The sequence below is a fragment of the Lucilia cuprina genome, chromosome 4 (genome assembly GCF_022045245.1).
Source record: "Lucilia cuprina isolate Lc7/37 chromosome 4, ASM2204524v1, whole genome shotgun sequence".
NCBI lineage: Eukaryota > Metazoa > Arthropoda > Insecta > Diptera > Calliphoridae > Lucilia > Lucilia cuprina.
Window position 1 is genome coordinate 24,436,071 of NC_060952.1, and position 144,179 is coordinate 24,580,249.

A 144,179-nucleotide genomic window follows, 5' to 3' on the forward strand; every position below is an offset into this window, starting at 1 on the left:
TCTGTTAGGATTTAGTTAACGATGCAATATGTAATCTATAAAGAAAACATTAATAATCGAATTGAAGGGATATAGACCAACCTAGCTTATCACTAAAAATTTTGGATTTTTTATGTACCTGTTCTAAGTTGCTGATATAAATTAAGCTGAAAATATAAGTTTTATACTTTGAACGAAACTGGAAGGATATAAATAGAAGATACCTGTTAAGCTGATGAATATTTAGGATCCTGGATCGTGACCTAAAACGCAAACGGCTCTATCTAATATTTTTAAAATTTTACTGAAGAAGCAATAAACTGATTATATTGAAAAGTTTGTTTCTATCAATGCGATTTATAGTAAATAAACATATTGTTTAATAGTAAAACCTATCAGTTGTTATGATAATTGATTTTAGGTGGCGAAATGAACTTAGTATTTATTCTAATCTAATATAATTCTTAAATGTAAAACAATGTACGCAGTTATAATATTCAAAACGGGTTCCTTAAGAGTGGCTTGCTCTAATAATACAATAAGGCGATTTTTGAGGAATACGGATCATGATTCACAAAAACTAAGCAAAATCTATTTGTTTTCAGAAATTCAGAAAAAATTAACAACGCACCCAAACATAATTTTGTAAAAAAACTTATTCGTCTAAGTAAGACCAATACTTTTTTCAGCTCACAACAACTCTCCCCATTATTCTTTAGCCGTTTCACGCACAAGACTAAACCGATGGACTTTTTATGGATATGATTTTACCATACACTCTATTTTGACGTGTATGCATCATTTTTTTATGAAAAATGGAAAACGGTGTTTCCGAAGGTTATCGCATCAAATTCTAAAAAAAATAACGTATTTTTCTTTAGAAGTAGCCATTTACTGTAGCTGTAAACTCAAAATAACGCTTCAAATCGAGAAAAATGTAATAACAAAATCTTGAGACACCGGTGTCCCGTATACGTGAAAGAGTTAATGCATTTTAAATAAATGAAATTTAGAACAAAAAAACTCTCTCTTACACAAACATTTCAATTTAAGTTTATTTTACTTTTTCTTCACACTTTATTCCGCTCCTATTTCATTTTAATAGCCTACTCTCCTTTTAGTTTTATTTTTATAATATATATTTCTACATAAATGTTAGAGTACTTGTAACGAAGTATGTATATACATACATACACATGTATGTATGTACTTGGTATACAAGTGTAAATATGTACCTAAAATGTGATTTATGCAACACTTAAATGTTTTTTATTTCACGCTAAAACAAACTTTTTCACACATTAGTTTTCCATATCTGGTAAGTCGTCTTTAAACATAAATACTCACGTATACTTTAAAAATATATATGTTTGTATAAGAGCATGTAATGTAATATTCGTACATTGTAGTCATATACAATCAGGTCCATTTTGAATGCATTTTTTTCTTTAAACTTTTACATTTCATTTTGCTTCCTTTACATTCTTTCATTCTATCATTTTGTTGTTACATTTTTTGGAATTCCTCCTTCTTTAAATCTCCCCTTTTTCTTAATGTATGTATGTAAGTAAAGTACAAACAAAAAACCAAGACATTTTCATTTTGCTACTTTGTTTTATTATTTCTGTTTTTTTGTTTTTTTAATTTTAATTTACGACAATACGAAAGAAAAAGTTTGACGTTTTTTTTCTTTTTGAGTGTGTGCTTTTATGCTGTTTTTCTATCTGTAACAATTTCTTTTAATAATTTATTATTTGGCACACAGCTTTTCTACGCTAAATTATGTCACATTTTCCCTAAGTTTGAGTTAAGTTTTATTTAATAGTGTCATTGTTTTAATTAACGACATGTTTATTGTTTCTGATGTTTTTTTTTTTATTTTTCTTTTAGTTTCAATTACTGTTTAAGTATTTTATGATTTGAATCTCTAGGGGGATTTATATTTCAATAAAAGGTGGGTGTTAGGTTAGTTTCCTTTCTTGTTTTTTACATCACTAGAGTGGGCATTATGTATTTGAGCTGATATTATAGATTTGCCACATCCGTCTTTAGTTTTGTATCATCAGGAAACGGCAGTATCGCTAACTAAACACAAGTATGAATGTACACCAGTAAGAATGTTCAATATGTGGATTATTTTTAAATAAAAAAGCATTTAATTTGTTTTTTACCTTTATTCCAGAATATTTTTTCATATTTTTTACAATAACAAAGATTTATAAATTTTGGTAGAGGCATTTACTTCTACTTCAAAGTTATGTTTGTAGATTTAAATCATTTTTAATCCTTTTATGGTATATTTGACCTTGAAGTCATTTCTGAAGGGGAGTTTATATACTTAAGGGCTAGCGTCAAATGAGGCCCGATCATTACAGACATTTGCAGTGTCATTTAAACTTATATAAAACTACGTTCTGCCCATTTTTGTTGACATGCTAGAACAATATTACGGTTGTATGGGGGCTATGCGAAATAATGGGCCGATTTCATCCATTTTTAATAACGTTCATCAAAAGAAATTGTTCAAAATTTCATAAAATTATCTTGAAAATCCTACGGACGGACAGACGAACATAGCTAAATATAAAGTGATTCTATGATTAAAGTATACACAACTATACAAAACTGGACGAGCAAATTAAGACGAATGTAGAGAAGACAGCAAAACTCTGGAGCTTTGCATGGCTTTCTCCATGGCTTTATCCCAAATTTGATCTTTGGAGTGATATATGACCCATGACATGTACAAAGAGAAAAAGCAAGAATAGGAGCTGTATTTGATTTCGCTTACAAATTGAGTACCCATACATGCAGATTTTACTATAAAAAACTCCAGAAAATTTATACATAGTTTTACAAAATCGATTTGCCGTGAAAAGTTTTTGCATCAAAGTTAACCGAGAAAAAAATAGCATATAAATTACAAACAGAATTACAATGTCTAAAAACAATTCAATGCTAAAGTTCATAAAAATATGGTAACCCTATCATTTTGATAGGCACATTATAATTTCAGGAAACATCAAACATTCAAATGCTTCCTTCCCAAACTATACTTAAGCTATAAAAACTTCATATGAAAGCGATTTTAATTATACATTAATCTTTAAAATTTTCCAATTATATTGCCATATTTTTATATGTCCTTAACAATAATAAATTGCTATTAAATATTTTAATATTTATATGTAACACACATTTTAATACATTATCGTAATTTATCTTGCTAATATTTTGTTTTATCATACTTTAACATCTTTATCATTTAATTGTTAATAATAAATTATTATATTTATATGTATTTAAAAAAATCGCACACATACACAACAATAATTATACTGAGATTCCGAAGGGATTATTTATTTAATAAATTAAATGATTATCAGTCAATTAATTAGTTCAACTTAATCATTAACTATTCACACTCAGAGCAACTAACGCATTCCCTTTTACGAAGTTCTTTTAATAACAAAAATGTATTTATAAATAATAAACTTCTTGCCATATAAAAAAAAAACACAAAAAGCAACAAAACAAAAACAGAAATTAACAGTAAAGGAAAGAATGAAGAAAGAAAAAATATCCAACTAATACACAGAAAATTGAACACCTTCGAGGCACGTTCTTTTGGGTTAATTTGATTTGATTAATTATTTGTGGTACATATTTATGGATGATTATAGATAATGACAGACGGCCAACCCCCCTCATTCACAGCAAAGGATTTAGCTAGTCGAGCAGCAATTTTGAAATATAGTAATGAAAAAGAATTGGATGGAGAAAAATATAGAAATGAAGGAGATGAAAATAGCGAAGCAAGTTAAACCCCTTAATCTTTAGAAAATTACCAGTGATTATAAGATTATTTATTAAAAGATAATTTAGTCAAGTTTTTTTAATGTGTCTTTTAATTTTGTTTTATTTCTCTCTTGTTTGTTTTTAAATATTTTTTGTGTAGATTTAGGGACGGTTTTATACCTTACACTAGCGAAATACATTTTACAAACAACTCTTTTAATACCTTTTTATACCCTTTACATTAGAAGGGTATGTATATTAGTTTCTTATTCCGTATATATGTTTCAAGTATTTATAGATAGCGGAGCCGATTAAACTATGTCCGTCTGCCTGTCTGTTAGTCCGTCTTTCTGTATGTTTGTTGAAATCAATTTTTTGAAGACCCCAGATATCTTCGGGATCCAAATCTTAAATAATTGTGTTGGACATACTTTCGAGAAGTTTCCTGTTGTAAATTAGCCCATTTATAAGAGAGATATATATTTTGTGAATTCTGTTTGTATATTTGAATGTAGGTTGGTATTTCGTTCCGCATGTTTAGATATCTGTTGGTTTCATTGCCTTGTGTATTGTTTTTAATTCCCTTACACCAATTTAATTTTAAAATGAGTATTCATCAACTCAGAAAATAATTCAATAATACTAAATTTTGGTCTTTTTTAACCCACTTTTTAACAATTTTTCACCAGGTTTTTGTTATTAAAAAAAATAATTTGAAAATATTATAGAGAATTTATTTCAGAATTTCAAACTTACAAATTTCAATATATCCGCTATAGTTAATTTCTTATATTCTCATTTATATTTTTTCCAAAAACTCTTGCAATGATATGAGATAAACCGGACATTCACTCGCAGAGATTCTTCTTGATTACATTTTTAAAATTTGTATTTTTCATAAAGAAACTTATTCATATCATATTCAGCACAAACATATAATACCCTCCCCACTACAGCGGTGTAGAGTATAAAAACCAAGTACTCGATCTTCGCTAATAAAGTGACCTTTTAAGAGTGTTGCCATTTAAAACCAGGAATATCAGTCTTCGAAATTCAAATGGTGGATTATTTTATCGGATAGCTTTTAGAATTTTTGTGTGTAACTAACAACTTTTTTGGACAATATTTGTTATTGGACTAACTACAGACACTCAGGAGATAAAGTCTTAAAAATCCTATCTGTGTTAGATTGCTTTAAGTATTAGAACTTGGTTGTTGAAATTTATCACCAAATTTTAATTTTTTACGCCCCTTAATAAAATACAGAAATTGAGAACAAAAGTGGAACGTCATTTTTTAAAAATATTAGTTTTTGGAGGGGCGCATTCGCACTTACGCAGGAAATAATTTAAATTATTGAATTTTGTTTTATTTTAAAATATAAAATCGGAGGAGCATGCAAAAATTTTATGAACTTTTTAAAAATTTTGCAAAACTTATTTTTTTATTGCCGTTTTATTTACATCGACTTATACAAACATTAAATGAAAAAAAACATGAAGATAATGATAAGCACAACGGATTGTGATCATAAATGTATATAAAATGTCTTGTAAGCCACTAAGACTTCACATAGTGCTCAAAATTATCACTATTTGCTAGTTTTCTAAATATTTAATGAAAAACTGGGGCGCATCAAAAATTAAAATAATTGTGGGTTTTGTGGGAAAAAAGGTACCTATCTTCAACAAGCATCACCCTATAAATATTTAATTCCATGCAATTATAATTTTTTAATTAACTTTTCCTATAAATCAATCTTGTAGAATGCAGATATTAACTGTTGTATGTTTCTTTAGTTTTTCTAATTCACGATTTTTAAAAAATTATAATTACTCATATACATATATAGTAGTTTGCTTTATTCCAAAAGTTAAAATTCAAAATCAAAAAAATTAATGTTTTCAATAAATTTTCATATATATTCGATATATTTTACAAAACAAGTATTTTTTTAATATTTGATAAAATTTCTAAACACATGCTTATAACTGACCACCACCTTTTTAAATTAAAAAATTTTGATTATAAAAAAATTTCATATCCGTATATAATCACCATAAATAATGATGTATGATACCCTAGGGATATCTACATATTTCATTTCATCTTTATAAAAACAAAAAAGTAAAAAAATATATAACATAAAAAAATAACTCACAAAAACTCTGTTTATACACATGTATGTCTTTAAGTGTATTGATACTAGTGTATATCAACAAACAAATTTTAATACATATATATACACAAATAATTCTTATCAGTATTTTATTTTCTTTAAGTAAGTAAGATGAAATATATTTTATATGAGATAGTATATACATACATATAATTTCTACAGGAGTAATCTTCTTCGTTTAATTCTAAACACAGAAATTTTTAAACAAATCGCTTATTTACTACAAGACTGGTATAATCTAAACAAATTTATTAATTTTGTTTATTTTTAATAATTTTTAAACGAATCAATTTATTTATCTAATATTCTCAAGTTTTATAAATCTTAAGTATGAAACATGTTGTACACATTCAAAAATCCCTAATTTAGTTTTATCCCATTTATCCTAGTAGTTAATAAGCGTATTAAAGATGAACACACACACATATACCTTTAGGTAGATGTCAAAAGTAACTTGTCCACATTTTCAAATGTTAAAAAAAAGTTTTTTGTTTCTATATTATATAAATTTTAATAAAATTGACATTCAATATGATTAAACGATAAAGTTTGTTTATAAAACATATGCATGTTCATATATTATAAGGAATATTTATACCCTACACCACTACAGAGGGAAGGTTATTGTGCGTTTGTGCTCTTGTTTAAAAACGCACAAACATATTGAACCTAAATTAACCAGATATATTTTTGGCTCTTCCGATTGAGGCTTTTCAGCAACAACGCTGCCAATTTTTTAATAGATCAATTCTCATTTCACCTAAACCTGGCTTAAACATTCATAATTAACATTCAACCAATAATATCGCTATGAAGTTCACTTTCGAACAAAAATATATCCCTCATCCAATCTTCCTCTTGTATAGAATAAGATTTCGTCGCTCAGTTGCTTACAAATTTAACATGATTCAGCAAACAGATATAATTCAACAAACAGACATAATTCGGCTAGATAGACATTCGGTTATAAAAAAATACTTCATATGATAAAATCAAGTATATTAAATTATAATTTTACCGTAAAACTTTTACGAATGCAAAAAATATATTGAAACTACCTCTACACCAACACGTATGATTAATATTATGGAATTTAAAAATTCCATAACACTCATACGCCTTCTTTTATATATTAAGCTACTTTAATCATTAAAGATTTTTTTTATAATAATCCAAATTTTAAAACAACAAAAAATAAAAGCAAATTAATAAATTATAACGTATATTTAAACAGCCTTCGCATTCCTATAGGAAAAAAAACAACTTCAACGAAGATTAATGAAGCGTTATGTTAACTGATAACAACGTTCATATTAACCAAGTATCATTAAATACCTACAATATGATGACGTAAAAAAATATAGAAGTTTTTATTTAAAAAAAAGTTTTTAATTTATGTGAAATTAATTAGTGACAAACAGATTTTATTTTATAATACTCACAAAAAGAATAATCAGTGTTACAACACACACACACATTGCAGCTTAACCCATTTATGTACATATGTTGCATAAGATAAAATTTAAAGTTAAATAATGCTTTGAAGCTTACTTAGGATTAACTGTTATATAATAGTTAATATAGTAATAGTGTAAGTAATATGACAAATATTATATGCATGTAAGCCATAGGTTAGAATGATGTGTGTATATGTATGAAATCTTAAATAATATTATTAACAACATTCTAACGACATTGCATAAATTAGAGATAAATGCCAATATTAATGAACAATCGTACATTCGCACATTAGATTTTAAACTGGGTAATTTATCTGTGAATTTTAATATGTATCTTGTTTACATTTACGCAGCGGTCATTAATCCTATTCGATCCCATGTTTAACTTTTCCAGAAGAAAGAAAAAATAAATATCTCCATTTTGAACAATGTTACCGAAATATCCAGGAGAGATATTCTCTTTTGATATTCGAATAATATTTACAAAATTTTGAAGTCATACCTATATTTTTTGGGGATTTATTAACAAAAAATAAATTTCCGGAATAAAGTACCTTTGTTTGGGGCTATGAAAACTTTTGGATTGATTGTTTAGGTTTTGATTAAGATTTATCACTGGGAAAAACACGACATAAAATTCACAGAATTATCTTTGGTAGTTTCTGGGAAAACAATCGATAATTTTATAAAATCTAATCTTTTTTCCAAATTTTTCGAAACCTTATTGAAATTTTTACTTATAGCAGACAGATGGACGGACATAGCTAAGTTAGCTGAAAATTTCGCAAGGACCCGAAATATACATATTTACATTAACTTTGTTGGGTCTCAGATAAATAAGATTTGATATTACACATGGAATGACATATACAATTACAAAATTAATAAAATAATAAATTTGCGTAAAACGTATAATCATTAAAAAATAGTTTAACACTTTTTATATGTTGAGTACAAAGGGTTAAAACGTACAGTATGAATGTAAAGGGTTAAAGATATATAACATGTGCTAGTGATAAATTTACAGAAAATACTATTTTAAAGTATATACATATATTTCGTAAATCAAGTCATAAAAATATGGTGTTATTAACGTATTTAAAAAAATCGAAAATTAAATACTACTTATTTTCTTTTTTCAACAATTAAAAAATCAAAACTAAGTTTAGTTTAAGGGAAATTTAAAACTAAATATGTACTTTTAAACCAACACTAACAAACAAACATTTATAATACAGTAAGTTTGTTTGCAACTAATTTATACTATGTATGTATAATAACTAAAATAAAATTGCATCCTTGTAACATTTTCTAAACTTGAATTTCTTAAAGTGGTGTAAAGCATTACCATTACTTGCAATACATACATTTGCTTCTAAACTAAAGTATGTTACCAAAAAAAATGAAATTGTAATGTAATGCAAAACAAAATCATTTAAGTCCCTTTTAGGTCATTTTCATTTAACTTAACTTTCATTTTGTTTAGTTTAGACCTAAAACCCCATTTTAAAATATCAAGCATGCATGTAAATGCAAAGAAGTTTTGTGTGGTCAAAACGCCTTTATAATATTAAAGAGTCCTTATGCAAATTTGTTAAATTAGTTCCAGACACTGAATGTTAACTTACAACAAGCAATCACACTTTAACAAGTTTATATGTGTTGCAACTGTGGCAAATGTTTTTGTGAGAGAAAGAGTATGTTTAACATTTTGATAACATTTACGAGATTCATTTCCAAACACAAACTATACAAACATTGTGTATGTAAACAATGCACATTAGATTGACTTGCTCTGAATAAAACCAAAATTCTCTTCTTGTTAATGAAAAAATTTTGAGTACTTATAGCGAATGATACATATTTATACCCTACACCACTTTAGTGGGGAGGGCATAATGAGTTTGTGCTGATGTTTGTAACTTACAAAAATATCCTATACCCACCTTAAAGTATACCAATCGGCTTAGAATCATTTTCTGAGTTGTGTCCGTCCGTCCGTCTGCCTGGCTGTCCATGTAAACCTTGTGCGCAAGGTACAGGCCGCAATGAAATTTGGCACAAACGCTTCTTTTGGCCCTAGGACGAAGCCTATTGAAAATGGTTAAAATCGTTCCATTAAAGCGACTAGCCCCCATACAACCGTACCCTTTCTATGTATGTTCTATTATGTCAACAAAGTCGACAAAACTTAATTTTATAGAAATTTAAATTACACTACCGATTTTTGTAATGATCGGGCTTCATTTGACCTAGTCCCCATACAAACTCACCTTCAGAAAATGACTCATTTACAAACACTAATAAAACTTTTAAATTCTACATAGATAACTTTAAAGTATACTTCACTTCCCTACCAACATTTATAAGGGTTTTCCCCTACTCCCCTTTGAGCCCTCTTGTAAAAATATCTTTCTTTTTGCAAAAAAAAAAAATAAAAATATTCCGGTATAAAGTTAAAAAACAAATCAAATGCTTTATTTTTTTAATAATCCCCATATTCAACATACTAACTGGTGTAGGGTATCAAATGGTCAGCTACGCCTGACTATACATTCATACTTGTTTTTTAAAAAAATTCTTCTAAAAATATATTAAATATTTTTAAGGATACAAAATAAAAGCTATATTTTAAGAATTATAACTCATACAATATTTTCTGTGTGTCAGTCTATTGTACACATATAAGTTAAAATATATGTAAATCGTTTATTGGCTTGAATTTAAATCTAAGAAGTTTTGCCAAAGATCGACATTATTGCATACATGCATTTACTATCTTATTTATTCACATTTACCAGCACATTTATACTGGCAATATATAAGTAGTAGTATATTTTCATATTGACCACCAACCGCCTACTAATTTCGGCAATTTACAACATTTTACTACAGCAATAATGTTAATGATTTCTGGCGCCTGTCTGTTTTAAACTGTTATCACAGATGTCTTCATCTTCATGTAATATGCATTAACTTAACATTCTAAACTTTTGAAGAGTATATGTGAATATGTAAATGTTTTTAGATACTTTTGGGTATATTTATTTTTATTATATATACATATATTGTTGAAATTATAAAAGAGGCGTGGTAAAAATAAAATTATTTTCTGAAATATTTTAGTTGAATACATATTTAACAATTTAACAGTTTTTGGGGCTGTGAAGGAACATACTACATCTAAAACTATCCATACACAATTGTCTAAGGTATTTAATTGCTCTTATGTCTGTCTGGAAATAGTCTTCAGTTTCCTACCAGCTTCAGTAAATTTGTTAAAAAATTATCTACAATTTTCTTCTACAAAATGATTTTTAGTACACTGCAAAAATCCATGCCTAATATATACGAAAAATATCGTACATTGTACGAATCGTTCGTTGTTTCGCACCACGAAATTCTTTCGTAATATATACGAAATTGTACGAAATATTTTAGTATAATGCAAAATATTTATGGACCGATTTTGCTGATTTTAAATAGCGTTCTTGCCGGTCGTGTGTCTGATAGAATTATGGAAGATTCGGATCTCGCAGATATCTGGGGTCTTCTAAAAACTGATTTCAACAAACATACATACAGACAGACAGACAGACAGACGGACATGGCTCAATCATCTCCGCTACTTATAAGGATCCACAATATATTTACTTTATAGGGTCGGAAAATTATATTATAGAAATTACAAACGGAATGACAAACTTAAATGCATAAAATGCATAAAAATGTCTGACTTTCTTGACATCTCTGCAAATTTAAATCGAACATACTCAATACAAAAACCTTTAGAAAAATCATATAATAAATAACGAAAATAGGAGCAAAATTCAAAAACATCAAATGAACAAATTTTCCAAAGTTAAGAATTTTTGTTCAAAAACTCCATAATTGTAACAAATATGAAATTTCACCTACGCCTCTTTCATATGAGTAACTATTTTAAATAATGTCCAAATTAAACTATACACATACACAAGCATGAACTACCGGTTTTTAGACATGTTCACTATCTGCCATTAGCTATCATTAAATTGTGGCTTTTAGAGGTGTCACAGGCTTTTGTCAATCACTTTTAGATTATTTATTATTGTTGACTTCAATGTTGATTCTCAACTGACAGATACACTTAAAATGTACTGTATGTGTTTACCACATATGTATATTTACATTTATCTCAAAATGTATATGTAGAGTATAAATTAGGTGCTCATAACTAACTGCCTTAAGGTACACGTATCTTTATGCAACTTCCGCCACTTGAATATGCGTCAAACAGTTGCATTTAAGTTATAAGTGCGTTTGTGTGTATAACTTTGTAAGTGTTTTCATGTGCATTTTAAATGAGTCCATTAGAATATCAGCCAACGTTTGACAGCTATATCCTAAGAAATACTTATGACAACTACTACTATGTAATTTAATACTACTGACTTAATGGTAAATGTCAGCAACGATTTAAAAGTCTTTCGATGGTAAACAAAGTATTTAGAATTTTTGTTAAACTTTTTTTATAATTTATCATTTTGAACAATATTCAAATCTCTCGTTAATACGAACCTTATTTTGTTTTTAGACATTTGAACATATTATCTATAGCATATAAAATGCCACATGACACGTTTTAAGATACAACAAATCTTTACTGGCAATATTGTATTTAAAGTTAATCAACAGTAACAATAAGATATTATAGTGATGTTACTGTTATTAAAGTCCATTCGAAAGGAATGATAAACTGAATGAATACATAAAAAAATGATCTGAGCGGAAACACTACTAGCATTTTTAAGGATTATTAAGATGTAAGTCAATTGTATGCAAATTTTCCAAATGGTAAGAAACATCTTGTTGTTCTTCATAAGCAGCAACGACAGATTTTAGCATTAGTATGAACTAAACTTTAACCCATGGTCAAGTAAAGCAGTTGGTTTTCTTACAGTGATTTGTTGAACATAGTTTTACATCAGTTGATTTTAAAATGTGGAAATAAAATTTTAGAAAAAGCTTAATATGTTAGTTAGTCACAATGCATATAGTTAGCCAAATCTATGTGTTAAAATTGTATTAATTATAGGGTCTTTATTCTAGCCTATCTGACTTAATTAAGTTTCACAACTCAACTCAAAATATGTATTTATTTGACTGATGGGAAAATGAATTTTTATAAATAGGTAATTATTTAAGTTCCACAGAAATATATTCCAGCACAGATAGGCAAAATCAAACTACTGTGCAACACAGTGCAGTAGAACATTACGACAAGTGTATTTGTAATACAACAACAGCTTGAAAGCGTACTTGTTATTAAGCACGTGACACTTGTGTAAGTATAATCATGTTGAGTTGTCAGCTTAAAAGAACTAGAAAAGGAAATAGCAAAAAAAATATATACTACAAATACCAGCAATACGAATAAAATCTACAAATTTGATTTAGTGTATAAACCAAACTATTTGCAACGGCAAAAAAAAACTAAAAATATGTAAAATAGAAGTAAGTATGTATGTTCTAACTAAAGATGAAGCGAAAAAATCCAAAATACGTAATACAATTTCATACAAATGGCTTCAAAATAAAAATTGTATTACAATTTAATATATATATTTTTTTCGACTCTTTTGCTAGCAGTAAATATTCGTATGCCAGCAATATGTTAAAAAATATTTTGTACGAATGACATTTATTTCGTTTCTTTAAAAATATTTTAAATAATGTCACTTGTTCACTTCAGTTTCTAATTTTATTCAATGTGGACATGAACATGGACTTTATTGGCTGAAAGAGATAAATAAATTACTTGAATTTAATAATAATTCGTAAATTTTTATTATATTTTCATACAACTGGTATGTTTTTAAATTTTTTTATCGTTCAATATCCATTGATTTTTATACCCACCATCAAAAAAGGGTATATTGATTTTGTCATTCCGTTTGTAACACATTGAAATTTTGGTCATAGGCCCACAAAAGTATATATATTCTGGGTCCTCATTAAAATCTAAGACGATCTAGCCACGTCTGTCCGTCCGTCCGACTGTTTGTCTGTTGAAAGCACGGTAGAGTCTGAAGGGAAAGAGCTAGAGTTAAAATTTCACATAAATATTTCTTATAGGTAAGGTTTGTTTGGTATTGAAAATGGACAATATCGGTCCAAGTTTTCGGATAAGTGGCCCCTCAAAAAGCAGCTTTAATAGTCATAACTTGTTAATAAATGGAAATATAACGAAGAAATTCGACATATGTAAGTTTCTTATGATCTAAAATCACTATGAAAAATTTTATGAGGATCGGTCCATAATTGACCCTACCTGCTACAAAGGCTCCCTTCAGAAAATGACTGCAACGATCATTAATGGCTTAAAAATACGAGTGTAGCGATGAAATTCGACACAAATAAATGTTTTTAATGCACTTAGGTACATTATAGCCACCTAAAAGTTTCTTTAGATTTTCTTAAGCACTTGAGAGACTTTTTGTTCGGTTTTGCTATTTCCTTAATTTATGCAAATTATAGTTGAGCCTAAACATGGTCGACACAGAATGTGTACCTATATATTTTGTTCGTTATTCCGCTATTGTACGCACAACACCACTGTTTACTATTTTTATGCCGTGTTTCTAGTTTTCAATCGAATGAAATGTGGAAGTTAAATGTAATGTTTATATCTAAGTCCTTATATGATTATATCAAAGTCCTTACTAAAGTACTAACAATGAATGCTAACGATATGTAGTTGTCTTTTAAAAAAATAAGTTGTTGTGTAAACATAAGTCTTGAACAAGTTTTTACTCGACAATTTCCTATAAATAAATACAAATATTTTTAACATCACATTTTCTTTTTCAGTAAAATTATATTGAAAGTTTTTGCTCACCTTAGGCTCTTTAAACCAATACTTGTTTAATATCTTATTTAAGTGCAAATATGTATAATTTCAATTAATTCAAGCAAAATTTTTAATTTAAATTAACAAGTAAATTGTATTCAACTGTAATTCCTTCCTTGATACCTGCTGTATACTTGTATATAAGAATTCTCAGATTGTACATTTTTAATACTTTTGTTTATTTTTTTCACAATTTAATTCGAACTTAATTGAATATTTAAATCTTTCATAATATGCAGTGTAATCCAAATAACACTACTTAAGGCCAAAATAAATGGAAAAATACTTTTGAAAAAGATATGAACTTACAAATAAATACAATAAAATTAAAACAAAAAAAATACAACTTCAACAGAAACACAGTCCGACTACAACAGTGATAATATTATGACCACATGCCATTCAATTGTTAAAACACAAGAATCGCAACTGATATAATCACATGAATGAACACGTAATTCATACTTATACACATGCAAATATATACAGATGCAGATAAAAAATAAACAGATGAATATTCGATTTACATATACATACATACACATGTATATGATATAATGACACAGAAGAGTGAATAGACTGTTAACTAGTAACTGTTTACAAATAGACCCTTTTTTCTACATTGACGGAAGAAAATGGTCATATAATAAACGTCGAATTTTAATCTAAAAGGCTAATGACATTACCTTAAAAACTGCAGTGTTGTAAAGTATAAAAAGGACACATTTTTTATTTTTATTATTTTAAAAAGGAAAACAATCTTAAAAGATCTAAAACTCTGTAAGATTTACATTTCGTTTAAGCCTGCTGTTAGGCCCCATTCAGATAATTGCTGAAAATGAATTTAAAACGAGTTTTATAGCAACAAAAATCTCCATAAAATCTGTATTCTAAAAATCTGATGTCTATATTAATTTCGAACAATAAAACTCAGCATCTGTATATCATATAAATGAGATTTACTTCAATTTACTGTACAAAATTCGAGGGCGGCCCGATAGTGGACTAGGATGTAGATACTTTCTGCTTTTAACCTTTAACCTAACTTTCTTATAAATTTATCAAATTTCTTCCTATTAACCTAACCTTATCCTAAAGACTTTCTTATAGACTTATTTGGTTTTTTTTAATACGAGATCGATTTTTTTCAAATCTAAAAGCTAAAAATTATGTTTTTACAAAAATTTGATTAATAAAAATTAAATTTAATTAATTCTTTATCAATTCTGTTCTTGGTTTAATTTAAAATGCCGTTTAATTAAAATAACCATTTATTACTTACATTATTAATATGTATATAAATATTTAATGGAAACTTTCATAATAACAATGTTCAATAAATAGAAATAAATATGTACAAATGCATACCACAAAAAAGAAACAAATAACAATTTTTCATATTGACTTCAAAAATCATAAACTCCTACAAAATAAAATAAGTATGAATGTATAGCCGACCATATGATACTCTACACCAGTCAGTATGTATGTTAAAAATGGGAATTATTTAAAAAATAAAGCATTTGGTTTGTTTTTTTTTTAACATTATTTCGGAATATTTTTCCTTTTTTTGGCAAAAAAAGAGATTTTCTTAAGAGGGCTCAAAGGGGAGTAGGGCAAAATATGGCCCTATCCTTAAAAATGTTGGTAGGGGGAGTTAAGTCTTCTTCAATATTATTTATGTAAAATTTAAAATTTTATAGTGTTTGTAAGTGAATTTTGACCTTTAAGTCATTTTCTGAAGGGAAGTTTGTATGGGGGATAGGGTCAAATGAAGCCCGATCATTACAAAAATCGGTAGTGTCATTTATAGTTCTGTAAAACTAAGTTTTGTCGACTTTTGTTAACATAATAGATCATTTATATTAATTATAAGCCAAAAGGCCCTATTTGGGGGGTACGGTTGTATGGGGGCTAGACGAAATAATGGACCGATTTTAACCAATTAAAACATAGCTTAATTGACTCAGAAAATGATTCTAATCCGATTGGTATTTAAGGTGGGTATAGGACGAATATTTTTGTATGTTACAAACATCAGCACAAACCCAATATGCCCTCCCCACTAAAATGGTGTAGGGTATAATAATCATTTAAGAAATACATAATTTTATATTTGAACTGTCGGAACTGTTTGACAATATATTAACTAATCAATATCATAGAATAAAAACTTTCCAACATTTAAATAATGGTGATTTATTATAAAATTCAAGTTTGTTATTAAATTAAAAACTAATACTTTATTATAGTATTTTAATATCGACTGATACCGATTGTTATATTTTTACTTTAAAAAAAATATTTTCTTTATTTACTTTTAGATCTCAAAAACAAATGAAAGCGGGTGGCCACTTATGAAGTTGCAATTGTAACAAACAGGACAATAAAAACCAGCAGAAGTAAAAAAAACAAAGAAATTAATTAAATATTTTCCCCAAAAAATACGAATAAGTATCAATATACATATGTATATTAGACCGACTCACAGAAAATGGTGCTTGATTTAAAATCGTATTGGGGACACGATTTTTCATGTTAAATTCAATATTATACCCAGCTTCAAATATTTATGTTTTATAATGGTTCCCAAATATTTCTATTCCATCAATAGCCGTTCGTGACCTGGATCGCTTACAAAAAAGTCTCTTTTTATATATTATTTTTAAATTTTACCGTATTTCTTAAACAAAATCTACAATATATGGTATCAATTGAAAGGTTTTTTGAAGCCAAGTCTATTGGTGCGCAAAATTTGCAAAACTGTACATACATTTTTTTTATTAGGGAAAAACATTACAATTTTAAATATTTTCGAATATGGCAGTTATGAGCATAAGGCTATTTAAGATTAATAAATCATTGAACGTGGTTTTAAAACCCCTTTCAAACGATACCTCATATTGGATATTTTGTTTCAAAACTAATTATTGCAAAACACCTTTTTTTAATTTGGTCAACACTAGACTTAAAATATTTTGGGAATCATCATAAAACAAAGCAAGGGAATTTTTGAGAAGGGTAACAAAACACATTTTTGCTTTCCATACAGAGTGAGTCGGTCTAATGTATATTTATATAACAATATATTTCCTGTATAAAGCAAATAAAGAAGAAAAAGAGTAAATAATGCCACAACATGGAAGGCACACACAGTCAATTAATAGAACATAAATACACAGATACTTTCATTTATACTGTACTTAAACTCATGCATAACAACGAAATCGAAACGAATACATCCTTCCATATTCCAAATAACTGGTTTAATGGCTGACCAGATGACCTGTCGGCTATAAGTGAATGGGTGACTGGCTGGGCAAGACGGATAGATATATGGCTAGTTGGTTGTCTGCCTGTTTGTTTGCTTTGCATTAAATGCGTTTAAGTTTTATTAGTCGTGTTGATAGTGATGTTGTTGTTGTTTTTATTGTTAATGTTGATTATTATTTTTGGTTGGAAAATTAATACAATTCTACTTTTTTGGTACAATTCAACCTTCAAAGTACAATGGTACACCAATAACCTATTTTGTACAATTTTAAAATATATTCCCTTATTGAAATAATTCTTTAAAAATTATATTTTTAACAAAAAGTTGAAAGATTTATAAACTTTGGAAAAGGATATTGTAATGAATACTGCAAGAGATTATAAGCAGAAAACATTTATTATATGAATTAGTATTTGGACTAGTATATACACTATTCTATAGACAAGACATATATAATCAATAGACAAATTGTGTTCTCCCGTTATAAACTACCCTATCCTATAGTACGTAGAGAGTCAATAGATTGATTTGAGACAAATATTGATTTGTCTATGACTTATCTATAGTTAAAAAGTACTTTATACTAGACATTTAAAATATTTTTAAGGGCTTTTTGAATTAGTCATTGGACTAGTATAAAAATTCTATATCTTAGTTTATTGTCTAATTATAATCTGGTCTCCCTATAGAAGAGCCTGTTGCCAAGTCATTGGATATAGAATAATGAACTTGCTAATTGATGCATAAAAATATTGATTAGGCTACCGGATGAAGAAGTCGGATTGAAATGGTTTTCTTGTATATTGGATTCAAAAATATTAAACTTTTAAATGCTGTTTTGTACATTTTGTAAAATTTCATTTACCATCCCTGATATACACTATTGAAAATATATTGTTGTTATATTTTCGATTAATATCAATTAAATGTGTATAAACTTTCATACATATGAACAGTTTTCACTGTAGGGTAGAAGGGGGATCATTCGCATTTACCCCATGGATGGGGCGGTATCGCCGTTTTTGGTCAGTGCGGAAAAGTTAAAAAAATATGTACATGAGGATGACTTAAAAAAAATTGAAAGGAATAAAACTAAAGCCAACATATCTAAGTATCCGAATCAGGAAAAAAATTAAGAATATGTATTGTGGTTTTAATTTGAGTCCGCCTCAAAAAAAGTGGCGTATGGTCCCCCTTCTACCCTACATACTTCAATAAGGAAAATATTTAAGTTATAATATGTGGTTATGGTCTAGTGATGACCGATTTTCACAAAACTAAATTTGGTAATATTTTATTGCAGTTGCTTTATAATCAATTCGCGGGTCTCACTTGTATGGGGTTTAAATGTTATTTAAAACCGATATTGCTCATTTTCAATAACAAAACTAATGAACTCAATATTTCCATGCAAATGAATGTTTTAACTATTTTTCTTTTAGAATCGAATTTTACTTAAAATTACATTTTTATGTAAGGTTTCTTTAATACCCTCCCGATTTGGACTTTTTATGCCATAATTACGTCAAATATTCTATTACCTCTCTAAAAATTGTCACAAGTAAGTTTTATATAAGTATAAATAACACTGCAGATATTCGTAATAATCGGCCCTTATTTGACCCTAGCCCCCATACAAACCTTCCTTCAAAAAATGTATTAAACGTCTAAAATTGACTTGTAACCATTTGTATCGCAATGAAACTCAACAAAACTAACTCTTATTTAAAAATATATCATATTCCAAAATTTAACGAGGATCGGCCCATATTTGACCTATATTAAGCCTCATTCAGAAAATTTTTTTATCAGTAAATTGCATAAATATTTTGGAATTATGGCAAAATTCAACATAAAAGTTTCTTTATGAAAAATAACAATTTTAAAAATATACTCATGGTGTAGGTTATTATATGGTCGGCCATGTCCGACTTTACTTTTCTACTTGTTGACAACGCATCTTAATTTCAATTGCCATACATCAACGACATAGAACCGGGTTTACCCCATTAACAATGTTACTATGATATCCTAAATTAAGGTATAAAATGTAGAATAATGGAGAATCACTCCATCACAAATATTATTCGATCATTTTAGTAAGTGTCATTTCAGTATTGTGTGTAAATACGTACATTTAAATCTTTTTGTATTAAAGAGAAGTTGATATGTAATAAATAAAGCACTCACACAGAACAAGTCGGGAAACAATCAGAATTCTGCTCTGGGTGCAGACCGTCGTCCGTCATTTTCATTATGGCCTAGTCGTGCTAGCAGGTATTGGAGATGGCGTTGTTACAATCACAGGCCAAATAATTCTTTGCTGCTGGCCCAGCTACAACTTATGCAAAAACAATACACAAACAAATAACAAAAAGACAACCGACCGGAAACAATTTATTTTACATTTTTTTACGAAACACTTTATAAAACTATATCTGTGCTAATTGTATGCATCTTTTAATATATTTTAAACTAATTTTTATCTTAATTTAATAAATTTCTTTATTTTTTCACGTCATTTCACTCCACACATTAAAATAATACTAAATAGTTACCGCCTAAAGTGACAGTAAAAACGTAAAAAAACGTAAATAAACAAACAAGCACCGGTTTCGCAGTAGCAACTTTATATAGAGTTGGAATGTATTTGTATGCTAATTAAGTGACCAGTGTGAAATCGTTAGTATATCTGTGACATATCTCCGGCAAGTAGGCAACCTTTTCCTCTTTGCCTACTTCTAATTACAACAGGGTGTGAAAAATAAATTGTAAATTAATTTAGTATCAGTTACATTGGTTTTATGGCATACTTTTAGGTGTTATATATTTCCATCTATCTATCTATCTATCTATCTATCTATCTATCTACCTATCTATCTATCTATCTATCTATCTATCTATCTATCTATCTATCTATCTATCTATCTATCTATCTATCTATTATATATATCATTATGTTCAAATTCACCAATTTAAAACATAAATGAAAGAAACACATCAATATCTGCTAGATATTTATATATTGTCATCTTATTTGAATATTAAATACATATAACCTTTGTCACATTATAATATTTATTAATTTATAATAATTATGATAATACAAAACTTAATTTTAAGGACTATAGAATGAAAATAGAATACAATATACTAAAAAGAAATTAAATACTACTAAAAAATAGTTAAATTGAGTAAATAATTTAAAAGTTATTAAAAATTCAAATGAACCTACATCAATATCGAAAATAATCACAATAAGAAATTGTTGTTAGCTTAATATAGCTAGACTATAAAATTTAGAAACATTTATTTCAGATTCTCTAATTAACCAAATTAATAATGGTCTTCGTCATAACCGTAGTAATCATCTTCATCACCGCCATCATTAAGCATATCTTTAAGAGAAGAGTATTCTTTTTCGGGTTCTGCTTCCGGTTCAATGTCATCATCTGCATTGACATCTTCCTCATCTAAATCGTCTAGAAATTTAGAAAATTTTAAATTATACAAATATTTTGAATATATTTTACAGTTAACAAACCATTTTCTATTATAACATCATCCGGTTTTTGATCATGTTCTGCCACTGGTAAACCCATTTCAAGTTTTGGAATTTTAGCACTAGGTCCACCTATGGTATAAGCTGGTTTGCCACGACTTAAATGAAAAAATATACAAATCAATTATTTATTACAAAAAATAAATATTCAATTTATCATACCTATTTTTAGTTTTTATGGGCCCTGTTTCGACTATAACAGGCAAGTCTTTAGTCTCTAATTTAAGTTTAATTGCAGTTTCATCATTGTCAATTTTATCTGCAGCATTTTCACTTTTTATTTTAACATCAGCACTGGTGCTGGGTCCACCCTCATTTAGGGACCTCAAAATATCATAATTAATTTTTGTGGAAATTTTCTTTTCCTGCAACATTTTTTCAATAGCTTCACCCGCTGTTGTCGAAGGACCTATCACCTTTTTCCTGGGTTTACGTTTCTTTTTCTCCGGCTTTCCCTCTTCACGCTCTTTGGCCAGTCTTTCTTCTTTCTCCTTCATTTCTTTGAGATATTCTGCATTCAATGCCTTCCACATGGCATTTTTACGATCCGCCTCCTCATGTGTAAGTATATAATTATTGATTTCTTCATCATCTAAGCCCTCTAGATCTAAGTCATCTTCTACTGTAGTATTTTTCGATTTTTCTAATTCTTGCAATTCACTTGCTGTGGGGCGGCACATCGATTCAATGTCCGGCTTGAGACCTTCAATAACTAGTTTTTGTGTATTTGGAACGGCTGGCGCCAAATCTGGATTTTCTGATAAACACTCCTGTATAGCTTCCATATTCGATTTTTCTATAAATGCTGCTGTTTCGGCATCTTCGAAATCATCTTTACCAGTTAGACGTTTAATCGTATTGCGTTGTATTCGTTTAATATCCTGTTCCAATTGTATGTCAATTTCCATTTGCAATTCTGTCAGTTCAATTTCGGCAATCTGAAAGTTTATTTAAAATTAAAACAAGTAGGAAAGTATAGTCGGGCATAGCCGACCATATAATACCCTACACCATGAATATATTTTTAAAATTTTTACTTTTTATAAAATTTTTATTTTTTATAAAGAAACTTTTATGTTGAATATTACCATAATTCCAAAAAATATTTAAGCAATTTATTGATAAAAAACTAAAATTTCTTAATGAGGCTTTGTATAGGTCAAATATGGGCCGATCATCGGTAAATTTGGGAAAAGGATATATTTCTAAATAACGGTTAGTTTTGTTGAGTTTCATTACGATACAAATGGTTACAAGTAAATTTTAGACGTTTAAGTCATTTTTTGAAGGGGGGTTTGTATGGGGGCTAGGGTCAAATATAGGCCGATCCTTACGAAAATCTGCAGTGTCATTTATACATTTAAACTTATTTGTGCCAATATTTAGAGAGGTAGCAGAATATTTGACGTAATTATGGCATAAAAAGTTCAAATCGGGAGGTACGGTTGTATGGGGGCTAGGTGAAATAATGGACCGATTTCAACCATTTTCATCAAATTATCTTGAAAATTGCGGCCTGTACCTTGCGCACAAGGTTTACATGGACAGCCAGCCAGCCAGCCGGACAGACGGACGGACGGACATGTCTTAATTGACTCAAAAAATGATTCTGAATCGATCGGTATACTTTAAGGTGGGTATTAAACCCCCCCCCCCCACTATAGTGGTGTAGGGTATAAAAATCAGGGTTTAATAATGCATATCTTGGAAGTGCTTACATCTTTTATACGATCTCTATCCTTTTTCCTGGCTGCTTTAAAGGCTGGTGGATCTTGTTCAGCTTCCAAATCAACAGACATAAATTCATCTAGAGTCAGTGCACTGGAAGGTGTATCTGCAAATTCTGTTAGCCTTTTACGCAAAGTCGATTCATGGATCTTGACAATACGCACAATGTCGACAATAGTGCGGCTAAACTCATGCATTCGGGCAGCAATAAGAAGGGCTAAAATTAAGAGGAACAACAGTTTAAATTTTAAAATGTTTAACATAATGTAATTAATAGTTTTAATTATATTTACTAGAATTAATAATATTAACTAGAATTAATTAATTTCAACATTAAACATAAACACACCACTTGTATATTTTAACTACAAAATTATAGCGAAAAAAAAATTTTGTTTTTTGAGAGCCTTAATAAACCAAACGAGAAAAAAATTATTAAAAACACTTACCTGCTCCACACAAACCAGTTGGCCTTCTTCCTGAATGTATCGAATCCTTTTTCATACGTTGTACAATACGCAATGCAGTCATGGATACTTCATGTGTTTTTGCACCAAATTGCAATTTATTTGCAAAACGCATTATATATAAACAAGGATCTATGAAAAATGAAAAAAGTAACAAAAGAATTTTTAATGAAAAAAATGTGTTTACGAAAACAAGAACGGATTTATTGATGGTAAATATACATATACATATCCTTTTACAAAGTGCAATATTTCTACAAAAAATATGTTTAAAAAATATACAAAACAACTATCATTCATTTATATCAACAAATAAATAGTAAAACGTGGTTCGATATAGAAAGAATCAAGAAATTTATTTCGAACAAAATATTTAGTACTAAAAAATCAATAAAAATGAAAACGGAATTCTTTAAATAATAAATAAATCAGAGTGGAAAAATATTAATACGTATGTATTTAATCACAAACAAATAATCATATTCAAAGGATTATTTTCATTATATGTAGAATTAATTATGTAAGTACCAAATAGGGAGAAAATAATAATATGAATTTAATATTACTATATAATACAAAGAATTTTTTAATAGAGAAAATTGGTTAAAAATTAAAATTAAATATTTAAAATTTTATAGTAAAAATAACTATTTGTACGTTTTCACCATCAAAAAAGATGGGAGTATATTGTTTTTGTCACTTCGTTTGTAACACATCGAAGTATTCGGGTATATATGAGCTAAAATCTCTCTACGAACTTTTCTGATGATCGGTCCATAATTAACCCTACTTCCCATATTAGGTTCCCTTCAGAAAATTACTTTAACGCTTATTACTGGTTCAGAAATGAGAATACAGCGATGAAATTCGACTTTAAAATTTCTCTACCAACTAAACAAGTTTTGTTTGAACCAAAATCTTTCTACCAAATGTTTCCGAGGATCGGTCAATAATTGACCCCACCCTCTTCAGAAAATAATTTACTTTTTTTGATAGTAATAAATTCAAAGTTTATTTGTAAGGAAGCAATTATTTTCGACAATGATTTGATTTATATAAGATGTATATTGCGGATTACCTATAGTAGAAGAATTGAAAGAACTTTTTTCTCTACATCGAAATTTAATCAAAAACTTTTTTATATTTAGATTTGATTGGAAATTTTGAATTAGTTAAGAATTTCTAAAAATTTCGGTTGCGTGTAATAATTTTCATGAGAGTTATGAGACAACAAAAAGTATATATCATATATATCAGGGTAAATAACCCTAATAGTGCAGTATGTATTTTTTTTATTTTTTACGATTTTTTATAATCTTTCTTTTTTTCAACTATGAAAACCTACAACAAACCAACAATTTATTAATTTTTTTTATAAATTAAAAATTGTCTAAAAACAGAAAATGTATCGAAAATTTTCCATAAATCAAGAGTTTATATATTGAGAAATAATTCGAAAATTTATTCCAAAAATCAAGAAATTATCGAAATAAATTAAAAATGGATCGAAAAGTTTTTATATTTTTATTTTATTTTTATTGAAAATTATAACTAAATCCAAAATATTCTATAAATCGAGAATTTATCTAAAATTCTTTATAAATCGAAATGTGTTCCATTTAATTCAATGAATAGAAAAACTATAAATAATATAATAAGTTTAAGATTAAAACAATCACATGTGATTTAAAAAGGAAATATATACATATACTAGCAAAAAAAAAAAAGCAAGTTCAATAAAATTTAACCTCAAGATCTTGACATTTCTCAAGCACAGCAAATCAATTTATAAAGACTGTGAAGAAATCATCTCAAAGTCTTAGAATAACACGCATCATATACGTTAATTTAAGAAATAAGGAAAAAATGAAATGAGACAAATAATATAAGAAAAACCAAACCAACAGTTAATTTTTATTCAGCATATCTGTAAGTCAGTCTGTAGGTAAGCTCTAACTAAGATCTTGAACCAACATCGTGTTTTGTTTTTTCTATCATTTTATTTATATTTGCCATATCTAAGCAGTATTTTAGTAAATTTGTTTTTACTTTAGCTTTTGTTTTTTTTTTATATTTTACAAACAAATAAATGACCTTGAAATGATGTATCGACCAACAGTACACAATACTCGAACACGTATAACTTAATAATGGATTAAAAAAAGTTAAATAAAAACTTTGGACAAGATTTTTGAACAACTAACAAAAAAAATTGTTCATAAAAGAAGTTAAATAAAAATATTTTTTAAGAAATTGTTAAGAGATCGACTGCATTCAACGAAAATATTCTGCTACAGAATAAAACATATCTTAAAATCTTTAAGAGTTTTAAATGAATGCGATCATTAAAAATTCTAGGGAAATTTCATTAAGCACCAACTAAAATTTATAAAATTTAAGAAAATTAAGTGTCATTAAAGTCATGTTTTATGACAAAAACAAATATTATATATCAATGGATAAGATTACATTTAATATACCAATTTATTTATCAGAGAGTTGTTTAAAGCTTTTTATTAAGAATTTAAAATTTCCCACAAAGAACACATAGATTTTCAAAACTCACTTCAAACTTGCATACTCTTAAAACCACTGGACAATCTAAGCAGAAGTACACTTATACAAATCCCAATATAAACATCTTCACGACAATGATTAAGTATTGTAATAATGAAAATGACGATGATGATGATGATGTTAAAGTTGATAGAATTAAGAATGAAAAAAAAAATAAACAACTAAAAAATTACGTGCTACAAGTAAATTGCAATTTTAACAAAATCATTGAACACAGCAAGCAACAAAAAAAAAACAACTAAAAAAAACTTGAAAATAATTGAATCATTTCAAATTTACAACAAAAAAATTAAAAAAACTTCTACATCAGCAATAGCAACAATAACTAAAAAAATTTAAACAAATCACGATAAAATAGTTTTGCAACATCTATTCGGAATGCCCGCATATCCCAGCAAAAGATTCTTATTCGTTTGTTTTAATTTTGGCGGCCTGTGAAATATTTTGCATTTTTTAAACTATTTAGAATTTTTTCTCCCTTTTTCATTTTTTCATACTGTAGTGTCTTCATAAACCTTAACATATCGGACATTCAAAATATAATCATGATATGTTCGGAATTTTGCTCAGATCTGCATTATTTATGACTAATGTAATACACCATTTTTAGAACTTACAACGTTGGCAGTAAAATGTGCAGAAAATGTCATAATACTGTCAACTTACAAATTTGTCCTGCAATATTTTCGGTAATGCTTTCTCTGACAACGTTGCAAAAGAAAACTTGTAAGTTCAAACGATTATTAGACATTTTCTGAACATTTTACTGACAAACTTGTAAGATCTGATAACCGTGTATCAAGGTCTTCTAGTATTATATAAGATTTCGATCCCAGGACCATTTGAAAATCGTTTTTTAATAGATCTTGCTATTCAGAACATATTCAAACATGTTGTTATATCAAACATTCTCAAAGTCTTTTCAAACCTAAACAAATATTTATTTGACTTATAATTTTGCATTTTTATGCCCTACACCACTATAGTAGAGAGGGTGGTTTGCGCTTGTGCTGATGTTTCTTACACCCAAAAATATTGGTCCTACACCCACCTTAAAGTATAACATCGGCTCAGAATCACTTTCTGAGTCGATTTAGCTATGACCGTCTGTGCGCACGCTGCTGGTCGGAATTTTTAACACAATCTAATGAAATTTGGCACATACTCATCTTTTAACCCAAGGACAAACGCAATTGGTTGAAATCGGTCTATTACTTCGCCTAGGCCCCATAAAACCGTACTTCCAGAAAAGGGCTTTTTGTCTCATAATTAAACACTGTTCACATCAAAATACTTGTCACTTTTCCATGAAATTTGTTTGCTGGGCTACATCTATCTATCGGTGTGCGTGAGTATCTTCACTTTTAATTTCATTTGCAGACAATTTCCTTAAAAAATCATTGTCATTTTTAGGATCTTCATCTTGTTCCTCCACTTTCACACGAATTTTTCTCTTATCTCCAACTCCTCCACGTTTTTCTCCCTTTAAAACCTATTTTCTTAGCAAAAAAAACCCTAAATATTTATATAAAACAAATTTTGTTGCATCAACCAACTGAATTATTGTTCAACAACTGCAACGTAAAACCTCGCCCGCTCTCCCAAAAAAGAAATACTTCAAAAAAATCTGTTAGTACTTCAACTCTATCAAATGGCAATTTGGTAAAGTACTTGACACACTCAGTAGAAAAATGAAAAAAAAAACCAGAAGCGGAAAAAAATTTTTTGTTTATTTTTGTATTCGTAAAAATTTGCTCAAGTGAGTGAATGAAGTGAGTCAGTAAGTGAGTAAATGTCTTCAGTGAACAATTTACGCTGCTACACATCTTAAGCGTAAATTGCTTTGAAAATATTCTTGCAGTATTTTTTTTTTTGAAATTTTTATTTTTTGACTGATATTCCTCCTTTTTTTAGATTTCTATTTCTACTTATCATTGTTGATGCTTGGATAAAACGGGTGTTTCTTTGAGTTGTGTTATTTGAAATTTTGATTTGCAGCAATTATGGTTTCTTATCGGGACATCTTGATAAATCGTACTTGCAAAAATGTTGTTTATATCAAGTGGGAACTATTGTACCATGAGACACATTTTTCTAGGAATACAATACAATAATACAGTCCACTACCATTAATTATTTGTCTATCCATAAGCTCAACTTTCTGTCTATCCATTTTGAAAAAATTGCAAAATTTAACATATTGTACTGAGATCAACATTTTTAATCGTTGGTATAGACCCCAAAAGATATCTTCAATCTCTCACAAAATGTCAGTATCATTTATATCTTGTCGAAATACTCTTTACGTTAGTTGCATGTTTCTGCTTGCAACGTTTTGTGTTACAACAAACTAAACATGTAGTAGTTGAAATAGCAGCTGTAAATACTTGAAATAATAAATCAATGATTTAACCAAATAATTTCTGTGATTTCTAGTTTTAAAGTATTTGAAATGAAATCACAAAAACTACTACTAAACAAATCTATTGTAGAGACTAAATCAAGGTTTATATAGAGTTCAAACGTAATATGTATGGCATACATGTGAAACATATATATGAAAACTTTAAATTTTTTTAAAAATTGTACAATCATTTGAAAGGACAACTTGTAGATATGAGAACCTTGTTTTTTGTGAATTAAAAAATTTATTTTATAAATTCCTTTCAATAGCTTTGCTGCATTAAATGAATTATTATAATTATTTCAGTCCGCTGTAACTGCAATGTACTTTCAACACTGAAATACCAACAAAAAATTAAAACTCTTTAGTATAGAAATATTCAATACAAAAGTCAATGAAGTCGGGAAGAATACATAAAAATAATCAAAACAAAAACAAACAATGTTCGCTTAAGTATTTCTTGAACTTGCTAGAGTTCAAAACTAGTGAGTGCATTCATTAAATTCTTCAATACTAAACCAGTATTAAAAATAAATTTCGATAAAAAGTATACACCTTAAACAAAAAAATGGTTTTCTGATTAATTGTTGTCAACTTTTTGCGTAATGATTTGAAAACACCGAACGAGGAGCAATGAACAGGAAAATGATCTCTCTTTTTATCTCTCAAGACAATGATCAGAGAGAAAAGATATACATGTCTTATGTTTATTTTTATATCTTAAAAATTCTTATAACATAAACACGTTTTTGACGTTAAATTAGCCGGTTAACTTGCCAAACAGTCATATGACGTTACTAGTAAACGGGGATGGAAAATTTGGTACTTTTATAATTTATTTAATGCTCTGACTGTAAATACTTAAAGTGGTCTATGTGCGAGTCCTAAAATATTCAAAAGACTAATTCGTAAGTTATATTAGTCAACAGATCACTTCAAAGACCAGTCAATACACTAGATTGTACTTTTTGACATCACGTCACATTAAGTACTTTTTATAACTTAGACTATTTCAAAGACTAGTCCTTAAACAGGACTAGCCCAAAGACCAGCCAAGTTCTTTAAATGTCTAACGAAATTGTGCTTAAAATATTTTAATAATCTGAGTCTTTAACAAGAGTCTTTAACTAACATAATAATTTTCCTCCTAAAAAAGTACTTTTTGCCAACAACTCGAACAATATAACATTTTCCATACCTGCTGGTAAATATTTTGTTAACGGCATCATTATTGCTGAGAGTAAGTTACAGTGTAGCGTACGTATGTACTCTTACAGTACGAAAATGTACTCTCTCGATTTTAGTGCATTTTTGTGAATGGCCCAAGATCGGGTTCAAGATTTTCTAGCAGGTTTTTTTTTTTTTTGAATTTTTGTTAAAAGTGGTAGTTTTGGTAGTACGAGTAAGCGGTTTATTTATTTAGTAGTTGTAGTGCGTTCGTACGTTCTGACTCAAGGTCATTCTTAGTGATCTCTCAGACAGTTGTTTGTTGTGTTTAAAAAAGATTTTTCAAATTTGTTTTATTCTTAGGAATATTTAGTATTTAAATTAAAGGTGTTTTAAATTTAATAAAAATGTATAATAAAAACTTGTATTTTATTTTAGTAGTTTATTTATTCGGCCACTTTTAAATTGTATTGACTTAGCAAGCGTGTTTTTATAGATCGAATATAACAAATGTTATCGATAGATATTCTGCGGGATAAAATAGTTTTGTATAAAATCTGTCAATCTATCGTTACTTCAATTTATAACCAGACTTACAAAAGAATAACAATTCACTTCAAAGTAGAACTAAGAAGAACCAAAAATAATTTTACTTTTTTAATATGGGTTATTTTTCTATTAAACGTGTCTAATAATAATAATAATAATAATAATATTATTATTATTATTATTATTATTATTATTATAAGTATATTAGTAGTAGTCTTTAATACCACTATTTCAATTTCAAAGAACTTAAAAAAAGAACATACAAATAACGTCTTAAGAATGACTTCAGAAGTAGTGAATTTAGCCTGTGTTAAAATCATCACGTCGTTTTCAGTACTTCCATAGAGTAAATTCTACTTCTTATTTCATCGCCAAGAAATTTAAATTTAATCAGTAATTTTGACTCACCCTAAATGTATATACATATATATGTATATATGTACATATATGATTTTATATATGTACATATATGCCAATACTTTATTGAATAGTGTGAAGCTAATTTTAAATTGTATTTTTTGTTTTTTATTGTTTTAATAATTTATATTCTAAACACTTAATTTATTTAAAACAAAATAAAACAAATTTGTCTACAAAAATATAAAGATTAGTATCTTCTCTATGAGTAAGACAGTAAAATTCCATCCAATCATTAAAATCCAAATTAATAGTTATTATTTAATATTGTTATAGAATAGTGGGATGGTCGTTTTATTTTTAATAAATTTAACTTTTATAATTATGGTTCTCGTCTTAAAATCAAGTTTTGAAATTAATTCTAACACATCCGCATATGATTGATATTTCTAACACAATAATCAAATGACACTGACAGAGCCAAATTTTATTAATGGTATGAAATTAACATATTTATTTACGTTTGTCAAAATTGAAATGTTTAATGTAATGTACATCGGTTAAAGCCCTTTTCCATATTGAAGGCTGTGTCAATAGATAATTCGATTTTGATTTTGGTTAATTTATTATTAAAATAATTAATATTCTAAGCAGTTATTATTTAGTATATGACACTTAATCTGATATTTTTTTTTTGGGGGGGGGAAACAAATAATAAAGCAAACATATTTGATTTAATAACTAACTTTGAACTTAAGTTTGATATTAATTATAACACATCCGCATATGCTTCATATTTTGTAAAGTTGTTTAAAATTAACATGCACATTACAGCTTGTTTAACTAAACTTGTTAGTATTTCTTTATCTATTCTTAGAAATCACGTTTTCAAATTTTATTTTGGAAAGCAGTACATTATTAAATTCTATAGTTTTTTATACTAAAAATAATAAAATAATACCTTTAATATTTTTACATATAATTTCACAATTATCAGAAAAAAAGTATACAACTCGCATAAACAATTTTAAATTTATTTCTGCAACTTATAAGACGAACGGACATATAGATGGACAGAGCATCTTTAAGAATTTAGAATATATTAGGGTTCTATAAATCGACTTTCGAATAATCGAACAATCGACTTTTTGTCGAAAAATGTCGAAGTCGACTATTTTGTTCCAAAAAAGTCGATAACTCGACTTTCGTCTGTGAATAAAGTCGAAAAGTCGACTTTGTTAATAAAAGTCGAAACAAGTCAAAAATAGTCGAAAAGTCGGAAAAAGTCGAAAAGACGAAAAAACTCGAAAACTCGAAAATTGTTGAAACAAGTCAAAAATAGTCGAAAATTTTAAAAAAGTGTAAAGAAGGTCAAAAACTCTAAAATAGTCAGAAAAAACTCGAAAAAAGTCAAAAAAAATAGTCGGATAAAAGTCGGAAAAAGTCGAAAATTGTAGAAACAAGTCAAAAATATTTGAAAATTTTAAAAAGTGGAAAAAAGCCAATAACTCTAAAATAGTCGGAAAAACTCGAAAACAGTCAAAAAATAGTCGGAAAAAAGTCGAAAGAAGTCGAAAATAGTCAAAAAGTCGGAAAAAGTCAAATATATGTAGGGGTCGGAAAGTTAAATAAAGTAGGGATCGGAAAGTTAAATATATTGCAAAATTTATAAAAAGAATGACAAATCACTATAAAAATAAATGATTTGTTAAATAGGGTTCGAAACCACACTCCACAACTGACTTACTGACAGTACCGAACTATTTACCAAGTAATATCTGAAATAAATAAAGCACATTACCAACATTTAACTTTTTTTACCAAAATTCAAATAAGATATAGTAGTTTCAATATTTCCACCGTTTAAATTGTGGTCTAAAAAAAGGAAGAAAATTCCAAATTTATTTCGCAAACTTTCTTAGTATAATTTATATACATATATTTTCAAGGTCCTCCTGTACAAATACAATATGACAAACAAATCTAACAGCAAAAAACGTAATAAAACTTTTCCATAGTTCTGTTTTACATATTCAGCAACACCTTCAAGATACAACTTAGTTTGCTGTTTGTTTTGCGAATATATTTTTTATTTATTTTAACCAACTTGCAATATCAAGAAAAAAAACAACATTGAATAGAGCACAAGAAAATTCTAACACTTAACATTAATTTGATAATCTTTTAAGCAGTAAATTTAATGTTTTTCAAATAGAGCATCAAAAAAAAATGTCAGAAAAAATAACCTTTTAGAATATACGTTTTTTTTTCATTTATTCAACTAAAAGCTGTCCAACTCAGATGATGCTTCTTACGCAGATGCATCCTTTTCTCCTGCATACAATTTATATGGCAAAAACACACACTATACGATGATGATGAAGTAAAAATAAACTAAAATTGTAAATGTTGCATTAGTTAGTTGTGAAATAAAATTAAATAAAAAATTATTTTCAAAGATTTTTTTCCAGAGGGTGTAGCTTGTTTGTTGCAAAGTAGTGTTTGAAAACAGTTTTTCCTATTTACAGCTCAGTATTTATTAAACTTAAATGAATAGCAAATAATTTGTTTCATAGAAAAAAATTTGTTTTAGTTATTAAGCAAGGAAAGAGTTTGTGTTTTTATATAATTTTGAAGTTTTTTCGTTAACTTGCAGAATTTTTATTTTAAATTTTACATTTTACCATTATTATTGTATTTTATGCTACAAAAATATAACAAAAATGAAATGAAAAATAAAAACATTTATGAAACAAATGCACTTGAAAAATGATGATAATGTTGATGTTAGATAAAATTTTTGGTACAGTGGGTTCGACGAAAGAAACAATTTGAAATAAACGATTATTTTTTAAGAGAATTAATACTTTCAAGGTCTCATCAAAAACAACTGTCTGAACTTTAATGAAAGGAAAGACCTGAATATTCTAATCAGAATATGCTGATCAATTAAGATTTCAAGATTATAAACTTTAAACTAACGGTACAATTTCTTCGTCCATTTAAAACCACTGTAAAATCTTCAAATTCTTTGCAAATAGAAGTAAATATGTAAGAATTTAACTAGAAAGTATACATATGTATATCTACTCGTTTTTATTCGTATGGATGATGACATTTGAAATGTTATTTTAAACACTTTTACTAATGGTTATTTAATGCTACAAAATTATCTCAATGTTTTTTTCTCATCTTTATAAAGTCTTAATTTTACCAGAATTGTATATGAAATATGTACATACATATGTAGAATGATAACAAACAACATTCTATACAGTAGCAATATTTTTTATATAGTACATATTTCGTATATATCATTCTATATAATTATTTTCTGAAATATGCATTCAGTCAGTCATCCAACCATTGATGTTGTTGTTGATAAACTAAGTATATGAATGCATAAATTTTAAATTTTAAAAGCTTTTTCATAAACTAAATCTAGAAAAAAATACTGTACTTGATAAAGAAAATATGTACGAGGGATGTTTGTGAGAAAAATGTGGCTTATAGTGCCTTAAATACAGTTTGAAAAACTATAGGGATAAAACATAATAAACCTTACAATTTACTTTTCCTTATGAATTAGGTGGATTATAAACTAGACTATAGCCTGGACTATAGACTTGACTATAGTCTGGATAGGAATGGAGATAAAACTGTTATCTTGACTAGAAATTAAACTATAGTCTGGAGTATGAACTATAGAATAGACTCTATAAGTTTATCGTCCAGATTATAGTCTAACCTATAGTTCAGACAAGACAATAATTCCTAGTCCAAACTATATTCTAGTCTCTCGTCCAAACTAATTTATAGTACAGTATAGTATTATAATCAAGTCCAGGCTCTAATTTAGTCCAGTCTCTTGTCTATTAAAAATATTCAAAAAATTGATTTGTTCGTCTATGAGCCTGGGTGACTTAAGACGTTACTATGTAGTCCTCCCTAATGACATAGTTTATTAGTTTAAAAAGAGGTTTTCGGATTTGATGTATATTTATAAAAGAAATACACTCAGCCCTTTAGCGGACTGAGATATCAATGGCATAATATCTTGTAAATAAGTTTGCAACATTGAATCACTATCGAAAAGCTAATCAACGAACGAAATTTTATTCAAATATTTTTAACCACCATCGAATAATTTTTCTCGTAAAAAACAAACATTTAGTTAATAGTTTACGTTTGTTTAGTTCTAAGGATAATACTAAGTCGTAATATGTACGTATACGAACACATAGTATTTATGGTACTTATGCAGTTTGCTCAAAAAGTAGGAGCAACAAACAGCAATTTAACTGAAGATAATGACGAGATTAGCAAGAAAAACAAATGGAAATTTTACATCTAAAGTATACGAATTTTAGAATCCCTTCTCTTTATTACTAAACCATTGTCAAATTTTTTCATATGAAGTATAACAGACGTACGGTTCAAAAAAGTATACATTTCCATGTATAAAATATTGTAAACAATGATCAGCTGGGCTAATGTTTTAATATTGTATTCAGTACACCCTGGTGATATTTAAATTAAAAAATTGTCCTAAAATGACTTTTGTGTTTATAATTTGTCACAATTTTGAATAGCAATTATTTTAAGTTTTTTTTTACAGACTTTTGCCATTTTAAACCTTACTGCAGCAAAAATTCTAACACTCAATAAAACTATGTACTTTATAACTAAAAATTTCAGTTACAAACAAATCGCATAATTCAAGACTACCAACTGCTTCTGTGTCATTCAACAACGAATGCCACTTGCTGCAGTTAAACTCTTGTACTAAAGTTCAACATGTATTATTAATTACAATTTATGTTCTGATGAAAAGGCACAAATAAAAGTTTTCTTGAATGTTTCAAGAATTTCTTATAAATGTTAATTATAAATGCTAAATTAGAAAGTTTACTTGGAAAAGAACTTTAAAAAAAAAAACTTTTTTTATGGAATGCTTTTTAATAGATTTGATTGGTAATGTTATTTATCTAAACTAGGTCAATTATAATTTGGTAATTAGAAGAAAATTAAACGAACTAATTAGAAATAAGTGATTATTTTAGTAATATTTTAAATTCCAAAGTTAAACTTATATAAAAGCTTTATGAAGAGTTTGAATATACTACTGTTCGTATAATTACACTGGCCGATACAATTTAAGAAAAAGTCAAAACCATGAGACCAAGTTAGACTTTTCGTAAGGACTTTTCTTTATTGGTTTATTTGAATTATCGTCAACTAATTATGGAATTCGAATTTTATATTATTAATTTTTTTATCTAAATTGATTTCTAAGTGCTTAAAAAAAATTCTAGCATTAAAACACAAATACATACTCTTTTTTAAAAATATATATCTTTCCATGAAAAATCAAAAACCATAACTTTTTGTACACTAGTGTTATTAAAAATTTAAAAAAACTTTGTTTTCGAATATCAAATAAAATTATTCCTTTAACGCTCTGTATTTCTAATACAAACAGATGACACCTTAAACTCTTGGCTAAACCGCAAGAACCCAAAAGCAATACAAATACAAATAAATTTAAAATAGGTGGGAAAAAAATAAAATTAAATATTTATGTAAATAAGTATATAAGAAAAACAAAAAAAATACATACAAATACTAATGCCAAAATATTACAATAAAAATAAAAACAAATAATGGCGTCTGCTCGATAACGCTCTCAAAATCAAATAAAAATATTGTTGCCAGCTTTAAAACCAAAAATAAACTTTTAACCAACAAAATCTAAACTAAGCTCAAATTAATGACAACACCAACAATAAGAGAAGCAGCAACAAAAATAAAAAATTCACATAAAAAACTGAGAGTAAAATAAGGTGCTGCTGCAGTTGAGCCTAAAGTTAAAATTAATATCAGCAACATTTTAATGTTGGCGATCATAACGAAATCGAACGTTGCGTTGTAAACTACTGTTGGAACTAAATAACAAATTACGCTAAAACTTAAATTAAAATAACAATTTTTAAAGCAAAACATTTTACAGGTTAACAAAACAAGTGTTTAAAATTTCAAATAAAAATTCCCCTCAAGAAATAATTTGACAAAAGCAGACGCGTCGGCGCGGTATTAAATATAGAAGCAAACATACAAATATAATATAGAAAATAGTAAACAAATAATCATATGTTAACAAAACAAATTGAATGAAAACAAAATAAATACAAAAAAAAATAAAATAAGTAAAAATTAAAGATAATTTTTTGTTTTAACAACAAACAAAATAACAAAGTTTAAGTGTTTTTATTTCAAGTGTGTTCAATTAAATTGCAAAAAAATATACATACATATATAAAATTACAAAAATAAATTTGTAAAATTGCCAGCCGGTTAAAAACAACAACAAAAATATATTGAATTCGTTAAAATGTGTGTAAAATATTTCAATTGTTGTTTATAAAATAATATTTAAACAAAACAAAATATTTATATTTAAAAGAATTGAAATAATTGTGTGTAAAAAATATTACAATTTCTCTTTATAGAAAATATTTAAATAAACAAAAATATTTACTTATAAAAGAATTTCTATTATTTCCTTGCAACATTTTAAGCATCAAAAGAATTAATTTATAAAAATTTTGAAACAAATAACAAGCGGTGAGTAGGCTAAAATAATAATTTAGAATTTAAATAAAATAGTTATTTAAACTGTCAGTTTAAGATCAGTTAGGCTTTTTTGTTAAAATATATTTTTAATATTCTATGTATGTATATAAGTTTTGAGAAAATGTCGAATAAAAGCTAGTATATATGTATTGTGGGGCATGACCGATCATATGATATTCTACACCAGTTAGTACCCAGCTATAAATGAATTTTGATCTTCGAGTCATTTTTTGAAATTTGTCAGTCTCTATAGTCTTTTATAAACCTAAATGTAGCCGATTCTTCTTGACATACTAAAACGTTTAACATAATTAGGAGCTAAAAAGCTAATGAACCGACCACCATTAACCATTCAATAACATTTATCCTTAGACCAAATTTCATCAAACTATCCTGGAGTGTGACCACAAGCATTACATGGACGGACAAACAAAAAGTTATTCTGAGCCGGTATACTTTAAAATAAACTAGATATAAATGAAAATAATAACTTTCTATAAAACAGAACATTTTATTAAAATAGTCAACGTTTTATAAAAATTAAAAAAATGAAACTGTGCGGAATTTCGAATACCGGCTTCGCAAAAATAAGACTTTTTTTGGTAAATGGACCTTTGAAATCCGTGGACTTTCTGTCGCATTGCTCTTGGACATTATGACACACCACCTCAAATTTATTTGTCTTGAATTTCATCACAATACATTTATTTTTTGCTTTTTGTTCTTATAAATTTTATTTACATCACTACACAGCTTTATTAAATCAGTTATAAACTTTAAACTTATTTTCTAAAAAGGATCTTATATGAGGGCAAGATCAATTGTGAATAGATTCTTACAAAATTAAGTTCAAAGATTGTTGATTTTATAATACATGTTTCAGTCCATAAAAAGATAAAAATAATTTTTGTTGTTATAAAATGTTATGGTGAATTTCGTCACTTCATAATTCCTATAATGTAGGGAGACTTTTGCTCTACCACAGTTAATTGGAGTAAAAATACTACCACTAAATTTTCAATTTATGCCATCAACAAATATTTAGTTCTTTTATTTTCTTTTGTTATTTTTATGGAAATAAAATTTAGTTTTGAAATCACTGAATAATTCATTATTCTCATTAATTTATTGACAATATATACATATATATCGAAATGAAAAAATACAATAAGTAAATATTTAAGTATGTACTTATTTCCAGTCGTTTAATTTTTATTTATTTTTTTAATAAATACTGATATTGTCAAACAATTAATTCGGGCAATTAATTATCAATATTATTATGTATTAATTTAATTAATTTATTTCATTTCAAAAAAATAATAATTTTATTGGCATATTCCTGATTTATTTGTTCAAATAATTAACATTCTAAACATTTTTAATTTGTTATGTAAGAACGTACGTGAAGTTCACATCTATCAAATATTTGACGAAAAAGACTTAACCACTAAAATATCGAAAAAGATAAAAGCGATTTAAACTAATAACTTCAAATATTGAAAGTAAACCAAAATATCGTTTTTTTTTTTTTGTGGTCACGTCATAAGTCTTTCAAATATTGTATTTGATCTAATACATTCTCATTTGTTTTTTTTTTAACAATAGGTATTTTTTGACATTGACAGAATGCAGAATGCATTATTTATTTAGACTTCAAGTCCAATTCCACGAAATATATTCCTTTTATTTTAAAAAATTAAAAGTAATAAGTTTTTAATTCTTATATTTTCCCAAAAATTATTGCAGCAACTAGTAAACACCTCAAAACACATCATTAATTATTTGTCAACAGTTAAAAAAATGTATTACAAACTTAAAAGTGTTACACTCTAACACCATTATACAATTTTAAAAATATATATAAAAATTTATAAAAAAAACCCTTCAATTAGTAACCAAATTACAAATTCATAATGTACTAACATGAATTGCAGAATAAAACTTAAGAGTACAATGCAATCATAAATAAAAAAAAACTGCATTTGAATTATTATTTGAAACATTTTTACTTTTTTCTACAAGTCATTAGAGTCTTTTTGTGTATTTCTTTGGAAATAATTATTAAAAAATGATTTGCAGGAAAATCATATTAAACGAATAACAAAATTTCTAAAAACACATTATTGCAAAAATTTAAGAAAAAAATAAATAAAATTAATAGGTGATGTTTTGTTGCATCAAAAAAATTTAAACAATAAAAAAATGATTTATTCAATTTTAACCCTAAAATTATCGCAAGAAAAATATTTAATTATTTGTTAAAGGTATAAGTACTGTTTAAAAATAATCTCAAAAAAAATGTCACGAAATTCACCATTTTTTAACGATACTCTGAATAACTTAATAGGGAAAAGATGAGCTGATGACTTTTCCAAATATTTTCCATTGATTTAGTACAGAAAATGAGCAATATCGATTCAAATTTGTCTATTATAGCAGAAATGACATTATCCCAGCAAAAAAAAGAACTTCCAAATAGCAAAAACGAAATAGAATTTAATACATGAATGTACTGATAAAGAACTGCAAAAGTAGCGATTTTAAAACAGGCTTGTAATGGGAGTGATGTCTTATTTATTTGATTCTATATTGTTGACTTCCGAAGTCACTCTCAAAAAGTATTTTGTATGTGCTCTTCTAATTTGACATAAATAATATTAACATACATTAAGGAACTCCCAAAAATAGAGTTTTTAAAATCATAATTATCATCGCTTCTTTGCAAGTTATTAAACATTATTTCAATGATATCCTAGATATCAGATTTAATCAAAATTCATTACAATTAGATACAATTAAGCACGATTTTTTCAATAATTATGACTTCTATAAATAAAATTATTTAATTATTATACCTATCGTTAAAAAATATGGAAATTTATTTTGTCATTCCGTTTGTAACTCATTCGTCTCTGTCTGTTGAAAGCTCGATAGCATTGGGAACTGAACTTCGAAAATAGACAAAATTGGCCGAATTTTTCATCTAGCTCCTAAGAAGCAGAGCTTTATTCGTACAGACTCGCTGTACGAATATAGCGACGAAACTCGAGTACGAATATAGCGACAACTCGATTCTGAAATTGATTTTCTGATTTTTTTTTACCCTACCCCATACACGACCCCTTCAAAAAATTCCTTTAATGATCATTACATTTTTTTAATAACTGTTATGAGGATCGATAAGGTACCTTAGCTATGCAATACAACATTTTTACAAAACTTTCGTTCAACACTCTACTGCTCCAAGAATATGGGTAAAATTCTCTATTTAACGAAAATTTTAAATAATTGTTTATATGTTTGTAAATTCTATTCATATTTAAATAAATTATGATTGCATTTTAGCACATTTAAATTTTTAACTAACTCTATGCATGTATCTCTGTATGTATGCAACTAAGAAACATAATTTTATTTTAATAATGTTGATGATGATGAAAACTTTGAAAATCTTAAGGGCACTTGTTGTTGTTACTTTGTTGTCATGTACTTTTTCTTACAACGTTTACCAGCATATTAAACAAGTATCTAGAAAAATATGTACACATATGAATGAACCCATTGTATAACTAAAAATATTGTTCAGAAAGATGCAGTTAGTAGTTTTTCCATACATTATTTCCATTAATATAATAGAGTGTTAAGATGTAAATCATAATTTAGTTTCATAGATTTGTTCACGGTTCATTTAGTAAGTAATAATTACTCAAAGATATAAAGTTTGAAAGGAACTAAACTCTGCATAGATGCAAAGATGTCTGCAAAGGAATGAATGAATAGGTTTGTACTATGATAACAAAACAAGTAGTATAAGTACACTAGCAAGTACTATTTATTATGATTATTTAGATCACTAGGTTAAGAAAGGCTAACAGCATATAATGATGAATAAGTGGAAGAAAAGTTAAATGTGTTAAGTTATTATGCCACCTGTTTTTTGGGTGTACCTATAACTGTATGTTGAAATAACCTTTTGTTTGCTGTAATCAGAGAGAAGTTACAGAAAATCTTTTGGGAATAATTTCGATTAAATGCTGATGGCAACAAAGTTGTCGGTAATATAATAATATAATAGGTTTTGATTTAATAACAAAAATTACAATTTCTTGTAATTGTAAGCGAATTTTTGCCAATTACAATTGCTTGTAATTCTAAATGAAGAATTTCCAAGCTTCTAAAAAAGATTTATTTTTTCTACGAAAACGTTCATAAAAACAATATGCTACAATATAAAATATAATAGAAAATTTAATTGATTTTAATTTAAAAAAAAATATTACAATTACTTGTACTTGTAATTACAATTATATACTTGTAACTAAAGAGTTTTCAAGCCTGTACAGTATATAGTTTTTTTCCACAAATATTAATTACACAAACTATATGCACAAGTAGACAAAAGTTATAATAATAATAATCTTCTGAATTTGGATGAATAATGTTGCTAACAAATTCAATACAAAATCAAAACATGTAAGAAGTTGTAGTCGGGCGAGGGCATCCATATAATACCCTACACCTGTGTAAGAATAAAATGTCATTTAGTTTTCATAGTAAAGCGTATAAGTTGAACTGTACTTGCCTCAGATATACTTAAGCCATTTATTGTTCAATAAAATTGTGGATATTTAATTTAAAATTTGAAGGGGCCTTTTATAGGGGCTAGGGTCAATTGAGGCCATAAAATTATAAAGTTCATGAGGATCATCAAGCCTAATATATAATTAAACATAATTATGAACTTAAAAGCCCAATTTGGCGGGTTCAGTTGTATGGGGGCTAAGAGAAATAATAGACCGATGTTAACCATTTTCTTCAAACCTGTAGTTTGATTACAAAGACATACGGACGGACATAGCTAAAGAAAATTATTCTAAAGCAAAAGCACAAACCCAATATACCCTCCCCACTAAAGTGGTGTAGGTTATAATAACCACCTTGATTTGGAAATACAGGGCCGGTTAGGGAATGTTACCAATATAAATTGAATTTTCTCCAAAAAGTACTACCCACTGTACTTCATAGCCTCAACATAAATTTTAGAATCATTTCTTAAATTAACAAGTTACACATTGTATTAGCATGAAGTTTTATTTAATTAAATTAATTACTTAACGCCATCAAGCATGCCAAAATCAAATTATAAATATTTTATTATAAGTATTTTTTTGTTTTTTGTTTACTAGTGTATCAAATTCGCATCTTATTAATTATTTTGTCTTCAACAATTTTCCCACCTTTTATTATTATAATAAATAATAAATTTTATATGTAGTATACACAAAGAAAATGTTAATATAACTATTGTTTTACTAATTGATATTGTAAGTGCTTTTTTGTGAGATTTGGAGACACCGGTAACTTTGTAGCTAGTGTAATATTTAAATGTAATAATAAAAAAAAAAATACAAAAACAAACAAAAAACAAAAATAAACAAAATATTATGCAATATTATTACCGTAGTTTTTTTATTATTATTTTTAGTTTAATTATTTATTTGTACGGTTATATTGTTAAGATGTGTGTTAGTGTTATAAAAGCGTGAGTTGAAAGAAGATGAGGAAAATGTTTTTATACTAGAAAACGTACTGTATAGTAGACAATAAAAATACAAATAAATTCACATACTAATCACATCGCTATCTCAATCAAATTCACCTCCTAATCGTGTATTTTAAACACACATGAAAATGATAAAAAATTATTACGTTGACGACTGTCATTAATTGTTTGATTTGAGGTAAATGATTAACGATTTTCTTCTTTTTTCGAGAAAGAAACATTCTGCAATTATTTCCGGTAATGTGATTATTTTCTGAAATGTTTTTTTTTAATTTAAACCCTTTACGTCATTCGCAACATTTCATACTCCCCAGTTGCTCGGTCGGACAGTCCCGTATTATCTATTTAACCTACCACTTAGAGTTATCCCTAGTCACCGACTGTTCAGGTGACTAGCTATTTTAAAATATGCTTGTCCTACGAGGAAGTCAATCGTCACCCCATAGACTACGAAGATAGAGACAAAAACTTAAGTTCACTCTTTCGTAAAGAGTATACCGTGACGAAACACGAATAAAAGTTAATCACAATCAAGTTGCTAGACGTTAGTGGAAATCTGTCAAACTGCCGGGTTAATACTATATAATATACATAGTGGAAAGATATGAAAATCTCTCCCTAACTGAATCACTTTATGATTTACAAAAGCTTCAAATATAGGACCACTTTTTAATTTCTACATACTTTCTATTAATGTTTTAACAGTTAAACGAGAGGATTTTGAGTTAATATTTGAATAGCGGAGACTAATGTAATTTAATAGTTTTTTTCCAGTAAAGCCTTCAAGGTCTTTCTATGAACATTCCAGATAACCTCTTAGATTTAAAACAACAATTTTAAGCTAGACAACGGTAAAGAAGGAAATTTCTTTTAACTGGGCAATGTATAAATCCTCTCAAATAAAGTACTAGAATACCACTAGTTCTGTGACAGTTCTCTCTCTACTCTAGTGGTATTATTTGTTAAATTTGATATTGTGTAACATTAAATAATTACACAAAATTATAAACTTGACATCATCATCTTTGTGTATAAAAAAACGCGATATTAATAGCGACTGAGAAAACTTCCTGCAACATTTAAAGAAACAGAAAACATTTTAAAGTGAAAGTGAACAAACCAAAAATAAAACTCTCAAACCATAAAAAGACATGCAGCCAACTAGATAGACATAGACAGACGGACAAAACAATTTGTACATTAAAATAAATTATGTATAAACCAAAAATGTGAATTAGTAAAGAGGGACAATAATCAAGGTGAAGTTTATAGTGGGTTTGTTTTAAGACAACTATTGTTGTGAATATTACGAAACTATATAATTTTCTTTTTGTTTAAATGCAATGTGAATTCAAAATATTAAAAATGTATGTAACACTTAAAGTAAAAAAATTATATTTAATAGATTATTTTATATTTCTTTAACATTCCCAGGTTTTCAACAAAAACTATTAATACACAATATCTGAAGAAAAACGGTTAACACGGTCAGCCTTATAATGAAGGCGATAGGTGTTCTGAAAAGATGATCGAAGCATTTGCTAATCACTTGGGCAGTCATATAGGCAGACATTTATTTTACTGGGCCACTACAACAGCTCCAACAGATCACAATTCTTTGGATACGGAAACGGATTACGGCCTCAAGCTGCGCATCTCAAATTTAATTAATAAATTCCATGGACCACTGGAACGTGGCGTACAGATACTCGATCATCTGTTAACATTGGAAGAAGAAGATTTCAATGATCACTGGGGCTCTGCATACATACACAATTATGAACCGGAAATATTGGGTAGGCGGGAAGAGCAATATAATGCAGGCGGGAGAGTAGATGGTAATCAAGAAGTTTTATATTATAATGGCAACAATAACAATAATGGCGGTGTAACACATCGGCAAAATATTGCAAGAGGAAATAGTAAGTGTTCTTTAATTTAATTAATTAACTGTTTATTTTGTTAATTTATAAATTATTTAAAAATAAGTAGTTTGTTCATGCGTACATTTTAAGAAATAAAGCTATTAACGAGAAATTAAAAAATTCTGGTAGTTTATAGGAAATCAATAGCTATTTTATTGTTTTCGTTTTGTTTGCTTTTTTAGTAAAGGTCAAACAACTCATTTATCAAGAGCGTACGTTTGATGTAGTTTTAAAAGGGGGAATAAGAAATTCATATACATCTAGCTAACAATTTAAAGATTAGCATATTACGATAATAATATTCTAATAACATGATTTTTTCAAGAGGCCCGACTTGAGTTAATCATACTGGAATTTAAAAAGTGGATCATTTCTAAAAAAGAACCCTTTTGTAAAATTTAATTTGTTACACAACTTTTAATTGATTTATTTCAAATAAACTAATTTTTCGTAGGATAGGTTATATGGAGTATAGCGCGATATTTATTATACCTTACAATATAATTTCCGGCAATATAAAACATGTTAGTTAATTTAAGAGAGAATGCATCCGAAAAAGAACACATAAGTCTACATTTCGTTTTGCAATCAAATAATTAAATTGATATTAAAAACAATATAATTAACTACTCACTATAGTACTGTAAGAAGTTAAAAATATTTAGTATTTCTTTTATTAATATGTATCTACTAAATATATATGATAAAAACCTGAAATTTACTTTTAATTCAATCCAATATTCCATTGAACTAAATTTAACAAATTAATTATATATTTAAATACAACATTAAAAAATCTATGGACTTTGTGTTGGTATTAAGAATAGAATTTCTTTTATAGATTATTATCTAATTTAATCACAAAATAAAACTGGTCAATAAATTCTTCAATAAAAAATCAACATGTGTAAAACATTGCACGTTTTGATGTTTTCCTTTTATGAATAGATAAATTAGTTAAAAATTATACAATTTAACTGAATAAACTCCCCGCTAATACCGATAGAGTCCCCCGTCTAATCACATCTCTGCTTTGACTCTACACACATGTATTTAATGAATACAGTGGATCGAACACGGGGAGACCGGCCATGAGTAGGCAAGACAACCATCGGCTTAACCAAAAAAAAAAATCAATGCACCTCTCATATTAACCGTAACTAGTTTGTTAACAAAAACAACAACAACATTAAAACATCGAATAATATCAACAACCATTAAACAAATGGTCAAAACCACGAAGATAATAAATAAAACCTTCAAATAAGCAGAAAACAACAAAAATAATCAAAATATTTGTAAAAAATAAAAAAATTATAAATTCAAGTTCAAACTACAAATAAAGATGAGGAACTAATAAAAATTGAACGAAGAAAAAAATAGAAGCAAAGAGAAGACAGTCTAAAGACACACGCAAAAAATTAATGTTGATAACCAGAAGAAAGAGAGTTAAAGACAGCAACAGAAGTAAAATTTATTCGATAAAACATCAAAATACTATAAAATCAACGAACATAATGTGCGAAACCATTTCCATTAGCAATTGAAAAAAGTACAGATTAAACACGCTTATAAAAGTAAAAAGTTGATCTACTTTAAGAATTCTTGGCGTCAAGGCATTCTACGCTTTTGAACTTGTAACATAGGGTCTATTATCACCACTTTAGTGGGTAGTCGGAATTTTGATGATAATTCCATTAAATTTGGTACATGATCTTCTTTTGACCCTATTGAATAGTTAATATCCGTCCATTATTTCACCTAGCCCCCATACAACTGAAACCGCCGAATAAGGCTTTTAATTTCATAGTTATGTTTAATATTCTCGTAGTTCAAAAAAAACTGCAAAACCAAGTTCTATACTAGCCTTGAAGACCCTCATGAATTTTATAATTATCTGAACTCAATTGACCCTAGCCCCTATAAAAAGCCCCCTTCAAATGATAAAGACCGATTGTGGCCTAGGTGCATTTCTTCGGATTTGATGTAGTACACATCCTCCTATCAACCTAACCTAAGTACTTTGAGATCCAAAAATGTACTCTCTAAAATATTTTTTGATACTGAAACAAAATCTCTTTTTCCATCCCTGGGATGGAATATACGAACAACATTATAGTTATTTAATAATATTATTTTTAAAAACCCATTGTAAATGGTGTTACTTTTTCGCCAAAAAAATTTTAAATAAAATAATTTAACATATAAAATACAAAAAAGTAAACTATACAGATCAACTGTTAAAGATATGTAACGTCAATGCAAATCTTCGAGAGTACAAAACTACAAAATTTTGGTAATTGAATACAAATTGATTTAAACTTGGCCACTAATTACAACGCAAAAAAAAACAATATAAACAATATAAATACTGAGAAAAAATCTTATTCTTATTTTTTTTTGTTAACGACATACAGACGTATTAATTAAAAGTTAGCTGAAGTACAAAATAAATAATGATTTAATTAGCATTTTTTTTAAATAAATGCAGAGGTTTTTCTTTTTTTTTCTAGAAAAAATTAGGTGAAGGTTAAAATAAAATTTGGAACTTAAAATTGGTTTAGTTTTTTTTTTTTTGAGTATTCGTTTTCAGTTCTATGAAGTTAATGTTATTGTTCTGATAAAACTTATAAGAATGTAAATTTTTAAGGCCACAAATATGTGACTATACATTTTGATGATACATCAGTTTTTATAAATGGCAATTTTAATATGTATTCTCATAAAATATGTATTATTTTAAACGCGAAATTTACAGCGAATAGTCGGAATTTGCTCAGATACTAGATATTACGCTTTATCCAATTAGGAATTAAGATTTTAAGGATGTATAATTTACTCCATGAAAGTACTGAAAAATAACTGAAGAAGTGATGATTTCAACAGGCTTGCCATAGAAGTCATTCTCAAGATGTCATTATTATTTTCTTTTCTTGAAGTTATTTGAAAGCGAAATTGTAGTTTCAAATAATATAACTAATTTGGCTTAAATAATTTTAACACATAAACACAATTTATACAAAAACCCAGCAAAATCTATACTTACACCGTGAGTAGGTAAGTAATATTGGAGAAAAGTGTAAGTAGTTAATAACTACTTTTTTTTCGTAGTTAATAACTACCCTACTTTTCCGGATTTAAAACTGCTTGTACAGCCCCATTAAAAAGTTATTTTATCATTCTGTCTGGTATGGTGTCTACACATATGTAAATATCAAAATTTCTTTCTATTCCAAAAATAATTTATGTTATTGATAACAACAACTCATTACCAAGTAATGTATGAAATAACTACATTTCCTACAATACTCATTAACCAAAATTTGAAAATATTTTACTGGAAACAAACAAATATTTGGCATTGCAAAAAATAGTATTATTTTTTCTATTTTCGGAAGTCATAAGACATCATTTCCATAAAAGGTAAAAGAAATCACTTAGTCCTAATCTTTATCTTTATTTCAAAATCGAAAGTGTAAAATTTTTTATATAAAATCGAATTTTTATAGTTTTTCATATAAAAGTTACTATTTAAAATTCATTAGTATGTGTACCTCTTATGGTAAAAATACTTCCTACATAAAAAAGAACATTTAAAAATAATTTTCGAAACAGATTAATAGCTCAATTTACGCATAAGACGTGAATGGTTTCTATAATTGATCTGCATATGTTTATACTATATTTATAAACCATAAATAAATTATGTTTCCTGATTACTCGCTAAAAATGTAATTAAACCAATTTTCAAGTTCAAATGGACAATATACAACAAACACTTGACTAAATGGTCATTGACACAGAATAAACAACTGAAAAATGATATTCTAAAAAGTATACATTACCTAAAATAAAATTCATTATTAATTTAAAAACGAAAATAACAAAACAATCAACTAAATCGGTATTAATCAGTAATTTACACAATTTAAAGAAAATTACGCAAAAAATATATATAAAAATAAAAAGCAATACAATAAAATACATATATTCGAGTAACATTTAACACGCAGTGATAGATAGATAGCAAATAATGTATGCAAAACGCGTATTCATTTCAAATTTGTATGCACGAAAGTTGAAATTTTATTTAAAAGTTTATAAAACTTTTATAAAATACTATGATGAATTGTTAATAAAAATTTAAGATGACTATGGCGAACAGGCGAAATAAAATTAAAAAATAGTACAAGTGAGAATGTTATATTCGGCTGTGCCGAATCTCATATACCCGCCATCAAACCGAATGCCGTTAAAGGAATGTTTGCCTATATTTGGAATTGGGCTTACGTGAATTATGGACCGAAATCTTTTGAACTGACAAAATATTAATTTTTTAAAAACAAAATTTTTCGGTTAAATTTTTAACATGAGTATGAGTAGAAAGATTTTGTTTTGTATAGAACTTGTTTATGTCAAATTTCTAGTGTTTTAATAAACAAAACTGTTTCCTGAGGGGAACCTTTTTTAGTCATTTTCAAAAGGAGACTTATGTTACAAACGCAATGAAAAAATCAATATATGGTTGGCATGATAAAGGGGTATAAAAACACAAAACTTAAGTACATTAACAATAATAAATATAAAAAAAATAGTTTTTGAGATTTGCATAATAACATGGTAGATTATTGCAACGCCGATGACAGACAATTACGAGACTTGTATGGAATAGATTTTTTTGCAAATCAGACATTCTCTATTGAGTAGTTTTGTTCCTACAGCACATATATTGATAAGTTTAAAATAAATATTTTTAAAATTGAAATTAAAAGGTTATTGATTGCATTCTATTTTTATTTTTAGGGAAGAAAATGTCTAAAATAGGTGTTGACCAATAATAATGCATAAGTTTAGGTTTATAGGAAAATATGTAATAATGTATAAATATTTATTTGTACTTCTTTTTTTTATTTATAACCCATCAAAAATAAAACGAATTACTTCCAAAAGAATAGCATTTATTAACACTTCAAAATTAACATTAAGTGATTTTTTTTAATGGAAATGACGTTTATTGACTTACAAAAAGCGAAATGAATCCATTTTTTAATTGGAGCTATATTTTTTGTACTGAAAATTTTTGAATTAAACCAATTTTATTTTGGAGTTTATTGATGTAAGTGTTTTATTTATGTTAATACTATTTGAGTCAAATAAGTTGTATTGTATAATACTATAATTTCATTTCCTAATAACTTCCAAAAAAGAACATTTCTTCCTGAGAATGTCTTAAGATGTAGTGAATTTGGAATTAAATGAAAAGCCTATTACAAGCCTGAGTTAAAATCATCACTTTTTAAGCTCTTTTTCATTACTTCCATGGAGTAAATTCTACTTATTTTTCGCTTCTTTGGAAGTTCTTTTTTTTTCTTTTGCTGGGAATATTTATAATTGTACTATTTATTTTTTTTTCACTCCTGAGAGTTTTATTTATTTTCAAGAGCAATATTACGTTAATAATTAGCATTATTTAATCGTTTTAAAAATTTTCAATAATTTAAATAAGAAAATAATAAATCAATATCCAAAAATGTTTAAATTTGTTTCGTTTAAAATATTTTTTGTACCAGATGTCCCCAAGTTGGGGATTTAAAGTTTTATATGGGGGCATATTTTCGTGAAATTTGGGGACTTTTTATAATTTTTGCGCTATTTTTGGTAATTTTAATATTTTTTTAGAAATATTAACTTATTTTTATTCTAGTTTAGTTTTTTATTTAAGGGTCATTTTAAAATATTTTATATATTTTTCGCACCTTACCCTTTCCGATTTGAAGAAATTTTGGTACATATTGCCTTTAAATAAATACACCCTTCATCTTCGTGAGAAGGGTATATATAAGATTGTCATTCCGTTTGTAATTCCACAATATAGTTTTCTGATCCCATAAAGTATATATGTTCTGAATCTTTATAGAAAGCGGAGTCAATGAAGCCATGTTCGTCTGCCTGTTGAAATGAGTTTTTTAAGCAAAACCCGTCATAAATAACGGAGATATAAACAAAAATCCGAAACAACTTCAGACAATTTAATCATTTTTTTCTTTTTGTCAAAGGCATGAAGTTTATTATCGTAAAATTTTATTAATCTTAGTCTCATATTAATGGCTATGTGACAATACCAAATGTCCTAAATTTGGAAAACAGCTACAGTTCCCAAATATTAAAGTATCAATAAGAACATTTTGTGGGCGTGCCATCTCCCATATAATATGAATATCAAAATGAATGAATATCTGGGAAACTATAAAAGTTAGAGTGCTAAAATTTTATAGGACTAACATTAATTAGCATTAATATAAATATTTTGGTCAAAAAAGGTACACTAGAAATGGTGGCGTGACACTGCCCATATAAAGAAAAAATATAACAGTTTGGTATTGATATTTAAGAAATATATGGGCGGACTAGAAGTGAGGGCATGGTACCTCCCAAATGATCAAATTCCAAAAATATTTTAAACGGCATATTATCTATGCAGAGGTTAAATGATTACAGGAGGTATAATTTAGGTATATAAAATTGATTAGCATTAAATAAATGGTTTTTGTTTTCGTTAGTAGGAAATTAAAAAAAAATTGTGAAGTCATAGTCAAAAGTGATAATTTAAAAAGAACTAGAACATTATTTATGCACTCTACTTTTATTTGTTTCATTTATCAGATAAAAAAAGTTGAAAATAATTTCAAACTTTACTAATAAATATCACAAACGATGAATTTGTTTTTCTTTTTTTTAATAAATGATTTATACTACATTCACTTATCCTTTTTATAACACATCATGTTAATTCAAAAACACTTCAAATTCCACTCGTTTTTCCTTAAAATATCTCAATTCGACGTTTTTAATTTCAGGAATAATTTGTTCGTACTTTTGTTTAATAAACAAACCAGTGGTAGAACAAAAAGTAAAAAGTCAAAATAAAAAAAATAAGATTTTAAAATTTTGTTGTTTGAAAAAGTTTAATATGTGTTGCTGTGTTGAACGCAGCAACATAAGCAATATGTTATAGTGCGCCATCTATAGTTCATGTGAAAATTTAAATGTTAACTTATCAAAGACACTTTTTGTTTTGTTTAATTTTACACTGAATACCAGATGAAGCATTTTTTGTGTAAAGTTATGGCGATTTTTATTTAAAAATGGGGAATTTTGGGGACTTCCAGTCTAAGATTGGGGACATGAGTCAACTTTTTTCCTACAACACTGTTTGTATTCTATTTTAGGTGGTAGCGTTGGACAATTTTTCGCACAAATATTTATCCAATCCTTGAACCATAATAATTCTGACGTTTGTTTTTAATAGTTATTCGCAGCACAGAGAGAGTAATGCCATATCATTAAAACGGGAAAATGTATAGAGCTGCCGAATAATTATTAAAATTTTAAATATATATTCAAATTGGAATTTTAAAGACTGAGAAAAAACAAAATTTTAAAGAAATAGGAAGATAAAAGGACATTGAATTGAAAATTGTCTAAGAGATTTAATAGAACATTTTCTATAAAGAATTCATCATATATTTTATTATAAATAGTTTTTAATATATATAAATAAAGATTTTGTTGGAAAAATTTGTAAGTAGAGAATTCATCTTACAAAACGTATGTAATAAAAAACTATAAAAGCTTTTTTAAACAGGCAAACAAATAAATGAAAATTGATGGAATATATATATTTTTCTTTCTTTTTGGTTTGGGGAAATAGAAAAAGATATTGATAAAGAATATATATAAAAATAATTAATTTGTTGATGTTATAAGAAATGCGTCAAAATTGTTTTGTTTTACAAATTTTGAATTGAAAATGTTGAATTTTTTTTTTTTCTTGTAAAGAAAAATTATATATATATATTATACTAAGACATCTGGCTGCTCTAAAATTAACGAAGACGATGTAAACAAACAACGGAAAAAACATCCAATTCAAAATGCAACGTACAATAGCAAAACGAAATAAAGAATTTAATAAACGAACAAATACAGACAAAAAAAAAACATAAAAACCAAACGCCAAGAAGAAGAAATGAAAAAAATTTGTCAATAGAACACAAAGCACAGAAAATTTTCATAATTTGTTAAAAGACCAGAAAAAAATTAATTTATTATTTAAAAATATGTCGAAAAAATGTTTTAAATAATAAAGAAATTAATAATTTAACAAGAACATACAAGAAACAAACGTAAGACATTAAAATAAGAGAAAAAAATACAAGTGAAAAAATGGCTCAATGGCCTATGATTATGGGAAAAAGAAATCAAGAGGCCATGTCACAAATGAATGCCTGGATAAATGGTAAGTTTTGGAGGCAGCACGCTTAAAATTTGGAGTAAGAAGCGATGAATTAGATTTTATTACAAAAACCTTAGTGAAAAAAGTTACAAAATTAAATGTGAAAAAGAGAAAATTATCACTTGAAAATTTGCAGATGACGACGTCAAACAAAAACACCCAACAAAGTATAATAAGTAAAGTGGCTGGCCTGACTGGTTGGCTGCAAAATCCAAAAATTAACAAAGCTACGTCATACACTGCATACATACTTAAATACAAATTCATATGTATGTACATGTTTGTAACATAGTTAGGAAAGGGGTAAACGAACCTTCCCAAAGATACCTACTGCATTTCTTTTTTAATGTTTTTGTTTCGGAAACACTTACGAAAAGTGGTGCTGTTTATTTCTACGTTTATGTTTTCTTTATTTATAATTTTATTGATTTCCCCCCTATACTTGCTTCTGTACTCCTAATAACAAACAAGGCAGCCAGGAAGACAGCTGCTGCTTGCTACTTTTTCACTTACTTAACTTTTAACAATTTGGTGTGTGCAAATTGTGTGTTTTTTTATATGTATGGCTTTAAGACGATATAAACTTTTTATATATGTTTTATTTTAGGGGTAAGATTATGTTTGAATGGTTGATTGTCTGGTGGAGCGATGGTTGACTAACAACTGCCTGCTAGACTGCCTCAATTGACAAAACAACGATGTACATACATAAAAAGATTCTTAAAACATACACGAGATAGGCATATAGACAGACAGACTGACGGGCATACAAAGCCAAAACAAATACACAACTTAGGAAGATATGAATGGGAAGATGCCACATTTAAAGTTTATTTTGGTCACATGCATTTCATATTTTTCTTTTTATTTTCTGAACAAAAACAATCAGACTACGATGACGACGGTAGTCAACATAAAGTCAAACATGTGAATAAAAGCAAAAGAAATAAAATAATACTTTTTTGTGTTGTATGTAGATTCATATAAAATAAAATAAGACATGGAAAGAGAAGACAAATGCATTGCCACAAATCTAGACATATTACTATTATTATTGTTGTTTTTGTTTTAGCTGTGTGTTTTCTATATGGAAGATGAACCAGATATTGCAAAGACTTTTTTATTAATATCGCTGAAATAATATACGATTTACATTTAATCGATTCAAGTTATTAAGCCTAAAGACGGCTTTTAAATGGAAATAAATTTAAATAGTTATTTAAAATATGGAAATATGCCGAAATACATATATTTTGTTAATTAGATTAATATACATACACTGAAAAAAATCCATGCATAATATATACGAAAAATCTCGTACATTGTACGAATCGTTCGTTGTTTCGCACCACGAAATTCTTTCGTAATATATACGAAATTGTACGAAATATTTTAGTATAATGGCAAATATTCTTGAAAAAATTAATTTACATAAATTGAAAAAAGGGAATTTTGAATATATATGGTAAAATTTACGAAATATTAATTTATTCAAACATTTTTGTTCATTTTAAAATAAATTTTCTAATTTTAGTTTAAAATTATTCTCCACACGAATTTTCAATTTTTTTTTTTTTTTTTTTTTTTTTTTAAAATATTTCAAGAATAATATTATACTTTTTCTTAAATTTTATAAAAATGTTGTAGTTTTATTTAATCATAATATAAATAATATCATTATGTTTAATTTCGCTAAAATTTAAGAAAAAAATATTACGAAAGGTTTTCGTACTTTCGTAAAAATAGAAAAGGGTTTTATTAAATAATATTTCGTACTATACACGAAATTTTTATAAATATTACGAAAATAGAAGTTACGAAATTTTTTTCGTAAAGTTGAGCATGGATTATTTTCGGTGTACAAATGTATTTTTTTCGAAAATAGGAATAATATTAGAAATTTGTTTGAAGCTGCTATTTGGATTCAAATATTAAAGTAAAAAATTTAGTTAAATTTGAAGACAATATTTCCATTTTTCTCTATTATGGAATCCTTTGCCATAAGCTTTTTATTTCCTAAACCTTGTCTATAGAATGAAAGCTTATTTAGAATAATACAAACGAATATTTAACAAAACACTCCAGTAAGTTCTGCACTGAAAATAAAGTTTTTTTTAGGGAGGTGGTGGTAAATAAGCACCAAATACACAACAACACCGATGTTTGTTATTTTTGTTAAACTTTGCAATGTGTTATTTTATTTTACATTTGTTATATTTTGGTCGATTGCATAGAGTGAGGGGGTTGCTGAATAGGGGGAAAGGGAAATATTAAATGGTATTTTACAGTTGTTGTGACATGGTTACAGTTCAAAATTTTGAATTATAAAAGATACAATTTTTATTTTTAAAACTGCATTATTTTTTGTGTGTTTTTTTCGTAACACACTCACGAAATGAAATAATTTCAGTTTTTTATTATTTTCTGTTCTTTTACTAATTCTTCATCATATTCGAACAGAAAAATAAAAAAATATATATAAAAAAGAGGGGAGACGATTCAACTTAAACATACAAAATACGACGTGCAGTTTTATTTCATATATGATTATCATTATTATTTTTGTTGTTGTAGCTGTGTTTGTGTTCTTTGCTGTATAAATTCAATATTATTGAGGTGTTGTTGGTTGAAGTGATGGCACGCGTTATAAACAGTTGCAGCCTCAGTATCGTCATTATTCATTAGAAAAGCAAACCAAAAATAAATTTTAAATTGAAAACAACCAAAATCAATCTGAACTTGTACGTGCATTAGTTTTTTTTTTTTCATTTAATATTAATAATTTAACATAAATTTCATGGTTTTATATCGTTTTATAGATATTTTTGATGCTATAGGTATGATATAAAAATATAGATATTATTATATGATTGCACTTTAAATATTTAGTGTATAAAGCTTAAATTTTGCAAAACCAAAACACTAAAAATATTCTTGTTAAAAAAATGTGCTCGAAATAAATGAAAAATCGTTACGAATTATCAACATTGCTGACAGTGAAAATTACAATTAAAGCAAAATTTGTATATACCTAGTTATGGTGATATTCCAGAAAAATAATTTGTTTTAATCTTAAATGAGTTTTTATTTAAAATATGTCAAATTAAGTATGTAAATTAAAAAAATAAATAAAATAATTTCGAGTTTAAAAACCGTGCGAATGAAGTGTTTTCTACTACAAAATTTATTAATAGTTGATGAATTTAACTTATTTGGAAAATAATTGTTAATGTACAAGCTATATGTTATGCTGCTATGTAGGAAGAAAAACATTTTTGAAATATTATTAAAAATTAATAAACATAATTCAAGATTTCTAGCACATCGGATATTTGTGGTTATGTTTGCACTAATTAAAAGGAATATATTTTCCTTAACGGATATTATGATAAATAAATGTTATTTAAAAATGAAAAATTAAGTTCAAAGGTGTAATTTGAGACATGACGTTTGTGACCAAAACACGTAAAAACAATGTTTTCTCATTATAATTTTAGAAAAAGGAATTTTGTGTGTTAATTAGTAAAGAATTTCTAATCAGACCTTGGTTTCTTATGTTGGTTCTAATATGCTCATAGCTGATGATAGTGCATTCCAGATGAAACTTTCCTAATTATCTTTAATATTTTCTTAAAAACAAAATTCAATATTTAAAATGTATGGTTGAAGTTATTGTCGAAATAATTTAAATGCTGGTTAAATAATCTCTATATTATTAGTATTTTTAAAAATATTTTTAAACTAAATTCAAAAACTTTTAAAATTGTATTAACATACATTTCGGCCTAGAACCATTGAGGCAGAAATTTCTTTTTTTTTTTTTTTTAATTCGCTGAACTTATGTTTTTGTCCGGAAATCGACTTGCAAACTATTCACACGTCAAAGTATATATAGAATAAGGAATAAATGCATATAAATATACATACATATATGTATGTATGAATATAATCTAAGGTCATAACCTTTAGCATTTAGAATAATTTTAATGAGACTGCTGTCCTATTACTCTTATTTTAAATTAATAATAATAACATTCATTCATCAAACACTATGTATACGTTTATAAACAATACAACAATAACTCACTACATAGGAATACTTTGTGCTCTTACTACCAGACGACATAGTAAATAAATGAATTATAATTGAAGGTCATGTTAACTAACATACATATGTATCTACGTACGTACATAAACAACGGTTCTTCAAGCCTTCCCTATATTGCATATTTATATTTATATTTATATGTATTTGAGTTTGCATATAAATAGTAAATGTGTATTTTTATAATATAAACTTTAATATCAACAATGTTTATATTATAAATAAATAATAAAAAAAGAAATATAATATGCTATTAAACTAATACCATTTCCCTTGCTTTTCTCTATTTTTTTTATTTGTAAATAGTGGAAACTTTGAATAATGGCAATGGTATGCTACTCTCCCCACCACACAATAATTCAGGCCATCAACAACAACAACAACAGCAGCAACAATCAACACGTGGTGGCGGTGGAGCTTCGGCAACAGCTACAACAGCAGCATCGGCCAGTGTGGCTACAGCTGGCGGAAATGAAAGAAGTGTTAGTAGCAGTAGTGCAGCTGCTCCGTCTGCTTCAGCAGGAGAAAATAATTTACAAATAACACAGCCAATTAGTGCGCCATCGTCACCGCTAGCCTCACCAGGAGCTATAAGTCCAACATCATTTTGTTTGCCATCTAGTTCAACGGCTGCTGTGGCAACATCAAATGGTAGCGGTTCATATGTGTGTCCGAACGGTTCTAATGCTGGCAACATGTCATATGCAAGTGTAGGAGCATCGAATGCAAATGATACAGCAGATCCTAATTGGCAGGCTACGAAGGCAACGGTATTAGAACGTAATGCGGCCATGTTTAATAATGAATTAATGTCCGATGTTACATTTGTAGTGGGTGATGATTTTGGTGAGTTTTGTGATATACACAAACTGTGTTCATATGTTTATTCATATGTATTTTTCTTTATTTTCTATAATAGATACTGTTCAAACCATACCAGCTCATAAATATATATTAGCTACTGGCAGCTCGGTATTCTATGCCATGTTTTATGGTGGTTTGGCTGAAAACAAACAGGAAATTAAAGTGCCAGATGTAGAACCTTCTGCCTTTTTAACACTATTAAGGTTTGTTTAATTTTCAACATTAAATATTCATTGTTCATTTTATTTACATTTTTAACCTCACAGATACTTATATTGTGATGAAATACAATTGGAACCTGATAATATATTAGCCACTTTATATGCAGCCAAAAAATATATTGTACCACATTTGGCAAGAGCCTGTGTGAATTATTTAGAAGTAAAATTGACTGCAAAAAACGCCTGTCTACTTCTCAGTCAATCACGTCTTTTCGAAGAGCCCGAACTGATGCAACGTTGCTGGGAAGTAATCGATGCTCAAGCCGAAATGGCCATTAAATCCGAAGATTTCGTTGATATCGATTTAAAAACATTCGAATCGATTCTATGGCGTGAAACACTAAATTGCAAAGAGATTCATCTCTTTGAGGCGGCTTTAAATTGGGCTCAAAATTGTTGTCAGAAAATGCCTATCGATAATACTCCCCAAAATATGCGTAAAGTTTTGGGACAAGCTTTGCATTTAATACGCATACCCACCATGTCATTGGATGAGTTCGCCAATGGTGTAGCTCAGACTGGTATCCTAACGTCACAAGAAACAATTGATATGTTTTTGCATTTCACTGCTAAATCGAAGCCAACATTAAATTTTCCAACCAAGCCAAGAGCTGGTTTAAAAACACAAGTCTGTCATCGTTTTCAGTCGTGTGCGTATCGCTCGAATCAGTGGCGTTATCGTGGACGCTGTGATAGCATACAATTTTCAGTTGACCGAAGGTAAGTTTAATATGTTTTATATTTTTTGAACAATAAATTATTTTACTTCCCAAAAATTAAAAAAAAATTTTGCCGCAATATATATAAATTTATAAATTTCTTTACAGAATTTTTATTGTTGGTTTTGGTTTATACGGTTCATCAACTGGTGCTGCCACCTATAATGTTAAGATCGAATTGAAACGATTGGGACGTACTTTAGCCGAAAATGATACAAAATTCTTTTCTGATGGTTCCAGCAATACATTTCATGTATTCTTTGAAAATCCCATACAAATTGAACCCGAATGCTATTATACAGCATCGGTTATACTTGATGGCATTGAACTGTCATTTTTCGGACAAGAGGGTATGTCAGAGGTTTGCATGGGTAATGTAACATTTCAGTTTCAATGTTCATCGGAAAGTACCAATGGCACAGGAGTACAAGGTGGTCAAATACCAGAACTAATATTTTATGGTCCAACAACAATGACATCAATGAATTCTCCCACACAATCGATGTGTGCCAGTCCAGTGGGTGAATTAGAAGGTACTAGTGGTTTAGGCTCGGGACAAGCGAAAAGTAATCGTAATTCTAGTGATTTAACAGTAAATTGTGATGATTTATTAGCAGCAAGTTCTAGTTCAGATGGAGTTGGAGCAGTTGGTGCTTCAAGTAATTAATTAATAAGTTAAATATATGCACACATTCACACACATACTACAAAAAAAAATGGAAACAAATTTGCAACATAATGGTTTTTTTCTCTCATTAGTATAATATATATTATATAAATTACATATACATATATATATATATATAGAAAATAATTAATCTGAAAACCAAACATTAATATAAAAACGAAAATATATTACATTTTTAACATTATTTTTGGAATATCATATAATAGAAGATGAAAAGATAAAGTTTATAATAAACCTAGCAATGAAGCTAAGAAAATGCGTAGAAAGAAAGACATACTTTTGTTAGAAATGATACAAAACGACCTATTTATATTGAGGGAACATTTAAGTCTGTTTAATTCCAAAACTATATATTGAATTTACTAATAGAAAAATAATACTAATGATACTTGAAAGCAATATTTGGAAACATACATATGCTTGAATTTTTCTCATTTAAACAGCAACATAAAAGGCAAACAAGTCATAAAGTAAAACATTATTGCAATAAATGAATTAAATACTTACTTACATACATACAAAGGCAATCAATTATTCTAGTTTATAACTTATTAAAAGACACATAATTCGAAATATTTTTAAATATTAACAACTAAAAGTAAAAACAACTGGGATCTTACAAAACAAAAATCTAAACGAAAAAGCAAAATTATATACCTTCAAAAATAGCAACAACTCATATACTTATAATATACAAACATACATATACATATATCTATATATATTAGAGAAAAAAAAACAAGACAAAGAAAAAACTTTTTCATTATGAACAAAATAAACCTAAAACAATATACATTAAAACGTTAAAGTAGTTTAAACATTTTTGACAAGTTAACAAAATTAATTAAAATACCTTTTGGACAATTTAGTAAAACAAAGCATATTTACTCAAAAACAAAATATTATATACACTTAGGACTGTGTTATATTGGAGATATTTATGGTAATAATTATAATAGTTGATTTTAATTGGAAATAGTTTTTCAAGACAAGAATTTCTTATATAATTTATCTAATAAATCTCTAATATAATGAAGCCTAAATGAACACTAAAATATTAATATTATTCCATTAAAGAATTTCAAATATATTATACTACCAGACTTATTAATTAACAGCATTATAATATTGCATTACAATGATTACGAAAAAAAAACGTAATCGAAACAAAATTCAAAGTTACAAAAATATAATTATACAATTATTTTGCATTTATTACACTTCCGTTCAAGTGAAATTTGTTTATTTTTTTCTTTCACTATTGACTAATAATGTTATAAGTAATATTATTAGCCCTTTTTAGTATTTTAGTAAAATCTCATTATATTTTTGTTTTGCTTTTATTTTTTATATTTTAGATTTTTGTAGATTTATTTGTAGTTTTAGTTTTTTATTTTAAAGTATGTGTGTTTTGTTTACCCTGATTTTTTTATATTGTTTCACAAAGGATATTTTTCTTAAGCTATAATTCTGAGAGACGATCGATCAATGCCTCTGGTACTGATTTTTTTTTAAGATTTTTTCCTATTTTTGTTTAAGTATAATTATATAGTTCGATAATGAATTGAATTTAATAATAATAACCTATTTTATTCAATAATAAATAATTGAAAAAAAATTTTAGAAATTTTTAAAATTTGTGTTTTATTTCAAAGTGTTGTTAAGTCGCATTGGTAAGAATTTTAGCGATTAATGATTCCAAGTTTTAAATTTAAAAAAAAAAAAAATGTCAATTGGCAAGTTTTCAGAACTGACATTGTTAATGAATTCCTTGAATATGGAATTTTTCGGAATTAGAGTTATACAGGATCAAAACCAAGTGCAGATTAATCTCAAATATTTTGTAAAATATAAGAAATAAAAAAATATATGCAGTATTATAACAAGTAGGAAAGTATAGACGGGCATGGCCGACCATATGATACCCTACACCATGAGTATATTTTTACAATTTTTACTTTTATAAAATTTTTATTTTTTTGTTAAGAAACTTTTATGTTGAATATTACCATAATTCCAAAATATTTAAGCCATTTATTGATAAAAAACTAAAATTTCTTACTTATTTATACTTATATAAAACTTATTTGTGCCAATTTTTAGAGAGATAGCAGAATATTTGACGTAATTATAGCATAAAAAGTTCAAATCGGGAGGTACGGTTGTATGGGGGCTAGGTGAAATAATGGACCGATTTCAACCATTTTCAATAGGCTTCGTCCTTGTGCCAAAAAACATGCTTGGTCCAAATTTCATCAAAAATTGAAAATTGCGGCCTGTACCTTGCGCACAAGGTTTACATGGACAGCCAGCCAGCCGGACATACGGACGGACATGTCTTAATCGACTCAAAAAATGATTCTGAATCGATCGGTATACTTTAAGGTGGGTATTGGACCAATATTTTTGTATGTTACAAACATCAGCACAAACGTATAATACCCTCCCCACTATAGTGGTGTAGGGTATAAATATACACGATTTAGATAATTATTTAACAGCCTTAAAATATATTCGTACAAATTTTCGAAATTAATAATTCACACAATTAAGGATTATTTTAGCAACTAAAAAAACATTTGAACACAACTTTAAATTTTCAGTTTTTAGAAATGGAATAAAAGTTATAACCGATCAAGAATCTATATTCTCATATGGAACGTTATTTTCAAGGTTTATGCAGCATTTGGGATTTGCAATTAAACCGCAGCTTTGATTGAAAATAATACACATAAGGTCGGATTTTCGTTATTGTTTTTTATATGAAACGTTAGATATTATATAGAAATCTTTAGGTATTATATAAAAATGTTAAGGAAATCGTAATGTTTAAAGATTTTTTAAGTTATCTGAGGTCTTCTGAAAATCGATTTTAACAGACAGATGCACTCGCCTTAATTGACTCTGATATCTATAAGGATCCGCAATATATACTTTATAGGGTCGGTCACGGCCTAATCGACTTTGCTATCTACATATAAGGATACAGATATACATATGTATATACTTTATACGATCGAAAATTGTATTGTGAATATTACAAATGGAATGACAAACTTATATGTCACTAAAGGCAAGGATAATAAAATATATTTTTACACCGAATTTTAATTATTTTTCTTACAACTTAGCACTTACCCACTGATGGTATGTTTATACATAAAGCATTTGATAATTTCAAATAAGTTCTTCCAAGTTCATATGAACAAATTTGCTGTACATCACTAATATCAATCAGTAAATCTAAAGAAATGGTAAAGATTACATTAAGAATACATTAAGAATACATAAAAAATACTTTTTATAATTAACTTACGTGATGTCCCCTCCGTGCGGCAAGTAATATAAACGCAGGCTGCATAAATATGTGTACTTTTACGACCACGGGTCAAATGACGCATTAGGGCCATTTTAAAGAAATTCAATGCAGTATCGATATAATGTTGAGTCAACTGCAATTGCTGGCACAAATGTGTTATTTCTTTTTTGGCCTTTTTTAGAGTAACTTCACGCGATTCAGTACCAGAACCAACTTGAAATTTGCCATAGCCATAATTGGTGGCACCACCTGATGATTCAGCGGAGACAAATTGACCGATAGCAGCTGCGCCATGGCCTACTTCTTCAAATTGTATTTCAGATACAATTAACGAATCCTCAAGTACCGAACCGCAGTTGGTGCAAACTATAGTATTTGTATAAGAATTTTTATTGAAAAGGATAAAAATAAACATTTATTTATTTTGCATAAATTACCTCGATCACCACGTGCATTATCTTCTTCTATGTCCGTAGAACCACAATTTCGGCATTTTATACCGGACGACATTTTAACGTAGATTTCTATCTATTAGATATTTTAAATTTATTTCGATAAATATTTATTTCAACTAAAAGATTCCAAATTCAATATCTAAGAAATTTCGTTTACTACACACGGTTAGAAAATTCACACACTGCACCACAAAAGAGAATGTAAAAACATATGATTGTCATTTAAAATGTAAACAATAATCCGGCGATTTTCAGCTGTTTTTTATTCCGAAGAAGTAGAGTTGTATTTTTAATATGCCAAATATTAAATTACCACTACTCACCACACGTTGGAGTGTTGTGAAAATGTATAGCCGTTAATTTTCAAATTGTGCGTTCTTTTCAAAATGTGTAACTGCCGGTCCACACAACGATACTTTTGATTTTGCTTGAGTACGGTACCTGCCGGTCCACACTATAACATTTTTTGGAAAACTTTTAATTTTGCATGAGAGAAAAAGAGTAAGAATATCATCCAGAATTTCCGAGTACGGAGTTTCCATACTCAGAAACTTGTTTTGTTATTCATCTCATTCGTACAACAAATCAATGCAATTAATACGTTTCTGATACAAAAGTTTCCATATGCGGACATTAAGGAAACTTCAAAAGAGAATTAAGAAAAAAGTTTCTCAACAAAAGTGTGGACCAGGTCTAAGTAAAAAATTTCATGTCAATGACGGATACTAAAGATTGAATTCTATTCACAAGTAATTTTTAATTCAACTGGATATTTGCTTATAATATAAACATATTTATGTACTAACAAGTAGGAAAGTATAGTCGGGCATGGCCGACCATATAATACCCTACACCATGAGTATATTTTTAAAATGTTTATTTATTTTAAAGAAACTTTTACGTTGAATATTGCCATAATTCCAAAATATTTAAACAATTTATTGAAAAAAAATAAAATTTCAAAATGAGGCTTTATATAGGTCAAATATGGGCCGATCCTCGGTAAATATGGGAAAGGATATATTTTTAAATAAAAGTTACTTTTGTTGAGTTTCATTGCGATACAAATGGTTACAAGTCAATTTTAGACGTTAAAGACATTTTTTGAAGGGGGGTTTGTATGGGGGCTAGGGTCAAATAAGGGCCGATCCTTACGAAAATCTGCAGTGTCAGTTATACTTATATATAACTTATTTGTGCCAATTTTCAGAGAGATAATAGAATATTTGACGTAATTATGGCAAAAAAGTTCAAATCGGGAGGTATGGGGCTAGGTGAAATAATGGACCGATTTCAACCATTTTCAATAGGCTTCGTCCCTGTGCCAAAAAAACATGCTTGGTCCAAATTTCATCAAATTATCTTGAAAATTGCGGCCTGTACCTTGCGCACAAGGTTTACATTGACAGCCAGCCAGTCAGCTGGACGGACATGTCTTAATCGACTCAAAAAATGATTCTGAATCGATTGGTATACTTTAAGGTGGGTATTGGACCAATATTTTTGTATGTTACAAACATCAGCACAAACGTATAATACCCTCCCCACTATAGTGGTGTAGGGTATAAAAAGCTAAAGTACATATTTTTTGTACTTTCCAGGAAAGCTTTTTAAAGTTTTAAAATCCAATACAAAAGTATATTAAAATACGTTTAAAAACTTTGATATTTTCAGAAGTTCTGATCTGATATTTATGAAAGATTGACACAAGAAATGTGAAAACATATTTTTTTAAATATCTTGAGATAGTATGTACTTTTTAATGTTTGCCACAGAGAAATAAAACATTAATTCGACTTTTTTTGTTATAAAAATCACTTTTATTTAAAAATTTTATGTTATATTTATTATGATTTCTTTAAAATTAATGTTTTAAATATTATAGAAATTGATTCCTTTCAAGATGTGCAAGACAGATTTGCAAAATGTTATGTAAAAAAGGATTACCATAAAAATATTATAAATTGACACATATTTTAATAAATTTTAAATTTAAACAAAACTCAATTTTACGAGTTTGTGTTAAAAAAGTCAAAAAATTAAAGAATTGAAATTCTTTAAAAATAAAACTTTTTCATTTTCTCTTACAAAAGTGTATACTATTTGTAATTACATGTCTTTTTGTAAGACAATACCTTAAGACATGTAAAAAGAAATAGTCCATAACAGAAAATGTTGTAGACAATGAGCTCTGGTTGTTAGCAATTTCTTTTAACATCAAGAAATTGAAACATTTATCAATTAATTACTTATAAACTAAATTATAAAAAATGCTTTAAATACATTTTTATACAATGTACTTTGATTTTTTCATAACGTTTACGTTCAAAGTTTAGATTAGAGCTCTCTTAATTACAGACGACATAAAATAACACATTTTAATTGAAAAAGGAAAGGACAGGGCAGGTAATGGGGGGGATATGTTAGATTATAATGATTATACATTAAAAATTAACTCTAAATGTTATACAAAATAAATGGTTTACATAACAATGCATCTTTTGTTTTTAGCCATCGGATCTCCGACAACAGGCTGCAATGGAGTCTCTGTGATTTTGATGTCCGACTGTTCGCATGATTGTTCCATACCGCAGGTTTTCAAAGAAACATCTGTAAATCCTTTGCCTTCAGAATCACCTTGAGCAGATGTCGGTGTTTCAATGTCTGTTTTTAGTTTTGACTCTTTGACTTCCTCACCCAAAGTTGCATTATTATCATCATTGGCTGTTGTATTTGTTTCAGTAGTTTCCTTATCGGACTTGCCAATATCTTCATGAACAGATACACCAGATACATTTTGAACTTCGATCTCATCCTCCGCTGCGTTAAGTTTTTCTTGTAACTTAACGGGAGTACTGCTTTGTAAAGAGGCCTTGGAGAAACGATTGCGCAACAAGGAAAGAGGCGAAGAGACAGCACTGAAAAAGCCATGCATGTCTAGACGTGCTCTCTTGGGTGGCGAAATCTCCATATCAGTTTGCAATTCGCCAATGGCTGATTGAGAATGTTGTGGTGGTGTACGATCACGTTTGCGTCCACGTCCAAAGAAAGAGAATGACAAATTATTGGGCACTTCAGAACCGACTGTTACATTCATACTGGTATTTGTAACATCCAATTCGGTATTTATACGTCTGTAGGATTCACGAAATTGTGAATTGCATTGAAATTTAGAAGGAGTATAATCCGAAATAGGGCGTATACTCTTACGTCCCGAAATTTGTGAAAATGCTCGAGGGCGTTCAGGCGAAATACCAGATTGCATAGCAAGTTGCACATCGGATTTTGGAGCCACTGGGTTACGCTTAGGTAAAAGTGATTTGCCGGGGGTTGATGTGGCAGAAGGAGCAATATTAATATGGGCCACATCTTGCGTTTCTAATGATTTGACGGGGGAACTTTCAATAGCCAAAGGTTCCATTTCAATGTCATCATTATCATCTACAGTTGTGGTTACTTCCCGTTTAGTATTGGGAGTAGTTTTAACTGCAGTTTTAGACGGCGTAGACTTCTGTGGAGTCTTTTCGGTGGCTTTTGTGGGGGTTTTATTGACAGGAGTCGAAGTTTTGTTGGCCTTACTATTACTTTTAGGTGTGACCGGTGGAGATTTTTGCTGTGATGTTTGCTCCTCTACAACCTCCATATTTTCAACATTTTCCTTGGGTGTTTGATCGGCATTTTTAACTTGGTTTTCATCTTTAGATTTTTTATCATCATTTTTAATTTGTTGTGCTTCAATTTTCTCATTGCTTTCAGCAACCTTTTGATCCTCTTTGTTTTCCTTCACATCTTTAGATAATTTTTCTTCCTTTTTATTGTCAGATTTTTCTTGTTCCTGTTTTTTATCATCATCTACTTTATTCTCCTTTATTTTAGTGTCTACCTTTTCGCCTTTCTCGACTTTGTCCTGCTGTTTTTCCAATTTATCTGATTTGTTCGGCTTGTCCGTTTTTTCTTTTTTCTCTTTTTCATTTATTTTATTTTCATTTCCATTTTGCTTATCCTTATTCTGTTGTTGTTGTTGTTGTTGTTGTTGTTGTTTGCTTTCATTAACCTGCTGTTGTTTATTACTGTTTACACCATTCTGATTTTTTTCATTAGATTTTTTATTATTTTCATTTTGTTGCTGTTGTTGTTGTTTTTTATCAGCCTGTTGTTTTTTATTTGGATTTTCTTTAGTATCTACAGTATTTACTGATTGCTGTTGTTGCTCAGTCTTAGCTTGTTGCAATTTATTATCTTGTTTATTGGAAGTGTGACCATTGGCATTGTGACCACCAGCATTACTGCCAGCTTTATTTTGATGGGGTTTAGTGACGGTTCCACTCAATGACAATGGTGTACGACGTCCCGGCTGTGTTGAAGTCTTGGCTGACATTTTTTAAAGGAAGGACCTTTTAAAGTAGTTTTTTTTGGAAGATCTAAACTATAAAGATATAAAATACAAAAATCATCAGTTTTTTTTAATTTTTATAATTTATATTTGTTTAAAGATATTCGGTTAGCAATTGCTAACCGACGTAAAAAAAGTATATTTACATAAATATAATATGTTTTTTTGCATGTTGTATGAATGTCATACAGATTATGAAATCGGATAACTAAAAGTATACAAAATATCCCAGTTAGACTACAATGAATTCAGTCCAACATAAACAAACTTTCCATTTTAATATCCTCTGTTTATAGTTCTTTTTTAATAAGAAATAATACAGACAACAAAATAAATAATAAATGTTAAACACTTATCATGATCAATATGTATGCATGAATGATTGTAAAAAACTGAAGTTGTTCATGTTAACCATGTAAAAATAAGCTAAATTTATTGTACGTACATATGTATATGATGCAAATGACATTTATCTAACGCAAAAGAATAATAGTATTTCTTACATAATATAACCACAAAAAATCAAATACACTTGTGTATTTGTAATATGAGACCTTCTCAAAAGGCAAATCAATAAAACAAATATGTACATACTTAAATAATTTTGCAAACTAATTATTAATCTTTTAAACTTTTCCAAAAAAAATTACCGTCAATTTTCTAATACTGTTAATTTCTTTTAACTGTTGGACAGTTTACTTTTTTAATGTTATTAAACTTTTCGTGTTAAACACTTCTGATTTTATAAATCAAAAAATAGAGTTAAACTCGTTGTTACTTTTAGCAGGACTAAAGAATTACTGTTGCATTATCGTTTGATGCTAAGTATTTATATAGGATAAGTTTGAAAATCCTTGATGCAGGTAGAACATTTACCTGCACTAATGCTTTCCGAGTAAATGGTGTTAGATGTTAATCTTAGCATTTTAGTTAAATCTTCTAATAATATGATACCTACTAAATTTCTAATACCTAGTATATTTGTATTAATCTTTTGTTTTATATTTAAAGTCAATTTCATTTATTGCTTTTAGACAAAAAAGGTTTATGGCTTTCTATATGTAAAGACGCAGTAATTTAGGCAAAACTTGTAAAAATTCTGCTTTTAGGGTGCAATATGCAGTATTTACATAATTTAATTATTATAATAAAGAAATAATTTAATTTTTTTTCGCCTTTCCTCACGTAGCCAATAAAAGTTTAGCAATTGTCTAACATTTAAATCACATTAAGCTCCTCTTTTTAAGACTTTGTCGAAATATTAACAGTAGTAGGTAAATATTATTTGCCTAAAAATTACACAAAAGGAAACAACAACAGAAAGTCCTAATATACTTGTGCAAAATTAATATATAATAAAAGCTGTGAAAAAGGTACTTTGAATATTTTTTTATTTTTCATTAAAAAAATATTTTACTAAATGTAAAATCAAAATTTGTTGGTATAGTTCGCGGAATTAAATGTATTGGAAACCCTTCAAAAAAAGGTATAAAAATAAGCAAATTAAATGTATATATAATTATATCTATTACTATTTTTAGGCGTATTGTTCTTAAAACACAATAAATGCCACCAAAAACTAGTCATTTTTAACGAAATGTGCATAAAGTTTATATTGCAAACAACAAAATGAGAAACAAAATAGAACGCAATGAAAATGTTGTTGGATGCACTTGCTTACACTGATATTGTTTGTATTTCTATATCTATTTTTATGCAATTTGTCTATTTTGTTTTATTCAAGTATGTATGTAGTTGTTTTTGTTTTAAATGCAAACATTTGATTTCATGATATTGCAAAATATGTGTAGGTATCTGGTCACTTAATTCACGCAGACTTTGATTATTTAATGTGGATCAAAAACTGTTATGAGATTCCCGAAGAAGGTTGAAAAAATATTTTGCTTTTTCAGTGTACAACACTGTATGTACAAAGCATGTATATGAAAAACTAGTTTCAAAATTTTAGGTGTATTTGCAACAAATTGTTGCAGAGTTAAAAGCTTTCACCTCAACTGAAAAATTTATACTTTCTCTTTTTTTAAGTTGCTACAATCATTTATTTTAAAAACGAACAAAACTCCCTGTATTTTTACAAAATGCATTTAGATTTGTTTATATTTAATTATACAAAAAAAAAAAAAAAAACGGAAACGTTTAAATACATTGTAACATTTTATAAAACAAAAAACATATGTTTTTACTAGGGGAACTATTGAGGCATAAACATCAATATTATGTACCTATTATTTATTTATATTATGTAGAATTTATACCCGAAATTAGTGTAAATGTAATTTTCTAACTTGAAAGAAATACAAAGAGTCCATTCAATACAAATGGCATATATGCATACATATGTATATACAGTTGTGTTCAAAATAATAGGAGTTAAAATTTTAAAAATTTTGAATATACATTTTTTAGGGAAAGGTTTACAATTTTAATTATATATTTTTATAATTTATTTATTTAACTTGTTCTCTAATTTTTTATAACCGTTATTTTGAATGTTGAAGAAATTTTTATAAAAAAATATATATTTTTTTAAATTTATATACAAAATCTATTGTTCAAAATAATAGGAGTATTCGATTTAAATTCAACTATTTTTAAAATAAAAACAAAAAAGAAAGCACTTTCATCTAAAATCTTATTAATTAATGTGTGCCAATACAACATCAGTCATTTTTGTGAAGGTGTAATTTAGAATTTGGGTATATGAACCTCCGGAACTTGATGTCCTTCCGACAACGGTTTTGAGGGGTTTGATGACACATGTCGTGGCCGACTATCAACAAATATATTCAGAAAGCCTTAAAAGATGTTATACGCGAGGTCTTTTAACGTTTTGATTTAGAATCAGTAAGTCGACAACCATGTAAATACCTACTTCCTATGGAACGAGCTTCCACCAATTTAGGATCAAAAATATTTTTATACGACATCACCGCCATTTTATCAAATTTGTTTATTGGGAATATGAGAGCATTCCTTGGACTAATATGTATACCTACAACATTTGGGGTACGATACCATTTTACAATTTATTAGACCATACCATTTTTGTCAAGACCCATCATGAATCATTCCTATTATACAACTTCCTTGAAAGTTGGTTAGAGCTTAATATTTTTTGTTTAATGGGCTTCCAATGTATTTTCTGAATTCATTTAGATTTAAAAATGTAATTTGTTGTCGTATTCATTATTTTTGTCAATTCTGACATTATCTTTCAGGATTTTAAAGGAAATAATTGTGAACTGACCTCAAAATCAATTATACCAGTTTTAAATCATATTTCAAATATTTACTTCGAATAAAGGAAATTAATCTAACTTAGATAAGATATTATACGGTACTCCTATTTTTTTGAACAGTCGTAATCGGATATGGATTTCGAAAAAAGTTAATACCAAAAAAACTAATGAACCTATTTACAAAATGACATTTGTTTTGTATATTAAACACTTATCAAATAAATATCGTGAAAAAAATATTTGATTTCTTTAAATCTTTCCTTTTTAAATTAAGCTGCACAATTATTTTTCTCACTTCTATTTTTTTGAACACAGCTGTATGTATGTATGTATGTATGTATGTATGTATGTATGTATGTATGTATGTATGAACATTAGACTGACTCTTTTTATATTAAACATAAAATTGTGTTTTTCAAACGATTTCTGTGCATAATTTAAATATTTTTTTGAATGAGTCTATCTAATATTCATACTTACATATGTACATAATATTTATTCATTTATATCTACAGAAAGTTTAATTGTCGTACCAATAAAAATACTGCCTGTTGGCTGGTCTTCCATCGATTCATAAGTCTGTCTGCGTAGCCGTTAGCTTCCCATTTAAATTTTGTTTATTATTTTTTCTTTTAATATTCACAAAATGCTCAAGTAAGCCAATCCCTTTATGTAATTATGAAAAATTCTTTGTTTTTGTTTTTTATTATTTTTCAGAATGTTTTCTTATTTGCTTCGTCTTACATATACATAAACACATATGTATTAGTAGATACAAATTTAAAATTGCAAAAAGCGTTTACAGTCAAGTCTAGTAAAATAAGGAAATGTGCATTTAATATTTAAATAGTAATGACGAAATTTGTTAATGCTCAAAACACTTTGAATTTGTTAAGGAAAATACATATAATTAATTTGTCAGTCAAATACACACAAACCGGTCAGTCAATATTTTTAAAATTTGAGAGATATATAGATCTCTACAATACCAATCAATGATATAACAACATACATACTAATTTTTTATAGGTTTTCAAAAATTTGTTATGGACATTTGATTTTATAATTTGAGATAGGATTAGTGAAATTTAAATTTTTGGCTTTTTGATCGTTATAACAACACATGTCAGCTTTAAAATTAAAGATTAAAATTTGACATATCGATAAAAAGGCCTATTTTTAGTAGCGCAAAAAAACTATTTAATTCGTAAAATATTGCACAAAAAATTAATAATGTTTGCATATTTTAGCGATATCAGTAAATAACAAATATTTACACCCTTATTCAAAAACATTTTATGTCTGTTCAATAACTAATAGTCATGATTTAAAAATATGGATCTATTACTTATACCATGCTAAAAGTTGTTACTAATTCTCAAAAAAAGAAAACAATTTGTGAAAATTAGTAACCATTTTTTGTTATTGAAGAGATAGGTATTTTATTTTATAAAAGGTTTATAAAACAAAATTTGATTTATAAACAGTTTATAAAATAAGCAATTGGTAATGAACAAGGCATTTTTTATTCCAAGTTGCTAACTTTTTTCTCCAAGAATATAATAAATATTCCTTGTAATAATATGTATAATTTTATAATTTTATGAAATGTTTTCTTAAAAAGTGATATCAGTCAATCTTAATGGCATATACACTATTTACGTAAAAAAACTCGAACCTTATATGCTCGTTTATCATTTTATTTTTTTAATATAAATATGTAAAATTATGAAATGCTTTTGTATATAAAAAGTGTAAAAAATTTTTAATATAAATTCTAAATTGCAGCCATAAAATAATATAGATTTTAATGTTATAAACGGCTTGTGAAAATACTTTAAATTTTTGGAAAAACATCCAATCAGTAACGGGTTTTGAGTCGACCAGAACATCATTAGGTACAAAGCATAACTATGAGTTTTTTAAACATCAGTAAAACAAGTAAAATTTCTGAGAACAGATTCGGTTTCATAAATAATTATCAAAATAGATATAATGCAATGATATAAATGCAATGATATAAATTTATAAACGACATTAAATAAATCGTTTGTAATACATCGAATGGAAAATAACCCCCTGTTTTTGAAAAGCGTTTAATGATCGTAAGTGTATATTTTAAGCAACAAAATGTCACGTTTGTTATCTCCCTTATAAAATTTTCTTTATGTATAAAGTTTGCTTATTTATTTGGATAAGTATTTTCATAGTTTTCAGAAAATTTTTACATATAAACAATTGTATATGTAATCATTATCCATGCCAAACACTGTACCCATGCTAAGATAAACGAAGGAATAACAATGTTTATATGAATGTATGAGTGTGTGATTTTATTTTTTTATATTCAAAAATGGCGGTCGTTGGCTTTTGTATTTGTATGCAAGAGTCAATCATAAATGAAAAAATAGCATTTAATAAAATATAATTTATATAATATGAGCAATTTTTAATTATTTACGTTTAAAATAAACCGCTTAAACACTAACACCAATAACTTATTTAAAATTTCTGTATAACAATTCCTACCCCAATAATACCAATTGCAGTTGGAAAAACCGACGCCAAACGCCGCGAACATAAATAAGATAATTTACACAATATTTTCCTCAATTCAAAATATTTTGATCTTTTAATAACTAACACAAACCTTTTAAATAACAGTTTTTCTTCTTTAAATTGTTTGTAGAAAACAATATTTGTTTGTTTAATTTAAATTAATTAATTGTATTATTATTGCAGACACAATTGCAAACACACACGAAACGAATAGAGCACAACAAAAAAGTAACGAATAGAGACGAATGCAGAGGTCCAATTCGAGTGCCTCAAAGTCGGCTATGCGCCGCCGCCGATAAATATTAAAATTTTCAGCCGTTGTCCATTGTAATAGCTTCAATCTTCTATTATTTTGACGCCGTATTTATATATTTTTATTTAATAATATTTATACGATATTTAAAAAGTAAAATTACAATATATGTATAAATATATAATAAAATAAAAAATTAATATAATTTTAACTGAGAATTTTTCATATGAACAACATCGACCGCATTTGAAGTCTGGTGGTAAAGCGTTTTTACACTATTAACAGAGCTGCATTTCAAAAGCAATGCTTCTCAAACTTCTGCTATGAATCATGCGAATTGTCAAATTAGAATATATATAACACAGAGTTGTTCAAACTTATTTTATATTTTCTAGTATTCGTGTGGGACAAGTTCTTAATAAAATAGATTTTTTAACAAATATAAAAAGAAAATATAGTTATTAAGGTAATTTTATATATGTTTTAAAAGTTTTTTGACTGTTTTAGCATAAACAAATTTAATTTATTCATATTTTAATTAATTTCATAAAATTTCTCTTCAAAACATTGGCACCTGCATTTTTGGAAAAAAAAATTGCCTCGCCTTCTTCATAAATGACGTCTTACGACTCTTTTTACAAATTTACCGGGTGGTAAATATACATAAACGTCTGCTGCTGTTGCCAATACTACAACTACCAATCATGTAATTGTTGTTGTTTAAAATTATTAAAAACCGGGTTAAATCTTTCTATGACTACAACTTCTGTGTCTGTTTGGGCGTCATGTTGTTGCTGCTGCATGTTTATTATGTCGTCTGTCTCATGTCTAAATGTGTTTACCGTTCCGACAAATAGTCATTTTAATCAACAACCTACGCACTTTTGTCAATTTCTGTCTCAAAATAAAAAAATTAATTACAAAAGTTTACAAAAACAATCAACAACAGCGATATAATGGCCAACATTTTGGAAAATCAATTGGCTGGTCTAACACAAGTTATTGAAAAACAATTGGATGAACAATTGGAACGTTTCGATAATTTAGATAAGGATGATCTTAAAACTTTAAGAGAGCAACGTATCAGAGAGATGAAGGAACTGAATACAAAAAAGCAAGAATGGTTAAAAAATGTAAGTTCAATGAAACTTTAAATTAATTGTTTAATGAAGGAACAATATATTTATGCTGGTATTTGTAACAAAATGACTTTGCAATAAAATTTGCTAAAACCATAACTATATTTAACAATTTACTTATTAATAAACAATTTGTACACATAAAGATGAGTAAAAATAATATTAAATATATCTTCTCTCATTTCAGGGTCACGGCAATTACACAGAATTGGCCGACGAAAAGGAATTCTTTGAAGTCTCGAAAAAATCTCCCAATATTGTTTGTCATTTTTATCGAGATTGTACAGAACGTTGTCGTATTGTCGACATGCATTTGAAAATTTTGGCTGGCAAACATATTGAAGCAAAATTTTGCAAAGTAAATGCTGAAAAATCACCATTTCTTACACAACGTCTACGCATCAAAGTAATTCCCACCATAGCTTTGATTAAGGATAGTAAAACAAAGGATTTCATTGTCGGCTTTACCGACTTGGGTAATTGTGATGATTTCTCAACTGACATGCTCGAATGGAGAATAGCACAGTCTGGTGCCATAGATTACAAGGGTGATCTGATGACACCGCCAGATGTTAAAAAGAAAACATATATAAATCGTCCTAGAAAAACTATTCGTGGTGGTTATGATTCAGATGATTCCGATATTGATTTTGATGATTAACCTGTTTTCACACTTATCGAAATAGTTTAAAAAGAAACTAGTGTTAGAGACTACTCATTTTATTTGTTTTCATACATTAGTCTGTTGTATTGCCTGCCTGCCTTTTCTTTTTGCTGTTTTCCCCAAGTGTCTTCTTTTTCTTAAGCTCTGGTTTGAAAGTTTAATATTCAAACTTTATTTGATTAACAAAATGCTTATAAATCAAAATGTATTCAACAAAATTTGTTTGTTTAATTGCAAGAAAAACCCTACAAAAACATGATAATCTTTTTTTATAATAATTTCTTACTATTAACATTCTCTTGATTTTAGACATGAAGTATTTTTTCTTGTCTTAATTAAATTAAAAAAATTCCTAGTTTTATAACTACAAAATTAAGTATTGTTTGTGTTTTTTATTTTTGCAAAATGTCTTTTATAAAAAGTAGCACAAAATTATAATAAAAACATTATTAATAGGATTAAAACTAAAAAGACAACTTTTTCGTAGAATTTAGAATAAAACATATTTTCTTAATGCAAAATAAAAGTAATATACATACATTATAATAAGCAAAATTAGCAACATCAAAAATTTAAACGTAAACATCCATAAATGTTCATATTTACATGGACTAACTAATAACATATATACAGCTATTCAGAGGGTTTTAGAAATAAAGACAAATTTTCATAAAACCATCCAAATGGGAATTGTAAGCGATTATAGTCCTAAAGAAATAGAACGTATATTTTCATTTAAACAATAGTGCATACATACATAATTATAAAATACAAAAATTCCTATTTTTATAGTGTCAAAGAATTAAAGCAAAATATACGATATTCATTCACAAATCAAATTTGACTTAACAAAAAAAAAAAAAAAAAAAAAAAAAAACAAAATCTCTACTTATTTTATTCGTTCTCTTATTAATAAAATAAAAAATAATCTTAATTTATTTTTATAATTTTAAAATGTAATATTTTTTTAAATTAAAATAAAAAATGCATGTATAAGTTTTTTTATGTTCAAAACAAATATTTTGTGGCTTTAATCATAGATAAACAGATATGTAAAATTTAAAAATTAATAACTTACAACAATGCAGAATACAATCGTAAAGCATTGAAACAAAATGGAATTGCTTCTTTTTTTATTGAAATTCCTTTTATTGTTTGATTACCAGTTTTCGATCGTTGTGTAACTGAATGCAGAATAGGGGTGAATATAATTGGGAATTTTAGATATATAAATAGAGTTTTTATAATTAAATTGAGGATTTTTATATTGCATTGGAAAAATACCATACAAATTTTTATAAAAGAAAGAAGCCCTATTGTCATTTTATGAATACAATTTTTTAGAAAGTTTCTCCTAAGTTATTATAATTGGATAATAATTGTCAATAAGAAAAATTTGAATTTTGTAATGAAAAAAAGAAATATTTGTCCTTCTCTATGCCATACCAAAAGTACTCGTCAATAATTCTTGCACACATAATACTTTTGGCAAACGAACGATTATACTGATATTAGTTTAAATCGGCCCATAATATAACCTAAGCCCCATACAACGGGTTCTTTCTAATATAATTAAGGTTAACCCAGATTAGTTCGACCTATGTTATTACATAGAGATTTGAAGCCTCGAACAAAAATTAATCAAAAGTATTATTTGGTATCCATTAATTTAATATATCTAACCTTAAACAAGGTAAGTAGATCTGAATAAAGGCAAGCAATTGATGCAAATAACTTGGAAACTGCTATACGAAATAATAAATTAGATTAGTGCGAGTCAGATAAAATTATTGGGCTATAGTTAGTTTGCAATGGTACACATTTTTTAACTGCATTTTCGACCAGTTCCCGTAGAACGATACATAGAAATTTAAACTTAAACTGGTGCCAAATTTTATGATACATTAAAGCCTGGTGTTATAAATGATATTTTTAAATAAAGTTATTCTCTCTTTCTTTCTTTCTTTCTTACAATAAATATATACCTTATTTCTTATTTAATACAAAATTGAATTGAATTTGGAATGAATTAATTTCCTATTCATGTCAACAACCCATCCCTGTTTTAAGTGAACAACAGAAATCTGGTAGCACGCTTAAACGGCAGATAACAAAAGTCAAAAACAGCTGTAACATACACAAAACAAACTAAGATAAAAAACAACAATAAATTACATTTTATCCCTCCAAAAGAAACCATAAGAAAAACAAAATAATTAAAACTTTGGACCCCAATTTTAAAACCCCTCCCTCCTACAATTCAGTTAAAGAACCTGAAAAACAAGCAAAAGAATACTAGTAGTAAAGTGAAAGTAAATTAGTATGGTTTTGGATTGCAAGTGACAAAAACAGTTGTGCAGACATCAGCGTAAAAGCCGGTTGCTTGGTTGATTCATTGATTTTTAAAACCAATTCGTTATTCGTCCAAGAGTTGCTATTGTACATTTTGTGGATACGGAATAGGTATAAAACAGTAAACCATACGAGAAAGCTTAACATTGATGACAAATCCTATTTGCTTGTTCACTAGCTAGTTTTGTGGGCTTGCTTATACTATGATGATGTGGATGATGAGCTCATAGCATCATAATTCCTTTTTACTTAAAACAAAAACAAAACAACTGTTTAGTTGTACTCATCTGTGGTAAATAAAACATGCGCACGCACGACCTTAGAAAATACATAGTAAAAAATCTAAAAATCTCAACGAAACAGACACAGAAACACAGTAGAAATGAAAAACTAGTTTGGAGCAAATAAACATTTAGTTTTCATGGGGAGAAAATACATTTTACGGAATTACTTGAGTTAGTTGTTCGTGGTTACGTGTTACGTTTGCATTAAACTCAATGAAAAAACGCTGGAATAGAAATTAAGCAAAGAAAAAAACTGTCAAGTGGTGGTGGTTTGTTAAATACAAAGTTTTTTTGCTTAATATTTTATTTTGATGACGAAGTAGTATAAAAAATAAAAAAAAAAACAAAAAACAAAAAAATAAAATAAAAAACAGCAAATTTATGGAATATATTTTTGAAAGCTGTGATTCAATACTTCAAAACTCATAAATTATTAGAAAAAGAGATAACGAATTATTAACAAACAAAATAAATTAAATTAAAACAAATAAGCTGATTCTTGGCAAAATTACGAAAAAAAGTGAAAAATGCTATAAAATTACAAAAAATCAATATTTTAGCAAAAAACTAAAAAAAACAAAGTCATATAACTAACTACAATACATACATACGGGGTAATAAAACACATCATACATATGGATATACATATGTACATACTATACTAATGCTTAAATAAATAATACTTGTGAATCAGTCAGTACATTTTTTTGTTCGAGAATCCAAAATTTTTGAGTTATTGATTTTCTCAATTATAAGACTACACATCAGCTAACAATAATTCTTATTTGTTAGGATTATTATCAAAATAATAAGAACATAAGGTTTCCACTATTAATCTTTACCCATTTTTGACCTCTAACCCATTTTTGTAATGTACACGAGTTTACGCACACATTTAATTCATATTAAATGCTCCGTTATCTCATAAAATTCCAACAACAGCAACAACATACACTTTATAACCATAGAGTAAACATTGCGGGTAATAAAGAAATTATAATTTGTTCTTAAATAGTACTTGTACATTAGGGCATAACTTTTTAAATATATTTATAAGCGTCAAATTGGCATGCTTATAACCCTTTCACACAAAAAACTTAACCCATGGATTGTTTATGGATATGATGACATTTTATATATGTTTAGTATGTACGTGCATATTGATATTTGATGAATAATGGAAATATGATATTATCCTTATTAGCATGTAGTGCCATTAAATTCTAAACAATAACATAGTTTTCTTTTTAAATAACTATTTACTGTAGTTGTAAATATTTTGTGAAATTGAGAAGTATTGAAAAATCTTGATATAACGGTGAAGCGTTTTCGTGAAAGACATAATATCCCCAATTAGGCAACTAAAAATAAAGGAAAATTATTTTCTTTGTTGCTTAAAGTTTGAAATCTATATTAAAAAAATTATTTCAATATCGTTAATACAAATATCACTAAATAGAAAAAAGTACATAACAAAATATTGGTTATCGCTTAGTAAGACCGAAATTTGATTATACCCTATTGTACATAGTACATACACTGAAAAGAAAAGTAATAATGTATGTTGATAACAAGTAGTATAAATTAAAACAAATTATAAATTTGTTTGACATGAAGTTATCGGAAGTTATCCCAAAATAACGGAATTTTAACTATTGACGGACTTAAAAAATTGTATGTATTTGAATTTTTTTATTTTCTTTAACTGCAATAGAAAACTGTTAAAAACTTTTCTTTTAATTTTTATATTAAAAGTAAGTTTTTTATTTAAACTAGTTTTACGTCAATCTTTAATCCTCTATTTGAACATTTTTTACATTAAACAGAGATCTCTTAATTAAACAATTCTTTTATCAATTATTAACAATATTTATAACAATAATTGTCTTACAATTACAACAATTCTCTTGTATTTGTACAAATAATACATCAATCAGAAATATTTTAATTAAATAATTTTTTCATCAATAAGGTGAATAATGAAAGTTTAAACAATTCGCTGTCAACAAAAATTGTCTAATAATATTTGGTTTAAACATTTCCACATATGTATATCTTAAAATAATACAATATGTTTTGTTACAATTGTCGCTTAAATATTTTTAGAGTCTTTTCTGTATATTATGAACTGAATCAAGTTATTATAAACTGAATTAGTAATTTGAAAGTCAAACATTAAAAAATTTTGGACGAAACTTTATTAAGAAAAATAAATTTTCATTAGGAGTTTTCCAAATTTTGAAGATCTTTATTTTTAAAATACATTGAAATTTTCAAAAATATAAAAAAAAGTTTTAGACCTTCTGTGTATAATTTTTAAAAAGGAGAAAATATTTTCTTTCTTTTGCCGTTAAAAAATAAAATCATATAGGTATAAAAAATTTGAGATAAACGTTTGTATATCCGAAAAAAGATACAATTTTTTAAGATAATATCCTTGGGTACATGTTGAGTATCGAATTCCGATTAAGAACCGATAATTTTTATTTTATGTTGTTCTTAAACTTTACATCCACTAATAAAAATTTAAATAATCTCTTCCTGATAAAATCTGATTCGCAAAGTAAATACTTTCTGAAATATCATTTGAAGCAATATAAATTCAAAATATTTCATATATATATTAATCGCCCTTAATTTGAAGTTAGTTAGTATGATTTTAAATAAATATTTGTTATTCTTGTTCAGTTAAATTAAATAAAACAATAAAAAATCATAAAGAAAAGGACAAATGATATATACATATGTATATTACCAAATAAGTACATACTAAGTTGAAAAAATATAACGTACAATCAATTCTTTGGTAAATAAATTTCAAATATTTACAAAGTCAATCGTAACGACAACACAAAAGTAAAAAAACTCCTCCTCATCAATTTTTCAATGGCTCAGAGTTCTGTAAACAGCAGCAGTGGAACAACAGCAGGTGGTGGTGCTGGTGGCAGCTCAATTTCAATGAAATCTGGTTCGCATAGTAATCTAACTGTTACTGGCAGTAGTACAAGTACACCTATACGTATTGCTAGTTATCATGGTCATGTTTCCTCGTCAACGGGTAACGACTCACCGACACCATCATCGACGGCTAGTTTAATGCAACAACAAAGTCCACAGTATCAACAATCAAGTAGTGTGCCATCGTCAGCTGGTGGCGTTGGTGGTGGTAGTGGCAGTGTCGTTGGTCAATTGGGTCAAAGTTCAGCTTCATTAAATATGGGCATTTCGACACAGCAGCAACAACAATCAGCATCAACAAATGCCATGAGTACAAGTATAACACCACCAAATAGCGCTGGTTTACGTCAATCGGGTGGTAAGTTATAATAAAATCATGAAAATTTTTTTTACTTCCTATTATTTTTATTTATTTTTTCTCATTTTATGTTATTTTCTTGCTCTCGAAAATTTACATGTTTTTTCAATTTGTGTAAATTTTATTTTTATTTTCTTAACACTTACGTTTGCGGTTTGTGTGTGTGCGTTTATATTGCGAGGATTTTATTTAAAAGTTTATTTTCATGGATTTTAAACAATACTCTACACCAAACTTATGTATATTTTTAAAATTCTAAGACATATCCTATGACCACTAAAATTTAATTGAAATATTAAAAGAAATAGCCTACGTATTGTTTACAATACGATCCTCATTTTCGAATTACATACTAGATACATTAATATGTGTTTAAATATATTGTTGCTATTGGAATAATTGGTATCCTTGAATCATTTAAAAAATCTACAAACAGGCTGTTTTAAATTCGGTGTAGAGTACATTTAAGACGATGTGTTACCTCATTTTACTGGTTTTCTTTTATTTTTGTTTTGAGTTTTTCTTCTATACTACTACACTATTCCATCAATATAATAAAAATATATGTATGTACCTCTATTTACCAACCAACTATAATTTAAACTACAGACTGCGATTTTATTACCTTTATCAATAACATCAATCTTCCGCTTCCTTTACTATATTTAATAAAACCAAAAATATTAGCATTTCATAAAATTTTGAATTACCATTAACCAATATTCTTTAATAAACATTATTGTAACCAATAGCTGATGAAATGATATTCAATGTATTATGCAAATTGTGCAGTTTTTTTTTATTTTTATAAGCTTTGGATTTATAAACAAGAAGATTTTTCGTTAGTGGAACAAGACAATCAAGTTCTTCCGGTTTAGGTAACAAAATCTACTAAAACGTTAGGACCCTTAATCTGAAGCCCAAGTTTCTGATCCTCATTATTTCATTGACTGAAGTTAATATATTAAATCTGTTCCCAAAATCACAAAGCTACTAATATTGAGGAATACATTTTATAAAAATTACACTTAAATCGTAGAAGATATTGCCGTTAATTAACATATCCGTATACCTAGAGATTCCATTTACATTTGTGAGATGATCATTAACTGTTGTATTTGTATAAATAAACATATTTTATATTCTATATGCTAGCAACTAAATACATATACATAAAAACATATACAACAATAATAAAAAATTTAAAATTATTTAACTTCAGCAAAATTTTACTACATAAACTGATCCCTTTTTGAGTGATTTCATGTTTTTCGTATAAAACTTTTCATAACAAATACAAATTATACTATGCGTGTATAAATTTATATTTATGTAAATGTAAATTATGAATTTATACTTTACAATATTTTTACTTATATGTATACATATAGTATGTATATTTTGCGGTTATTACTTTTTAAATGTAGTAATTAACCACATTCATACGTAACTTGCAATAAAAAATAATAATTTTAAAACGCATGCAACAAAACTTTAATTTTAATATTCTTTTTAATATTTTAACAAACAATTTTTACAATTTAAATTTTTATTTACATTCAAACATATCGCCACCTGAAATTTAAAATCGACTTTTTGATTTAAAATGGATCGAAAATATACATGTTGCCACAAGTTTTTAAAATCCTGAGATCAAAAACTCCAAATCATAAAGTCTTTAAAAGCATCATAATAGACAATGTCTGGCGGTACAATCATATTCAAACGTGTTTATTAATGCTGGGATATAAATCTTGTAAACAAATTTAGTTTTTTGTCTCTCCTTTAAAATTTTTAAGGATGTTGTTACTCCCTTTTGCATTACAGCTGACGATATGTATATTACGTGCATGTTTAATAATAAATATAAAATGAATGTAGTGGAACAAGAAATGCATTTAAACTTAAATTAAAGTATAATTAATGTCAAACAACATTTTAAATCAGAGTCTGTAGAGTCCAAAGTTTTCTAAATAAAATGGAAAATATTCATTAATAAAAAAATTTTCTACTAAATTTATAAAATTTAATTCATTTTTGATACAATTAAAATGTATTTTGTTTTTTATATATATATTTTTTAAGACTTTCTGGTTTGTGGTATTTAAAGTAAAAATGTGAATATATGCTATCATGGAATCATGCTAAATTATGCTCTTTGGCTAAAATATGCCAAAATATGCTCTAACAAACCGATTCCAAAATTCTTAAATTGTTCTAAAACGTGTATCCATGACTCCATACGACGCACCATAAAAGATATGCATTTGCATATTTTTTTGTTTCACTGCTTGTTATCATATCATATTCATCACTCATTATTTATATTGAAATTTTGTATAGATAACAGATCGTTGAATAGTTTTTTAAAAGAAGAATTCTGGTTTAAAAAGTTGATTACAAATCATTGAATAAGTTTTCTAAATAAAACTGATTCATATACAATTTTTAGAACCTGTGTGAACATAACCTTCACATTAACGAACATTTTCATATTTACAGTTGGGATACTATCAGTATGTGAAAGTCCTTAAAATCCACTTATTGTGTGTTAATAGATATTTCGATAAAATATTTTTTCTTTTATGATAACATCTTACATTTTGGCGTATAAACATATTTTATTATTTATGTCATATTAATTACTTAAAGTAATGGTTATTAAATAAATTGTTCGTTCCTGTCAAGCACATGCATGAGTAGAATAACATGTCACATTCATCATTAGTGAATAAATCTACGAAACCCGGCAGTTTTCGAATTCGTCTATGTTATATCCCAGCAAAAAAAAAGAACTTTTAAAGAAGAGCAAAAATAGAAATTACTTCATGAAAGTACTGAAAAAGACCTGAAGAAGTTATGATTTGAAAATTGATTCTTTTCACTTCCACAGAAGGTAAGAAAAATTCAGTTAGTGCTATTTTTAAAGTGGTGATCAATTTTATTCTTTTGGAAGTATTTCGTTTTATTTCTGCTGCGATGCTTTATTAGTTGACTGTATCCAATGTGTATGTTCTTAATATAATTCAGTAAGAGTTTCTTATTGAATTTGACCTGCATTTCATAAATTAAGACTTTTTATTTAAGTAATCTAGAGTGGGACAAACATCCAAAAACTGTAAACTGGATATACAATTTTTGTTGTATTTAAAAACAAGTAAAATATTTATTTAAGATTTTATGTCCAAGGCTGTAGAAAGAGTTTGATGGGCGTGTGTTAGGATAGGCTAGGAGTAAAAAAAAAAAGAAATATTTTATAATTATTTTACATCCCTATGTAGTCGCATGTTAAAGTATTTGTGCACATAAATATGTGAATGTGAGTAGGACCTAGAAAAATAGACACTGTTTATAAATGTTTTTATATACAAATATTTTTATTTCTTCAAAGGGATATTCACAATATAACAGAAACTATGTGCGATTTTAACATTTGTGCAATATAGTTTTCAGTCAAATTTTTGGATTTTAAAGTAAAATCTATTCCAAATTAAATAAAAAATTGCCATTTGTTCTATTTGATTTGATTAAGATTTTATGCTTTATCAAATTTGAAATATACTAACATTTTGTATTTCCCCTTATCAAAAAATGCCACATACTTTATACACATTTTAAAAATCCCCTAGTGTTTTGTTTTTTTTTTTAAGAAAAAGTAATTCACATTTCAGAATACAAAGAAATCTTTGTATAAATACCTCTACAGAGACTTTATGCAAATCAGTATAATTTTAATCTACTAATCGAGCTCTTTAAGAATGAATTTTAAACTTGGATCTCTATTGTTGTTATTGGTTATCCTTATCATGGGAGATCGTCAGGTTATGGCGAGCTGGATTAAAAAGGATAAAATCCCTAGCAGTACTGGACCATATAATCCAAATCCTCCACCACCCAGATTTTAAACGAACTAAAAAAAACAGTGGTATTTTCAACTGAAAGATTGTGTTAAAACTGAATTTATAATAAAAATATTTTACTTAAAAATAAGTGCGTTTTAATTCATCCTTATGAATATCCTTATTATTGTATTTTGTTTTATTAGCTTCCTTTTCTAATGGTTTTGTCTATACAACGTTTCAGCATTTAGTATTTTCTCATTTATCAAGTTCATGTTGGAGGAAATGTCAAAATGTCATCATCTAACATTTCTTTGTTTTTTTTAGTTTATTAAATATTAAAAAAAAAATTACAACTGAAATAATATGGTGACGTAAAAATGAAAGGAATGCAAAAATTAAGTAATTATGTTATAATTAAACTAATTGAATGTAACGTTGTAATTATTATACTTGATAATTTTTTGTAAATAATATCACGTCTAGTGCAATAATCTAAAAGACAAGTGCAACAATTTATAAGACAGCAAGACCATGTGTATTGGATACTGCATACTTGATATATGTACATCTTAAAAAAAAAAATAAAAATACCAAAAAACGAAAAGTAAGAATTTACTCCATGGAAGTATTAAAAAAATATTTACAGAATTTATGATTTTAACCTTTTTGTATAATTCCAAATTCACTAATTCTGAAGTCATGGTCATGAAGTAGTTTTTATATTACTTTTTGGAAGTTATTTGGAAATGTTGAAATATAATATTATTGCAACAATTATTTTGATTGAGATAATTTTAACACAAATAAAAGAATTACACACATTTTACATAAAAAACTGGAAAAGGAAAGTTTTAACTTATAAAAATGTCAATACAACTTCCGTTTTGACAACAATTAAATTACTTCTTGGAAGTAATTAAAAATAATATCCACTGAATGATGATAAATTCATTTACTTTACTTTTTGCTTTTTATACCCTACATCACTTTAGAGGGGAGGGTATATTGGGTTTGTGCTGATGTTTGTAACGCACAATAATATTAATAATAATAATAATATACCCACCTTAAAGTATACCAATCGGCTTTGAATCATTTTCTGAGTCGATTTAGCTATGCCCGTCCTTCTGTCCGTCTGTCCGTCCGTCCATGTAAACCTTGTAATCAAACTACAGTCCGCAATTTTGAAGATAATTGAATGGAATTTGGTACATAATATTTTATTGTCCCAGGGACGAACCCTATTGAAAATGGTTAACATCGGTCCATTTTTTCACCTGTTTGTGATAATTTTTTCTAAAATTACTATAATCAAAACTAGTAAATCGATGTGCTTCGAATTCGGGTGAAAACCCTATGAATTTTACATTAGCGTGTCATTGCAGGGATGTTATTCATTTTTGGCAATGACTTTTCTACATTTATTTTCTTTTAACTGGGTTTTCATTTGTAAGGAAATATTTGGTTTATAAAAGTGAATAGTATGCAATCGCATTTTAGATGTGATTAAGATGTAGTTTGTAAAGTATGACATCAATTATTTTTTGCTGGGTATGGTCAAGAACTGCCTGCCTTAGAGGGGGCCAATGTTGGACATTTTGGTCTTACAGGATTTAATTTAAATGAGTGTAACTTTTCACCTATTGGTCCTAGCAAAAATTGTCCAAAGGAGTTCAGATAGCTATTTCTTCATTCTTTAAAAATAATAATTTATTTTTATTTTTAATTCTTTTTAAATAATAATTTGCTTTTTATTTCTTTTTTTTCAAAATGAAGAGCTTTATAGTCCTATAATGGAATCGAGTGGGATATCTTTTCAAAATGGACGTTTTAGTTGTAATTTTTTAATAAACAGAAAGCTTAGACCATTGTGTTTAATTTTTGATTTCTTCTATTTCGAAATAACGGTAATCAATCCATCTCTTATTGTTTTTAATGTGATTCCCATTATATATAATGTTAGGAGATATTTCCGTTAAAAAACTCCCCTTTCTAGATTTATTCCCCTTAATAGATAAGAAAATCATTGAAAATCTAAAGGTCACATTAAACTTTGATTTAAATAATCATACATCTTGTTTCTAAATATTAGTATTTCTAAATTCATTGACATGAATTTGAAAACAATATTGTTTCTTCTAGTAGTAATTTTTACATTTGTCAATGTTTTGGCAAGATTTCGTCATGCCAATAAGGCATCTGGCAGTCGTGGTTCCTATAATCTGCAAACACCCAGGACTCCTTATTATAAAATTTACAAATGAATATAATAAATTTACAATTCATTAAATAAGAAAATGTTAAATGTATTTTTTTATTTTGTGTTTTTAGAACGGTTATTATTTGATCAGTATTTTCAGTTTGACAAATGTAACCAGCATTTGTCGGACCTATTTATCGGTTATTATTTATCGTTAAAATAATTAGCTAGTCATTTTTTTATAAAAAAACTATAATTGCGATCTCCAGATATGTAATTTTCTATAGTAATTCCTGAAAAATGTTTAAACAGGGCATACAATATTGCCTTAGCAAAACCATGGAACAATTTTTGAAATAATATCCAATACGACAACAGTTTACTGTAACACATATATATGTATATATTAAACTAGAACATAGCTATTATTGATTTAGAATTTATTCGGTATATTTCATTTTGAATTTTCAACTTTTGTCAGTTTTTATTAGTAATTTGTTTAACCTTTTCGATTTTACATTTTGTAAATTTGTTTTTTTTTTTTTCAATTATTGATTTTCAAATTAATCTGCATAGTTTTCATTAAAAAAACACGTTTCTATGTGTGCAATAAAATAACAATATTTGCAAAATTATTTTTCATTAAATGTTATTAAATATTTACGAGCACATGGTATAAAGAAAATATGAAAAATATCAATTACAAACAATCAATAAAATATTTTAATAATTTATATGCGTCTAATGAGTTTAAATGTTTAAAATTGCAACAATTTAAAAATATACTCCTCATGCAACTACTTTTAATGAAATATTGTGATAAACGACAAAATTACATTATCGCTAAATTTATTAAAATTCAAAAACTTTTACAATTATTGCAAAATTTGAGGTTAAAAGGGGTTGAAGAACAGAAATGGCAAAATACAATAAATGGTGGGTGTTTTATATGTTCTCTGAATTATTTTGTGTTTTTTTTTTTTTAAATAAGTATTAAGTAAATTATATTAATTCATACTATCCCTTTCCTACTGATAAGAGTAAGATTTGAACATATTCTTTAAATTCTTATCATTTGGTTTTTTCGTGAAATCATCAATTAAGATTTTACTGAGAAGAGTGTTGTTACTAGTTTATATTTAAGACCTTGACAATTAATTTATTAAAAAATCACTTTAATTTATTTACAAATTCTTAATTGACGCAAATAGGCACAATTCGTTGAACTACGTTTTGTAACACTTGACAGTCTGTTAAACAATTAACTCTTTTTTTCCAAGACTTTTTGCTAAGACTTTTTTATATATTTTTTTAGGTTTACTTCTGAGATTAGTATTTAAACTTACACCACTTTACTGGGGAGGGTATATTGGGTTTGTGCTGATGTTTGTAACGCACAATAATATTGGTCCTATACCCCCCTTGAAGTATATCAACCGGCTCCGAATCATTTTCTGAGTCGATTTAGCTATGTCCGTTCGTCTGTTCGTCCGTCCATGTAAACCTTGTAATCAAACTACAGGATGCAATTTTGAAGATAATTGAATGAAATTTGTTACATGATCTTCTATTGTCCCAGGGACGAACCCCATTGAAAATGATTAACAACGGTCCATCATTTCACCTAGGCCCCATAGAACTGAACCCGCCAAATAGGGATCGGCCATTATTTGACCCTAGCCCCCATACAAACCCCCCTTCAAAAAATGTCTTAAACGTCTAAAATTGACTTGTAACCATTTGTAACGCAATGAAACTCAACAAAACTAACTGTTATTTAAAAATATATGCTTTTCCCAAATTTTCCGAGGATCGGCCCATATTTGACCTATATAAAGTCTCATTTAGAAATTTTAGTTTTTTATCAATAAATTGCTTAAATATTTTGGAATTATGGTAATATACAACGTAAAAGTTTCTTTATAAAATGGTCGGTCATACCCGACTATACTTTCCTACTTATTTCTTAATAAAGTTTGTGTACTGCTGCCCACCTTTATGATATTAATATATACAAAACAATGCTTAAATCATTCACCAAAAAAAATACTTAAATCAACAAAAAACTAAGAAAATAATGCAAAGAAATACATTTTATTTAAAAACCACTTTCCGATTTTAAAAATATCATTTACATATTTTTTAAAAATAGTCCTCTCATAACTAGAATTGTCTTTAATATTTACTCTTAACCTTTTAAGTACTTTTCTTAACAGACGATTGCCTTAAATTGATTTTCATTTGGTCAATTTCTTTTGTTTTAACATTCACTTTGTTCACATACGAGTTTAAATACCTAATCTAAGCATTGTAAATGTATTTCTCAATAACTTTTTCGAAAACAATGGTAATTGTTCTTGCATTTTACCACATTGAAAATGATTTTCATTTAAAATTACATATTTACTTAAACGAGGTTGATTAAATTTGTTGTATGGAAAATTGCACACATAGAAAATGTTAAAGAAAAAGTTTTTCATTTACAATTATTATTATTATTACTCATTTACATACGTATGTATGTACATAAGTACGAATATATATGTATATGTAACTTGGAATATAATATTATTTAACGCTCCATTTGAATGGCATAAATAAAATAAATGAAAATAATATTGCACATTTATATGACTATATGAATATTCAGAAAATATACAATATGTATATTTCCACATACAAATATATTTATTTTATATTTTCCTTTTCAATAACAACATTGGCATTGAAATTTTAAATTTTATATCATCGTCGTAAGCGATACTTAAGTAAAGGTAAATATATGCAGTGTTAACTATTTATACACATGTAGATGAAAGGTTTCTTCATTTGTATACCTTCGTACTAAAATTGAAATTTCCGTATTAACCTTTCAACACTGAAAACGTTTTCCATTCTATTTTATAGTTGTACATACGTATTTATAAATGTACTGGTATCTTGCACCAGGTCTTGTTCGCTGTTTTAATTTTATCAAGTTACGGGACAAACAGAAACATAAAAATAAATTTCAAGCTTAACTCTCTAATAATTTTTTTTTCGTGGATAGTCCTTATTTTGAAGTCAAAACTTTCTTTTTTATCCTTGAAAAAAGTTCTTGACTATAAACTTAATATTCATCGATGAAAATTTTACATATTTAATTATCTTATTTTTAACTTTTTCGTAAATAAATAAACCTCCCTCCCACTTATTATTGAATTTATAGAAAAGACATTTTGTAAAGATTTTATCGATAAAACTTTATCCTTTTCAAAGTGTGTTCGTAGTTACATTTAAGAAGAATTTTGTGTTTTACTTGTAAATTTTTGTTAAAGCAATACGAGCAGCAGCTGTAGATTTATTTAACTTAAATTTAGCTATAATTCGTTTAATGAATGATTGACATTGCAGTTAGACAGCACACTATGTCAATCATACAGTGACAGTTAAGCTTTTATATCGTGTTGTAAGTTTGCTAACATGCTAAATTAAACAGAGAATATTTATTGATATATTGGAAACATATTCATCAAAAATTTCAATAAACCAAAATCGATAATAATTTTACCTTCTATATACGTTTAAAAAAGCGATATTGGGGTCTAGTCTGTAAGGAAGTAGGTGGTGGATTCGATTCCCACGTTAAGCACTGTTTAAAGAGCGTACAACAGGACCGATATAGGCCTAGATGTATTTATTTGGATTTAATGTATGTACATCCTCCTTTCAAACTAACTACAGAGAATTTACTTTTTAAGTTAACTTAAATAGACATTAAAAAAGGTCAAACCAATATCATGTAGTCGAGCAAATTAATCCTTCCATTAATTAAAAAAATCAATGCGTAAAAACTAAACTAAATTTAATGTGATTAAGTGAAATAAATTTAAAATTAATTAGTTAACTAAATCCATTACAAAAACTAAAGAATTATCAACTGGTGAAAAGTTATACTTATTTAAAAAAAATCCTGTAAAACCAAAATGTCTCAAATTGACTCCGTCAGTTCTTAGATAAAATTCGACGGAACTCTAATTTTTTCGTTAACAGGTCGAAATTTTAATCTTTTGGTTTTCATAGATCAAAAAGTAAAAAATTTATAATATTTAAAACATAGTCACCATGAAAATATGAAGATCAGGTAGATCTTTGGAAGAGTGTCTTAAGTGAGGAAATTTTTTTGTACTCGATTTATTGACAATAAGTACATTTTATATAATATGGTTTTGGTTAATCAAAAAATTCTACGTACAATTTCATTTGCATATAATCTTACCTTCCGGCCATGCTAAAGTGTGGACCAATTTTGTGAGAATATTTTAACTCCTCCCGTTTGGGTCTAAGAAGTAAGTCAAAAAAATATCTAGATCGTGTCAGAATAAGAACCTAAATTATGTATGTATATACTTTTATGGGCCCACAACCAATATTTACCAAAAAGTAAGTGAAGACAAAAAATTAAAATAATCGGTTGGACCAGATAAATGCTTTCATATAAAATAAACAATAATAGCACTCCGTTTTTAACCAGATGTTATAAACGTTACTCACATCATTGCTAACGTACTCTCCACCTATAGTTTTGCAGTCTAAAAATTTTATTTAGTATGGATATGTAAGTATACACATTCGTATGTATGTATGTATGTATGTATGTATGTATGTATGTATGTATGTATGTATGAATATATATCTGGATACTAAAATTAAATAGATTTTATTTAGTGCGCCCAATTTGTTTATATTTGCAACATTTCCCAGTGTATATGTTTACACGAAATTAGTCGTTTTCATTAGAGTCAAATAAAAAGAAAAATAAATTAAAAGAAAACATATATAGAACGATGTGTTCGTTAATTAAAAATCAATTTAAGTTTTTTTACCGCTTAGTTTTATTTTGTTCAATTAGGATTCATATGTAAGTATATCATTTATTTCATATAGAATGGGTAAACATGAAAAATACAGATAATTAAAAATATTGAATTCATTACAAGGCATGACTTGTAGAATTAAGTTTAAATTCTATTATTAGAATTTAAACTTAATTAAAAATCAGGACATTTTAATGCCTTTTTATTTCTTCCTATAGGTCACCAGTAACCCAACTTCATCATATAGATTTTATAATTCTTATAGCACTTAAATAGTACATACATATATATAAAGTTTGAAGTATTCTTTATAAATTGTATAGAGTGTAAAGAGAATACTTTTGACGCCATAAATCCATTCTTAACCTCCTTATTTAATCTTCACTACCAACACTTTGCATTTTTCCATAGTCATCAGTATAACGTCTTTATTGTCATCATCTTTTTATTCAATTTGTTTGCTGTTACACATTACATCTTTAAAGATATTGCCTTTTAGCTCTTTGGCTCCACTATGTTAGTTAGAATAGGGGGGCAAGCGCTAGACAAATAATAGGTTTATATACATATGAATGTACATATATATTTGCAATATGGTGTAAAAAATGTATTTACACGTTTGCATACATTTACTCGTTCTGTGTTTTTTGTAATTTACAATTTTATGCCGTTAAAGTTGCTTATAGCACTTTATTGCTGTTACACAGGAAAGCAGTAGTGTTGGTTTCCAATTACAGCTCTTTGCTCTTATTTTCCTCTATTTTCTTCAACTCTCGTGATGTTCATTACGAACGAAAGAATGAATGATGTAATCACCGTAACTGCATAATGACAAATGAGTTTATCCTATAATTTTTTTTTCTTTTTTTTTTTTAAATTCCTATTATTTGCACTCTTAAACGATAAAATTTTCTATAAAATTTCTTAGTTTTTTTCTTTCGCTTTTGTAAATCAGTGATATAGAAAGAAGCAAAGATAGCAATTTAAATATATGAGCTGAGCTAATAACGCCATATGTTTACATTTTTTTCATGTTTGTAATCAATCAAAGCGTTAATAAGAAATTCGATTTTAGATATATAATAAATCTTTTGAAAACTTTATTTTGAATATGTTATTGTTTCGAATTCTATACAAAGATTTCTATTATTTGTTTTATTTTTCGAACATATTAAATTAAAATCAGGTCAAAATATAAAAAAGTTATTAATCAACATATTAACGGAACCATTCTCATTGTTACTACTTCATTTAGTCAGTTATATTTAAATAACGATATCCGATATCTTTTTTTAGCATTTTTTTTGGCAAAGACATTGGATGACATATACAATGTATATTATACATATCAATATTAGCTTGTAACGCAAGAAAGTAAATATAATAATAGGGCGGAAGAGGACAACATCACTTACACCAACACAAACAATTTATTTTATTTTTATTGTTTTTTTATATAAACATAGTTTAATTTGTTCATTCATTTAAAATGTTTTACGTCAATTCTTTGCTTTATTATTTTTTTCTTTTCAATTCGCAATTTAACTAAGTCTATAAAAATATTTATTTAACAAATAAAACTAAAAGCTCAATCAAAGAAAACGTATTTTAAATGTCTCTCTGTTATAATATAAAAAAAATAAAATCTCTTTAGCTTTTGAATTCAAATTTATGAGACGTACATCTTTAAAAGTTCTTATGCCAAAATTATCATCCCAAGATAGTTTAAACAACAGTCCAGATCCATCATCACCAGGTGACAATTGTAGATGTTTGCTAAAATGTTTATTATTAATAATTGTTTTGTAATTTCTAATACTTAATACAAAAAGAAACTACACAATTTCAAGCACAAAAAAAGCAATTAAACAATTGTTACTTTATAATAACATTGCAAAAAAACGTGTATAAATTTCAAATCAGATAGACTAAACACTATACGTACCAATAAAATATATTCTATTAACTCTAAGTCACAAAATTATAGTTTTGTTTTAAAAAAAATACTAATAAATTTAATAAATGTGATTTCTCTTTCTCAACGTCAAACAAACAATTCACCTCACTAAATCTCACAGAATCTGTTGTTGTACTTTAACCATAGTTTTATGTAAATGATTTAAATAGAAATAAATTTTATATTTCTCTACATGACAATGACGCACACTTTGTTTATTTTTTATAATTATTTATTTATAATTTGCATGCAAAATGTACATATAATTTTCTTTGCATTTTTATTAATAATTATTTTTAAATACATACTGAGTTATTCATAAACATTTATCAATGGTTTGTTGAACAAATTTTATATGAAAATTTGATTTATAAACCTTTGATAAAAGTTTATAAATAAGACCCATAGTCTATTTATACCCTACATCATTATAGTGTGGAGGGTATAGTGCGTTTGTGCTTATGTTTGTAACACCCAGAAATATTGGTCCTATACCCTCCTTAAAGAATCACATCGCTTAAGAATCACTTTCTGAGTCGATATACTATGTATGCCAGTCCGTCTGTGTGTACGATACAGGTAGAAATTTTCAAGATAATTTGATAAAATTTGGCACGTGCTCTTTTTTGGCCCAATACGCTATTGAAAATGGTTGAAATGACACCGCTGATTTTTGTAAATTCGACCCTCGTCAGAAAATGACTTCAAGGTAAAAATTCTCTTATAAACACCATACAAATCTATAAAAATTCCTAAACCAATATTTATAACGATAGTCCCAAATGTACCCTTACCCCCATATAAGCTCCCTTGTGGAAAATATGTATATATTTTTGTCAACAATAAGTAAAAATATTCCGTAATTAAATGCTTTATTTCGGACATGCCCGACTATACATTCATACATGTTTTGGTTCTGTATTTGTGTGTTCACACTGCACATAAAAATTTAATTAAATTGTGATCCACATTCTCTTTATCTCAGTTTTTATCATTATATATTTTTATGAAAAATTTCAAAAGTAAAACTTATTTTAAATTTATGTTGTCAACCTATACTCAAAAAGTGTTAATTCAATCTTGGAACAAAGTTACTTTTTGTATGAAAATTGAGAAAGATTTGAATGAAAAAAGTAATTTTTTCTCGATATTGGGATGCTCTATAAAAATTTTCTTATATTTGGTAACAATTACACCAATGGGTGTAAAAAACAACCAACAATTTTGAAATTGTGTTGTCTTTTATTAAAAATAATACTTTTTTAGGATTTACTTGAACCATCCATAGACTAGTCTGTTGAGAAGCTTTTGGTCTAGTCTTTAGAATAAACATATAAATAGGCTAGTGAATTGACTACTCTGTGTATAATTCAATTGTCTAATCTATTGATTTCTTTAATAATAAGTATCAAGTCTTTTGACAAGACTTGCATTCAATTACTTAGTCTACGTAAAATATTTTTCAAATTTTGGTAATGAATAACGTAGGCAATATAGTTATTTCATAAATTACTTGGTAATGAATGGTCGTTATCAATAACATTAATTTTTATGAATAGGATTTGTAGCCAATATGTCTAATAAGGAATTTTTAGTGTTTTTAACCCTAGTCGATTTTAATAACTTCTTTATGAAGCATTGAGTAAAATAATAGATTAATAAACACAGAAAATAATTGTAAAACCGGAAAAGTCGGTTTTGCACATTTGTAACCATTTATTTTTTTTTGTGGTCACCGTCAAACAAAAATAAGTAGTTATTCACCCCAAAAAAAAAAAAAAAATACTTATGTTCCAACATTACTTGCCTACTTTCCGGGGAAGTCAAGATTTTGCTGGGAAACTATTGACTAGACTGTTCATATGACATTTTACAAGCAAATGCATTAGTTAATAGTCAATTATTGAATTGTGTATGGACAAATCTTTTGAATAGTTTATGCACTATTAAAGTGACAAGACTATCTCTTAAATTGGCTTTAAAATAAGGGTTTCAAAACACCCACTATAATTCATATTTTTTAGCAAATTTTAAAAGTTCTAATTGAATTATCTGCAGACAAACCAAACTAAAAAACAAGTATGGATGTCGCTGCCCTGACAATAATTTATAATTTAAAACTACGCGTCTACATATTTAAAACCTAAAATTGTTAGATACTTTTTATGACTAATAATATTTGTCTCTAAGTACAAAAGTTATTATTTTAAAAAGCTTAAATTTATCGTAGTCCATATCAACAGGTGTTCATAAAATACATATTTTCTTTAAATATTTATCAAAATACAATAAAAATAACATTTATTTATCTAGTTTACTTAACAGTTTTTATTATAAAGCTGATAATATACAAATTTAACGTATTCGCTTAAAATACAAATATTACCTTTTCCATTTATTTTCAAATAGGAAATTTATTTAATTTTCCCCAGTCAAAAACATATGTAAATTCTCAAGATTTAATTTAAATTTCTATGACTATTTAGTTTATTATTTGTTACCTGTATGTGAAAATTTCCCAACTACCTAAAGTCCATGTAAATTTTTAATTTGCACACTATTTATTTTTACAATGCCTTTCACGCCTACTTACAAAATTCATCTATAAATGTTTAGAGTTATTTAGAAAACTATAAAATTTAATTTTTTATTACTTGCACTTTAGAAAAATCTTATACACGTAGATTGCGGGGGTTACAATGAATTCTGTTTCCATAACGGAATTATTAAATGTTTAACTCGGTATTCTAATATATCTAATAATAAAGTTACTATTATTTTTTTATATGAACAAATAGCTTAATGAATAAAAAATAAATTTCTTTAAATTTGTGAATAGTAGTTTTAGTCTGGTTTTGGCATTTTAATGTATATGAAGTAATTGTTAAACTAATTATAAACCTTTAACAGTCTGTAGAGTATTGTTAAGGCAAATAATAAACAACACTTAAATTATTATTTTTAGTATATTATTTATAGTTTTTATGCCTCATAAATTTTATATAGCTTTAAAGTGCAAAATTGTTTACAGTCAATGAAATAATTATAAGGTCGTAATTTTGAAACAATACAGCTCAGAAAATGTTTAGCCCTAAGAGCAAAGTATATATTTTAATTGAATAAACTGCACTGACTCCTTTTTTGACTGATGTGAGTTTTTATACCCGCAGTATAGTTCATGTATGTCTAACTATGCTGCCGACTATTCATTCCTAAATGTATTACGAAAAATAGTTTTCCTGAACGTAGTTCCTTAGTGCTTCCTAGCGATATTATATCTGGAATTATATTTCTCCCAGGGTATATCTAATAAAGATAAAGTGTTAAAACGTTTCATTTTCCATGCCGCACGTTCATATTTTTTAGATTTAAGTGGTCCTACTTAAAGTTCCTTTATTCCAATTGTAATTCTCTCACTCTTTATTTAACTATTTTTATCATTATTAATATGATATACGATACATGCAAATTTCTATATTTTTTTTTCGTATTAGAATTGTTAATTGAATATTTAACCAATTATTAAATCAAATGTCTAATTACAGTGAAGTATTCTATTTTTATTAGAAATTGAATGTTAAGCGGAAATCTATTCGCTATTATCGTGTTAGGAATTGTATATTAAAAACAAAATATTCAACCTTTTCTATTAAATAGTACATAATTTTAATTATAAATAACAAGATCAATATATTTTACAAAATAATTTCTTCTTATGCCAAATAAACATTTTGGCACATTTTATACTAAATTTATTTTTCTTCATTTTGGATAAATTCACTTTTATTGACCTACTATTTAGCTCTAAGCTGCTGTATTAATGAAAACAAATAAAATCTAATGAAGGTCAAAAGAAGTTATCAAAAATACAAATGTACATAAAATTAAAAGAAATGTCAAATAAATATAAATAGTTTTGTAAAACAAAATATAATTTGCATAATTCGCCAATAGTTTGCAAGTAATTATTATTCATATCCATAGATTAGAGGGGTTTTAGTTATTTAGAACAAGTTTTTGGTTTATTTGTTGAAATTGTGGCACATTTAATAATGTACGTATCTGTAGAATAGTTTTTGTTATATTTTTTTTAATATTACAACAAAAAGTAGTTTAGACTATGTTTTTGCCATTTATTTAAACTAGAATAAAAGTATGTTTTTTTTGAAAATTTATTCTTTTAATATTGTCTAATAAATAAAGAATATGTATACAATTTATAACTTCCTTTATGCTTAGAAATGATATGATTTTAATAACGCTCATTTACTTCAAGTCTGGCATAATTCAAAAAATAACGTTTCGAGTAAACCGAGTTTTTTTGTATGTTTTATGACATTTAACTGTTTCTTAAGTAAGGGATTTGAACAATAAAAATTTATTCTTTTAGTTTAGTTTTACACAGAAAAAAAATTAATTCTTATCTGGAATGAATTTCGTAATAAATATTATGAATCGAACATGACTTTTTCCCCAAATCATTTTCATTTAAAATATTAAAAGTTCATGAAGTGTATGAATTTGTACATGGCGGATTTTTTTTTTTAATTTTGACTTTTTTCTACGATATTTATGAAAAAATGCAAAATAAGTCAATTATTTACTAATATGTTTTCATATTTAGTAGATAGTAATCCCATATTAGCGAATTTTTGTATAATAAAAAAATATAAACTGAAATGTTGAAAAACATAATCTTATACAAAAAGCCACAGCAAAACATAGTAAAACAAATATTTTTCATAACATCCGGCCAATTTAGCGAAATATTCATCAATTTAAATCTAAAAATCATAAAGAAATAAAAAAATCTCAAAAAAAAATTTCAAACATTTTTAACAAAAAGAAAAATATAATTTAATTTTAAATATTTTAAATATTATGAAAAAAATTCATACAATTTACGAACTTATTCTTAAATATTATAAACTTTTGTCAATGAAAGCAGTTCACAATATTTATGCTGAAACTTTTTTCTATGTATATTTTTCTCATTTGAATTTAAACTAAATTTGTAGTTTTATAAAATTTATAAATTTTTATAAAATATGTACATGAAAATTTAAGTTTTAATTTTGTCGTTTCACATCGAAAATAATAGCCTTTAAGAAGTACTAATTTCGCTTAAGATATGATTGTACAAACTTAATGTTTTAACTGATAGTTTTAGTCAAAATATTACTATTCAATAATGCTTGTCTACATAAAGGTTGGCAGGGGTTTGAACTGCGTATACAAAACTTCCTTACAATTTCATACAAACAAAATAAATAAAGTCCCTTGGACAAGTTTTGTCAGTACCAACAGATGAAAAATTAAACGCATTTAAAAAATTACCAAAATGTCCTAATCTTGCAAATCGTGCAAAATTCATCTAAGTTGAGTTGGGTAACTTGACATGAAATTTCCCATATGTATATTAAAGGTCCTTATTGGATTCTAAGAAGACTCTACTGCGTCAAAATTCACTTTAAGACGCACTGAAAAATTAAATGTTTGTTTGCTATTCGAGTGGACAATGGACGTATTCTCCATACATTTTTAACACTCATAAGTATGTTCACTGTGCTATACTGGCTCTTTCATAGAATATTAGGAAATATAATTTAGGTATTAAAACCATATAATAGGATCAGAATAAAATTGTATTATTATTGTTTTTGTAATGTCTGTCGCAAAATAAATAAGCAATACCCCTAAAAACTATATATGTATGTAGGTACATGATTTTAAACTAACCAATAGATAAAGACAAGTTAAATTTTATAGGTTAACTAATTTATTAATTGATATGATAAGAATTAAGAACTATCAACATGAATTATTGGATAACTAAATAAATATTGCGCGTTTTTTTAATTGTCCAAAATAAAATAAACTTTCAGCATTTTCTAGTGTTAGAAATACAAACGATTAATCATGAAATTTATGTATTTGTAATGAACACATAAACAAAATATATTATCTTTTGTTTTGAATTTATTTATTAATAATTTGTTAGTTAAGATATCTATCACACATACATAAACTACATATGTACAAATGCAATGAAGTATAAATGTTTTGGAGGCTATGTGTGACCATTGAAACACACTATACATAAAAATGTGTTTACGTAAATTAATTCACTTATGGGGAGATTTCGAACAGTAAACTATATTTTGGTTGAATATACACTGAAAATAATCCATGCTCAACTTTACGAAAAAAATTTCGTAACTTCTATTTTCGTAATATGTACAAAAATTTCGTGTATAATACGAAATATTATTTAATAAAACCCTTTTCTATTTTTGCGAAAGTACGAAAACTTTTCGTAATATTTTTTTTTTAAATTTTAGCGAAATTAATGATATTTATTATATTATGATTAAATAAAACTACAACATTTTTATAAAATTTAAGAAAAAGTATAATATTATTCTCAAATTATTTTCATAAAAAAAATAAAAATTCGTGTGGAGAATAATTTTGAACTAAAATTAGAAAATTTATTTTAAAATGGATAAAAATGTTTGAATAAATTAATATTTCGTAAATTTTACCATATTTTTTTCAAAATTCCCTTTTTCCAATTTATGTAAATAAATTTTTTCAAGAATATTTTGCATTATACTAAAATATTTCGTACAATTTCGTATATTACGAAAGAATTTGTGGTGCGAAACAACGAACGATTCGTACAATGTACTACATTTTTCGTATATATTAGGCATGGATTTTTTAGTGTATGTATATGGATCTTACAGTATACTTTTATTGTCCTAAAAGGAATATACGTTGTTTGAAAATGGACTACCTCGGTAAAAACTTTTTAGTTGGCCTATTTTGAAAGTAAGATTCAATTTAGTAATTTATATTCACAAAATTACTTGAAAAATTGTCAAGGAAGGGCGGAAATTATGTTTACCAATGGAAAGAATTTCAAATAAACTTGGAGAGCTTATAAAGATCATTTATCTTAAATATTTAATAAAATATAATTCCAAGACTTTTAAAACTATTTTTATAAAACTTTGCAGCTAGAAGGAGAATTATATAGATTATCTATAGAAGTTACAAACATTAGCACAAAGGCATATTACACTTCTTACTGTAGAGTATAACAATACTGTTAAATTATAAAAGAAAATGTTAAAATTTTAAATTTATTAGCGATCATTTTGTTTGCTTTTTTGTTAATTTTTTTTAGCACCATTTAAATGTTTTGTTTTTTATTGTTTTTTTTTTAGTTTTTTACAATTATTGTTTATTAGTTTGTTTGCTATTTTGGTTCTTGTATGTTGTTTTTTTGTATAAGAGAAATAAGAGGCAAAGTACCATTAATTTGCCGGGTTTGTCTGGTCTTACTAGTTGGCTGGTTTGCCTGCGTGCCTGGTTGTTTGCTTACTTTATTGTTTGCTATCTAACTATGCTGCTAGCCTGTGCCGCAGCCGAATTTATTAGTATTGTTTGAAAATATTAACAACAAATCCATACCCTACATATGAGCTAGAACAGACTATACTAATTTAGTGGGCTTTAGTCATATGAGCAAAATTTAGTATTCAATGTTGTTGTCCCATTAGAAATAGCAGTCGTAGTACAATGAGTAGACAACAACAGTTCAGTTTGTTTTCTTCATTTGTTGTCGAATTTTGTGAGCGGCCTGTTGCTGCTAGTTTTTTTGTCTTCTACATTTTCAATATCTCAATCAGTTTTTGAGTGTCAAACGTCGCGTATAACACGCTAAATTCAAATTCAAAAAACACAAATAATAAATTTTAACGAAAAAAAAAAACAAAAAAAAAAACACAATAACACGCGAACCATAAGATATACCGCTCAGATAAATGTGATTTAATAAATAATTTAAAATAAATAAAATTTTTAACACATTTTTGTTGATGGGGTTTTATAAAATTGTACTATAACTACATTATTACACTCAAGCGTAGTACAAGTATATAATGTAAAATAAAAATATTTATTCAAAATATATTCAGTGATTTTTTATTAAGTTTTGTTGTAGAAAGTACTTGAAATTTGTGTTGTGCTATTTTTTAATTTGTGACAATTTATTTTAAATAGTTTTTAAAAAATAATATCAGCTCTGTTTAAGAAAAATATGCAGAAATATATATTTAATTAATTAAAAATACTTATTAAAAAAACTAAAAAATACTACCTGGTAATAATTATAGGAAAACGTAATACTTTTATTACGTTTTAAGTATTGCCTAAATAACAGATAAATTATTAACAAAAAAAGTTGAAAAAAACGTGAATAATTAAAACTTCTCAATGAGACAAATCAGAGATGGCGAACAACTCTGTCGTTACCTGTGTAATGTTTTTCTTTGTATAAAGTTATGCTTTTTATACCCTACACCACTATAGTGGGAGGGTATTATACGTTTGTGCTGATAAAGTATACCGATCGATTCAGAATCATTTTTTGAGTCGATTAAGACATGTCCCCTGGCTGGCTGTCCATGTAAACTTTGTGCGAAAGGTACAGGCCGCAATTTTCAAGATAATTTGATGAAATTTGGACCAAGCATGTTTTTTGGCACAGGAACGAAGCCTATTGAAAATGGTTGAAATCGGTCCATTATTTCACCTAGACCCCATACAACCGTACCTCCCGATTTGAACTTTTTATGCCATAATTACGTCAAATATTCTATTATCTCTCTAAAAATTGGCACAAATAAGTTTTACATAAGTATAAATGACACTGCAGATTTTCGTAAGGATAGGCCTTATTTGATCCTAGCCCCCATACAAACCCTCTTCAAAAAATTTCTTAAACGTCTAAAATTGACTTGTAACCATTTGTATCGCAATGAAACTCAACAAACTTACTGTTATTTAAAAATATATCCTTTTCCCAAATATACCGAGGATCGGTCATATTTGACCTATATAAAGCCTCATTTAGAAATTTTAGTTTTTTATCAATAAATTGCTTGAATATTTTGGAATAATATTCAACATAAAAGTTTCTTTATTAAAAGTAAAAATTTTAAAAATATACTCATGGTGTAGGGTATTATATGGTCGGCCATGCCCGACTATACTTTGTTCTAAACACCTGATGTGGAATGAAATTTGACATTTGCGTGGCCAACAGTTTTAAAGTTAAGCACACAAAGGTCTGCGATGTGAGGGCTCAAACAGTCCTGTTTTGTGAAATGTAAAGTGTTGCATAACAAATTGAACCAAATATTTCCAAACGCCAGATTTATTACCAAAAAAATCTATTATTTTTCAGTGTACCTTATTAGGAGTTGAACAGGCTTAAAAAATGTATCGCCGCTTATTAAAGTATATATTTTAGCAATACCATATTTTTAATACTTTTCTGAAATGGGGCTGATATTTTTTGCCAAAAAAATAATTTTTTAATTTGCATAAAAATCTTTTAGTATATCAACAATGGTGCCTTTAAAAAAAAATAAAAATAATATAAACTACACATAGTACATTAAATCAAAATGAATAAAAAAAAACAAAACAAAATGTAGTGAAATAAAAAAAGTGAAAACATAACGAAACAATAAAAAAACCTTTAAGATAAACATAAATATTTTGTAAACAAAATCTATGTAGAATTTTACACACACCCACTCGCACGCAAATTGTATCAAAAACAAAAACAAAAAAAGCATCTATTTTTTATACGCAACATAATGACAACTACAACAAAAAACTTAAACCTTGGATAGTTGTTGTTTATTTTTTTTTACTTTTTTGTGATTTGTTTTTATTTACAAACAAAAAGAAAATAAAAAACCTTACATTTTAAAGCAAATTGTGAATTTATGTAAATTTTTTTTGTGCAAAGTCCAAAAAAAAAAATTTGAATCAATCTAAACATGCAATTCTTTTTACATTGATTATTCTTAGTTTGATTTTACTTATTTATTATTTTTTTACTACACATTTTGTAGTTCTCTCTCTGTGATAACCAACTATCTAATATCCATCCACATTCAACCAAACAACAAAAACCAAAACCATTCAATCCATCTGTATTTTCTATGATCTGCTAATCTGATCTTATTTGTGAACATTATTTATAAACGAGATGAAATTCTTTTTAGGCATTGCCAATTGGGCAAGCGATAGTCGGGACAAATACGATGGCAATCAAACAGATAAGGTAAGTTTGTAATAAATTATTTTAATAACTAATACCTACATACATACATACATACATACATACATACATACATACATACATACATACATACATACATACATACATATACTATATGTATAGAATACATATTTTAATATACATATCATTACCTTAATGCAAGAAAGACTTATTTAACATACGTTTTAAATTAATATAATACTGTGGAAAAGTTTAAAATAAAAATTTTAAACTGTATTGAAATTTTTATTTCATCTTACCATCAGATTTCCAAAATATTCCTCAAATCATACGAAATAATTTGAATGATAGAAATGTATTTCTTGTATTAATCCAAATATATTATAAATCTCTTTGTAAGCCTGTTCGTTTGGTCGTCAATCATGCCTAAACGTCTGAACCGATTTTCTTGAAATTTGTTAGATCTATTCTTGGAGGGTGTTATAGGCGATATTGTTTTTTAAAACTTGGACTAGGAGGGCGCAAAGAGGGAGTAAAATGGATGAAAAGCGGTCAAAATTTGTACTTTTGAGCATAAATACCAATTATTGTCTTTACTAAAGCCGAAATATATTCTATTAAACTTTTTAAAGTTTCAGAAATATGAATAAGCATAGTAGTGTTGCGAAAGGTGGACTAAAAATAGGACAAAAGGGGGAAAAACTACTTTTGGGCTTCGAGACCAATTTATAGTATCGGAAATATGCATATTTCAGAAGCCCACCTAAAGGGTGGAAAAACGGGTAAAAACGGGAGTTCTGTATTTCTGTATATCCAAAAGACACTAAATTTTAAATTTTTTCTTTACTTAAATATAACTAACCTATATTCCATTAAACTTGTGTATTCATAAAGATATTAATTGCTTACTCTAATAAGCAATTAATAAGCATACAAAATTCCTATAATAGACCATCAATAACTTTATTAAGCATTTATGAATATATGAGGGTAAAGCTTTAAAGATTAAGAAAGAACATTAAAAACTCAAAATGGTTGACAATTATATTCTGAAATAAAAGTTATAATGTCTGCTATTAGCACATAATATTGGTTTTCGATATCGGGTAGGTTACATGTTACTACAACAAGCCCTTCAATTGTTCTTTTTATTAATAACGTTTAGATAATCAATAAATTAAATAAATAATCGCCACATTTAGTCCCTAAGAAAACAAATTCCAAACAAAAAATTATAAAACAGTCTGCAAAATTTTGAAAATTAACTTTAAAATGGGTCACATATGCGCTAATAAATGGAAAAAATCTTCAATTGCTCTGAAACGTATGAATTCTTGTTCATGAGTCCCAAAGACGCACCATAATAAAGCATTTATTTTGGTTTCCCTGGTAATTATTTATTTACAAGTCTAAATTTGCTTGGTAATTTTTACATTTATGTGATATAAAATCAGTTAATAGTTAATTATAGATCGGTTAAAGTGTATCTAAAGTGATAATATTCCTTAATTCAAAAAAAAAAAACATGTATGAATTTATAGTCGGACATTGTCGACCATATGATACCCTACACCAGTCAGTATGTTAAAATTGTAGATTTTTTTTAAATAAAGCATTTAATTTGTTTTATTGTGGAATATTTTTACTTATTGTTGACAAAAAAAAGAGATTTTCTGCAAGAGGGATCATAGGGGAGAAGGGGTAAATATGGTCCTATCCTTATAATTTTTGGTAGATGAATTAACGTCTATTTCAAAGTCATTTATGTAAATTTTAATCGTTTTATTAGTAATTATAAGTTAATTTTGACCTACAAGTCATTATCTGAAGGGGAGTTTGTATGAGGGCTAGGGTCAAATGAGGCCTGATCACTATAAAAATTAGTATTGGCATTTATTGTTCTATAAAACTAATATTTGTTAATTTTTGTTGACATTATAATAATTTAACGTAATTATGAGCCTAAAGGCCCGACTCGGGGGGTACGGTTGTATGGGGGAGAAATGTGCAAAATTTCATCAAATTATCTTGAAAATCGCGATCTGTAGCGTGCACACACACAGACAGACGGACGGACGGACGGACAAAGCTAAATCGACTCAGAAAGTGATTCTGAGGCGATTGGTATACTTTAAGGTGGGTCTAGGACCAATATTTTTGGGTGTTACAAACTTCAGCACAAACGCTTCCCCACTATAGTGGTGTAGGGTATATAAATATTGATAAATCCCAAAAACTAATTTTTATAGTTTTTTATATATAATATCACTACCCCTGAAGGTGTGATAGAAACCATTTACAAAATAATTAAGAACATATTGGGCAATCAAATATTGGTTATTATAATTTGAGTTTGCAAGTTAAGTATTTTTGCCCAAAATTCGAATTTTAGATAAAACATAGTCGTCTGTAAAAAAATAATTCCTGTAAAGTTAGCTTTTCATATAATATAGTTAAATTCTTAATATATCTTCTTAGACATTTTTTAGAATTTTTATACATCAAATTGGATGAAATACATAGGCCTCTATTGGGCCTGTCGTGGGCTCATAAACCGTCCTGAAGTAAGAATCGAACCCACCAACTCCGGTCTACCAGACTAGAACACTAACTAAGAGCTTACCGGATTTCACTTTCGATAACTTAAAAAGAAAAAGAGTATTTCAAAATAATAGCAAAAAATGCCTTTTAAGATTTTTTAATTGAACGTTATACGAATATAGTCTTTTATCGAATTTTAATAAATTTTTTCATAAAATCTTTAATTTTGGTTTGATTCTAAATTTAACAAAATCCAATCTTTTGCACATTGCATAAAAATGCAAGAAAATTGTCAAAAACTTTATTCAAAAGTTTTAAAAAATTTAAAAAAGACTTCCTACCTTTCATTACCCTATTTATACCCTACACCACTATAGTGGGGAGGGTATTATACGTTTGTGCTGATGTTTGTAACATACAAAAATATTGGTCCAATACCCACCTTAAAGTATACCGATCGATTCAGAATCATTTTTTGAGTCGATTAAGACATGTCCGTCCGTCCGTCTGTCCGGCTGGCTGTCCATGTAAACCTTGTGCGCAAGGTACAGGCCGCAATTTTCAAGATAATTTGATGAAATTTGGACCAAGCATGTTTTTTGGCACAAGGACGAAGCCTATTGAAAATGGTTGAAATCGGTCCATTATTTCACCTAGCCCCCATACAACCGTACCTCCCTATTTGAACTTTTTATGCTATAATTACGTCAAATATTCTGCTATCTCTCTAAAAATTGGCACAAATAAGTTTTATATAAGTATAAATGATACTGCAGATTTTCGTAAGGATCGGCCTATATTTGACCCTAGCCCCCATACAAACCCCCCTTCAAAAAATGACTTAAACGTCTAAAACTGACTTGTAACCATTTGTATCGCAATGAAACTCAACAAAACTAACTGTTATTTAGAAATATATCCTTTTCCCAAATTTACCGAGGATCGGCCCATATTTGACCTATATAAAGCCTCATTTAGAAATTTTAGTTTTTTATCAATAAATGGCTTAAATATTTTGGAATTATGGTAATATTCAACATAAAAGTTTCTTTACAAAAAATAAAAATTTTATAAAAGTAAAAATTGTAAAAATATACTTATGGTGTAGGGTATCATATGGTCGGCCATGCCCGACTATACTTTCCTACTTGTTTTATTATTAAATCATGGAAATGTTGTTATGCGATTTAACGAATTTTTCGTTTTTACGAATGGGCCTGACATTATATCTTTCGTTAAACTGGGAAACCACTGTATATTAATTAATTTATTTTTGAGAGAATAACAGAAAAATTAAGAAAGTTGAGAATTATTTGGATCCGCTTTTATTAAAAAAAAACTGAAATAGAATCGATAAAAATATTATAAATTTTAAAATGCAACATAGACATATGTATATATATGGACAGACATGTTTGATTAGACTGTAAAATTGACTCCTATTTGTAGTTATTAGTTTATTATGTATGAAACTAAAAATATATTAACAAAATACATATAAATAAAAACCTTTTAAATTGCAAGAAATAATTTGAATACTCAAATTTATCTATTTTCTGTTACAGACATCAACAGACACATCTAAACTTAATCGTAAAGAATCCTATAAAGCGCAACGTAAAAACTATAGGCGTGAAAAGAAACGTGTTGCATCTGAACTGTTAAATTCATTGCAAGATCCGGCTGTGATTGTATTGGCAGATTGGCTAAAGGTAAGAGAATCGTGTATATACTATCCTATATTAAAATATACTTTATACTATTTGTTAGCATACTTGTTTTTTTTTTGTTACACTTTCACTACAGTACTAGCTTATTAGTGTGTTGATGCTAATATTTGTCGTAAATCCCATAAAATTTCTAGTAAATTTCAAAATCGCTAAAATACTTTTTGTATATCAGAAGTACTTGATGTTGAAAATCGTGCCCACCTTATTATATTTGCACATATTTTTTTATATTAAAATATTTGCCTAAATTTTTTTAGTCTTTCCTTAATCTAATTCATATTTCCCTTTCATTTCCTTTACAAAGAAAAACAAATTCGCTAAAACGCCCACCCAATCCTCACGTAATGATAGTGTTTATATTGAATTTCTAAATATTTAATTTTGAATGTTTATTATTATTTCTTCTGTTTATTATTGCCATTGATATATTAATTAAATGCTTTCTTCAAAATTGATTAGCGTTTTAATTGCAAACAAAGTGAATTTATTTATATTTTTATTTATCGCTCTGTCAAGTCTGTTGAAATGAAATTGTACACAACTTGGTGTTAACGACATTATTAGAAATAAAATTAGTTTTAATTTACAATGGGGAAAAATACAGACTATAACGAAGAAGATCTTAATTATTAATTAGGTCATTAATTGGTGTTTAGAGAAAATAAAATAGTTTTTTATTTTTAAATTAAATTATGTCATATGACTACCGCCAAGAAAAATACTAATTTTGTTTATTGGCGGAAGCAAATGAATTTGCATGTGAGCCCATTATTTACACTAAATAAAGACATAGGAATTTCTGATGACTACTTTAAAGCAAAGTTTTTATATTAAAGCTTAAAACTATAGAATAGTATTAAAATATTTTATTATAACGGAAGCTGATGTTAAAATGGTTTATTTTATAAATTTGAGATTGTATTTTTATGTTTCGAAAAGAAAGTCAAGAACAAATTGTCCGAAATTAAGAAATCAAAGGTTTTTTATAATGTGATATTTGGAAGATCTTTTAAGGAGGACTACTATGATTGCTTTTTAGTTATACCCGTGTTATAGTACATGGGTGTTATGTAAAGTTATAATAATAATTATAATATTTTTATTATTTATTTTCTTCTAGGTTCGCGGAACCCTAAAATCATGGACAAAACTATGGTGTGTCTTAAAGCCGGGCTTATTGCTAATTTATAAAAGTCCTAAGACCAAAAGTAGTCATTGGGTGGGGACTATACTGTTGACATCATGTCAAGTTATTGAGAGGCCCAGTAAAAAGGATGGCTTTTGTTTTAAACTATTTCATCCTTTGGAACAATCCATATGGGCACCCAGAGGACCCGATAAGGAAACTATAGGTATAATCTTTAAACAAAATAAATGTTAATATTTGTATCATATACTTATGATTTATATCGTTTACAGGCGCCGTAACACAACCTTTGCCAACTGCATATTTAATATTTAGGGCTCCAAGTCAAGCAGCTGGTAAATGTTGGATGGACGCCTTAGAGTTGTCATTACGCTGTTCGGGTCTATTGTTACGTTCCAATTCAACACCAGGAACTAATCAAGGTACTGGAACCGTGGAGGCTTCTATATCACATGAAACACAATGGTCCGAGGCTGATTATGAAAAACATTTCGATGATCAAGGTAAGATTTTAAATACTTTTTTTATTTTAAACAAAATAATTTAAACTTTTATTATTTAACACTAACTTTTAACACAATTAAACTAAGAAAAATTACACAAATTGGTGATACGTAAGTCACAATATCTCACAGTACCCGATATGGATTATCTACATAAATCACCACACGGCTCAGATGTTAGTATAGTATCATCGCGTACCCAAACACCCCTATTGCAACAACTCTACTTGTCCATGACTAATTGGGAGCGTTTAGTCGGTTCAAATGCTCTTGAGTTTAATAAAAAGTTACGCAAACTACATAAGTCAAAGAAAAATGCTGGTGGTGACTACAGTGAGGCATCCAGTGTAGATTTTTCACCAAAATTATCGAAATCTTTAAAGATGTATAAAAACCGCAAAACATTCAAAGTTCCTCTAATAAAATCACAATCATTGGGTTCCGTTCACACAACGACATCATCTAGCGATGAAGAATATGAACCAATAATGTTACAGAAAAGTCTATCAATGAACGCTGTAACATCACGTTCTATTAGTTGTCCTCCCGGTACTAATGCTACTACAAATATTACTTAAAACGGTTGGGATTATTAGAAATCATCATTTACTTTAGTTGGCTAGAGTTTTTGAATATTTAAAAATATCGATTTAACGTAGATTTTTAGAATTAAATTTTCATTTAAAGTGACCATAAAATTACTTTTAAGGTAGTTTATTTACATCTACATATACATACGTATAAATTAAAATATTTTTAAGAATATTTGTTAAATCGTGCAATATAAGGGAAAAAACAAGTTCGACTTCATTAACCTGTATTTAACTACTGTTAACGTTCAAGTTTTTTATACGAATTAATTTTAATTGTACTTTAGTTATCGTTTTACATAATGTGCCGTCAGAACAAGGTTGAGAAACTATATCTTTGAGAACTTTTATACATACTAAATATTTTACTGAAATCGATATAACGATCCAATTGTATTTTAATTGAGGAATATTTCCTTTTATATTCATTCACAAAAACTTTTAAAAAAATGTCAGTTAAAAATATTAAAATTCTTCAATTCCCTAGAAAACATTACTTAGTAGTAGGTGAACTAACCTTTAATAATTAAAAAAATACTGTACTTTTTTACATCTGCACCTCTAAGCAATTCACTGTTTTTTACTAGATCTTGATGGCGATAGTCAAAATGAGGCTCCCACAGGTATAATGTCGGGCATTGATACGGATTCTGATTCGGATGGCAATGATGTCATTGGTGTCGATAATCAATTGCAACAAATTGACAATGAAGATCCCATAGAGACGCCATATATACCAATGCCAGAGGAGGAAATAAATACGGTGGGTAATAAAATAATGTTCCTGTTAATTTTGTATTAAATTGAATTTTATGAAATTAACAAATTTAGCAAAGTGGCGAACAAGTTGAAGAATTGGCTGAAGAGAATAAAAGTTTAATATGGTGTTTGGTTAAACAAGTCCGTCCAGGTATGGATTTGAGTAAAGTAGTTTTACCTACATTCATATTGGAACCACGTTCATTTCTGGACAAGCTCTCTGATTCATATTATCATGCTGATATATTGTCAAGGTAAATGGATTTAAGTTTCTTTGGCTCCGTTTTAAAAGTTTTAAAAATTAGCGCAAACATCCTAAAACTAAATTATTTACAGATTTCAAAATATTATTGTAATTCTATTCTAAATATTAATATTTAAAACACTAACACTTAATTTTTACAGAGCTGTTAATGAAGATGATCCTTTTACACGCATGAAACTCGTTGTACAATGGTATTTATCGGGTTTCTATAAGAAGCCTAAAGGTCTTAAGAAGCCCTACAATCCCATATTGGGTGAAACGTTCCGTTGCTATTGGGAACATCCTAATGGTAGTCGCACTTACTATATAGCCGAGCAGGTCTCGCATCATCCTCCGGTTTCGGCATTTTACGTTACAAATCGCCAAGAAGGTTTCTGCATCAGTTGTTCCATCTTGGCCAAGTCAAAATTTTACGGCAATAGCACTTCGGCGGTGCTAGAAGGTGTGGCTACGTTAACTCTCTTACCACGTGGAGAAAGTTATACGTTAACTACACCTTATGCCCATTGTAAGGGTATTCTCATGGGTACGCTTTCCATGGAATTGGGTGGTAAAATTAATATCGATTGTGAGAATACTGGTTACAAGACGGAGCTGGAATTCAAGCTGAAACCTTTCTTGGGCGGTTCGGATAGTACTAATATTATTGCTGGCAAAATAAAATTGGGCAAGGAGACGTTGGCTACCATTAGCGGCCATTGGGATGGTGAAATGCGTATTAAAGATAGTAAATCTGGTGAGGATTCTGTATTGTTTGCAGCCAATCGTGAAACAATGAAAAAACGTTTATTACGTTATGTTGTACCAATTGAGTCTCAATTGCCTAATGAGTCCGAACGCTTATGGAATTTAGTGTCGGCTGCAATTGCACGTGATGATCAAGTAGGTGCCACCGAAGAGAAAACCGTACTGGAAGAACAACAACGTAATGCGGCTAAAGAGCGTAAGGCTACATTTGCCGAATGGGAACCGGCGCATTTCCAACAAGATTTAATTACTGGAAAGGTAATTTGTTATTGTTATTCTTTGTTATATTTAATATAATATTTGCTATTTATATTTTAAAGTGGATTTACAAATACGCCGATTTAAGACCCTGGGATCCGCGCAACGATGTTAAACAATATGAATGGGATTATAAAGTACTAACTAAAACTAGACACCAAGCACCCATGGTGCGCACTGCTAGCATAGTGAGTGTGGATCCAAGACAATCATCAATGGTTCTTATGAAGTCTAAACGTAAAAATAAATCCAAAGTACCACTGGTCAGTAATGATCCAAATAATTCAGATTCTAGTCAATCACACGATGACTTCACTATATGCGATCAACCAGTTTCATCACAAACTATAAGAAAGTAAGCTTAAAAATAAAAATTCCCGAATTTGTTTAAAAAAAGTAGTATGTATTTGGAAAATCAGAGAAATTGAACACATACTAAAAAAACCTTTAATTAAGGATGCACCTTACTTAATACTTCATGATTTTATTTAAATATATATTTTTAAAAATTGTTATCGATACAAATATGAATTTTCTGAAAAAAATTGTAGAAGAAGTTTTTAATAATATTTTTTCTTTGTAGACTTATGTTAGCCGTTGATCAGATTAATAAATCTTTGGATGATCATAAGAGACAATTGTTGTTGATTAATTCAAAATTGGAACGTTTGCAATATGCACCACATAATGCCAGTACACAAAGTCATTCGTCGCTGTGGAGTGCCCTGCCCCAATCGCTGGTGATTAGAGCTTCAGCTTATGCATTTGCAGCATTGTTAGTAAGCCTTTGCCTTAAGTGGCTTTTATATTAATTAGTTAACATGTGCAAAAATAATGATAATAATATAATTCATAACATAAACAAATTAACGTTTTCTAAGTCTAAACAAAATATATATACATATATAAAAAAATATAAAACAAATATATGAAAATTATATATATTTTTGCATTATTCCTAAGCTACAGGTTTTGCTGTTATTGGCATTTCAAAATTATTAGTATATTTCCATTTGATTATTTTGAAAACAATTGTACAAGTGTGGTTGAATACTTTTTTATAAACAAAAAAAGAAACTAATAATTTTATTGTTATAATTGGATTTTTGATAAAAAATTATATAAAATTACCTATTATATATGTTTATATTTATAACAACTTATTAATATATATTTTTTAAACTGTGTTCTTCCTTCTCTTAATTATTGTTTTTTATATGTATATAAATATGTACATAAGTACTTTTTTTATATATTTCTGTGTATGTAAATTCTTTTGATTGTGTTTATTTACCTATTCCAATTTAGTTTTAAGTAAATATTTTTGTTTATTATTTATTTTCTTAAAAAGAAAATCTATAATAATTTTAAATAAAATTTTTGTAAATTAATTTTGACATCTGCAACTATCTCTCTATCTTTACTAACTATATATTATTCCCTTTATCTAAGACATTTTAATTAAATCAATAATATTTTAAATTTATAAATGCACTGCACTTTTAAAATATTAATAATTATTGAGCCTCTGTTTTTTACAATAATCACACTATTTCGAAAAAATAATAATGATAATAATAAATTTGTTTAATATGTATATTTACTAAAGCAAGATTTAATGAAAACTATTGTGTAAAAACAAAAAATAAATAAATTTAATTAATTATTTTATTCATTTCGAAACAAAGTTTAATAACGAAATTTCTTTAATAAATTACATTTCCATTTAAATTAAAGAAAGTGTTTTTTATTGGGTATTTTGATTTTGGTAAGTAAACTCGTAAATTAAACCAGTTTGGCTTACATATTTATATTTATTACTCATCAGTTGATAACTTAATAATATAATTTGATCTTTAATGATATTTATAGGTTAGCACTATTCGCATTCATATATTCAGGAAATGTTTTATTAAAAACAGTAAAGAATGAGAGTAATTTAAGATATCGTGTCCTAAAGTTAGAAAAATCTCACTTTTTTGCCTTTTTGATACGTTATAATTGCTCGTTGACAACTTATCATTCTGTCAGCTTTAAAATAAATTCTTAACGCCTGGCATATATAACAATAAATTCACAAAAACTTGTTTGTACATTTCGCTTTTCTTTTATAAATATTTCTATGAAATCTGTTGTGGTTGCTGAGATATCAACCCTTAAAGTTGAGGGACGATCAGACATCGTTAAGTCGAATCAGAAAGTGATTTTGAGTCGTAGTTTTTAAAATTTTCTAATTGAATTTATTTTTCTATATGTTAAAAAAAAACAAACAAATACGAGTGTTTAGTATAAGAATGTATACATACACTGAAAATAATCCATGCTCAACTTTACGAAAAAAAAAATTTCGTAACTTCTATTTTCGTAATATTTACAAAAATTTCCTGTATAATACGAAATATTATTTAATAAAACCCTTTTCTATTTTTACGAAAGAACGAAAACCTTTCGTAATATTTTTTTCTTAAATTTTAGCGAAATTTAACATAATGATAAATAATTATATTATGATTAAATAAAACTACAACATTTTTATAAAAATAAAGAAAAAGTATAATATTATTCTCGAATTATTTTCATAAAAAAATTGAAAATTCGTGTGGAGAATAATTTTGAACTAAAATTAGAAAATTTATTTTAAAATGAACAAAAATGTTTGAATAAATTAATATTTCGTAAATTTTGCCATATTTATTCAAAATTCCCTTTTTCAATTTATGTCAATTAATTTTTTCAAGAATATTTTGCATTATACTAAAATATTTCGTACAATTTCGTATCTATTACGAAAGAATTTCGTAAATTCTCTTGAAAATTAGCGTGCGCACAAGCTTTACATGGACACACAGCAGACGGACGGACACAGCTAAATCGATTCAGAAAGTGATTGTGAGCAGATTGGCATACTTAAATGTAGGACCAATATATTTTGTGTGTTACAAACATCAGCAAAAACGCATAAAACACTCCACAATATTGTGGTGTAAATAAAATTAATTTTAATACTAATCATATAATTTCATCATTTCAATGAAAAAATATCTGGCATTACAATTGGTTTATGTCTCAACTTATTTTATTTATAGAAAAAGCTTTTCAAAATTAAAAAGGAACCAGAAATCAACTTTTGTTATTCGATTATGTGTTTTTAATAAAGTCTTATTTTAACTACTGTTAACAACATTAATTTTAAAACTATTACTTTGAAAAGCTTTTTGTTAAACGAAATGCACTTACTTGTTGCACGCTTCCTTTTCCTATTTGTAATATGTATTATGTAATTGTAAATTTCAAGATATTAGATAAATAGGATAATATTATTCATTATTTTTATTTATATTTTTTATGAAAATTTTTATATATCACTTTATATTGCTTATATGAAGCTTATATTTGCTCTTAGCTTTCTTTTTTTTATTAACTTTCTGCCATTTTTATATAATACATCATATTAATTACATAGAGCTTCCTTTTTTTTTTATTAACTTTTTGCACTTTTATAAACACATCATATTAATTACATAGAGCTTTATTTCTTTATTAACTTTTTGCACTTTTATATAACACTTCATATTAATTACATAGAGCTTTTTATCTCAACTTAAGCTCTTTTCATTTAATATTAATACGAACACTAGTATACATACACAATACATTTGTGTATGTTTGTAAGCTTGTAAAACCAAAGGAACGGACGACAGCATAAAACGAAATCTAATATTTTAGTAAATTTGAAAAACTTTACAAACTTTTTTCCGACATTATTTTACTAATCCCCAAATAGATTTTTATGCACAGACATTAAACAACATTTATATTACGATTTTCTGCAAAAATATTTAATTTATCACTATTAATAAAATGCAAAAATATAAATTTTCTATGACACTTTTAATTGACATCCGAACCGTGTGAAATTTGAGCGTAAACTGAGAAATAAGAAAATACGTTTTGTTAAAAGCTCCTTATATGGTTTTGGGAGTAAGAAAGAATGCGTAAGTATGCGCAACTAACTTTCCTGGATTGATTAAATTAGTAACTGGTGTTAGATGAGTGGGAAAGAGATATATAGTGAAATATGAAAAATATTATTCTAATAAATGCAATACAGTGGTAAGAAAATAATGTAAGCAAATCATTTTGTAGACCAAAAATACTTTAATCAAAATTTTAAATTTGTTTGAACTTATCATGTTACTTTTAAAACCCATTTCAAAAAAAATTAATTTTTCCGCAAATTATATGGAAGTCAGCTTTTTTTAACGCAATCCAAAACATATTTTTTGATTTTTCTCGTGTTCAGTGCATTAATTCACACCTCTTAATAGAATTCGCAAAAAGACTGTTCCTCGGGACACTCTAATGTACATTTGTAGCGGATATTTTATAACTGATTCTTTTTTTATATTTTCAAAACTTACTTAAATTATTTCTGTTTATAGTTTAAGGGTTTAGGTTGTTATATATTATAATATTTTTTAACTTCGACACGACAATACACGTTAAACACAGGCCTGCCAGATTTAACGATTTATCGGCACTTTGCCAATTTTATATGTCAAAAAAGTAAAGTGCCGATTTCGCGATTTTTGCTTTTAAAAATGCCGATTTTTTAATTAATTTTAAAAACAAGGTTACTTTATATTTTTTATTAATTTGGCCACTCTAAATACTTCAATAAAACTATTTGAATTATATGTATATATGTCATTTTGTAAATGAGTGAAAATGATGGGTATATAATCATTAAAAATTGTAGTTATTTGCATTTAGTTTATTTTTTTGGGTTTGTACTGATGTTTATAACATACAAAAATAAACGCACCTTTAAGTATACCAATCGGCTTAGAATGGCTTTATGAGTCGATTTACAATGACATCCGTCTGGCTAGATGTCATTGTAATCCTTGTGCGCAAGGTACAGGTCATAATTTTTAAGATAATTGGATGAAATTTAACACACACGCTCAAGGACAAAGCCTATTGAAAATCGGTCTATTATTTCACCTAGCCCCCATACAACCCTACCCCGGAAAGGGCTTTTGAGTTCATAATTATGTTAAATATACATAAATCGGCAAAACTTAGTTCTATATACGTCTTAATAATACTACAGATTCTCGTAATTATCGGCCCCATACAAAGTCCCCTTCCGAAAATAATTTGAAGGTCAATAATAATAACTTATAAACAATAGTATCACGATGAAATCCAGCATACATAACTCTAATGTAAACGAAAAGCCATGTACTAAAATTTTTAAAGATATGCCCATATTTACCATTGCCTCCATATAACTCCTCTTTTAGAAAATCGCTTTTTTCAATAAATTGTTCAAATATTTCCGAATTAAGGTAAACAACTTAAATGCATTATTATTTAAAATAATCGACATTTATAACATACTCAATAGTGTAGGGTATCATATGGTCGACCAAGGGAGACTATACTTTCCTCTTGTTTTAATTACCGATAATTTTTTGATTTTTAAAATTAAAATGCCGTTAAATGTCGATTTTTTTTGACAAACAGTGTTTATTGACAAGGTAAAAATTGAAATATATATTTTTCTGATTTTTTGGTTTCTGTCAGAATACCACGTTAATCTAAATCGATTTTTTAAATTGGGTCACTTGACATTAAATTGCCCATAAATATAATACATAGATGAAATGAAGCGACGTTTTTGCAATTCTTAAGACGTACTGGAATTGCCAACACTAGTTCTATTATTTCCTTACCACTGTATTGCGGTCGTAGGAAAAAAAACTTTTTTCCATTTACACTATATGTCTCTCTCCCACTCATCTAACATTAGTTACTAATATAACCATTGTATTAAAGTTAATTGCGCATACTAACGCATTCTTTCTTGCTTACATGGCCATATAGGGAGCTTTTAGCAAAATGTACCCTTTTCATATATTCTCAGTACCAATCTCAGTTAACGCGCAAATTTCACACGGCTCGGATGTTAATTAGAATTGTTTTGGAAATTTTATATTTTTGTATTTAAATAATAGTGATAAATTCAATATTTTTGCTAAAAACTGTAATTTAAATGTTCCTTAAAGTCTGTGCATAAAAATTTCTTTGATAAGTTTTGAAATAATGTCGAAAAAAGTGTATAAAGTTATTGAAATTTTGTTAGTTTCTCGTTTTCTTTTTATGTGGTCGTTCGTTTTTCTATTTTACAAGTATACATAAATGCATGCATATATATGCATACATACATACATACATATGTATGTAAATTCATATTGTTTTTATTGTTATATTAAATGAAAAGAGCTCAAATGAAGAAAAAATGCTCCAATGTGTTGAAAAATAATTAAAAAAGCTAAAAATGGGCAAAAAAAAAAGTTAAAAGCAAGAAATATATGAAAAAAGTTAATTAAGAAAAAATATAAATATGGTCAATTGTCAAAATCTTGTTATAAGAAGAAAAATGTGTTCTTATATTTATCTTCAAAAATATTAAATTATAACATAAACGGAAAGGGAAGCAAAAAACAAGTAAGTGTATTATATTTATAAACAAATCAAACATTACTAAGTCAGATGTTAAACGTACCAGTTTCTCAAACGCTGTTAAATGTTAAAGAAATTTTTTAACATTTTTATTGTATTTATTTACTTTAAATGTCTGTAAACAAAATTACAATATGTATAAAAATTTCTCCAAAATTAAGTAAAATATGCACAAATGTATATATGTATTTGCCTACATTAGGGTGGACGCGTTGTTATGGAGAACAAAATCTTTCCACTGAAAATGATCTAACACTTAACCAGCACTTTTAAAATTTTACAGAAGAAATGGTATTAAAAAAAAACAAATTTTCCTTTTAGGCAGGAAAATTAGTTTGTAGTTCTAACAAATACTACAACTGGCGAATTGTATGTAGTTTGTCCTACTCCAACTCCTCTAAAGTGTCACCATAAGTGAATTTAAGTTAATTGCACATACGAACGCATTTACTCTTACTCATATTTGCGTATAAAGAGCTTTTGGTAAAATTTACTTTTTTCCTTAATACCAAATTTAGTTTATTAGCAAATTTCATACGGTTCGGATGTTAAGTAGATGTGTGTAGATGTTTGTAATTAATTAAATAAAGAAAAAATTTATATTTTTTGTATAAAATTACCAAAAAAGTGTTGTTTAATGTTTGTGCATAAAAACCTATTTGAAAAGTTGTAAATTATTATTGGAAAAAGTTTGTTAATTTCCTAATTCCTTACGTTTTTTGTACGTTCCGTCTATTTTAAATGCAAACATACATACATTTGTACATACACATGTATGTACATATATGTGAGTAATATTAGTGTTATATAAGTGTTATATTAGAAGTTAAATGTCATATTGAATAAAAAATGTCCACTCTTAAGTTCAGAAATACCTAAAGCTCAGTATTAGCAAAATCATGTGTTATATTAAAATAAGCTTTATGGCTGTATAAGAAAAAATATCATAATGAAAAAAGTTTAAGTTTTAAAAAGTATATGTAAATAAAAGCTATCTTTGTTAAAATAGCTTCATATGAAAAAATTAAAAGCTAAAGGAAATGTAAATTGAAATAATTATATCTTCTGGTAAAAACAAGTTTATATCAATATATCACAAATAAAATATCTACAAGAAATTTATAATCTAAACATAAAAGGAAAAGGAAGTACAAGTAAGTAATTTCCTGTTTTCACCTTCCAAATAACAAAAAGCTTTTTATTAATTTTAAATAACATACATTACCAATAATCCTGTACAGTTAAAACATATTGGATGTGTTGCCTATGTTATATTCTCAATAGGGAAGTCAATCAAGATAAATTTTTCCGAATTTCTATATTTTGTTTAACTTGAGAAAAAAATGTAAAATTAAAAAAAATAACTAAAAGGTCGTAACACTAACTGCGATAGAATCAATTTATTTTGATAACCCTTAAAAAATAATATATAGAAATTTTGAATTTACAATATAAAATCATGGTGCGTCTTACAATATTTTTTGTGCATATCGTTTAGCTTACGAATGGACAACATTAAGTCCAAATATCATTTGACATAACAACAAATATTTTCAGAATCATAACTCAAGCACAATTTTTGTGAGTCAGCAATGTACATTAATTTCTCTTGACATAGGAATACTAGTTGAAAATGTTAACTTTGAAAATAATAAAATGAAGTGCCGACTTTTAGGCGTTAGTTTAAAAATTACTTCAAAAATTTTTTCAGGGATACCGGAATCATGATTTTTAAATGAATTTGATTAATATATTTGTTTACAAAATGTATACATAAAGTTGTAAAAACGACAAAACATATTTTATATAACTTTAAATAATACTACCGGTTTCATTCAAAGTCGCCTATATAAAATTACTTGAAGGAAAATATTTGACTTATAATAATTGAATGATTTTCTGCAGAAAATAATTGTAATGTAAACGTAAATGTCTTTACCTATTTATAAGGATAGATTCATATTTACCCTTGACCCCATATAACCACTTTTTTATAAAATTACTTTTTTGTCAACCAGCATTTCGGAATTAAGTATGTAGTATACATTTCTAACACATTCACTGGTTTGGAATATCATATGGTAAAACTTCAAAAAGCTTCCCCCAGTCTAATTTAGTTCTTAGTTAGAGAATAACTCTTGACTGACTTTTGGTATAGTGTATTACATCGTATGTTCAATGTTATACATTGTATACATTAACCGCGTGATTTCGTATCACCTCAAAGTGATGTGTTTTCTTTTGTGGATACCATAGACTCTAAAACTTTACTAGAAATCTCAAATTTTACTTTAGTTTTTAAAGGTTTCCAGGATTTTAGGATTTCTAAGCTAGATGGTTTCTGGAAACATTTAAAAATAATGTAAATGTATAAATAATAATAATAAGAAATGTTCAACTGATAGGTGTTTTATAGCTTCATGTTCTGTCTGATATGTATTATCAATGTCCTTTATAGCCCGGATTTTTTTATTTGCATAAAGTTGTATTACATATTGATTGGTTCTGTGAGTTAATTTTTGGGGATGTTGATGACTTCTACATATGTATACTTTTCTTTATTTTAACCTGTTTTGCTTCTTTAAATAACATTTGATTGTAAATGATGTAGGAATTTATTTATGATCATTACAGTTCAGTACAGTCAATACAGTGCAGTGATTTGCACTTACCTTTACACACATGGTTGGTTCGTTCCCAAGACAATTGGACCGATCCGAGTCATACTCGGCCAAAGAATGTCAACCCAGCGACAGCTGTATCAACCGAAGGTTTTTTCCCCAGGAAAGAACTATCGGCCACAGTCTAACTGTTACAACAACAACATGGTTGGCTCGAATTCGTCAGGAATGTACTCTTTGTAAATGAATGTAATGCAAACTTTAGTTTCCTTTTTGTAAGTGAAAGAATGAACACTTAAAAACCAAGCTTAAGCTTTTTGTCCTTCTCTTTGTAATCTATTGGGTAACGATTGACTTTGTCGTAGGACAAACATATTTCAAAATAGCTTATTACCGAAGTGTTAAAGCCGTGATATACGGTTGTCTGATCTTACAACGTTGTCAGAAAATATATAACAATCGTCTGAACTTACAAGAAAAATTGGTTTATTGTTAAAATTTCCCTACAAATATATTTTTGCATTCAGTTACGTAATGTTCGAAATTGGGATCGTAAGAAAAAGTAGAAACAATTACATTTTATTTAAATTTTTAATTGTAATTGTATTATTCATTACGATCGTAACAACGTTTTTGTAAGTTATTTAAGTGACAGAGCTTCAAATTGAAATTCAGAATAACAAAGTTGCCAAACCAAGAAAAATTCGATTCGAATTTAAATGCAGAATAGGGTTAATGCCCCAACTGATTGTAAAAAGAATGATATGTTTTTCAAGTGGTGACAATTTCAAATGACTTATTCTGAATTAATATAATAGTTTCGAATGAAAACTATTAGTCCATATATCAAAATAAATGAATAATATCCTAAATTTACACAATTTCCCAATAAAAACTAATTCCAATGTGAATTTTTATGTTGTAAACATACTTTATTTTTAAACGTTTATTATAATTTTTATATACTTCCTTTTTAATTTTAAGTACATTATCAATTATTATTGTTGTTGTTTTTCAAAAAATTCAACGTATAAAAAAATCATTACAAAAAAAATTATACATGATAAAATACTTTATTTATATATATATTTTTGTTTAAATTTATATATTTCCATATAGTTTTTTTTATTAATTTTCAATGATTTTATATTTTTATGTTCAATTTACTCTGATGTTTATTATGTTTTATGATTTTTCGGCATAAATATATGCTATAGTAGTAGTTGCAGTAATAGTTACTAACAAATGTACTTTAAAATAAATTTAAAACTAGTTTTATTTAAGAAAATAAAACATATGTTTGATAAAAAGCAAAATTTATTTAATTTAAATAAAATAGGGAAAATAACTAAAATAGTGTAAAAAACCAAGTGATTTGTTAGACTTTATTAAATCAAAGTTAAAATTTTAAACAATAAACTTAAATTTAAGTTTATAAAAGACAGCAACAAAATAGTAGTAGAAAAAGGAAAGTAAAATGTTTAACACCCTGTATTTATTTATTTATTTATTTTTATAATAGTATTTATTTTGTTTTTATAATTTATTATTACACAAGAAGAGAGCAATTTTTCAATTAACTCTAAGAGTTTTTTGTAACCATGTATGTAGTTTGAAGAGTATGGCTGCACAGCAGTTTGTGTCTTTAAAAGAGAAGAAGGACCTTCTTTTTGTATACCCTAGTTAGATAGATTTTTTGTTAGTTTTTTTGTGTGTGTTTTTTAACTTTTTTGTTTTGTCTCTGAGGGAGAGGAAAGAGATTTAGTTTTAACGAACATCAAAATTCTAAGCCTAAAATTTAGTTTTAACGAATTTCTAAGAAATTCTCTAAAGAAAAACAGTAACTTCTAGTTTACTAAGAAGATAATAATTTGTTTCTTATCTTATCGTTTTGTTGTTGGTTTTGTTCTAAGGATGTATTTTAGTATGTATAGCAATATGTATGTATAGATGTGAGTTTTATAGGATATTGGCCAGAGGGGGGTTAATGATTTGTGACAATTAGTTTGTTTTTGATTTATCGTAATTAAAATGTGTTTAATTTTGTTAATTAATTCTTATAGAATTAATTGCAATTGGAAAATTATTTTAAAATTAAATTTTAAATTTGTTTTATGATTTAAAGCCAGTATATGTATATGCAAATATGTTCGTATGTATGTGTATGTTGTATGAAAAAAATGTTTAATTTACATACAATTTCATTGATATATTTACAAAATTAAATGATTTCCAACTGCTGCAACATGTATTTTTTATAACCATCTAAACATAAAAAACAAAACAAAAAAACAATGAAATATTTCAATTAATGAATTCTTAGAATCATTGTAACTATAATTTTAATACGAACCCCCCGCGCCTGCCTCCTCCTTAGCGCAAATTGTACACTATATTTGTATGTATAGTAGTACTACTACATATGCATATGTATGTAATGCGTATGCGTGGAGTTAGATGAGAGTGTGATTGAATGAGATGTTATTGTGTTTCTGTGAAATTGAAAGAAGTTTTTAGTATGATTCTTCTTCTTCGACTCTGCCTCAGCCAGTATGAATACGTACATGATTTGTTAGTGTACTTTTTTGTCTAAATTGTTTAGGACAATAGGAACAAGCATAGGGCTTCTCGCCCGTATGTATTTTCATATGATTATTTAATGTGGACAATTGTCTGAAGTGACTCTCGCATATTTTACATTTATAGGGCTTTTCACCGGTATGGGTCTTCAAGTGATTTGTAAGTGTGCTCTGTTGCGAGAATGTCCTACGGCAGACACTGCACATAAATGGACGATCTGGACAACTGTTGCGCAAACAGTGGGGCACAACTCCAGTACTTGTGGTGTTGTTGTTGTTGTGGTTATTATTAGTATTGTTGTTGTTTACCGTTGCAAACTGCTCCTTCGTGCTCAGAGTGCTGACGGTAGTATTGCTGTCTAGAAAGTGTAACAAGGGATGATGTTCAACTTGTGGCTGTATTTGTAGGTGTCCTGATGCGGTCGGTGTCACCATTATGGTAGCTGCAGCTAAAGGGATGTTATTACCGCCCGCCTGATGGTGGTGGGGATGATGGTGGTTACCTACTTGTACAACTGATCCTCCCCCTCCTACATTTTGTTGATGTTGTTGTCATTGTTGTTGGTGTTGATGGTTAGCGTGTAAAAATTCAAAATAAAGTTTTTTGTTAAGCGTAAATAAAGTTCAATTTTACTTTTTTTCAACTCAGTGGAACGGCGACAAAACAAGCGCCTCACCTGTGCCTGCTGTTGTAGAATTAGTTGTTATGGTGGCCACTTGATTGGCATGTGTCTTCATGTGATTGTTTAGGGTGCTCTGTTGCCGGAACGTCATGCAACAATAAGCACAAGCATAGGGCTTATCACCCGAATGTATCTTCTTATGATTTGCCAATGTTGCCAATTGACTAAATGACTTTTCGCATGTGTCGCATTTATAAGGTTTTGGATCAATATGCGTACGTTCGTGATTATGCAGGGTACTTAATTGTGGAAAACGTTTCTGACAGATCTTACACTGATACGGCTTGACCAGCTCATCGGCCTGCGGGGAATTGTAACTGCCCGTATATAGGCTCTTCGTTATGTTTTGCCTTTGCTGTGGCGTATACGTTACAATTGTACCCTGTCCTTGTTGCTGTTGTTGCTGCTGCTGCTGTTGCATTTGTTGTTGATGTATTAGTTGAGCTTGAGCAGCAGCAGCTGCTGCTGAATGTACAATCGTTTTTGAATGACCCTTGCGTGAAGTACCCTGCGTTTGTTGCGTCTGATAGTTTAGTATCGCTGCAGGTGTTTGATTCGATTCAGCAAGTGAAGCAAAAACTGAAAATAGAAATGAAATTTTATTAATTTGTTTTAATTCAGTTAAATGATAGAGAATATTGTAAATGAAATGAATGGTTAAGTAAATTTATCTATAATAACTGTTGTAGTACTAGTTATTGATTTCAATGTAATAGAAATGTAATGCTTCTTTCAAAAGAAAATCTCACTATGAGAGATTAGGATTTTTATCCTATTGTTTTAGAAGTAGTAGTAAAATCTCTTATAATAAAAAATATACTTTTATAATGTAAATTTTGAAGATGAAGCATATCGTTACTTGAAATGCAAAAACGTATAATAAAAAATTTTAAATTGCCTTTTGGATTGAAAACGGTCGCAAATTTTTAAAATTACATTTTTATAGCAACGATAGTTTGTAGGTAATTTAGTTTTTTGTCTTTCCTGTAAAATGTTTAAGTGTTGTTACACCCTTTTGCATTATGATTGTGCAAAAAATCTAAATTATTTTTATTTTTTTTTAAATATTTTTTTCTAAACAATTAAAAAATAAACTGCTATTAAAATTTGGGACAAATTTGGTTAAGAACAATAGGTAACAAAATAAAAACATCTTGTTTGGCAAAAATGTCAAACTTTGACCTACTGCAGCTTAGAGAGTTCTTGATCATGTTTTATCTGAATAAACTACTTTTTAATTGGACTTTGATACAAATTTTATTCCAATCAAAAAAGGAAAGGAAGTTCCCCAAAAATAAAATATAATTCCTAATTTGTCACAATACAAAATATTTTCTTTTAGAATTCCAATTAAATTTATTTAAACTGTTTTATCGATAAAATTGGCGTATATATAAAGCGTGGCATTTGTCACCATGTTATATTTTTGAACCTCTTTATCGACAATGTAATATAATTTAACAATATAAATCTTTGTTATATTGTTCCATTTCGATTATTTCACATAAAATTCTTTCAGTGTAAAATATGATTAGTAAAATCCCTAAATAACTTCATATTTACTGTTAAATTGTATAACATTTTTTAAATGAATTATATATACATTAAGATTTTATAATTCATGATTAGGTTGATAGGAGGATGTATGAACATAAAGCTCAAAGAAATACACCCAGGACACTATCCTTTTCATGGAAAATGTTTGTTGGCATTCATTGAATGTTTTACAGTTCGGTGTTAGTTTCCTAAACTTAATTTCAAGAATTTTTCAACCAGTGATTGTGAGGGAGAATGAGAAAGAAAATGATAAATACATTTTCATTTATATTTGAGAGGAAAGAATGAGGAGACAACTTGCTCCTTGATGATGTTTAATTATAAGAGTATTTTTTTAGAATTTTTGAAAAGCTGCAATTTGGATATATGTAAATCGACACTATTTTGAACAATATCATTAAAATACTATTCGATTTTTTTTCAATATAAAATCAGTATATTAATTTTTATTTTGTATGCCTTTTTTAAGCAAAAAATTTAGAATTATGTTCAAAATTTAGCAAATTTTAGCTAAATAATTACATGATCAAAAGTAGATTTTTATGTAATTCTAGTGGACTATTCCTGAGAATTTTGTCATATTTATTTATTTTTGAAAACAAAAAATATTTTAAAAGCTATAATCTACACAGAATACGTTGTATCAATAATAAAAGATCTAAACGATCTTAAAATGACTAAAAACAAATAACTTAAGGCTAAAAATTATAATTGTAGAATGTTGCATGTTAATTGTTAAATAATGTTTTTCATGCTAAAGCGATCTTATAAACTTAAGCGATTAAAAAAAAATATAAAAAATATAATTATGCGATTTAAAGAAAAGTGAAACATGGAACAATGTTATTACATACACGTATAAAATTAGTTAAATGATTTAATGGAATTATTTAAATAAAGCGAAAAATAAAAAATGCCAATACAAGACAATAATAAAATAATGATAACCATTCATTTCAGTTTTAAACGGATGAGGTAGATGGGTAGGTAGTAGCAGTAGGAGAAACAAGAACGAACATCAACAACAACCATCAGTTCAATAGACTTTTTTTCTACTCACCCTTATGCGTTTTAATGTGATTTATTAATGTCGATTGTTGTCGAAAGTCCTTTGAACATATATTGCATTTAAATGGTTTCTCGCCAGTGTGAATCTTGACATGATTAGTAAGAGTTGATATCTGACGAAAGGCTTTGTCGCAATGTTTACACTTGTAGGGCCTTTCGTCGGTGTGTATCTTCATGTGATTTCGCAGTGTGGTCAACTGGCGAAATTTGTTTTTACAAATGTGGCACTGTTTCTTTTTGCGTGGATCGTCGATTATCGGTTCAACAATCTCTTCGGGCATTTCGATTTTTGTCACTGGCATCGGAGTGATGGGTGCAGGATTATTGTTAAGCGATGAGGAAGCTGCCGCCGTTGTTGAAATGTCCAGTAAATGAACCAATGGGTGTTGAGGATGTAGCATGGCTTGATGTGTGGGATGTTGTATGGCTTGTACCGCTGTTAATTGATGCAGCGTAAAGGGTGCTTGCTGCAGGCCAGCTGCAGATATTGTTGTTTGCTGTTGACCAGAGGATGTGGTCACGCCGTGCGAAGTGGTAATTTGTGCCGGTGCATAGTGTTGATAGTTGACCATGGCGGCCGCACTTACAGCTGTAGCATGATTGAGATGCATCTTGCATGAGGTAATTTGCGATTCGTCGCTCCCTCTTGTATTCGAGTCTGGTACAAATTAACGCAATACGGTCCTAATTGGACGGTTCGAATCAAGAAAAACTTCAGTAATAAAAGAAAAATAATTTAAAAACACATTCATTTATAAAATTCAATGAGAAAGTGGCCAAACTTACCCCTTTTCACTTTTCAACTGACTGACTGGCTGTATGTCTTGTTTTCGTTATTATTACTGCCACTGTGGCAACGTGTGTGCTTGTTTTTCTTCTTCCAATAGAGAGTTTCGTTTTGTCTGTGATTTCACGTTTTTTTCTTTTGCTTACATTTCACTTGATTTTTAACATGTTTTCACTTTATTCACAACTTTAACGGCACTTATTATCGAAAATCAATAAATTTACTCGGTTTTTATGCATTTATTTGTAAATTTTCATTAAATAATTTTCTTTTCTCAAGGATTTTAGTTGGTTACAAAAAAATTTTCAGGAAAAGAAAACAAACAGCTGGGTTGGTCAATTTGTCAAGTTTTTAAAAACAACATTGTAGAGTTGCATTTTAAGAAAAAAGCGTGGTTTTACAGAGATGCAATTATGGGTAGGAAAATTTCAGAGTTGATATTTTGCCGCTTGTCTACAACAATTAAGTAAAACATCAGCATTAATCCGGCATAAAAACTTTTTAAAATACAAGCTGTTTTGGTGACAACTAAACAAAGAAAGAGAGAGAATACCGCTAGCTTTGTAGCAAAGTTCACGGTATACTTAACATATTTATACTTAATATACAAAATTAACATAACAAAATTTAGTACACCCTGACAATGTTATATAAATACATTCTTAATAAGAATAAACAAATTTCAATGATGTGAGTTAAGATCTATAGCAGTCAGCTTTGATATATAATTTACAAATGTATTATAAAACTGGCAACACTATTTTATTTTATTTTGACATTTGTTATGTTATGCTCTTTTGCTTAATATTTTTCTTGTTGGTAAAGTAAATATTTTCATTCTTAAATCGTTTTTTTGGTAAATTTATCAAAACGGCGTCAATACTACGTTCCAGAGTACAAATTACGAATCAATTGTTTAACAATTATCGATTACAACGACGAGAAGTTGTACAATTAATAAATATGAGTGAAGAAAAACCAACATCGTCAAAAAATGAAAACAAAGAAAGTCTAGCAGAACGAAAAAAAGAAGAAACAGGTGAGTAAATGGGACTAAAAAAAGCATGTTAAAAACAAAACATAGCTGCCAGACATGAACAGTAGGGTGGTAAGAAAATAGTGGTTAGCATTAAGTATATTATAGCAATATACGCTTAATATTATAAGCTTTTCATACATATAGGCATAACTTGCAAACTCTGAACAGCTTCGATTTCCCTAATATGCAAACCAAATGTAGTAAACTTAATTTGAATGTAAATTTCAAAAATTTACATTTAATGTAATCCCTTACATTACCTATTGAGCGTCATTTCAAAAAATTGATTCATTATTTTTGCATTTTCAAAGAATACAACAAAATGTTCATTAACTTAAAAAAAAAATAAATAAAGTCTCGTATTAAATTACTTTAACCCATTAGTGCATCCGGAAATTTTTAATTCTATATATACAGTCTATAACTCCATAACTACTATTAAAATAAAAAATTAAATTGAAAACAAGTAAGAGTGCTGTATTCGGCTGTGCCGAATTTTATATACCCTTCAACATAGTGTATTTTAAACATACCTATTAGTTTTATAAATTTTTTCCCGACTACATTATTATTACACCAAAAGCAAAACAAAACAAGTAGGAAAGTATAGTCGGGCTTGGCCGACCATATAATACCCTACACCATGAGTATATTTTTAAAATTTTTATTTTTTGTAAAGAAACTTTTATGTTGAATATTACCATAATTCCAAAATTTTTAAGCCATTTATTGATAAAAAACTAAAATTTGTAAATGAGGCTTTATATAGGTCAAATATGGGCCGATCCTCGGTAAATTTGGGAGAAGGATATATTTCTAAATAACAGTTAGTTGTGTTGAGTTTCATTGCGATGCAAATGGTTACAAGTCAATTTTAGACGTTTTAGAAATTTTTTGAAGGGGGGTTTGTATGGGGGCTAGGGTCAAAAAAGGGCCGATCCTTACGAAAATCTGCAGTGTCATTTATACTTATATAAAACTTATTTGTGCCAATTTTTTTTAGAGAGATAGCAGAATATTTGATGTAATTATGGCATAAAAAGTTCAAATCGGGAGGTACGGTTGTATGGGGGCTAGGTGAGATAATGGAACGATTTCAACCATTTTCAATAGGCTTCGTCTCTATGCCCAAAAACATGATTGGTCCAAATTTCATCAAATTATCTTGAAAATTGCGGCCTGTACCTTGCGCACAAGGTTTACATGGACAGCCAGCTGGACAGACGGACGGACGGACATGTCTTAATCGACTCAAAAAATAAAATATAGTGGTGTAGGGTATAATTAAATTGAAAAAATAGCCGTTTAGGATTGGTAAGGACATCCTATATATGTATATGATTTCATTAATAGAACAAATATTACAGTTTAACGGTACCTTATTTTTTCTCAATACAAGCTGGGCTAGCCTAATGAACAGTGGTTTGAAGAACAAATAAATTCTTATTGCCCTTTTACTGCAATTAATTTTACAAAAACGTTATTTTGATATTACACTTTTAATTTGCTTTAAAACTGTGAAGGAATTTAAAAATAAAACCATTTGTACAAAAGATTAATATAATTTCATTTTAGATGATAATACAATGGAAGCAATTAGGAAATTTTTTTCTCAAAAACTTAATTTGGTAACAACTCTGGATGAAGAAGATGGATCCTCCAAAAAGGTTCTTATATACAAAATAAAATAAAATTTAAATAACTAAAAGATACTTTTTAAACAGGTAATAGAAAATTTAACATTTGAGGGGTTGTGTGATCATTGGAAGTCTAAAGGTTTTAAAAATATTATAACCATGGTGGGAGCTGGTATATCGACATGTAAGTATATTTTGTCGAATTAAATTTCCTTTATTTTATAGCCACTACTTTTAGCTGCTGGAATTCCGGATTTTCGTTCTCCCGGATCTGGTTTATATGATAATTTACAAAAATATAATTTACCACATCCCTCGGCTATCTTTGAAATGGATTATTTTGAAGAGAATCCTCAGCCTTTCTTTGCTTTAGCTAAAGAACTTTATCCCGGTTCTTTCAATCCCACGCCGTCACATTATTTTGTAAGACTTTTACACAATAAAGGTTTGCTTTTACGTCACTATACCCAAAATATCGATACACTCGAGAGAATAGCTGGTTTGCCTGATGATAAACTGGTCGAGGCTCATGGTACATTCTTTACCAATCATTGTTTGGGTTGTCGTAAGCTATACTCCATGGAATGGATGAAGGAACAGATCTTTGCGGATAGTGTACCTACTTGCTCCGTATGTAATAGTGTGGTTAAACCAGATATTGTTTTCTTTGGTGAAAATCTGCCAGAGAAATTCTATACACTACCAGCTAAAGATTTCAATAAATGTGATTTGCTCATCATAATGGGCACGTCGTTAGAGGTACAACCATTTGCCTCGCTTATTGATCGCGCCAACTCAAAATGCGTACGTTTGCTAATAAATCGCACTAAAGTTGGTAATGATTTTGGGGGTATAAGTTCTTGGTTTATGAGTGGTCCCGGACTTATGTTTGATAATCCTAAAAATACCCGTGATATCGCTTATATTGGAGATTGTGACGATGGCTGTCTGGCTTTGGCAGAGGCCTTGGGCTGGAAAGATGAATTACAAGAGTTAATAAAAAGTGAACATGAACGTTTAGATAAGGAAAATCCAAAGGATAAATGCAATACTGTGAAGAACGTAACTAGTGACAAAGAAGAGGATGAGGATAAAAGAAAAGATGAAGCGCGAAAAGTGGATTCATAATTTTGTCTCGTGTTGGTGCAATATTTAAATAATCTTTTCATAAATTTACTAATTTTTAATGTAATAGGACAATTAAAAAGCTTCGTTAGTAATTTAGTAATACAGGACCATAAATATGTATTCCCATTTACATAAACATATATTTCTTGTAAGTAGTAATTGTTTTGAACAATTTGAGGTAATAAAAGACTAATACATAATTTATGAAGTGGTATAAAAAAATAAAATCATTTTGTTTTATTTTAGTAAAAGTTTAAGTTACATATTTATTAAATATCGGATTTGTACTAAAAAATAAATTTAATCTAATGCTAATGCCCTTTGATTTTTATAAAAAAAATAATATTTTTTTTTTGGATTATTCGAGCTCATAAGCAAAATGCCAGGGTGTTCCACGTTAGTTTAAAGGGAATCCTCCAATTCGATCTATATCTTCATATAGGAAGCTGGAAACCATTAAACACTTAAGTTAAAGAGTTTTAATGGTCTCCACCAGGATATAAACAGTTGAGGTTTAATGGTTTCCACCAGGGTTTAAACAGTTGAGTTTTAATGGTTTTCACCAGGGTATAAAGGTTTGAGTATTTTATGGTCTCCACCAATAAAACATAACCTCACTTGTGGTGATACGAAAGCGCGAGGTTAATGTAGACAACATATAACTTTCATCAGTTATATGAAGTAATACGCTACACCATTGCGAGCGAAACTGTCGAAAGCCAGGCAACAAACACAAGCCTGATCGCGTTTAAGAAATAATTACGATGACGCGAGAGTTGTTACCCAACTCAAACCTGACTTACGACTCAAAAAAAAAAAGAATAATATTTTGCTTCAGCTGTTTACACTTTTGAATTTCTTGTTCAAGTTTAAACCGCCTCTATTAGACGCTTAATATTGTAAACAAAATCAACTGAGTATTCAAAAACAACTTTCGAAGACTCATTGGCCTTTTAGAGTAGGGTATAGGAAATAAAAAAATATTTTTGATTCTAATGATGTTATTGATGGAATACCAAATTTTTTACAAACAACATGGATCACAGGATCACATCAACACTTGTCTAAAAAGGATATTATCTTTTGCGTACTCCTTCATCAAAATTTCAAAATGTTTCAATACTCTAAAAATGCGCAATTTGAGATAAAGTGAAATTAATTTACAAAATATCTACTATTCATTTATTGTTATTTCAGATTTAACAAATATTAACAATTCTATATAAAATTTTGAAATCGAATGGAATATTTTCAGTTTATATCTTTTTTCAATTAATAACACATCTCATTGTTTTCCACTTTTAAGTAAATAATAAGTAAATAATAAAAAAAGAATTATTTACACACGTTTCGCTTTAGTGAAAGTAGTCTGAAAATTAATTTATGAGGAAAATCGAGGGACTGAACACAAACCCGTGCAAATATTTGATGTGATAACGTTATTTTTTGTTATAAACGTAATCAAAACATTTTCATTTAGATCAAAAGCTCCACTAAAGTAGACGAAAAGAAGAGAAAAAATTCGTTAGACAAGAACCGGATTTTCATTCCGTGATTCTGTGTCTTTTCAAAAGGACTTCAAAGTTTTAAAAAGTACATTTTTCAAAATATATTGTAAAACATTTTTACTTCAAACAATGTCAAATTTGGTGTCAAGCCAACAAGAAGAGTTGGGAAATATTTTGTATTATTTTTATTTTATACCGTTAGAATCAAAAACTGTAAAAAATGTCTTTAAAAATTCTTAACCTTAAAAATCTATTAAAATTTTTAATTTTATTTGTTCAAAAAAAAAAAAAAAAAAATATTGAAAGATTTTTTTATACATATTTTGATTCTGACAGAATAAACTAAAAAAGCAACAAATTTAGCATTGTTTGATCAATAAAATAATTTTAAAATATTTTTTGAAAAATTTACTACATAAAATTTTGAAGTTCTTTAAAAAGTCCACAGGATCACGAAATGAAAAACTAACAAAGTAGTTTTTCTCCACTAAGTTTATAGTTTCAGACGTATATCATCCGGTTTGTGTTTAATTTTGAGCGTCGGACGGTGATTTCAGAACTGGGTGCTTAGCTACCCACATAAAATACTAATAAAAAGCTATCGAAATGTCTCCCATATTGAGTATTATTCATTAAGCACTGTGAATAATTAGTTTCTAGTTTTCATTTACAAAAAGTACCATTAAAAAAATATAATTGGAACGATGAAATAGTGGAATAAAATAATATAAAATTGAATTTATATAAATTTAAATTTCCCGTTTTTCCACTTTTTTATACTTTTTCTCAAAAACAAAAAGCAGATATTTTTATTAAATATATATTACATAGTAAGTCCGTATAAGAAGCATATGGGGATTTCCATTGTGACGATCGTGACGGTCGTACGTTTTAAAGAGATGAAAAATATATATACATAAATTTTTTTTTAAATTCTTGTATTTTTATATAGGAATTCAATAGCTCTATAACTGGTCGGAAGAAGAAATTGAAAGATCTTAATGGCCCTAAGATATAAGTAGTTAAAGTGCGTGACGTGATGTGACAGAAATAGAAGTTGCTTATTTCTTTTTTGACAAAAATGTAAAAATCTGCGAGTTCCACATGGCTATTTGGTTAAAACCTTTTTTATTGTAATTTGGAATATTTATTGATTATTTTTCAGCTTTTAGAACCAAAAAATAGTTTTCAGATTTTTTTGTACAAGCCGTTATGTGAGACGTGACGTGACATGACGTGATGTTACAAAATTTCCAATGATGAAATTTGCAATATTATTGCAAATAAATTAGTCCATAGATTTATTTTAGACGGACATTGTTGAAAGTTTTTGGAATCGGAGAAATATTTCGACTATTTAATAACATTTTAGTTGAAAATAGCTCCCGTATAAGAATAATATAAGAATTAACATTAATTAACATAAAACTTTTAAAAATGCTTATATCACCATAAAATTCAACACAAATAATTTTGACATACACAAAAATAGTTCATCCTAATTTTTTTTTTTTAATTCGTCCATGATTAGGCATAGCTTCCATACAAAGCCCACATTTGATATACCCATAAACTTGGATATATAACTAAAATTTCGCCATACTGATAATACAAAAACACAAAAAACTTCCAAATGAACAACTACTGACCCTTCTGATGATATTACAATAATCGGCCATAACGCTCATATAAAGCCGATATCCGAAAATCACTTTTTTTCCATACATTTCATAAAAATATCATTTGTTGAATTTCAGTGCTCTTTCTTCCACTTATCAACTAAAAAAAACATAACTATCACCTAATTGAATAAATTGCATAAATATCACATTTTTTTAAATAACAATATTTCACAATTCGTAGGTTGCACTTGAGAAAAATTATGTAATGTGACGTGACGTGACAGCTTTGAAATTCTATAAAAAATAACCCCGCTTAGAATTATATTTCTTTTCTTTTAAAAATCCTGTTTCAACGTGACGAAGGTGACATTTAAAAGTCTATTAAAGAAAACCGAAAATTTGCCTTTTAAGAATCTTTTTCTTTTTATATTTGTATGTTTAAGATAACTATTAATTCAACAAATGTTTTCCGATAAAAGTCCATTTAAATATTAGACTTTAAAATAATAAAAACTATCAAAAGCAAATGCAAAAACTAAAGGTGGAAAAATATGCCTGAAATATTATTGTAACTTTTAATTCCGATTTCTCATCATAGTGGTTAAGAAAAGCTTTGGGGTCTTTAATAAAATAAAATTTGAACCATTTTCTATAATAATAGAAGTTGAATTTTTTTTGATCACTTTTAGTTTTTGACCCACGGTGGACTTTTCGGTGGAAATGCCCATATGTAATATGAATACCAAAAAGTACCAAAAATACAGTACGACACCCATAAAGGACTGAAATTTAAAAATGTACGAAACAGATGTCACATATTTTTGAAAAATGTGTCGAAAATATAAAAAATGTATTATGTTTATTAATTAAAAAGTTATAAAGACTTCAAAAAGGTATCAAAATCACATTTGTTATACATTTTCACCCATTAAAAGTACGAATTTCAAAAGTACCAGACACCCATCTGTTCTTTTTAAGTAGAAGTAGATGCAATTTAAATTTTTCTTATATAACTAATATTATATATAAATATATATCCTCCTTAGTGGATTTACATATCTAACAAGTAGGAAAGTATAGTCGGGCATGGCATGACCATATAATACCCTACACCATGAGTATTTTTTTTAAATTTTTATTTTTTATTATAAAAATTTTATGTTAAATATTAACATAATTCCAAAATATTTAAGCAATTTATTGATAAAAAACTGAAATTTTTTAAATGAGGCTTTATATAGGTCAAATATGGGCCGATCCTCGGTAAATTTGGGAAAAGGATATATTTTTATATAACAGTTAGTTTTGTTGAGTTTCATTGCGATACAAATGGTTACAAGTCAATTTTAGACGTTTAAGACATTTTTTGAAGGGGGGTTTGTACGGGGGCTATGGTCAAATAAGGGCCGATCCTTACGAAAATCAGCAGTGTCATTTATACTTATATAAAACTTATTTGTGCCAATTTTTAGAGAGATAGTATAATATTTGACGTAATTATGGCATAAAAAGTTCAAATCGGGTGGTACGGTTGTATGGCCTGTGCCAAAAAACATGCTTGATCTAAATTTCATCAAATTATCTTGAAAATTGCGGTCTGTACCTTTGTCAAAAGGTTTACATGGACAGCCAGCCGGACAGACGGACGGACATGTCTTAATCGACTCAAAAATGATTCTGAATCGATCGGTATACTTTAAGGTGGGTATTGGACCAATATTTTCGTATGTTACAAACATCAGCACAAACGTATAATACTCCCCCCACTATAGTGGTGTAGGGTATAAAAAGACATCATTCTAGGACTGTGCGTTTGGGCTGTGCGATGATGAATCAGTCAGTCAGTAACACTACTCTTTAATCTTATAGTAAATAAGCCCGAAGAGGTACTTGAATAAATTTATTTTACTAGATATTTACTAGATAGTTTTGCTATTACCTTTTAATTCTTTAGAACGTTTTTTTCTTTCTTGCAAATTGTGGACTTATAATTCTGACTGCTATTAATGTTAATATTTCTTATACGAAAAAGCCATTTAACTATAAATAAATAGTTCAACCGCAATCTAAAGTAACTGCATTCTGTCATTAACTAAGTATATCATGATTTTTTTTTATATTTCTTAACAGCTTTCGAAATTTACAATCACAAAATGCATTTGACAATTTCCGTTTTTAAAACTAATACATTACTTACAACAAACATTTACAGCGAATCCTCAGATCATGTTTGCGTATGAGTGTATGTGTGTGAACATAATGTTTATAGTGATTTCCGTTTAACAGGAAACATCTAACTGCAACTATTAGCATTAGAAGTATCAACTAATCTAAATGCCTCTGTAAGTAAGTAGTTGTGATTGTTATACACTACACCAAAATAATAAAATATATACATATTTTGTTGGTTCTAACGTAATTTTAAAGATTATCTGATTATCATTACTTATTGGTACATAAATGGCCATGTCCCAGGTTTAAAAGCTCCTTGGACAAATTCTGTGTTGCATTGCTATAAAAGTCTATATTGGACAAGTTTCATGATACGTTTTATGAGGACCTGACCAATATACCACCATGCCCCCATATTGTATATCCCAATTAAAGGGTTTTATATGGTCGGACATATCCGAAAATCATGTCTTCTTGTAGTTGTAGTTGATTGTGCGCCATTTAACTTTCGAATAGTTTTACCTGTTATTTATTTCATTTCCCTCTTTCTAACCAATGATGTTGTTAACATTCTACTTCATATAAGAGGTTGTTATTTTTCACAATATTTTTAGTTTTTGTTTTTCTGTGGTTTTCTATATGTAGTTAAACTTTTGACTGTAAGGTTTGTTTGTAATAGAGAAAAGTAAAATCAAAACTGCAGATACTTTTCAAATGATGGAAGAAGATAATACCTGCCTAGTGGTGTGGATGTGTATATGCTTTTAAATTACAGCTGAAAATTTTCTGCATGAGATGGAGTTGCTTTTTGTTGTTCATTTTTTTTAATTAGTCCAACTATTGGAACAATTTACCACAGAAACTGTAGAAAACATAGAAAAAATATAAAAAATAGAGAAAAAAATGCTATAACTGCAACCTAACAACCAAAAAATATACATGCAATCAACGATAACTATCAGTTGTAACGAGTATTTTAATATAGCGACAGTTTTCAAAACCATTAACTTCCACTGCCACAAATGCAGCTGCTACTACAACAAGGGTTATGACATTTATCAATAGTTTTGTTACAATATGCTTGGTCTTTTTTGCTTTATCTTTTTTTCCATAAATGTATATGGTTTTATTAAAAATAGTGGATATCTTCTTAAGGACTTACGATTAAAGAAATTTAGCTCAACAGTAAAATATTTCGTAAAATATCTTTGAAAGTTATTATGTATTTAATTTCAATACCAAAATTACAATTTGTTTTTCAAATATCATCCATTTAGATAACTTCCTTCTAAATATTTTTGAAGTAGATGATCTGTTTAGGAGGACTACTAAACGGAAAATTTTAAAAAGTTTTAATTGTATATAAATCTTGTGTATTTTTTAAATTATATACAATGTTACAATATGTTGTGTTATTATTAATTTTTTATATTTTTTAAAATAATTTACTAATAATTTACAAGAAAGAAAACAAAAAAAAGAAAAAGAAACAAAACAAAACCAGTTAAAATGGTATCGTGCGAAAGAAGCGAATATATATTTTGCCGTGACGCCTTTTTATACTTTGGATTAGTTTTATATCAGTGCTTCAATTTTTTGCAGGGTATTTGTACAAGTTCAATATTGTACATTATTTGCTGACAAAATTATAGTGTAGTTTTTTTAATTCTGTAAAACAATAAAAAAAAGTTTTTTTCCTCATCATGATACTCACTCTTTAAAATGTCATCAAATGCAGGCTATAGTTTAAAATTTCCAATTGAACTACCAGTAGTACCTCAACATTTTATCACTCACAAATAAACATATACATTAGTATGACACCGTTTGTTTGAAGAGAACAAATAAGGTGGTAGATGTTTCCATAAAAAAACTAATGCTTTGCTCATTCCCAAAATTTTTGTTCTGGTGTCAATATTTATAAAATTTAATTTTTTTGTATTGATTTAAATTTGTTGATTTCCTATTTAAGCTTTAATGATTTTAATAAATATTAACAAGCTACGTACTTATCTACGTACATTTTTGGAGCTGTCTAATGTATATTTTGCTACATGCATAGGCAAACATACTATATATTACATCTTACCCAGTGTATCATCTTCAGTTTAAACCACAAACAAACCATTTCATATTGTTCGTTGTGGCTAAAGGAAGCATGCAATTGAGAGTAATGGAAGGCAGGAGCATAGAATGGGTATTTACCTCAATGATTGCATCAAACGTCTGCCACAAATTGAAGTATGATGATTAAAACAGACGTAATTCGTTTTATTAATATTGTAAACATTAAGCCAGTCAGTGTTTTGTAAAAATTATAATCAATCTTTTGAAAAAGTGATTTTAAGATGGTCGGTTAAATGGACTCAATAGTACTCTTTTAGAAAATACGGGGCTAATTAAAGACTTTTTATAATATAATAAAATGCTGACTGGGTGTATATCTACAAAAGTGTGTGTATTTGTGTGTGTACATTAGATGCACATATAGAACATGTATGCATATGGGGAATTTCATGTCAAGTGACTCAACTATTAAAAACGATGTTATACATATTTAAAAAAATTGCAATAAATATCAGTACAGGCGTAGTTTTGAACTGATTTTATGCATATTTTTTCATATAATTAGACAGTAAAATTTATAATCACTCTTTTATATTCAACAGTACATATGTTTAAAATTGGTATCTTTTGTCTTGAGTTACATAGCATTCTGGGAAAAATATTTTTTAATTTTACTAAAACTTGTCCCAAAGAAAATCCCTCAAATGTAAATAAAAGTGTATGCTCATACCAAACCTTTTTATAACATTTATGTTTTTTTTTTAAATAAAAATAGGTTTATTGTCTGAATTTCATTTATCTAATGTTTTGCTATGTAATATTTTAAAATTATTCATCATATAATTGTCAATAATTTCGGGAAATTTACATTATTTATGTTATCACCAAATAGTTTTATTATTATTGTATCGTTGTAACAATAAAATAGATAAACTTGGTTCACTGTATAAAGTAATTTTTCATGAAAACAACAGGACGTATACGTAATTTTTCGATATAAAAATTCATGGGAACAACAGGACGTATACTTTTTTTATATACAAATTAAGTAATATAACGTATACGCTTTGGTATGACAAAGAAAGTTATGATCAGAAAAATTAAAAATATGCTCTAGAAAAGTGTTTAAGCGTATTAAAGAAATTAAAAATATGCTTTTAAAATTTAAAATAATATGCTTTTAAAATTAAAAAAATATGTTATAATAATAAAAGTTTTAAAATTTTGTTTATTCTTCTACTTTGTGATAAGATTATATAAGTTTGTCATTCCGTTTGTAATATGTTCGATTTCGCCATGTTCAAATGAAGCAATTGTTGTTAAAAACATAAAATTATAAGAACGGAATTTATGAGATCCTATTAATTTTTTTTTTAAATTTTATATAATATTGAACCTAGAAGTATGTAGAGTCAAGAGTAATTGAGAACCAAGAAAAGGGGACTTTTTGGTACTTTTTTGTTCTTAGAAAGTACTTTAAAATCTTTAAAATGGGACTTTTTGTAATTTTTGTAACTTTTTAATTTTCTGTAATATTGATGTAACGAATGCGAATAATTTGCTTAATTTTTACATTTGCATTCGTTAGATTTTAGTGAATGTTGTAGATAATACTTATTAATGTATTATGAAGTAAAAATCTTTATCCAACTTGATTTTTCTTCCAAATAAATCATCATCTTACAAAAAGAAAAAATCATTGGACATTAAGATGATGATGTACGTCTAAAACTAAACATTTTATAAAGAAAACCTTTGTTTTAATTATTTAATGAAGAAAATTTTTCTAAAAATATTTTAAAATACTTGTATCGATCAAACAAAAGCCTAAGAGTTGGAAATATTTTTTATTATTTTTATTTTATACTGGCAGAATATAAGGATGTTAAAAATTACACAATTTTTTTTAATGAGAAATTTTTGAACGGCGTTTTTACATCTTTTGATCATAACAAAGTAAAATAAAAATAATACAAGATATTTTAGCAGAAGTATTTATATATTTTTTAAATGTGCTCCTTTTAAATTTTTAATTTCTTTTACAAGGAAACAGAACCGCCACCTAAAGAAGAGTGAATGCAGATTTACTTCATTTAAGCTCTAGTTTCATATTTATATCATTTGGTTTATGTCTAATTTTGAGTGTTAGATTATGTATTATTATGTAATTTCATCATTTTTGATTTCTCTTAAAAAATAATGTCAAAACTTTCATTATTTTATTTGTTTTGCGAGTGAATGTCTTCCAACTTTTTACGTTAATTTTATTTGATTTTTTGCTACAATACAATTCATAAAATTTATATTATTTTAACCCCATTTTTAGAAAAAAACTAAATTACAATTTGTATTTTATTAAACTGCCTTAAATCGTTTAACCTCAAATGTATTTATTTTAATAATCACTTATTATAACATATGATTATTTTTATTTTCTTCATACATACAAATCTCACAAAATGTTTCCCAAAGCTTTATAAAGTAAAAGAAAAACTTTATGAATATTTTATTACCATGTAAAATCCTTCCATAATAACTAATAACATACGGAAAACAAGAGGCAGGCAGTCGCAAATAAACAAACAAATATACTTACATATTTCAACAAAATATTACAAATACTAAGCGGCTGAAAAATTTCTCATATGAATTTGATTGGATTTTTATTCATTTTCTTAACATTTATTTGGCAACACATGTAGAAGAGAATATTAGTATTTTATTTGGCCATACAGATCAATATAACGCAATTATGGGTGGGTGTGGGAAATGTAGTTGCAAAGTGGCAAAAAGGAAATCATTATTATATTTAAGGAGTTTATTAAACATTATTATGGATGTAAGTCGTTTAAGCTATTTTAAAATCGATAATATATTATAGTTTTGTAATAATAAAATTGGTTAAACATCTTTTTTTATTTTATATGACTTTATTGGTGTTTGATATTTTGTTCAGCTATTTCTTCATTTATGTGTTTGCGATTTTCCAGTAGAAAAACTAATCATATTCAACATCTGCTGTTGTTGCTACTGATGAGATTTCATATTGATGCTAAGAAATTTTATTGACACTGTATATTTTGGGTTGTAATGTCATCAAAATAAATAATCTAAATATACACACAAACATAAATGTATGCATGAAGTTATATTCTTTATTGTAATATAGTAAGTAATCATCTAGATGTTATTATAAAGATTATTTCAAAAGGGGATGGTAATACAAAAGAAAACTTAAAAAAATCAAAACCTTGAGATTTAGTTAGACGTTTCTTATTCTTTTATAAAGAAATCCGAATCTGACCTCTGAATTTCTCCATCACATCTGGGATTTGAGATATTGTGTCCTGAAAGTCACATGAAGATATATCGATGAGGAAAGAAAATGTTTGAGATTTTATTATTTTAAAGCTAACAGAAGGGACTTTCATATATTAACTCTATAAATAAAGTTGTCTCCGAGTAGTAATGACGTCAAACTTCAAGACACATTATCTTAAATCCCGAATTTGATGAAGAAATTCTAAATCCAGATTCGGATTTCTTTATAAAAGTATAATTTGGTCTTAAGGTTAAAAAATAATATTCTAGAAAAATTCTCTAACAAAAAAAAAAAAAAAAAATAGAGATTGCTCTAAATAGTATTAAATAGTATAAGATTATTTCCAAGATATTTTATATATGAACCAGAAAGTGTTCCAGAATTTCTCATCATCATATTTATTTCCAACTTAACATCAGTTTATTAGTTAATTGTATAAAATTGAGACAAAATTCGAAAAATATGATTAATTTTTCAAAAATTTCATTTTTCCAAATTCTGTAAAACTCGAACCTTAATAAGCGAAAACTTTTGTTAAAGTCTAATTCAAAAGATCTCAGGCTAATTTATCTTGGGTATTTAATTTAAACAAATTTTAACTCCTCCTATTACAATACCCTTTAATATATGTAGTATTTTTATATTTATACATAATATACATTGTATATTAAGTCATCAATGTCAGCTGCTGTGGTTTTGTATTCTATTGTATTTGTTATGCATGTCTTGTAGTTACTAAAAAAAGCAGATACCAAAAATAAAAATACAAAAAAATTATTCAAATATTGTAATTTAATGTTTTTTGATGTTTATAACTAAATTGCACATATTTTCTGATTATTGAGAAGAATATGTTTTCTTTCATTATAAAATGATGTTGACTTCAATCAGACTTTATTGGGTTCAATTTGTTTTCTTGATTTGTTAAAGTAAATTGTATGTGGGATGAATAGT

General features: G+C 27.4%; 7 protein-coding genes across 20 annotated transcripts; 4 read left to right on the plus strand and 3 right to left on the minus strand.

Annotated features, from left to right (window-relative positions):
* Positions 1-20,588: 20,588 nt before the first annotated feature.
* Positions 20,589-63,366, minus strand: LOC111674859 (transcription factor IIIB 90 kDa subunit). Its single transcript, XM_023435537.2, has 8 exons — positions 63,167-63,366; positions 62,727-63,095; positions 62,549-62,653; positions 23,322-23,471; positions 22,863-23,089; positions 21,307-22,082; positions 21,127-21,242; positions 20,589-21,064 (listed from the first exon to the last, which is right to left on the minus strand). The coding sequence occupies exons 1-8, from the start codon at positions 63,237-63,239 to the stop codon at positions 20,919-20,921; spliced, it is 1,962 nt and encodes a 653-aa protein (XP_023291305.2). The 5' UTR covers positions 63,240-63,366; the 3' UTR covers positions 20,589-20,918.
* Positions 36,871-61,035, plus strand: LOC111674838 (BTB/POZ domain-containing protein 6). 5 transcript variants are annotated; one of them, XM_023435510.2, is made up of 6 exons: positions 36,871-37,017; positions 44,027-44,514; positions 57,225-57,764; positions 57,838-57,985; positions 58,049-58,723; positions 58,831-61,035. In XM_023435510.2, the coding sequence occupies exons 2-6, from the start codon at positions 44,118-44,120 to the stop codon at positions 59,387-59,389; spliced, it is 2,319 nt and encodes a 772-aa protein (XP_023291278.2). In that variant the 5' UTR covers positions 36,871-37,017; positions 44,027-44,117; the 3' UTR covers positions 59,390-61,035. The 5 variants fall into 5 exon arrangements, with proteins under 5 accessions (XP_023291278.2, XP_023291285.2, XP_046804294.1 ...); XM_046948338.1 differs by lacking the exons at positions 36,871-37,017; positions 44,027-44,514 and adding exons at positions 53,962-53,981; positions 55,633-55,650; XM_023435517.2 differs by lacking the exons at positions 36,871-37,017; positions 44,027-44,514 and adding an exon at positions 52,541-52,816.
* Positions 63,367-64,981: 1,615 nt separating the features above from the next.
* Positions 64,982-73,641, minus strand: LOC111674757 (transcription factor SPT20 homolog). Of its 3 annotated transcripts, none has more exons than XM_023435410.2 (2): positions 73,488-73,641; positions 64,982-67,610 (listed from the first exon to the last, which is right to left on the minus strand). In XM_023435410.2, the coding sequence occupies exon 2, from the start codon at positions 67,560-67,562 to the stop codon at positions 65,667-65,669; it is 1,896 nt and encodes a 631-aa protein (XP_023291178.2). In that variant the 5' UTR covers positions 67,563-67,610; positions 73,488-73,641; the 3' UTR covers positions 64,982-65,666. The 3 variants fall into 3 exon arrangements, with proteins under 3 accessions (XP_023291178.2, XP_046806000.1, XP_046806001.1); XM_046950044.1 differs by having other exon boundaries at positions 73,367-73,619; XM_046950045.1 differs by lacking the exon at positions 73,488-73,641 and adding an exon at positions 71,371-71,389.
* Positions 73,642-73,996: 355 nt separating this feature from the next.
* On the plus strand, positions 73,997-79,375 carry LOC111674793 (thioredoxin domain-containing protein 9). 3 transcript variants are annotated; one of them, XR_006940760.1, is made up of 4 exons: positions 73,997-74,115; positions 74,507-74,782; positions 74,976-77,915; positions 77,983-79,375. XR_006940760.1 is itself a non-coding variant. In XM_023435452.2 (3 exons), the coding sequence occupies exons 2-3, from the start codon at positions 74,606-74,608 to the stop codon at positions 75,447-75,449; spliced, it is 651 nt and encodes a 216-aa protein (XP_023291220.1). In that variant the 5' UTR covers positions 73,997-74,115; positions 74,507-74,605; the 3' UTR covers positions 75,450-79,375. The 3 variants fall into 3 exon arrangements, 1 of the variants encoding a protein (XP_023291220.1); XR_006940761.1 differs by having other exon boundaries at positions 77,987-79,375; XM_023435452.2 differs by having other exon boundaries at positions 74,976-79,375.
* Positions 78,670-113,831, plus strand: LOC111674768 (oxysterol-binding protein-related protein 8). 4 transcript variants are annotated; one of them, XM_046950040.1, is made up of 12 exons: positions 78,670-78,702; positions 80,777-81,404; positions 93,957-94,058; positions 104,348-104,406; positions 108,471-108,617; positions 109,756-109,987; positions 110,055-110,285; positions 111,463-111,638; positions 111,707-111,888; positions 112,040-112,904; positions 112,967-113,259; positions 113,488-113,831. In XM_046950040.1, exons 2-12 carry the CDS (start codon positions 80,975-80,977, stop codon positions 113,714-113,716), a joined length of 2,946 nt encoding a protein of 981 aa, XP_046805996.1. In that variant the 5' UTR covers positions 78,670-78,702; positions 80,777-80,974; the 3' UTR covers positions 113,717-113,831. The 4 variants fall into 4 exon arrangements, with proteins under 4 accessions (XP_046805996.1, XP_023291188.2, XP_046805997.1 ...); XM_023435420.2 differs by lacking the exons at positions 78,670-78,702; positions 93,957-94,058; XM_046950041.1 differs by lacking the exons at positions 78,670-78,702; positions 80,777-81,404; positions 93,957-94,058 and adding an exon at positions 88,223-88,382.
* Positions 113,832-124,244: 10,413 nt separating this feature from the next.
* LOC111674746 (zinc finger protein 678) lies at positions 124,245-129,074 on the minus strand. 3 transcript variants are annotated; one of them, XR_006940605.1, is made up of 6 exons: positions 128,730-129,074; positions 127,936-128,655; positions 125,313-125,897; positions 124,621-125,165; positions 124,410-124,548; positions 124,267-124,321 (listed from the first exon to the last, which is right to left on the minus strand). XR_006940605.1 is itself a non-coding variant. In XM_046948968.1 (5 exons), the coding sequence occupies exons 2-5, from the start codon at positions 128,552-128,554 to the stop codon at positions 124,510-124,512; spliced, it is 1,788 nt and encodes a 595-aa protein (XP_046804924.1). In that variant the 5' UTR covers positions 128,555-128,655; positions 128,730-129,074; the 3' UTR covers positions 124,245-124,509. The 3 variants fall into 3 exon arrangements, 2 of the variants coding, with proteins under 2 accessions (XP_046804924.1, XP_046804926.1); XM_046948968.1 differs by having other exon boundaries at positions 124,245-124,548; XM_046948970.1 differs by having other exon boundaries at positions 124,245-125,165; positions 128,730-129,070.
* Positions 129,075-129,514: 440 nt separating this feature from the next.
* On the plus strand, positions 129,515-132,759 carry LOC111674804 (NAD-dependent protein deacetylase Sirt2). The gene is made up of 4 exons (XM_023435462.2): positions 129,515-129,769; positions 131,345-131,436; positions 131,494-131,590; positions 131,645-132,759. Exons 1-4 carry the CDS (start codon positions 129,694-129,696, stop codon positions 132,532-132,534), a joined length of 1,155 nt encoding a protein of 384 aa, XP_023291230.2. The 5' UTR covers positions 129,515-129,693; the 3' UTR covers positions 132,535-132,759.
* The last annotated feature ends 11,420 nt before the right edge of the window (positions 132,760-144,179 follow it).

Bases quoted from the DNA above. Each gene is read 5' to 3' on its own strand.
- LOC111674838 (XM_023435510.2), top strand. From the start codon at position 44,118: ATGATCGAAGCATTTGCTAATCACTTGGGCAGTCATATAGGCAGACAT. The intron at 57,765-57,837 runs GTGAGTTTTGTG...TTTCTATAATAG, and splicing joins TGTAGTGGGTGATGATTTTG to ATACTGTTCAAACCATACCA. The intron at 57,986-58,048 runs GTTTGTTTAATT...TTAACCTCACAG, and splicing joins GCCTTTTTAACACTATTAAG to ATACTTATATTGTGATGAAA.
- LOC111674859 (XM_023435537.2), bottom strand. From the start codon at position 63,239: ATGTCGTCCGGTATAAAATGCCGAAATTGTGGTTCTACGGACATAGAA. The intron at 23,090-23,321 runs GTAAGTGTTTTT...TCTTAATTTTAG, and splicing joins AACTGGTTTGTGTGGAGCAG to CCCTTCTTATTGCTGCCCGA. The intron at 21,065-21,126 runs GTTTGTTAACTG...CTAAATTTCTAG, and splicing joins TGATGTTATAATAGAAAATG to ACGATTTAGATGAGGAAGAT.
- LOC111674757 (XM_023435410.2), bottom strand. From the start codon at position 67,562: ATGTCAGCCAAGACTTCAACACAGCCGGGACGTCGTACACCATTGTCA.
- LOC111674793 (XM_023435452.2), top strand. From the start codon at position 74,606: ATGGCCAACATTTTGGAAAATCAATTGGCTGGTCTAACACAAGTTATT. The intron at 74,783-74,975 runs GTAAGTTCAATG...CTCTCATTTCAG, and splicing joins AGCAAGAATGGTTAAAAAAT to GGTCACGGCAATTACACAGA.
- LOC111674768 (XM_046950040.1), top strand. From the start codon at position 80,975: ATGGCTCAGAGTTCTGTAAACAGCAGCAGTGGAACAACAGCAGGTGGT. The intron at 81,405-93,956 runs GTAAGTTATAAT...AAATCTCTTTAG, and splicing joins TGGTTTACGTCAATCGGGTG to CTTTTGAATTCAAATTTATG. The intron at 109,988-110,054 runs GTATAATCTTTA...TATCGTTTACAG, and splicing joins ACCCGATAAGGAAACTATAG to GCGCCGTAACACAACCTTTG.
- LOC111674746 (XM_046948968.1), bottom strand. From the start codon at position 128,554: ATGCATCTCAATCATGCTACAGCTGTAAGTGCGGCCGCCATGGTCAAC. The intron at 125,898-127,935 runs GTGAGTAGAAAA...TTCTATTTTCAG, and splicing joins TCACATTAAAACGCATAAGG to TTTTTGCTTCACTTGCTGAA. The intron at 125,166-125,312 runs GTGAGGCGCTTG...AACAAAATGTAG, and splicing joins TTCTACAACAGCAGGCACAG to GAGGGGGAGGATCAGTTGTA.
- LOC111674804 (XM_023435462.2), top strand. From the start codon at position 129,694: ATGAGTGAAGAAAAACCAACATCGTCAAAAAATGAAAACAAAGAAAGT. The intron at 129,770-131,344 runs GTGAGTAAATGG...ATTTCATTTTAG, and splicing joins ACGAAAAAAAGAAGAAACAG to ATGATAATACAATGGAAGCA. The intron at 131,591-131,644 runs GTAAGTATATTT...CACTACTTTTAG, and splicing joins GGGAGCTGGTATATCGACAT to CTGCTGGAATTCCGGATTTT.